At 41.0% G+C, this 144,179-nt stretch overlaps 2 protein-coding genes and 1 non-coding gene across 4 annotated transcripts; 2 read left to right on the forward strand and 1 right to left on the reverse strand.

The window, feature by feature from the left end:
- The first annotated feature begins 9,638 nt into the window (after nucleotides 1-9,638).
- LOC112627266 lies at nucleotides 9,639-9,769 on the forward strand. Its single transcript, XR_003120113.1, has one exon. It is a non-coding gene; the product is annotated as a small nucleolar RNA SNORA9 (small nucleolar RNA).
- A 38,248-nt stretch (nucleotides 9,770-48,017) lies between these two features.
- CDKL3 (cyclin dependent kinase like 3) lies at nucleotides 48,018-114,860 on the reverse strand. The gene is given in 15 exon segments (XM_025387828.1): nucleotides 48,018-48,286; nucleotides 52,042-52,103; nucleotides 52,105-52,116; nucleotides 52,498-52,595; nucleotides 56,216-56,378; nucleotides 58,435-58,528; nucleotides 59,969-60,297; nucleotides 60,397-60,550; nucleotides 64,508-64,596; nucleotides 69,264-69,403; nucleotides 71,392-71,504; nucleotides 102,665-102,843; nucleotides 108,334-108,528; nucleotides 114,127-114,312; nucleotides 114,744-114,860. Coding segments are annotated over 14 exon segments (1,827 nt in total). The 5' UTR covers nucleotides 114,292-114,312; nucleotides 114,744-114,860; the 3' UTR covers nucleotides 48,018-48,252.
- Nucleotides 114,861-118,819: 3,959 nt separating this feature from the next.
- On the forward strand, nucleotides 118,820-138,207 carry UBE2B (ubiquitin conjugating enzyme E2 B). Of its 2 annotated transcripts, XM_025388143.1 has the most exons (6): nucleotides 118,820-119,300; nucleotides 121,418-121,498; nucleotides 123,429-123,454; nucleotides 127,040-127,129; nucleotides 134,964-135,052; nucleotides 136,894-138,207. In XM_025388143.1, exons 1-6 carry the CDS (start codon nucleotides 119,257-119,259, stop codon nucleotides 137,020-137,022), a joined length of 459 nt encoding a protein of 152 aa, XP_025243928.1. In that variant the 5' UTR covers nucleotides 118,820-119,256; the 3' UTR covers nucleotides 137,023-138,207. The 2 variants fall into 2 exon arrangements, with proteins under 2 accessions (XP_025243928.1, XP_025243929.1); XM_025388144.1 differs by lacking the exon at nucleotides 127,040-127,129.
- The last annotated feature ends 5,972 nt before the right edge of the window (nucleotides 138,208-144,179 follow it).

Genomic DNA, 144,179 nt, shown 5'->3' on the forward strand with positions numbered 1-144,179 from the left:
GTTCAGATGAGGCTAAAGATTCATTGCTCTTGGTCCTCTGAGGAGCTTGTCTTTGTCTTCTTTCAGCACACTTGTGATGAGAGCAGTGCTTCCAATCACTAGCATCAGCAGCCTCATTTTTTTTTTTTCCAATTCTACTCATTTTTATTCTTACTAAAAAGAGGAAAATAGGCCAGGCACGGTGGCTTATGCTGATGCTGGTAAACTCAGCACTTTGGGAGGCCAAGGTAGGCAGATGATGAGGTCAGGAGATCGAGACCATCCTGGCCAATATGGTGAAACCCCATCTCTACTAAAAATACAAAAAAATTAACTGGGTGTGGTGGCGCATGCCTGTAATCCCAGCTACTCGGGAGGCAGAGGCATGAGAATTGCTTGAACCCAGGAGGCAGAGGTTGCAGTGAGCCGAGATCATGCCACTGTACTCCAGCCTGGTGACAGAGCGAGACTATCTCAAAAAAAAAAAAAGAAAAATAATGAAATTGTCATTGAAACACCACTGTGCCAACAATACTGAGAGCAACTGGCAAGACTGCATGCATTAGACATGCATTGTCTAACACCACACTGCAGCAGCCTAAATGATGGATGAGAGCCTGAATGTAAGACTAGGCTAAGAAGCTGTCAGCACTGTACAGTACCATTCAGGTCACAGTCTACTTACTCCAACATTGTCTTATTTGGTTATTTCCTCATTCCTTCATCTCACTCCACACCCTTCACTTTTTTTTTTTTTTTTTTTTTTTTTTTTTTTTTTTTTTTTTTTTTTTTGAGACGGAGTCTCGCTCTGTCGCCCAGGCTGGAGTGCAGTGGCCGGATCTCAGCTCACTGCAAGCTCCGCCTCCCGGGTTCCCGCCATTCTCCTGCCTCAGCCTCCCGAGTAGCTGGGACTACAGGCGCCCGCCACCTCGCCTGGCTAGTTTTTTGTATTTTTAGTAGAGACGGGGTTTCACCGTGTTAGCCAGGATGGTCTCGATCTCCTGACCTCGTGATCCGCCCGTCTCGGCCTCCCAAAGTGCTGGGATTACAGGCTTGAGCCACCGCGCCCGGCCCACACCCTTCACTTTTAAGGAAGAGCAAGGATGGTAAGATTATGGAAATCAGTAGTTGCTTAGCATGAATTATTAATAAACAAGTATTATTTATTTTACTCAATATGGTAAATACTGAGTAACTGCCTAACCATCTAATGAGATGTTAAGAAGAAAGACTTTAAAGGAGCTCTTTACACAAGGACCACAGGAAGCATAAAAACCAACAACATTAAAGAGTTAATAAATATCAGTGATGAGGCTGGGCACAGTGGCTCACGCCTGTAATCCCAGCACTTTGGGAGGCTAAGGTCGGGGGATCACCTGAGGTCAGGAGTTTGAGATCAGCCTGGCCAACATGGTGAAACCCTGTCTCTACTAAAAATACAAAAATTATCTGGGCATGGTGGCAGGTGCCTGTAATCCCAGCTACTCGGGAGGCTGAGGGAGGAGAATCGCTTGAACCCAGGAGGCAGAGGTTGCAGTGAGCCGAGATCGCGCCATTGCACTCTAGCCTAGGTGACAGGAGGGAAACTCTGCCTCAAAATAAATAAATAAATAAATAAATAAATCAGTGATGTACAAACCAGGTACCTGTGGAAAATGCTCTAGGGTCCCACAAGCCACCTGAAGAAGTCTATATTCTTAATCCATCAATGGAGTGAGAAAACTGCCCTTCACTCAGGGTGAGATCTTCAGCACGGGGTAGCATATCAGCAAGTTAAAAAAATAAATAAATAAAACAAATAAAACAAAGACTTGGCCAGGCACAGTGGCTCACATCTATAATCCCAGCACTTTGGGAGGCTGAGATAGGCAGATTGCTGAGGTCAGGAGTTCTAGACCAGGCTGGGCAACATGGGGAAACCCCATCTCTACTAAAACACAAAAAATTAGCTGGGCATGGTAGTGTGTGCCTGTAGTCCCAGCTACTTGGGAGGCTGAGGCACAAGAATCACTTGATCCCAGGAGGCGAAGTTTTCGGTGAACTGAGACTGTGCCACTGCACTCTAGCCTGGGTGACAAAACGAGACTCTGTCTCCAAAAAAAAAAAAAAAAACACAAAAAAAAAACCACAACAATAACAAAACAAAAATAAAGACTTGATTCAAACAGAATGTGAAAAATGACACATGATAAATTTGGGAATTTCAACACTGGATATTTGATGATATTAAGAAACTGTTGACCGGGTGCAGTGGCTCACGCCTGTAATCCCAGCACTTTGGGAGGCTGAGGTGGGTGGATCATGAGGTCAGGAGCTCAAGACCAGCCTGGCCAAGATGGTGAAACCCTGTCTCTACTAAAAATACAAAAATTAGTCGGGTGTGGTGGCGCTCGCCTGTTATCCCAGCTACTCGGGAGGCTGAGGCAGAGAACTGCTTGAACCTGAGAGGTGGAGGTTGCAGGGAGCCGAGATTCTGCCACTGTACCCCAGTCTGGGTGACAGAGCGAGACTCTATCTCAAAAACACAAGAAGAAAAAGAAAAGAAAAGGGAAGGGAAGGGAAGGGGAGAGGAGGGGAGGGGAGGGGAGGGGAGGAGAAACTGTTGGCTGGACACGGTGGCTCACACCTGTATTCCCAGCACTTTGGGAGGCCGAGGTGGGTGGATCATGAGGTCAGGAGTTCGAGATCAGCCTGGCCAACATGGTAAAACCCTGTCTCTTCTAAAAATACAAAAACTAACTGGGCATGGTGGCAGGCGCCTGTAATCCCAGCTACTTGGGAGGCTTAGGCAGGAGAATCATTTGAACCCGTAGGCATTTGAACCCAGGAGAATCGTTTGAACCCAGTTGCAGTGAGCCAAGATCGTGCCATGGCACTCCAGCCTGGGCGACAGGGTGAGACTCTGTCTCAAAAAAAAAAAAGAAAAGAAAAGAAACTGTTAATTGACTGGGCACAGTGACTCACGCCTGTAATACCAGCACTTTCGGAGGCCAAGGCGGGCAGATCACTTGAGGTCAGGAGTTTGAGAACAGCCTGGCCAACATGGCGAAACCCCATCTCTACTGAAAATACAAAAAATTAGCCAGGCATGGTGGCAGACGTCTGGAATCCCAGCTACTCCGGAGGCTGAAGCAAGAGAATCTCTTGAACCCAGGAGGTGGAAGTTGCAGTGAGCCGAGATCACTATACTGTACTCCAGCCTGGGCCACAGAGTGAGACTTTGTCTCAAAAAAAGAAACTGTTAATTATTTGTAGGTGTGATAAGTGATTATATCTTTATAAAAAGAACCCTAAGCTTTTAGAAACACATATTGAAATATTTAGGAAAGAATTATATGATGTCTGGGATTTACTTCAAAATAATACAAGAGGGTGGGAAATGAGTGGGGAAATAGGTGAAACAAAATTGACCACATGTTATATTAATTGTTAAAGCTCGGTGATGAGTAACAGGAGGAATTATGAGAATCTTATTATGAGATTCTGTTTACTCTTGTGTATGTTTGAAATTTCCCATAACAAAAAGTTTGTAAAATTTTGGAGGACTGGAAACATAAATTAAAACTGGATATAAAGAATCCTACCACATCAACATGGACAAACATTAAGAAAAATATTGGGGGTGGGGCGTGGTGGCTCACACCTATAATTCCAGCAATTTTGGGAAGCCCAGGCAAGAGGATGGCTTGAGCCCAGGAGTTTGAGACCAGGCTAGGCAACACAAGACCCGGTCTTGTGTTGTGAAGAAAGAAAGAAAGAAAGTAAAGAAAAATTATCCACGCATTATCTGGACATAGTAGCATGTGCCTATAGTCCCAGCTGCTCTGGAGGAGGATCGTTTGAGCCTAGAAGTTACAGGCCACAATGAGCTGTGAGCAGGCCACTGCACTCCAGCCTGGGTGACAAAGTGAGACCCTGTCTCTAAGTAAAAATTTAAAAATAACATTGGAAAAAAGAGTTGCAGAAGAATAGGTACCAAATGATGCCATAATTTCATATATATATATAATGCCAAACATGCCTAACAATACAATACGAACCTTTAAGGGTACATGCATATGTCGGTAAAAGTAGGAAGACCAACATAGAAAGGAGTGGTACCAATTTCAGAAATGTGGTTACTAGGGATGCAGGAAGGGGAATACCATGGGGGAGGGTTACACAAAGGGCTTCCACTATTTTTGTAAAGTCTTAGACCTTTTTGTTATTGTTGCTGTTTTATGACAGAGTCTCCATCTTGTGGCGTAGGCTGGAGTGCAGGGTGTGATCATAGCTCACTGTAACCTCCAACTCCTGGGCTCAAGCACCCTCAGCCCCTGAAGTAGCTGGGTCGCACAGTGGCCCATCAAAACTGGATAATTTTTGTATTTTTAGTAATGACCAGGTTTCACCATGTTGCCCAGGCTGGTCTCGAACTCCTGACCTCAAGTGATCCTCCCATCTCAGGCTTCCCAAAGTGCTGGGATTTCAGGTGTGAGCCACTGCACTTGGCCAAGCCTTACACCTTAAATTGGGTCATGGACACATAAGTGATTATATTATCCTCTATATCTTTCTGTATTTATGAAATATTTCATAAGAAAAAATACACAACTAAAATTTTAAATTAAAAAGTGAAACAGAAGGTTACTAATCACCTAGAGGAATGAGTTAGAAGATTCTTGCATTTCTTGTATTGACTACTATGCCCATCTCTTCCCACTGCCTGCCCCACAACCCTGTAGCTTGTAAGATTTGTTTTTGTTAAGATACTATTGTGAAAAATAATATCGACAAAAATACAATTAACATATTTAAAGACTAATAATAAAACAAGTTCCCTTGCACTCTTTTTTTTTTTATTTTTTTTTTTTTTTTTTTTTTGAGATGGAGTCTTTCTCTGTTGCCCAGGCTGGACTGCAGTGGAACAATCTCAGCTCACTGCAACCTCTGCCTTGCGGGTTCAAGTGATTCTCATGCTTCAGCCTCCTGAGTAGCTGGGACTACAGGTGCGTGCCACCATGCATAATTTTTGTATTTTTAGTAGAGACTGGATTTAGCCATGTTGGCCAGGCTGGTCTGGAACTCCTGACCTCAAATGATCCACCTTCCTTGGCCTCACAAAGTTCTGGGATTACAGGCATGAGCCACTGCGCCCAGCCTTCCCTTGCACTCTTGCAAAAATCATGACATTACCAGTAACACTGAGGCTCCAGGTATGCTCTCTCTGATCACATCCCCAACAGACAGGTATGCTGTGCTGAATTTTGTATTTATTATTCCTTGACTTTCTTTATAATCAAAACATACATTGTATATTTTAAAATATATTTAGCTTTGTATGTGTTTAACTTACATATGTGGAACCATAATATGACTTGCTCTTCTTAAGAAAAATGTTTGCGATTTATTCATGTTGATGTATATAGTTCATTCATGTTCGTGTCTGTGTGTATATATATTAATAATATATGACAGTTTATTTATCCAGTCTGTTGTTGATAGACTTTTGGACTATTTCCAGATTTTGCTGTAACAAACAACACTGCTGGGAGCATCCTTACATGCCTTCTGAAGTCCACGTGCAGGACTTTCTCCAGAATAAAAACCAAGGAGAGGAATAGCTGGTCACGGGGTGTGCCCATCTACAATGTACTAGATAATGCCAGGTTGTCTTCCCAATTTACACTCCCACCAGTGGAGTGTGAACATTTCCATTGCTCCACGTCCTCACCAACACTCGGTGTTGACAATGAACTTTCGCCAACTGGGTGAGAATGAAAACTAGAATCTGTGGTTTTAATTTCCATTTCCCTGCTTACTAATAAAGCTGAGGCTCTTTTTTTTTTTTCCATATTTTTGGCCATTCACCTTCTTGCTTTTGTGACATATCAACCTTTTGCTCACTTTTCTTTGGGGTATCTTGTCTTTTTTGTTTGTGGATTTTTAGGAATTCACCATGTGTTTGAGGTATAATTATGTAAGTTACGTAAGTTCTCTAAGTTCCCAGTTGTGACTTGCTTTTTCACTTTTTTACTCTTCTGGTATGAGGAGTAGTCCTAAATTTTAATATAGTTTTTTTTTTTCTTTCTGAGATAGAGTCTCCCTTTGTTCCCCAGGCTGGAGCTCTGAGGCACGATCTCAGCTCACTACAGCCTTGACCTTCCTGAGCTCAAGCGATCTTCCCACCTCAGGCACTGGAGGAGCTAGGACTATAGACGTGCACCACTGGGCCCACATACAGTTACATTTGGTCAACAGTTTTTCCTTTTTGCTTTTGCTTTTTGTGTCTTATTTAAGAAAGATGGGCTGGGCGCGGTGACTCACGCCTGTAATCCCAGCACTTTGGGAGGCCAACGCAGGCGGATCACCTGAGGTTGGGAGTTTGAGACCAGTCTGACCAACATGGAGAAACCCCGTGTCTACTAAAAATACAAAATTAGCCGAGTGTGGTGGTGCATGCCTGTAATCCCAGCTACTCGGGAGGCTGAGGCAAGAGAATTGCTTGAACCCAGGAGGCAGAGGGTGCAGTGAGCTGAGATCTCACCACTGCACTCCAGCCTGGGCTACAGAGCTAGACTCTCTGTCTCAAAGAAAAGAAAAGAAAAGAAAACAAAAGAAAAGAAAAGAGATATGAGCTGAGTGTGGTGACTCACACATGTAATCACAGCACTTTGGGAGACCAAGGCAGATGGATCACAAGGTCAGTATCGGGGAAACCAGCCCCCAATATTTCAATGTAGGTTCTTTTCTTTTCTATTTTCCCTAAGTGTCAGCCGGTCTAAGAAATAAAGAGAAAGAATACAAAGAGAGAAATTTTACAGCTGGGCCTCTGCGGGGGACCATCACATATTGGTAGGACCGTGATGGCAACCTCGAGCTGCAAAACCAGCAAGCTTTTATTAGGGATTTAGAAGGGGAGAGAGTGTATGAATAGGGATTGGGTCACAGAGATCACATGCTTCAAAAGGCAATAAAAGATCACAAGGCAAATGGCAGAGCAAGATCACAAGGCCAGGGCAAAATTAGAATTACCGATGAGGTTCCACGTCGCGCTGGGCACGCATTGTCATTGATAAACATCTTAACAGGAAACAGGGTTCGACAGCAGACAACCGGTCTGACTAGAATTTGCCAGGCTGGAATTTCCTAATCCTAGCAAGCCTGAGGGCACTGCAGGAGACCAGGGTGTATTTCATCTCTTGTCTTCAACTGCATAAGACAGACAATCCCAGAGTGGCCATTTTAGAGACCTCCCCCTGGGAATGCATTCCTTTCCCAGGGTTATTCTTTTTTTTTTTTTTTTTTTTTTTTTTGAGACAGAGTCTCGCTGTGTCACCCAGGCTGGAGTGCAGTGGCTGGATCTCAGCTCACTGCAAGCTCCACCTCCCGGGTTTATGCCATTCTCCTGCCTCAGCCTCCCAAGTAGCTGGGACTACAGGTGCCCGCCACCTCGCCCGCCCAGTTTTTTGTATTTTTTAGTAGAGACGGCGTTTCACCGTGTTAGCCAGGATGGTCTTGATCTCCTGACCTCGTGATCCACCCGTCTCGGCCTCCCAAAGTGCTGGGATTACAGGCTTGAGCCACTGCGCCCGGCCCCCAGGGTTATTCTTTGCTAGGAAAAGAATTCAGTGATATTTCTCCTATTTGCTTTCTGCAAGAAGAGAAATATGACTCTGTTCTGTCCGGCCCCACAGGCAGTCAGACCTTATGGTTATCTCCCTTGTTCCCTGAAAATTGCTGTTATCCTGCTCTTTTTTAGGATGCCCAGATTTCATATTGTTCAAACACACATGTTTTACAAAAAATGTGTGCAGTTAACACAATCATCACAGGGTCCTGAGGCAACACACATCCTCAGCTTACGAAGGTGACAGGATTAAGAGATTCAAGTAAAGACAGGCATAGGAAATTATAAGAGTATTGATTGGGGAAGTGATAAATGTCCATTAAATCTTCACAATTTATGTTCTTCTGCCACGGCTTCAGCCAGTCCCTCCATTCGAGGTCCCTGACTTCCCGCAACAGATCAGGAATTCAAGATCAGCCTGATCAATATGGTGAAACCCCGTCTCTACTAAAAATACAAAAATTAGTTGGGCGTAGTGGTGGGCACCTGCAGTCCCAGCTGCTTGGGAGGCTGAGGTAGGAGAATTGTTTGAACCCGTGAGGTGGACGTTGGAGTGAGTTGAGATCGTGCCACTGCACTTCAGCCTGGGCGACAGAAAAACACTCTGTCTGGAAAAAAAAAAAAAAAAAAAAAAGAACAAAGTAGAAGCATGTGTCTAACCAGACATCAAGATTCATATTAAAGTTGTAATTAAGACACCATTGAGGCCGGGTGCGGTGGCTCACACCTGTAATCCCAGCACTTTGGGAGGCTGAGGCGGGCGGATCACAAGGTCAGGAGATCAAGACCATCCTGGCTAACACAGTGAAACCCCGTCTCTACTAAAACTAAAAAAAAATTAGCCGGGTGTGGTGGCGGGCACCTGTGGTCCCAGCTACTCGGGAGGCTGAGGCAGGAGAAAGGTGTGGGCCCGGGAGGCGGAGCTTGCAGTGAGCCGAGATCGCGCCACTGCACTCCAGCCTGGGCGACAGAGCAAGACTCCGTCTCAAAAAAAAAAAAAAAAAAAAAAAGACACCATTGAATTGCTGTAAGGGTAAAAGAGCAGTAGAACTGAATAAAGAGCCTAAAAAAACCCACATATGTACAGAAATTTAATATATGATACAAATGGTATTGACAATAAGTGGGGAAAGGATAGACTCTTAAATAAATGAGACTGGGACAATTGGTAATCCATATAGAAAAAGAGGAACTAAACTCTTACCTCATACCAAACACAAAAAATAATTTCATATGTATTATGGACTTAAATGCCAATGGAAAACTTTAAGACTTTTAGAAGATATCTTTGGCCGGGCACAGTGGCTCATGCCTGTAATCCCAGCACTTTGGGAGGCCAAGGCCGGCAGATCACCCAAGGTCACGAGTTTGAAAGAGCCCAGAGGATAGTTTTATTTGTATTTGAACTTTATCTAACTGGAAACATACAGTAAATACGTAAATGGGGCCAAGCGTGGTGGCTAATGCCTGTAATCCCAACACTTTGGGAAGCCGAGGTGAGCAGATCACCTGAGGTTGGTAGTTCAAGACCAGCCTGACCAGCATGGAGAAACCCCGTCTCTACTAAAAATACAAAATTATCCAGGTGTGGTGGCACACGCCTATAATCCCAGCTACTGGGGAGGCTGAGGCAGGAGAATTGCTTGAACCCAGGAGGCAGAGGTTGCGGTGAGTCAAGATCGTGCTATTGCACTCTAGCCTGGGCAACAAGAGCAGAACTCCATCTCAAAAAACAAAAAACAAAACAAAAAAAAAACCCCTAACATTTAGTGACAGATGTCAGATACTGGTTTCCTTTGATGGGAGGCACTGGCTGAAAGGAGGATAAGGGGTGATGTAATTATTTCATATCTTGCTTTGGGGGGTGGTTACATGGGTATATTTAATTGCTACAATTGATAAAGCTAAATAGGGCCCCCTTGCATTTTATTTTATATAAGTTTACGTCTTTAAAGGAAAACATATTGTTAATAAAATGAATAGACAGACACACCACGAATTGTGAGATAGTATTTGCAGTGCATGTGTGTGACAAAAGACTTGTATCCCGTAGCAAGCCTCCAGCATGCTTGGGTCTGTGGTGACCCTATGCATTCCTTCAGTGCTTGCTAGAACAGTTTTGAAACGGTTTGAGACCTTGCCCTTCTATCCAGAGCAAGGTTATAAAAATTTTAGACAATGACTTGCTCCCTCCTGGATCTGGTGTGCTGGGCCTTGTATAGATCTGCACCATCTAATGTGGCAGCCACTTGACATACATGATTAAATTAAATTTGGAGTTCTATTACATTTTCACACTAGCCACATTTCAGGTGGCCAGTAGCCACAGGTGGCCAGTGGCTACCATATTGGACTGCACAGATTAGAGGGCATTTCTGTCGCTGTGGAAGTTGTTTTGGACAATTCTGGTGTGAAAGGTGAATGGAATCCTGAGTGTTTGCTATGCTCCAGGCTCAGTACAAATTTTATTTTATTACACACTTAAAGCAAAAGCCTTATAAAAAGTTGAGGATGAAGCCAAGAGAGGTAGTAAGGGTAGGAGCTGAAACAGTGGAGAGGAATAACAGGGAAGAGTCCTGCCCTGAGAGATTCATGGAACAGGATATTTACAAGGCAAAGCAAAGAGAACCAGAGTCTCAGTTCTGCAGAGGGGCTGAGTGCCCCGGGAGCTAGTGAAGGGTGAGGTCAATGTGTACTCATCTTAAAGGAAAAACCCATGGAAGAGGAAGGTGCTAATGTTGTTGAACACCTATTTTGTGCCAAACCTCTTAATTCTTGTTTTAAATCTTTGAAGTATCACCATGAGGTTGTTTTTAAGTTCAGTACAGATGAGGAGCCCAAGGTCAGAATTATGTGTCTAGGGTTGCCCAGCCACAAACCGGCAGATCAGAGTTTGATGCCAGGCCTCTCTAACCCTGCAGCCTGAGTGGAATATAGAAGCTGGTGGGAAGTTTGGGTGGGAAGGAGATGGATGCCTTAAAGTTATTGTCTTGGTGTTAGGTGTGTTAAAGGATTGACTGGGATGGGAAGAGTGTTGCTGGCTTGGGCATAGCACAAGCAGCACAGCTCCTGTGTTCCTTTGGGTGGTGGGGTCACCTCTCTTAAAGGTAGAGGCTTCTAGCTGATTCTGTCTTTTCAGGCCAGGAACAGTTGCTGAACACCCCAGGCCTGCTGAGGTCCCTCCTTGAGTCTCATGTTCAAGCAGTCTTTGTCTATGAAACTGGGAGGCGACCTTGTTAGCTGCCAGTTCCTGACAGCCACCTCTCACCAGTGGCTCCACTCTGTGTCCCTGACCCAGCACATGGCACAAGAGTGCCTGCCATCCCTCAGTGTTTCTACAGCAGCAATCCCGAGATGCCGGAGCTAGAGGGGACCTGACCTGAGAGAAGATACCTTCAGTGACTGCCAGGCTGTTCCTTGGAACCTGTGCAGAGATGAAGGCTGCCTGTGTTAACACACCTAGTGAGAAGTGGAGCTGAATTTGAATGCAAGTCTAGGCAACTTAATTGAGCAAGTTTGAAACCTTGCTTGCTGCCCTTCTGGAAGGAGTCAGGAATTTCCAGTTCTGGGCCTGGGCTGTGGGTCTGACAGACCTCTGGCCCTAGGTTTGGGTGCCAGGTTCTCCACTTCCAGAATAAGAAGCTTTGCTGTGCAGCAGGACCTGGGCCCTTCTGGTATCTCCTGAATGAAAAACAAGGGATATTTAATAAATGTGGATTTAAATATTTTTAAAAAAGACTTGTATTCTGAGTGTATCAGGAACCACTAACAATTAACAACAACAACAAAAATCCAATTTAAAATGTACAAGGTATTTGAACAAACAAAAAAGACATAAGAATGGCCAGTAAGCATGTGAAAGGGTGCTCAACATCATTGTTCATTAGGAAAATGCAAATTAAAACTTTGATTTAAAAAAAAGCTTCACCCGGCCGGGCGCGGTGGCTCAAGCCTGTAATCCCAACACTTTGGGAGGCTGAGACGGGTGGATCACGAGGTCAGGAGATCGAGACCATCCTGGCTAACACGGTGAAACCCCATCTCTACTAAAAAAATACAAAAAACTAGCCGGGCGAGGTGGCGGGCGCCTGTAGTCCCAGCTACTCGGGAGGCTGAGGCAGGAGAATGGCGTGAACCCGGGAGGCGGAGCTTGCAGTGAGCTGAGATCCGGCCACTGCACTCCAGCCTGGGCGACAGAGCGAGACTCTGTCTCAAAAAAAAAAAAAAAAAAAAAAAAAAAAAGCTTCACCCACTAGAATGGATAAAGTGATAATATCAGATGTTTATAAAGCTATGGAACAACTGGAACTCTCAGTCTTTGCTGGTGAGAGTATAAACAATTATCTCACCTTAGAGAACTGTTTGGTAATTTTCCATAAATTTAAACATACATTTTCCCTATGACCACACAATTCTACTTCTAAATATTTTTCCAAAGATAATGAAGGCATAGATCCACAAAAAGACTTGTGCAAAAAAGTTCATGGCAGCCTTAATCATAATAATTGAAACAACTCAAATGTGCATCAACTAGAGACTGGATAAAGAAACTGTATTATAGTAATGCACTAGAACATGACATAGCTATAAGAAGTTAACAAATGGCAGTAACCCCAGCACTTCGGTAAACCAAGGCAGGATGATCACTTGAGCCTAGGAGTTTGAGTCCAGCATGGGTAACATGGTGAGAACCCATCTCTACAAAAAACAAAAACGTTGGTCAGGCGGTGGCTCACACCTGTAATCCCAGCACTTTGGGAGGCCAAGGTGGGAGGATCACAAGGTCAGGAGATTGAGACCATCCTGCCTAACACGGTGAAATCCTGTCTCTACTAAGCTACTACGGAGGCTGAGACAGGAGAACGGTGTGAACCCAGGAGGCAGAGCTTGCAGTGAGCCGAGATTGCGCCACTGCACTCTGGCCTGGGTGACACAACCAGACTCCATCTCAAAAAAAAATTCTTTAAAATGAAGGTAAAATAAAGACATATATAGGAAAATACAAATGACTGGATTTGTCATCATATAGTCTGCATTAAAGGAAATACTACAGGGTATTTTTTAGACAGAAAAAAATGACCCCAGTGTAAGCTTGGAAATGCAGGGAGGAATAAATAGTAACAAAAGAGTAAATGTTAACTGTCTAAAACAATAATAATGTTTTAATATATGTATTATTATATGTATTATTATTATATGTTTATTATATTATATGATTAATACATGTAAAATTAAAATACATGACATCATTAGCACATAAATAGGGAAAGAAGCAAATAAGTATTCTAAGGTCTTTTCATTATCTAGAAGGAGTAAAATACCAATTTTATTAAACTCTGGTAAGTCACAGACGCATGTGACAAAAATCTGCAGATAATTGTCAAATATATATCTCTCATAACAAACTGATAAAGGGAAATATTGAATAATAAAAATACTCAACTATTTTTTTAAAAAAGCAGTAACAGAGAAAGGAAAACAGAATACATGGAACAAATAGAAAGTAAATAGCTAGGTGGTAGATTTAAAACCAAACATATAAGTAACTATATTAAATAAAAAAGATTCCAAATAAAATGCTCCAAATAAAAGACAGAGATGGTCATACTGGATAGAAAATGTAAAACCTAACCATATATTGCTTATAAAATAACCATTTATATGAAATATAAATATGTAGGAATATTCAAAGTAAAAGAAAACAAAAATAGTTACTATACAAACTCTAAACAAAACACGTAGCTATATTAATAACAGATGAAGTAGACTGTAATGTGAGAAGCATTACTAGAAATGAGACATATTTCATAATGAAAAAATGGTACGATTCACCAGAAAAATGCAACAAACCTAAACTGCCTGCACCTAATAACATAGCCTTAAATGTATATTAAAAACTGATAGAATTAAACGAAGAAGTAGACAAATCCACAATAGTACTAGAAGATTTTAACACATAACCCTCAATAACAAATAAACAGGACACATGCCAAAGAATCAGATACAGTATAAAGATTTAAACAACACAATTAACACTCTTGAACTGACACCTATAGAATATTGCACCCAATAATTACAGAATTATTTTTAAGTTCAAAAATTTACTATATGTTGGCACATAAAACAAATCAATACACTTCAAAGGAATGAAATAATACAGAGGGATTCTCTGACCACACTCTAATTAAGCTAAATATTAATTTCAAAAACTTCCATGTGCTTGGAAACTGAGAATTACATTTCCAAAAAACTCATAAAGTAGATATCATATTGGAAATTGGAAAAACATTTTACTAAATAACACTACATATAAAAACACGTGACATAGCTAAAGCTGTGCTTAGAAGTAAATTTATGCATTTAAAATGCTTCGCCTTTCGCTCCCTGACCGCCGCCATCATGGGTCACAGGCATGCTCCCTGGAGGGACTCTGCCCTATCACCGCAGCGTCCCCACCTGGCTGAAGTTGATATGTGATGACATGAAGGAGCAGATTTACAAACTGGCCAAAAAGGTCCTGACTCCCTCACAAATCAGTGTGATCCTGAGAGACTCACATGTGTTGCACAAGTATGTTTTGTGACAGGCAATGAAATCTTCTCCGCTCTGTCGCCCAGGCTGGAGTGCAGTGGCCGGATCTCAGCTCACTGCAAGCTCCGCCTCCCGGGTTTAGGCCATTCTCCTGCCTCAGCCTCCCGAGTAGCTGGGACCACAGGCGCCCGCCACCACGCCCGGCTAGTTTTTTTTTTTTTTTTTTTTTTTTAGTAGAGACGGGGTTTCACCGTGTTAGCCAGGATGGTCTCGATCTCCTGACCTCGTGATCTGCCCGTCTCGGCCTCCCAAAGTGCTAGGATTACAGGCTTCAGCCACCGCGCCCAGCCCTTAAGAATTCTTAAGTCCAAAGGACTTGCTCTTGATCTCCCTGATGATCTGTACCATTTAATTAAGAAAGCAGTTGCTATTTGAAAGCATCTCGGACAAAACAGAAAGGATAAGGATGCTAAATTATGTCTGATTCTGATAGAGAGCCAGATCACCATTTGGCTAGATATTGTAAGACCAAGTGAATCCTCCCTCCCAATTGGAAATATGAATCATCAACAGCCTCTGTCCTGCTCGCATAAATCTGTCTATGTACTCAAGCAGTAAAATGATTGTTTAACTAAAAACAAATTAATAAATAAAATGCTTCTGAGAAAAAAACAATGGCTGATAGTCAATGATTTAAATTGGAAAATAAACAGAATCTAAAGACATTAGAAGAAAAAAAAGATAGGAACAGACATTAATACCACAGCAAATAAATATACACTAGAGAAAATCACTTCATTGAAAAGACAATTAGATAAATTATTGGTATAAAAAAATTAGAAAAAACACAAGTTACTAAGTTCAAGAATGAAAAGGGGCTAAGGATGATGGCTCGTGCCTATAATCACAGCTACTTGGGAGGCTCAGGCAGAAGGCTCAGACGGGATGATAGCTTGAGGCCAGGAGCTTAAGATCAGCCTAGGCAACATAGTGAAACCCATATCAAAAAGAAATAAGAAAAAAAAATCTGGGCATGGTAACATATGCCTGTAGTCCCAGCTACTTGGGAGGCTGAGGCAGGAGGATTACTTGAGCCCAGGAGTTTGAGGCTGCAGTAAGCAATGATAGTGCCACTGCACTCTAGCCTCGGTGACAGAGCAGGAAGTGGGGGAAGAACTTCGCTAGAATCTTATCAACTTTTACAAAATAGTAAGAGGGTGTTATAAACAACTATATACTGATAAATTTTCAATTTTAAGTGAAATGTCTGTAGATTATACATTTACATCTCTCATTTATTCCTGATATTGTTAAACTGTGTTTCTGTATTTCTTGACCAGTTTAGTAAGTTTATCTTTTTTTTTTTTTTTCTTGTGATGGAGTTTCCCTCTGTCGCCCAGGCTGGAGTGCAACGGTGCAATCTTGGCTCACTGCAACCTCCGCCTCCCAGATTCAAGTGATTCTCCTGCCTCAGCCTCCCGAGTAGCTGGGACTACAGGCATGTGCCACTATGCCCGGCTAATTTTGGATTTTTTTTTTTTTTTCAGTAGAGACGGGGTTTCTTCATGTCGGTCAGGTTGATCTCAAACTCCCGACCCTCAGGTGATCTGCCCGCTTCAGCTTCCCAAAGTGCTGGGATTACAGGCGTGGGAGCCACTGTGCCCAGCCCCTAAGTTTATCATTTTTTTTCATTCTTTTCAATCATCCAACTTTTTGGTTGTGTTGATTTTACTCTAGTTAGTGTTTTCTATTTCACTGAATTCTTTCCTTTATTCTTTCTTTCTTTCTTTCTTTCTATTTACTATAGGTTTCATTTGTTCTTTTCTAGACTTTTTTTTTAAAAAAAACATTTTAAAGTTAAAGATTAGGTCATTAAATTTAGATCTTTCTTCTTTTCTTTTCTTTTCTTTTTTTTTTTTTTAAGACGGAGTCTCCCTCTGCCACCCGGGCTGGAGTGCAATGGCGTGATCTCGGCTCACTGCAATCTCTGCCTCCTGGGTTCAAGCAATTCTCCTGCCTCAGCCTCCTGAGTAGCAGAGACTACAGGCGCATGCCACGACGCCTAGCTAATTTTTCTGTATTTTCAGTACAGATGGGGTTTCACCGTGTTAGCCAGGATGGTCTCGATCTCCCGACTTCATGATCCACCCTCTTTGGCCTCCCAAAATGCTCGGATTACAGGCGTGAGCCATCACACCCGGCCCTGATCTTTCTTCTTTTCTAATATAAGCATTCAAAGCCATACATTTCTCAAAGCACTGCTTTGGCTGCATTCTAAAAATTTTGATATGTTGTGCTTTCATTATCATTCAGTTCAAAATATTTGCTAATATTCCTGGGGTTTTTTCTGTAATGCATAGATTATTTAGAATTGATTGTTTAGTTTCCAAATATTTGGGGATTTTCTAAACATTGTATTGTTATTAATTCTAATTTGATGCCATTGTGGTCACAAAACATATTCTATATGATTTCAATCCTCGTATATTTATTGAGACTTGTTTTATGGCTCAGAATATGGTCTATCTTAGTAAGTGTAACATTTGCACTTGGAAAAAATGTGTATTGTGCCATTGTTGGGTATCATGTTCTATAAATGCCAGTTAATCAAAGTTGGTTGAAAGTATTGTTCAGCTCATCTATGTTTTTTTGTTTTGTTTTTTGTTTTTGTTTTTTGAGACAGTCTCACTCTGTTCCAAAGGCTGGAATGTAGTCACACAATCTCAGCTCACCTCTGCCTCTCGGGTTCAAGTGATTCTTGTACCTCAGCCTCCTGAGTAGCTGGGATTACAGGTGCATGCCACCACACCCTGCTAATTTTTTGTATTTTTAGTAAAAACAGGGCTTCACTGTGTTGGCCAGGCTGGTCTTGAACTCCTGGTCTCAAGTGATCCATTCATTTGGCCTCCCAAAGTGCTAGGATTAATAGGCATGAGCCACCGCACCCAGCCAGATAACCTATGTCTTTTTATTTTTTAGATGGAGTCTCACTCTGTCACCCAGGCTGGAGTACAATGGCGCAATCTTGGCTCACTGCAACCTCTGCCTCACAAGTTCAAATGATCCTCCTGCTTCAGATTCCCAAGTAGCTGGGACTACAGGCACACGCCACCACAGCCGGCTGATTTTTGTATTTTTTAGTAGAGATGGGGTTTCACCATGTTGGCCAGGCTGGTCTCGAATTCTTGATCTCAGGTGATCTGCCCACCTCGGCCTCCCAAAGTGCTGGGATTACAGGCATGAGCCACTGCACCCAGTCACTTATGTCTTTACTAATTTTCTGTTTACTTGTTCTATCAGTTATTGAGAGAAGAGTATTGAAATCTCAACTATATTTGTGGATTGTCTATCAGTAGTTGCTTTATATATTTTAAAGCTCTGGTATTAAATGCATACACATTTAAAACTGTTATATTTTCTTAGTGCACTGACCCTTTTATCATGAAATTTCTCTTTATCCCTGGTATACCTCATTTAAAAATCTACTTCATCTAAGAATGTAGTCACTCTAGCTCTCTTATTATCACTGTTGGCATCCTTTTTCTATCCTTTTAACCTGTGTATTCATATTTATAGTGTGTTTCTTATAGCATATAGTTGGATATTGCACTTTTTTTTCCCAGTTAGACAATCTTTGTCCTTGTCATTGGAGTATTTGAACCATTTATATTTAATGTAATTATCTATGTAGTTAGGATATAGCATCTGTTTTCTCTTCCCTTTCATGTGCTGCTTCCCTATGGATAGAGTACCATTCTGTCTCTACTGTTGGTTCATTAGCTATACCCCTTTTGCTTTATGTCTTTTGTTTTGTTTTGTTTTGTTTTGTTTTTTGACAGAGTCTTCCTCTGTTGCCCCGGCTAGAGTACAGTGGCATGATCTCTGCTCACTGCAACCTCCACCTCCCGGGTTCAAGTGATTCTTATGTCTCAGCCTCCCAGGTAGCTGGGACTACAGGTGTGTCCCACCATGCCCAGCTAACTTTTGTATTTTTAGTAGAGAAGGGGTTTTGCCATGTTGGCCAGGCTGATCTCAAATTCCTGGACTCAAGCAATTCCCTGCCTCAACCTCCCAAAGTGCTGGGATTACAGGTGTGAGCCACCACGCCCAGCCCCATGTGGATTTTTTTTTTAATATTCCATTTATTTTCTCATTATGTTAATGTTGTCCTTTAAATCCTGTTCTAAAGTTGTTGTAAAGCCCTTGCCTGCTAATTCCATTATCATTTCTTTATCTCCTTCTATTGAATCATTTAAAATTGTCATTGTAGGTCACATATTTTCTGGGTTGTTTTAATTTAATTTAATTTATTTATTTTGAGATACAGTTTCACTCTGTTGCCCAGGCTGGAGTGCAGTGGAGCAATCTTGGCTCACTGCAACCTCTGCCTCCCAGGTTTAATCCTCCCATCTCAGCCTCTTGAGTAGCTGGTACTACAGGCGTGCACCACATGCCCAGCTAATTTTTGTATTTCTTATAGAGACAGGGTTTCACCATGTTGCCCACGTTGGTCAAACGATCTGCATGCCTCAGCCTCCCAAAGTGCTGGAATTATAGGAGTGACCCACTGCATCCGGCTGCTGGATGGTTTTCAAGTCTAGAAATTTTTTTTTTTTTTTTTTTTTTGAGATGGAGTCTCGCCCTTGTTGCCCAGGCTGGACGCAATGGCGTGATCTTGGCTCATTGCAACCTCCACCTCCCAGGTTCAAGCAATTCTCCTGCCTCAGCCTCCCAAGTAGCTGGGATTACAGGTGCCTGCCACCATGCCCAACTAATTTTTGTATTTTTAGTAGAGATGGGGTTTCACTATGTTGGCCAGGTTGATCTTGAACTCCTGACCTCAGGTGATCCACCCACCTCGACCTCCCAAAGTACTGGGATTACAGACGTGAGCCACCGTGCCTGGCTTTTTTGTTTGTTTGTTTTTTGTTTTGTTTGTTTTTGTATATGGAGCCTTGCTCTGTTACACAGCCTGGAGTGCAGTGGTGCAATCTCAGTTCACTGTAACCTCCGCCGCCCTGGTTCAAGCGATTCTCCTACCTCAGCCTCCCAAGTAGCTGGGATTACAGATGCCTACCAATATGCCTGGCTAATTTTTGTATTTTTAGTAGAGACAGGGTTTCGCCATATTGGCCAGGCTGGTCTCAAATTCCTGACCTCAAGTGATCCGCCTGCCTCAGCCTCCCAAAGTGCTGGGATTACAGGCATAAGCCACCACATCCAGCCAATTATAGTAATTTTTTCATTGGGTGGCAGGCTTATAACACTTACATGATTGTTAGAATTTTTTAAATTTCCGTTAAAGAAGTTAGAATTTGTTTTGACAAGCCATTGAGTTACTTGCAGATCACCTTGGTCCCTAAGAGTCTTTTTTTTTTTTTTTGAGACAGAGTCTCACTCTGTTGCCCAGGCTGGAGTGCAGTGGCACAATCTCAGCTCACTGCAACCTCTGCCTCCCAGGTTCAAGCAATTCTCCTGCCTCAGCCTCTTGAGTAGCTGGGACTACAGGCACACGCCACCAAGCCCAGCTAATTTTTGTATTTTTAGTAGAGATAGGGTTTCACTATGTTGGCCAGGCTGGTCTTGAACTCCTGACCTCGTGATCCACCTGCCTCAGCCTCCCAAAGTGCTGGGATTACAGGCATGAGCCACCGTGCCTGGCCAAGAGTCTTGTTTTTAAGCTGTGTAAGAGCATATCTAAAAGGCCTTTTATCGTAAGATAGTTTAGCCCTACTACAAAGATATGATATGGGGTCTCTACTAAATGCCCTGGCTGTTCAAAAATATCTCTACACATTAGATGGCAGAAACTGGAGTTGCTCCTAGCCCTGTGGGATCTCTGACAATTATTTTACTTATAGATCCCTGGGAGATATTCTTTGACTGGCCTTGTAAATTTCATCCTATACATGGCTTATCAGTTTGAGTACTCCAAAAAACAGATACCAAGAAGGGGGTTCTAAGACATTATAATGTTGTAGGGAAAAATGGGAAGGGAGCCAGAGGAAGCTAAGAGAATCATATAATTGCAATGCAGGTTTGACCCTTTTGAAAGAGAAAAGAAAGGAAAGTTGAGTGGAAGACATTTAGACTGCACTGCAGTTCTAAGGAAGTTTGGAAATCTGATGGGGAATCCTTAAGCTAAAGTCTCCCATCGGAGGCATTCTCCTTTTCTCAGCAATAGGCCTACCTTCATATGCCTGAAAGTCATTAGATGGGAGTTAACAAATGGGAAACATGGCCTTACTGCAAATGTGGAGATGGATTTCAGAGTGCAGCAGCTGGGCCCATTAGTCAAGTATGTTCTTAACAGTCAGATATATTAGAGACACATTTTTTTAGGCGACCAAATATTCACGCCTTCCATCAAACAGATATACATCTCCTCAAAATTTGGAGACAGGCTCCTCCATGATGCCTATTATCCTTTCTTCCTGGGGGGAAACTAAGAATAGAGAGAATGATGAGACAAACTACAGTCCTCGTCACTGCAGTTGATCTAAGCACTGCACTTGGTCTTCACCCTCTCCTTCCTCCAATGATTCATTCTGAATTGCCTCACTCATAGCCATCATTTCAGCAGGTCTTGGTACCTTACCTAGTGGTGTGATCCAAACCTCCATTCCTGGGAAACCTGAACTCTTAGTAATCATACCCTTTTCAGTCTCAGGTTGCTACATGTGTTCATTCACAGTTACAGTGGTTCAAGGGAATAACAGGAGACACTCAAATGGATAATGGGTTGGACACATTTGCCATCCTTCCCCCTTCATGTAACAGTGGTCCTACTTCCTCCTGCTGATCAAGGCCAATTACCCCTCCCAGTATGGTGACTTCTTTTCTTGCCTGCTACACCCCGGACACAAAGAATTCAAAATGCCATTGTGGAAATTGTAACTTTACGTTAAATGGAACTCTTGCTGTGTGTGACCTCTAGCAAGATTGTGCCCCTTGTGGAAACCAAGAACTCCAATTCTGTCAAAGTCCAGGGTTGCAAGGATGAGAAGTACAAAATCTCCCAGGTGGGACATGAATTCCCATTTTGGGAGTGATAATAAGAGGAGCCACTCCTGCTTCCATGCCCTGACTCCCAGACCCATGTGTTTTTCCTCCTGGGGATATGATATCCTATAAAAGTCTCTGCATATATATCCTGCATCCGGAAGATTGGCACATTATCTTTTCAGAATATTTCCTCTGAGCTAGCACTTCATCTGTACTTACAAAGGCTGGTCCAGTGTTCTATAAGGCTGGCTGCTTTAGGATGGTACATGTGATATTCCCAGTGAATCCCATGGTCATGAAACTACTCCACACCCTCTTCACTGTAAAGTGGTTGGATGCTATGTTGTGTGGAATTCCATGCCTATGAATTATTCTGTAAGCCCCAGAGAAGCTGATAATCTTTAGACAGGAAGTATAAGACCATACTCAGAATAAGTATCTATACCTGGTGAAGATAAAACTCTTGCTCTTTTGGGTTAGAAGAAGCCTGATATACTTGACTTGGCACCAACTAGCTGATTGGTCTCTTCAGAGAACAGTGCTATGTCTGGGGTTCAACATTAGTCTCTGTTGCTATAGTTTTCAGTGTCCAAATCTTCAATCTCATTTCACCAGTCCTTGGTGAATGATGTGTCCTCTGGGTCCTCCCATGATTCTCTGGTTAGACTTCTGGTCTTACATTACACATCTATTCCAGCATGCCTACTTCCCTCAGCCTCTTCATCCTTTCCTATGCCATCTGTAAGGGCAACTCAGGCATTTCCACTTCCCTGAGTGTTAGCCACAGCATTTTCCAAGCTTCTAAAATCCACCTCAGCAGTGAATTTGCCTTATCCCCTACGGTCCTTGCAAGGGTGTTAAATCCCATGTCCTGAGATAGTACTCCCAAGTAGAAGAATTCTTGCTTATCTATGCTTACATTCTAGTCCCCTTGATCAAACACCCTAAAAATCTAATTCCAAGGATACATTCCTGCCTTCTGCTAGTATGCTAGCTAATTCTTGCAATTCTTTTGATATAAGTCTCTTTTCTTCCCTTAACAGGCCCAGCATGTTTTCAACAAAGTTATGCTGAAATTTAACCTAAGTTATTGATTTGGCAGCGAAACGTCGGAGTGCTACTGAGATGAGCACCTGTGGCATCATACAGCAAAATATAAGTGTTAGTTCTTACAAGGGAAAAATGAGCCATCTCTGCAAGCCCAGACAGTTCAAGGGCTGCAGTGCCAGCATTCTTAGGGGCATTCAACCTGATGTCCCCATTCCATGTTTCAGGGTCCCAGGTTATCCCCACTAGGTCCTGACCTTTGTATAATAGGCCTGCTGGGCATTCAAATGTGTCATGTCTCTGAAGTTCTGCAACTCTAACAATTAGATCTTCATCCTACTGCTCACATGTGTCTGCTCTTCCACTGCAGTACATAAGGAGCTCTTTGTAAGATGATACCACGAAACCATCTGGCTTAGCCATTAATTGCTCAAGAGCTTTCAGTTTCTGATTATTCCACTGCAAGGCATCAATACAACTCAGCAGTAACCAATTCACCCACATTTGGAGGTAATCTCCTTCCTCCCCCAAAATCTTTCTCTGCCTGCATCAGCACACCTTACACAGAATTTCCCTCTACCACATCATTTTCCAAGTCACCACTGAAATCTTTAGTTGCTGAGCTCCGGTTTATGCTAGTGTCTATCCATGTCCCACGTACCAGTCAGAATGATGTTCTCTTTGCCTGCCAGGAGGTGAGTGAGCCAGTCCCAGATCCCATCTTACTGCCTATTTTCTTGGACCACTCTTGGTACCACTTGTGTTAGCTCAAGTCCCCTGAGAAACAGATGGCAAGAGATTAGATATGCAAGAGATTTACTGGGAGAAATACCTGTGAGAAAACTGGGAAAGGAGCCAGGGAAATCTAGGAAAGGCATCAGACTATAATGTATGTCTGACCTTTATGAAGGAAAGAAAAGAAAGGTTGAGTGGAAGCAACTTACACTGCAGTGCAATTCTAAGGAAGTTTGGCAATGCCAGTGAAGAATCTTTCAGCCAAAATTTTGAGTTTCACACCTTCCAAGAATGGGCCTTCCTCAGTATCTCTGTGCCTAGTCACTGACTGTAAGCAGCAGCCATAGGAAGATTCCTTAGTATGAACATGGTGATGAATTTCAAAATGCAGCAACTGGGCCGATAGGTCAAAATTACATTCCCTGCAGTTGAAGGTCTGAGAGGTCTATTTTCATGGCTGCCACAATTGCACAGATTAATAGTCAACCAAAGACTGGAGGGTAACCCATGCAGACTTTTGAGCACCTTCTCTATATGTAGAGCTTTTCTCTTCTCTAGTACTCTGCCTTGCAAATTCTAGCCACCTTGGCCTCCCCAAGCTTCTATCCCTACTTCATCAACTCAGCAAAGCTGCCAGGCTCTCCTTGGGTTATGCCATCCTGTGCTGCGGTCCAGAAATTGCCTTTAAGCAAAAAGCCTATGTGATCATAGTGCTTACCTCATTCATTTTCCATCTGTAAGGGACTATGGTCCTGCGCTGGCTGTTGCCCAATGTCTAAGGCATTGTTTCAGATACTTTTTTCCATTATCCTAGCTTTTACAAAGGAAGAGTATCATGCCAGTTGCTCCATCATGGACAGAAGTCAAAGCTCCTCAGTTTTCTCTGGTGTGTATTTGTTTTAAATTTTATTATTTTTTACTTTTATCTATTTATTTCTCTCTGGGTTTAATTTGCTGTTCTTTTACTCACTTCTTGAAATACAAGCTTGGATCACTGATATTAACCTTCCTTCTTTTCTAGCATATGCACTTAAAGCTACACATTTCCATCCAACCACTGTTTTAACTATATCTCAGAAGTTTTGATATGTCATATTTTCATTATTATTCAGTTTCACATACTTTCTAATTTCTATTGTGATCTCTTTTTTAATTAATGGATTACTTAGAAGTGTACTGCTTAATTTCCATTTTCTAATTAGTTTTCATAATTCATTTCTACCTTAAGACTATTGTGGTCAGAGAGTACATTCCGAGTGCTTCCAATCTTCTGAAACTTTGTTGAAGCTGGCTTTACTGTCAAATTTGATAAATTCACCTGTATACTAAAAACAATGTATATTCTAGCTGGGCATTTTGCCTCATGCCTGTAATCCCAGCACTTTGAGAGGCTGTAACGAGAGAATCACTTGAGGCGAGGAGTTCAAGACCAGCCTGGGCAACATAATAAGACCCTATCTCTACAAAAAATTTTTTAAAAAATAACTGGGCACTGGTGGTGTGTGCCTGTAGTCCTAACTAGTTGGGAGGCTGAAGTAGGAGGATTGCTTGAGCCCAGGAATTCAAGGCTACAGTGAGGTATGATCATGCCATTGCACTCCAATCTGGGCATCAGAGTAAGACCCTGTCTCTATAAAAAAATTTTTAAGGCCGGGCGCGGTGGCTCATGCCTGTAATCACAGCACTTTGGGAGGCCAGGGTGGGTGGATCACGTGAGGTCAGGAGTTTGAGACCAACCTGGCCAACATGGTGAAACACTGTCTCTACTAAAAATACAAAAATTATCCAGGCATAGTGGTGCATGCCTGTAATCCCAGCTACTCAGGAGACTGAGGCAGGAGAATCACTTGAACCTGGGAGGTGGAGGTTGCAGTGAGCTGAGGTCATGCCATTGCACTCCAGCCTGGGCAATAATAATAAAACTCCATCTCAAAAAAAAATATTTTTAATATATAGTCTTTTTTGTTTGTTTGTTTTTGAGACAGAGTCTCGCTCTGTCGCCCAGGCTGGAGTGCAGTGGTACAATCTTGGCTCACTGCAAGCTCCACCTCCCCAGTTCACGCCATTCTCCTGCCTCAGCCTCCTGTGTAGCTGGGACTACAGGCACCCGCCACCATACCCAGCTAATTTTTTGTATTTTCAGTAGAGACGGGGTTTCACCATGTTAGCCAGGATGGTCTCGATCTCCTGACCTCGTGATCCGCCCGCCTCGGCCTCCCAAAGTGCTGGGATTACAGGTGTGAGCCACCGTGCCCGGCCCTAATATGTAGTCTTATCCTCAGTGCAGTGTTCTATTATGTCAACAGACTCAAGTTTATTGTGTTATTTTGATTTTTATGTCATTACTGATTTATCATGTGCTTGTTTTATCAACTATTGAAAGGTGTGTTAAATCCACCTTATTAATGTTGATTTGTCTATATTCTCCTCTTAATTCTGTCCATTTTTGCCTTATATATTTTGAAACTATATTATTCAGTGCATATATATTTAGAATTGTTATATCTTCTTATGAATTGGACTCTATCATTAGAAAATGCCCCTTTCTATCTCGTTATTCTTCTTGCCTTAAGAGCTATTCTCTCTCATAATAACAGAGCAACACCAGCTTGAGTGCAATGATGCGATCTCAGCTCACTGCAGCCTCTGCCCCTGGGTTCAAGTGATTCTCACACCTCAGCCTCCCAAGTAGCTGGGATTACAGGCAGGCATCACCACACTCAGCTAATTTTTGTATTTTTAGTAGAGATGGGGTTTCACCATGTTGGCCAGGCTGGTCTCCAACTCCCTATCTCAGGTGATCTCCCCACCTTGGCCTCCTAAGATGCTGAGATTACAGGTGTGAGTATCACACCCAGCTCCAGCTTTCTTTTAATTATTGTTTGCACACTATATTTTTCCAACTTTTACTTTCAGCATTTCAGTGTCTTATACTTAAGATATTTTTTACATGCAGCATATAGCTGTCTTTTTTTTTTTTTAACTTTTCTTTTTAGACTGGAGTCTTACTATGTTGGCCAGGCTGGCCTTGACCCCTGGCCTCAAGCAATCCTCCTGCCTCAGTCTTCTGAGTAGCTGGAATTATAGGCATATGCCACCATACCCAGGTTGTAGTTAGATAATTTTTAACCCAATCTGATAATATTCATCTTCTGTTCGGAGTATTTATTCTATTTGTTTTAATGTAATTACTAATATAGTTGGAATTGTATCTACCATCTTTGACTTGAGTTTAATACAAATTACTATTTTAATATTTCCTTGATAATGCTAAAATCTTAGAACACTTTATTTACCCTCTCCTTCTTGCTTTATTGGAGTCATTGGAGTTTTAATTCTACATATATTTTAAGCCCTCATATTACTATGATTGATCTTTACAGTAAATATTTATTTATATTTACTCACACATTTCCCCCTTTTGTTGTTCTTCATTCCCTTCAAATTTCCTGTTTCCATTTGGGACTATTTTCCTTCTGCCTTAAGAACTCTCCTCAGGCCAGGCACAATAGCTCATACTTGTAATCCCAGCACTTTGGAAGGCTAAGTTGGGAGGATCACTTGAGGTCAGGGGTTCAAGACCAGCCTGGTCAACATTGTGAAACCCCGTTTCTACCAAAAAGAAGAAAACAAAATAGCTGGGCGTGGTGGCAGATGCCTGTAATTCCACCTACTCGGGAGGCTGAGGCATGAGGATCACTTGAACCCAGTAGGCGGAAATTGCAATGAGCGGAGATTGTGCCACGGCAGCCTGGGCAACAGAGCGTCTCAAAAAAAAAAAAAAAAAAAGACTCTCTTCAGCTTTTATCTTAAGGCAGGTCTTCTGGCAATAAATTCTTTCTGCTTATATGTTTGCGTAGGTGGCGGTTGCAGTGAGCCAAGATCATGCCATTGCACTCCAGCCCAGGCAACAAGAGTGAAACTCTGTCTCAAAAAGCAAAAAAGAAAAGTCTGTATTTTGCCCTCATTTTTGTCACAGAGTATACAATTCTAGCTTGGCAGCTATTTTCTTTCAGTACTTCAAAGGTGTCATGTCATTGTCTTCTGTATTTCATCATTTTTGTTGAGATCAGCTCCTTTAAAGGAAACATGTCTTCTTGCCTTTTAGATTTTCTTTTTATATATGAATTAGGCAGTTTCATTATGATGTGCTTAGGTGGGGTTTTCTTTTTTCTTTTTTGAAACGGAGTCTCACTCGGTTGCCCAGGCTAGAGTGCAGTGGTGCTATCTCAGCTCACTGCAACCTCTGCCTCCCAGGTTCAAGCAATTCTCCCACCTCAGCCTCCCGAGTAACTGGGATTACAGGTGCCCGCCAGCATGGCCAGCTAATTTTTTGTATTTTTAGTAGACACAGGGTCTCACCATGTTGGCCAGGCTGGTCTCAAACTCCTGACCTCAAGTGATCTGCGGTCACTTGACCGCAGGTCAGGAGTTTGAGACCTCCTGACCTCAAGTGATCTGCCCGCCTTGGCCTCCCAAAGTGCTGGGTTTACAGGTGTGAGCCACTGTGCCCAGCCGCCTAGGTGGGGTTTTAGTTGTATTTTTCCTGCTTGGGGTTCACAGAGCTTCTTAAACACACAAATTTTTGTCTTTCATCAGTTTGGTAGTATTTTGGGACATTCTCTTCAAATATTGCTTCTGCCTTATTTATTTATTATTTATTTATTTATTTATTTATTTATTTTTGAGATGGAGTCTTGCTCTGTCACCCAGGCTGGAGTGCAATGGCATAATCTCGGCTCACTGCAACCTCCACCTCCCGAGTTCAAGTGATTCTTCTGCGCCAGCCTCCTGAGTAGTTGGGACTACAGGCGCGCACCACCACGCCTGGCTAATTTTTGTATTTTTAGTAGAGATGAGGTTTCACCATATTGGCCAGGCTGGTCTCGAACTCCTGACCTTGTGATCCACCCGCTTTGGCCTCCCAAAGTGCAGGGATTACAGGTGTGAGCCACCGCAGCCAGTGCTTCTGCCTTATTTTCTCTCTCCTCGTCTTATGGGAACCTAATTATACTTAGGTTAGATCTTTCCACTCTGTCTTGAAGGGGAAACAAACTATGTGTTGAGACTGTTCATGTCTCTGATGTTGTCACTCTAGCTGTATGAAACTACTAAAAAGCTCTGTTAGTTTCTCTGTACCACAGTAGTGCCCTCTTCCAGAGCTAAGTCTGAATTCTCAGTTTTTTTCTTGTTTCAAGAATCAGTCTATATTCCCCAGGGAAAAGCCACTGTAAACCATCAGCTCAACTCTCTGGAATTATCCCCTCAAATCACTATTGCATCAGCAGCAATCTGCCTTTAAACAGAAATTTCTTGCATTTCACCTGGCTTTAGTGGTTCTCAATGGATGTTTAATTTTGTTGCAAACTATCATATCTAGAAGCATAAGTATCTTATTCCATATGTTTTGAGACTGCATTTTTATTACTATTTTCTATGTATTATTATATGGAAATGATTAATTTCCATTATTATTTCTTCTTTGACACTTTCAGAAAGTATTTTTTAAAATTTCATATATACGGGGCCAGTCACAGTGGCTCACACCTGTAATCCCAGCACTCTGGGAGGCCGAGGTGGGTGGATCACCTGAGGCCAGGAGTTCGAGACCAGCCTCATCAACATGACTAACCCGTCTCTACTAAAAATACAAAAATTAGCCGGACATGGTGGCACATGCCTGTTATCCCAGCTACTCGGGAGGCTGAGGCAGGAGAATCACTTGAACCTAGGAGGCAGAGGTTGCAGTGAGCCAAGATCATGCCGCTGCACTCCAGTCTGGACAACACAGCAAAACTCTGTCTCAAAAAAATATAAAATCATATATATGGGTTTATATGGGTTATTTTTCATTTATGGGCAAAATGTTTTCTTATATATCTACTAAATCAAACTTAAATATATTGTTATTCAAATCCGTATCCATATTTTTTCTTTGTTTCCTTGTCAGTTACTGAAAGAGAAGTATTAAGAATATCATGCTATGATAATGGATTCTTCAAGTTCTCATGTTCACTAAATTTATGCTTTATATATTTTGATGCAAAAACTTCTTGGCTTTTATGCCTTCTCAGTGAATTAAATCATCATATGTAGTGTCCCTCTTTATGCACAGTAAGTTTTTTTGCTTTATAATTTGTTTTTCCTGATAATATAGAGCCACACCAACTTTTTTTCTTAGTGTTTGCCTGTTATATCTTTTCTAACATATATTTTCACTATTTCTGTGTCCTTTTATATATATATATATATATATATATATTACNAAGTGTATATATATATATATATATATATATTTTGAGATGCAGTCTCGCTCTGTCACCCAGGCTGGAGAACAGTGGTTCCACGCTCACTGCAACCTCCAACTCCCGGGTTCAAGCAATTCTTCTGTCTCCTCTTTTTGAGGAGCAGGTTTTTTTCTAATTCACTCTTTACTTAGGGTAACACTTTTTACAGACTCAACTTCATGTGCAGTCTCCAACATAACTTCCAAACTTGCTTAGGCTCTAGGTTTATCTCCTTCCAGCTGGGTGACCTATTCAAACCAATGCTCTAAACCACCAGGAACTTTTAGCCTTTGATGAGAGGTTTTCAACTGGAGTTTTTCAGGATATGCAGTATACATTTAATCAGATACCCACCACACATATTTCCAGAAATGAAAAAGTAGATCTGCTTTTAATCTAAGTCTGAAACTTCAGGAAATCTTCAACTACATCTTTCTAAAGGCAAACAGAACTGTGAATGCTCCGAAAATTTAAAGAGTAACTACAGCATGACACTAATTCCCATCTCAAGATTTCTTCTGGCAAGCTCGCTCAGTGACATCTATACCTCAGATTCTTTCTGGTTTTTTTTTTTCTTTTTTTTTTTCAGGCTGGAGTACAGTGGCGCATTCTTGGCTCACTGCAACCTCCGCCTCCCAGATTCAGTATTACTGATCATTTTTAACATCATTCCCTAATTCTTCAACAAGTCTCCAAACTACCAAGGTCATTTTGAATTTAAATTATTTGTTCCATACATATTGAGGTACATAATCATATAAAAGGCACTGGGGGTTTGGTGATAACGGTTTGACAACTCTAACTTCCAAGAACTAATAGTTTTGTTGATGACACACATAAATTAAGAGGTAACTAGCATCACAAAGCAGGATGTAAAACATAGTATAAACAATAGAATACGGGAACCTAGAAAAAAAGGAGATAACCTGTCATAGGAAGAGCCCAGGTCATTCAAGGAAGGCTACATAAGCGTAAACATGAAAAATTAATACAATTTGGGAGGATCAAAATTTGTTAGAGTAAGTCAAGTAGGCCTGATGACTGAATGGCTATCAGATACATGGAAGCTGAAAAAATTAAGTTATTGCCAAGTTTCAAGCCAAGGAAAACCATAGTATTACTTTTAAAAACAAGAAAAGCTAAGAGAGAAAGATGGTTTGGGGATAAATTAATACAGTTTAGATATGGTAAGTGTATTAGTCTGTTTTCTCGCTGCTGATAAAGACATACCTGAGACTGGACAATTTACAAAAGAAAGAGGTTTATTGGACTTACAGTTCCACACAGCTGGGGAGGCTTCACAATCATGGTGGAAGGCAAGGAGCAGCAAGTCACATCTTACGTGGATGGCAGCTTGCGAAGAGACAGCTTGTGCAGGATAACGTCCCCTTATAATAACCATCAGATCTCATGAGACTTACTATCACAAGAACAGCATGGGATAAACCTGCCCCCATGATTCAATTACCTCCCACCAGGTCCCTCCCACAACACGTGGGAATTCAAGATGAGATTTGTGTGGGGCCAAACCATATCATTCCGCCCCAGCCCCTCCCAAATCTCATATCCTCACATTTCAAAACCAATCATGCCTTCCCAACAGTCCCCCAAAGTCTTAACTCATTTCAGCATTAACTCAAAAGTCCACAGTCCAAAGTCTTATCTGAGATAAGGCAAGTCCCTTCCGCCTACGAGCCTGTAAAATCAAAAGCAAGTTATTTACTTCCTAGATACAATGGAGGTATAAGCATTGGATAAATACAGCCATTCCAAATGGGAGACGTTGGCCAAAACAAAGCAGCTACAGGCCCCATGCAAATCCAAAATCCAGTGGGGCAGTCAATTATTAAAGCTCCATAGTGATCTCCTTTGACTTCCTGTCTCACATCCAGGTCACACTGATGCAAGAGGTGGGTTCCCATGGTCTTGGGCAGCTCCCATGGTCTTGGGCAGCTCTGTGGCTTTGCAGGGTACAGCCTCCCTCCTGGCTGCTTTCATGGACTGGCATTGAGTGTCTGCAGCTTTTCCAGGCGCACAGTGCAAGTGGTCAGTGAATCTACCATTCTGGGGTCTGGAGGACAGTGGCCCTCTTCTCACAGCTCTACTAGGCAGTGCCCCAGTAGGGACTCTGTGTGGGGGCTCCAACCCCACATTTCCCTTTTGCACTACCCTATCAGATGTTCTCCATGAGGGCCCCACCCCTGCAGCAAACTTATCCCTGGACATCCAGACATTTCCATACATCCTCTGAAATCTTGGCAGAGGTTCCCAAACCCCAATTCTTGACTTCTGTGCACTCACAGGCTCAACACTACAGGGAAGCTGCCAAGGCTTGGGGCTTCGTCCTCTGAAGCCACAGCCTGAGCTCTACATTGGCCCCTTTCAGCCATGGTTGGAGCAGCTGGGACATGGGGCACCAAGTCCCTAGGCTGCATACAGCATGGGAACCCTGGGCCTTTCCTCCTAGGCCTCTGGGTCTGTAATGGAAGGGGCTGCCGCAAAGGTCTCTGACGTGTCCTGGAGATATTTTCCCCGTTGTCTTGGGGATTAACATTCGGCTGCTCATTGTTTTTGCAAATTTCTGCAGCTGGCTTGAATTTCTCCTCAGAAAATGGGATTTTATTATCTATTGCATTGTCAGGCTGCAAATTTTCTGAACTTTTATACTCTGCTTCCCTTATAAAACTGAATGCCTTTAACAGAATCCAAGTCACCTCTTGAATGCTTTGCTGCTTAGAAATTTCTTCCACCAGCTGGGTGCGGTGGCTCATGCCTGTAATCCCAGCCCTTTGGGAAGCCAAGACAGGTGGATCACAAGGTCAAGAGATCGAGACCATCCTGGCCAACATGGTAAAACTTCGTCTCCACTAAAAATACAAAAATTAGCTGGGTATGGTGGCACATGCCTGTAGTCCCAGCTATTCAGGAGACTGAGGCAGGAGAATCACTTGAACCCAGTAGGCACAGGTTGCAGTGAGCCGAGATCACACCACTGCACTCCAGCCTGGTGACAGTGAGACTCTGTCTCAGAAAATAAAAAAATAAAAAAAAAAGAAAAGAAAAAGAAATTTCTTCCACCAGTTACCTTAAGTCACCTCTCTCAAGTTCAAAGTTCCACAATCTCTAGTGCAGGGGCAAAATGACGCCAGTCTCTTTGCTAAAACACAACAAGAGTCAGCTTTGCTCCAGTTCCCAGCAAGTTCCTCATCTCTATCTGAGATCACCTCAGTTTGGACTTTATTGTCCATATCATGATCAAGCTTCTGGTCAAAGCCATTCAACAAGTTTCTAGGAAGTTCCAAACTTTCCCACATTTTCCTGTCTTCTTCTGAGCTCTCCAAACTGTTCCAACCTTTGCCTGTCACCCAGTTCCAAAGTTGCTTCCACATTTTTGGGTATCTTTTCAGCAATGCCCCACTCTAGTAGTACCAATTCACTGTATTAGTCTGTCTTCATGCTGCTGATAAAGACATACCTGAGACTGGACAATTTACAAAAGAAAGAGGTTTACTGGACTTACAGTTCCACATGGCTGGGGAGGCTTCACAATCATGGTGGAAGGCAAGGAACAGCAAGTCATATCTTACATGGATGGCAGCAGGCAAAAAGAGAGAGAGCTTGTGCAGGAAAACTCCCCCTTATAAAAACCATCAGATCTCATGAGACTTACTACTATGAGAACAGCACAGGAAAGACCTGCCCCCCCATGATTCAATTACCTCCCACCAGGTCCCTCCCACAGCACGTGGGAATTCAAGATGAGATTTGTGTGGGGACACAGCCAAACCATATCAGTAAAGCTGAAGAAACAGCAAAATTATAAAGTGGAAACATTTAGCAAACATATAGAGACTGCAGCTTCAGGTAAATGTCTGTGGAAGAACTACAAATTTTGGAGTAATACGCTCAGAGGTGGTAGCCAAGCTATAAGAGTAACATGCTTCTCTCAAGGAACAGGGAAGAGTGGAGGCCTTAAGAACTGCCAGGGAAACAGGTAGGAAGATAAATTATCAGTAGAACAGAAAAGCACTTAGAATTAAGAAGAAAATGATGATATGTGACAAAAAAGATGGAGCTTTGAGGAGGATAAGATGATTCATAGTGTGAAATGTGACACAAAGATCAGGAAAAATAAGGACTTAAAAAAAGCCACTGAATTTGACAATTAGGTGATAACTAGTGCCTATGAAAAGCAAGTTTTTATTACTCTGGTGAAAACAGAACCCTGACTCAATTATTTAATGGATCAAATTTTAATTTTATTTTTCAAGGGGTGTTAAGCACAGGAGAGTGTTCCCTATCCTTGTGACTATATTCCGTGATCCTGCTTCCAACAGAAAGGTAATGAGTGCCACACACCAGCAACCCACTGAGCAACCAGTTGTATCCCCTTTCACTTATGACAACTTCGCGTGGTCAAAGGACTTAGAGCCAGGACTCCCAATCATCACATGGATGCTATCCAACAGATTTCAAGACCTGGCCAATTGATTGCCAATTCAGCTGCCAGGGCCACTGCCTTTGCCATAACCTACTTGTTTGCATGAGTTTTGGTGGCCACGGAGACCCAAGTAGGAGCAATCCTATCAGCAGAGGCATATTTGTTGAAAGCCAGTGTAACCCCTCACTTGCACAGGCTCCACTCAAAGCCATGGAAACAGCCCTTCCAATTTTGCCTTTGAAATTTTGTGTTTTCTCCTCAAAAAGCACCCTCATTTAAAAGCAGCAGCTTCCATAAAACCTGTATCTGCCTAAATTAACCAGTAACTCATCTTCTCAACAACTTACCACAGCTATGTTTGTAACTTTACTTTTTTTTTTTTTTGAGATGGCATTTCACTCTTGTTGCCCAGGCTGGAGTACAATGGCGCAATCTCGGCTCACCACAACCTCTGCCTCCTGGGTTCGTGATTCTCCTGCCTCAGCCTCCCGAGTAGCTGGGATTACAGGTGTGCACCACCATGTCCAGCTAATTTTGTATTTTTAGTAGAGATGGGTTTCTCCATGTTGGTCAGGGTGGTCTCGAACTCCTGACCTCAGGTGATCCGCCCGCCTCGGCCTCCCAAAGTGCTGGGATTACAGGTGTGAGCCACCGAGCCTGGCCTATAACTTTACTTTTAAAACTCCACTAACACACAAAGAATCTGAGTAAATCCAATGTAACCCCAAAAGATAAAAGTTGGAAAGTGTTGAACTAAACTTGCTTTTCTCAGGATGGAAAAGAATTACAGTACTAGTATCTCTGTTGTGACATGGTACAACTCTAACTGGGTCTCCAGAGATTTTCTTCCCAACCACAATAGCGGACACATTATACAGATCTCTTTTAAAACTGTAAATGCCATGTTTTTTCTTGTATTTAATGAAACATTTTATGCATGCAGAACAGATAATTCATGCCAACTCTATGTCTAAATACATGCTGCCCAGTGCACAGATACCCTAGGAATTTCACAGGCAGTATGCAACAAGAGTAGAGGGCACTTTCAAACCTAATTTATTCCCAAAGGGAATTAAGTCAGGATAAACTCAGATAACTTGCACAACAAAACTTAAAGACCATAATCTTCATCCTTGAAGAGACACACAGACCCAGTGAACTACTAAATTTCATCACTACAAACCCACTGTGTCCTGTGTGTGCTAAACCTTGAGTCCTCACAGTATCTCTAAGATCAGCTATTTTGTCCCCATTATCCAGCTGGGAAAACTGAGGCTGCAAAGCACCAAACAGGCTTCCAATGAAGAGGTGATAAAAGCATCTGCCTTCTAACTCAGGTAATCTGATACTAATCTGGACTCTCATAATATGTGGGTTTAAATAAAAATGGAATGTTTGTTCAATGAGCTTTTTTTTTAAGAACCTCCCTGGCCAATATAGTGAGACCCTGTCTCTACAAAAAATTTAAAAATGAGCCCAGCATGGTGGTGAACACCTGTACTCCCAGCTACTCAGGAGGCTTAGGCAAGAGGATTGCTTGAGCCCAGAGATTTGAGGCTTCAGTGAGCTATGGTCTTGTCACTGTACTTCAGCCTAGACAACAGAGCAAGACCCTGTCTCAAAAAAAAAAAAAAAAAAGGAAAGAAAAAGAAAAGAAAAAAGTCCCCAGGAGTTTCTAGGTACAGTAGTTTCAATAAATATTCTGATACCATCAAATTTTCTATTTGAAGAATAGAGAGAAATTAAAGAAACCAATTTTCCAAACTCAACAACAATCCAAGGAATCTAACAATACCGATGGCAGAATTATTATATAATAAATCCTGTTATTAAAGTAATTTCATGAGGCATCAGATGCTTTTAACATTATAATAATACTGTTCAATGTAATAATTAGTAGCCACAAAGAAATTACTCAGAGATGCCCAAGAGTAAATGTTGCCTGAAATGTGTATGATCTAGGTCTTGGTTTGAAACGTCCTAAGACTTTGGAGCCATTCATCTGAAGAAACCAAATTCCTAGCTTGCACTTTTGTTGCATCTGTCATCTAGGAGATTTAGAGCAAAACACACAGCTGTATTAGCACCCCATCTTCATACATTAGTTCAGTCCAACAGGAGACCAAATGGCTTGTCCTCTGTTAGGGACAGAGGCTGACTCCAGCTCTTTAAAATGCTGGACTGTGGGCTCCCTCTGGAGGAGACTACGATAATCTGACTTCAGAGAGAATTTCAGAATCATCCTTACTCTCTAGAGCAAGAGGGGCATACAGAACATGTAACAGCTACTGGAAACAATCAATCAGTACAAAGTACTGAAAGTGAAATTAATACTAACATGATACAGAGGGCATATTCTACCCCACTGGTAAAATTATCTGATATTTCATTCTTCTTCTTCTTTTTTTTTTTCTCAAGTGACTTACTATGTGGAGTGCTTAATAAATCCATTCATTCCCTGTAATCCCAGCACTTTGGGAGGCCGAGGTGGGCGGATCATGAGGTTAGGAGATCGAGACCATCCTGGCTAACATGGTGAAACCCCGTCTCTACTAAAAAAAAATACCAAAAAAAATTAGCTGGGCGTGATGGCAGGTGCCTGTAGTCCCAGCTACTCAGGAGGTTGAGGTAGGAGAAAGGCGTGAACCTGGGAGGTGGAGCTTACAGTGAGCCCAGATCATGCCACTGCACTCCAGCCTGGGCGACAAAGCAAAACTCCATCTCAAAAAAGAAATTAAATAAATAAATAAATAAATCCGTTCATTTGTCACAAAGCGAATGTTATTGTGTGCCAATATATGTTATGCATTATTCTAAGCATGGAGAATATAGCAGTGAACAAGATGTTAAAACCTTGCCTTGGCCAAGCACGGTGGCTCACGGCTGTAATCCTGCACTTTGGGAGGCTGAGGTGGGCGAATCACAAGGTCAATAGATCAAGACCCTCCTAGCCGACATGGTGAAACCCCGTCTCCACTAAAAATACAAAAATTATCTGGGTGTAGTGGCGCGCGCCTGTAATCCCAGCTACTCGGGAGGCTGAGGCAAGAGAATCGCTTGAACCCAGGAGGTGGAGATTGCAGTGAGCCGAGATTGCACCACTGTACTCCAGCCTGGCGACAGAGCAAGACTCCGTCTTAAAAAAAAAAAAAAAAACCAGAAACAAAAACAAAAAACCTTACCTTCGGGAGTCATTTTAGTGGAGGGACACAATTGATAAGAAAGATTCAAAAGTAACACAGATAGAGAAATGCTATCTGAAACAACAACAACAACAAAAAACAAAAAGGGAAGAGAAATGGGGAGAGTTATGATTTTAAGCAAGGTGGTGGGGAGGCTTTGTACATGAATAAAGAACATTAAAGAGTTTGTCTTGGCCAGGCGCAGTGGCTCACGCCTATAATCCCAGCACTTTGGGAGGCTGAGGTGGGTGGATCATGAGGTCAAGAGATTGAGACCAGCCTGGCCAACATGGTGAAACCCTGCCTCTGGCAGCACGTGACTGTAATTCCAGCTACTCAGGAGGCTGAGGTAGGAGAATCACTTGAACCAGGGAGTCGGGAAGTTGCAGTGAGCTGAGATTGTGCCACTGTACTACAGCCTGGTGACAGAATGAGACTCTGTCTCAAAAAAAAAATAAAGAAAAGAGTTTGTCTTGAACTGGAAGGAGGTGATAGGGAGGAAAATAACAAATGGTGTCAAAGAAGGGGAGAGGCATACTGTGTAGGGCTGTGTAAGTTATTGTGATGTCTGTGGCTTTTACTCTGAGTAAAGTGGGAAGCCATGAGGGTTTGGGGCAGAGCAATGACATCATCTGATTTAAGATTTAAAAAAATTTTTTTTTTAGAAATGGGGTCTTGCTATATTGCCCAGGCTGATCTCAAACTCCTGGCCTCAAGGGATCCTCTCATCTCAGGCTCCCAAAGCGTTGGGATTATACATGTGAGCCACCACACACAATCTGATTTAAGTTTTATTAAGAACACCCAGGCAGTGCATTGAAACTGAAGAAACTGAAGAACAAGAAACTGAAGGCTGAACAGAGGTGAAGGCAGGAGATCAGTTAGGAGACTTCTACAAAATCCAGACGAGAGATGTTGTGAATAGCAGTGAAGGGGTATAAGGTGGCAGATCCTGGAAATATTTTGAAAACAGAGCTGAAAGGATGATATAGGGTATAAGAAAAAGAGAGGAGTTGAGCATTACTCCAAGATTTTTCTCCTGAGCAATTGGAAAAATGGAGTTGCCCTTAACTAACATGCAGAAAACACTCAAGGAAGCATATGGGGAGTGGGGAAGAGATCAGGACTTTAATTTTGGACATGTTAAGCTTGAGATACCTAGTATATATTTTAATATAGCTGTTGAATGGGCAATTGGAAATCTGAGTTTGGAGTTTGCGGGTGAAGTCCAGGCTGGAAAAAGAGATTTGAGAATCATCAGCATATAAATGGTATTCAAGGTTATGAGTCTGGATAAAATCACCCAGGTAATGTAGACAAAAAAGAGAAGAGGTCTAAGAAGTGAACCCAAATGTGTGAACTACAAAAACATTATCTCTTGCTTTCCCATTATTTACAGGTTCATCAAACTATTATTAAGAGAAACTAACCAGGCCGGGCACGGTGGCTCACACCTGTAATCCCAGCACTTTGGGAGGCTGAGGCAAGCAGATCACCTGAGGTCAGGAGTTTGAGACCATCCTGGCCAACATGGTGAAACTCTGCCTCTACTAAAAATACAAAAATTAGCTGGGCATGGTGGCATACACCTGTAATCCCAGCTACTTGGGAGACTGGAGAATCACATGAACCTGGGAGGCAGAGGTTGCAGTGAGCCGAGATCATGCCATTGCACTCTAGCCTAGGTGACAGAGCAAGACTTCGTCTCAAAAAAAAAAACAAAGACAAACTAACCAGATAAAATGACAAAATCATAGTAATTATTATATACTGTTTCTCTGGATGACTATAAATCAACTACTGGGATTCTTTCTAGGTTTCCAGGTTTCAAAATTAAGATAAACAAATTTGTTATTTTTGTGTGTGACATTTTTATGAAGGTTGCTAGGTTTGTCTGCCTTCTGAGAGATTTTCAAATAATAATTCAAAACTAATCAATAACACCTAATGATTTCTTAGCAATCCTACAGTAAATGACAATATATTGGACCAGTTTGAATAGAACACAGCTTGAAGAGCTCTTTAACTATGTTTTCCTCTCTCTTTAGTTTGGTTTTTAATCCACCTATCGTAAGTGCATTCTTCTGGTTATCTAACCTCAGGATTACTTTTTCAGAAAAGAAGAAAAATCATCATAATCATCTGCCTCTAGACAGCCATCAGTCATCAACTTTCCCTAACCCTGCAGGAGGAGCAGGTGGGCAGTTAGGAGGTTGGTGAGATAGTAGGATATTTGATTTCTTTCTATACTTTTGCCTTTATTAAAAATCAAAGAAGGCTTTCTTGCTGTCTTTTATCATCTTATAATTTATGGCTCCCATATCACCTAAGATTTCTCAATTGCTTCCCTATGCAATACTGCTAATTGTTTTAGTAACCTGGTCCAATTTCCATTTAGAGCCCTTTAATTTACACTTTCTGAATGTAGCCAACTTTTCTTCTTCTTGGCATTCCTATGTCCTAGTATAGTTGTTCCTATGTATACACAAGCATGTGTTTTAAAAGCCATGACTTTCTTGACCAGGCGCGGTGGCTCATGCCTGTAATCCCAGCACTTTGGGAGGCCGAGGCGGGCAGATCACCTGAGGTCAGGAGTTTGAGACCAACCTAACCAACATAGCAAAACCCTGTCTCTACTAAAAAATATTAAAAATTAGCCAAGCATGGTGGTGCATGCCTATAATCCTAGCTACTCGGGAGGCTGAGGCAGGAGAATCACTTGAACTCGGGAAGCGGGGGTTGTGGTGAGCCAAGATCTTGTCACTGCACGTGAACCTGGTGACAGAGCGAGACTCTGTCTCAAAAAAATAAATAAATAAAAATAAAAGCTCTACTTTCTTAACTTTGAATTTGAGAAAAACGTTGACTCTGCAACAGTCTACCATACTTGTGGCCTTAGTAGACACTGAAACTACACTTTAAACTATTTTTACTCAGACTCTGGAAATCAGTCTTAGGGAGAATAGATGAAAAGTCTACAAGCTTGGAATATAAATAATAAACACAGAAATCAAGACTATATCTTTTTTCAAATACTCTGAGACCTATCTTAATGTCATCATGTTCTAGCCAAATGGATCATTTCCTTTTTCTTTTTTTTCTTTCTTTCTCCTTCCTTCCTTCCTTCCTTCCCTCCCTTCCTTCCTTTATTTTCTTCTTCTTCTCTTCTTCTTCTTTCAAGATACAGGGTCTCACTATGCTGCCTAGTAGGGCCTCGAACTCCTGGGTTCAAACGATCCTCTCACCTCACATTTTTCATTTGTTGTTGCTATTCTTCTTCCCTCCCTCCCTTCCTCCCTTCCTTCATTCTCCTCCTTCTCTTCCTCCTTTTTTAAGTGATAGGGTCTTGCTACATTGCCCCGACCAACCTCAAATTCCTGGACACAAGTGTTCCTCCCACCTCAGCCTCCCAAATAGCTGGGACTACAGGTGCACACCACTGTACCTGGCCTTTTTATTTTTATGTAAGCAACTCATTACTTCAACCATTTGCTTTTAAAAAGTGCTTTGTAAAAAAAGATTTACAAGATAGAATCATATGTGGAAAATGAAAACAGACCAGAAATGAGACATAAACACACCTGCCAGACCAACACCTTATGACAGGTATTATTAGCCAATAAAATATCCACCCTACCAAGTACATTCATTGCTGACATTTTATTATATTACTGGCAAAAAGTTCAAATGTCATCAGCAATTATGTAATAATTGATCATTACAATAATCAAAATAAGTACAAAAAATGTATGAGCAGGCTCCTACTTATAGAATAAGGGGACAACTTTCTGTCTCCATATCCACACCCTTAGGTATGGTCTTCAACTAAAACATCAGACAATACAATCAAGGTCAATTTACAGAAAAAGAGCTATAACCTTTGGCAATTACTCTAAAAGTACTTTAAAATTTTTAAGATAAATGTCATTGTGTTAGTCAATAGATCTCCATTATTCACAATAGTGACAAGATCTTCTTTAAGAACTCCATTTTTTTTTTTTTTTTTTTTTTTTTTTTGAGATGGAGTTTTGCTCTTGTGGCCCAGGCTGGAGTATAATGGTGTGACCTTGGCTCACTGCAACCTCTGCCTCCTGGGTTCAAGCTATTCTCCTGTCTCAGCCTCCTGAATAGCTGGGATTATAGGCACCCACCACCACACCCGGCTAATTTTTTTGTGTTTTTAGTAGAGATGGGGTTTCACCATGTTGGCCAGGCTGGTCTTGAACTCCTGACCTCAGGTGATCCACCCCCCTCAGCCTCCCAAAGTGCTGGGATTACAGGCATGAGCCACTGAGCCCAGCCTTATTAAGAACTCTTTAACTGAACTTCTAGTTATAGCCATGTTGGAGTAACAGGTGTCGGCTTTACCTTTAGTAATAATAAAACTGTACAAAATATATAAAACAACTGTTTTCAGGCATGTGATAACAGGTAATGGTCAATTTTATCAGAAATATTATAGCTCTAAATATATATGCAGTTAATAATAGAGCTTCAAAATACATAAAGCAACTGATGAAAAGAGCAACAGACAAATCCACGATTATAATTGAGGATTTCAACAGCCTTCCCTCAGTAATTAATTCAAAAAGTAAACTGAAAATCAGTAAAGATATGAGACTTAAATGCACCATCAACCAACTTGACCTAATTGACATTTATGGAACACTACACCCATTTTCAGCAGAATACACATTCTTCTCAAGTACAAATATTCGCTAAGATAGACCATGTGCTAGGATATTAAACAAGAATCAATGGATTTACAAGGATTAAAATAATATAGAGTATATTCTCTGACCACATTGAAACTGAATTAAAATCAGTAACAGAAAGATATTTGGAACACCTCCAAATAGATGGTAATTAAAAACAGATTTCTAAATAAATGGACCAAAGAGAAAACAAAAAAGGAAGTTGGGAAATATTTTCACTGATGATAGGATAATAACATTTAAATTTGTGGGAAGCAGCTATAAAAGGAAATTTAAAATTTTAAATGCTCACATTAGAAAAGAAAGGTCTCAAATCAATGACCTCAGTCTCCACCTTCAGAAGCTAGAAAAAGAAGAGCAAATTAAACCCAAAATGAATAGAAAGAAGAAACAATAAATATAAAAACATAACTCAATAAAATAGAAAACAAACAATAGAAATAATAAAAAGTAGTTCTTTGAAAAGATTAGCAAAGTTGATAAACCTCTATCCAGACTTACCAATAAAAAAAGGAAGAGAGAAAACACAAATTATCAATAACAGGAATATCAATAAAGGGAACATCACCATAGATCCCACCAACTTAAAAATGATAACAAAGGAAAATATTAAACAATTTTATGCCAATACAATCAGCAACTTAGTTGGGATGAATGAATTCCTTGAAACAGGCAAACAAACTGATACAAGGAAGAAAAGAAAATCTGAATAACTCTATTAAATAAATGTAAGAAAATTAAGTTTGTATATTAAGATCCTTTCACAATGAAAACTCCAGGCCCTGTTGGCCTCACTGCCAATTTCTAACAAACATTTAAGGAGGAAATAAAACCAATCCTTCACAAATTCAGGAAACGGGGGAGTCCTGGGGGATGGGAGAATACTTCCCAACTCATTTTATGAAGCAACATTAACAAAGATAACAAAACTAGACAAGGATAATACAAGACAAAAATGAACCAAAATCCTTCATTAAAATATTAACCACTCCAGTGCTTTGGAAGGCCGAAGTGGAAGGATCACTTGAGGCCAGGAGTTCAAGACCAGCCTGGGCAACAAAGCAAGACCCCAACTCTACAAAAATAAAATTTAAATATTAGCTGGATATGGCAGTGTAAACCTGTAGTCCTAGCTACTTGGGAGGCTGAGTTAGGAGGACTGCTTGAGCCCAAGAGTTCAAGGCTGCAGTGAGCTATGATTGTGCCACTGCACTCCAACCTGGGCAACAGAGTAAGAACTTGTCTCTACAAAAAAAAATTTAAAAATAAAATAGGCCAGATACAGTGGTTCATGCCTGTAATCCCAGCCCTTTGGCTTAAGCAGAAGGACAGCTTAAGGCCAGGAGTTTAAGACCAGCTTGGACAACAAAGCAAGACTCCATCTCAACAAAAATAAGAAAATGAAAATTAGCTGGGCATGGGGCAAATGGCTGCAGTGACCGCTTGGGAGACTGAGGTGGGAGGATTGCTTGAGCCCAGGAGTTCAAGATCACAGTGAGCTATGATCACACGGCTGCACTCTGGCCTGGGCCACAGAGTAAGAATCTGTCTCAAAAAAAAAAAAAAAAAAAAAAAGAAATAAAATATTTATCAATTGAATCCAATAATACATAAAAAGAATCAAATGGATTTTATTATTATTATTATTTTTTTTTTTTTTTGAGACGGAGTCTTGCTCTGTCGCCCAGGCTGGAGTGCAGTGGCCGGATCTCAGCTCACTGCAAGCTCCGCCTCCCGGGTTTACGCCATTCTCCTGCCTCAGCCTCCCAAGTAGCTGGGACTACAGGCGTCCGCCACCTCGCCCGGCTAGATTTTTGTATTTTTTAGTAGAGACGGGGTTTCACTGTGTTAGCCAGGATGGTCTCGATCTCCTGACCTCGTGATCCACCCGTCTCGGCCTCCCAAAGTGCTGGGATTACAGGCTTGAGCCACCGTGCCCGGCCTCAAATGGATTTTAATCCCAGGAACGTAGGGTTGGTTTAACATTCAAATGTCAATTAATATAATTCATATTAACAAAAAGAAGGAAGGAAAATCATAAGACCATCTCAATAGATGAAGAAAGGGCATTTGACAAAATTCAACACCCATTCATGGTAAAGACTCAGGAAATTAGAACAGAGGGAACCTTCCTCAATCTAATAAAGGTAATCTACATAAGACCTATAGCTAGCATCATACTTAGTGAAATAAAAATGCTTTCCCTCTGCTACAGGAAAAAAAAGCAAATGTCCACTGTCATGAGTTCTGCTCAACATTGTATCACAAATACCAGCCAGTGCAATAAGGCAAGAAAAAGTAATAAAGGCATAACACTGGAAAAGAAGAAGTGAAACTATTATTATTTGTAGATGTCATGATTGCCTATATAGGGAGGCATCCTACATGGGCCAATTTATATAGGAAATCCTAAAAATAAACAAAGAAGATGAAGGAGAAGAAGAAAGGAAGGTAGGAAAGAAGGAAGGGAGGGAGTCAGGAGAGAAAGAAGGAAAACCAGAAACTTACCAGAACTAATAAGTGAATTTAGCAAGGTCTCAGGATACAAGATCAACATAGAAAAACAAATTGTACTTCCGTATATTAGCAACAAACAACTGGAAGATGAGATTTTAAAAAGCAATACCATTTACAGCAGCATCAAAAAACAAAATATATAAAAATAAATTTAACAAATGATGTATCGGATTGCTACAGAAAACTACAAAATATTGTGGAGGAAAATTAAAGAAGATCTAAATAAAGAGTTTGTATCATGCTCGTGAATTGGAAGACTTGATTTTTTTTTTTCTTTTTTTTTTTTTTTTGAGATGGGGTCTGTCTGTTGCCTAGGCTGGAGCGAAGTGGCTCGATCTTGGTCCACTGCAACCTCCACCTCCCAGGTTCAAGCAATTATCCTGCCTCAGCCTCCCAAGTAGCTGGGATTACAGGTGCCTGCCACCACACAGAGCTAATTTTTTTAATTTTTAGTACAGACAGGGTTTCACCATGTTGGCCAGGCTGCCTTCAACTCCTGACCTCAAGTAGTCTGCCTGCCTCAGCCTCCAGAAATGCTAGGATTACAGGTGCGAGCCACCAAGCCCAGCCTTGATATTGTTAAGATATCCATTCTCAAATTGATGTATAGATTTAAAACAATCCCATCAAAATTCCAGTAGGCATTTTTGTAGAAATTGACTCCTGAAAATGGACAATCTTTGATATAGGTGTAAGGATCAACAAATATATACATAAAACAGGCAATCAGCAGATTTATACCTGTTGAACCTACCACAGGAATAACTCTTAATTACCCTAGAGGAGCAATTACTTTTGCACCAACCCAATAGTTGCTGAGGCCACCAGGGAGTCTGTTAGAAAGGTATATTATGTATAATGACCTCAGCTAGCAATTCTAATTAAGCTTTTTCGAGATTAACAGAGATCACAATATTATAATAAATTATGTTTTCCTTTGTTTTTCAGGTTTCTTTAGTAAATATAAAATTAGGTAGAGTCCTGGTAAAACACTAGGTAATCCAATTTAATTATTTTTTGAAGAACAGGAAAATTCAGAATTTTGGTAGTGCTGGGTTGTACATTGTATACTTCATGAAACAGAACAAGTCTGTACCACACAGAAGGCATCATCAGATGGAACTAGGAAACTGGAAGAGTGCTGACAATTTTTTATTTTTTATTTTTCTAGACGGAGTCTTGCTCTGTTGCCCAGGCTGGAGTGCAGTAGTGGCATAATCTCAGCTCACTGCAACCTCCACCTCCCAGGTTCACGCCATTCTCTTGCCTCAGCCTCCCGAGTAGCTGGGACAACAGGCGCCCGCCACCATGCCCGCTAATTTTTTGTATTTTTTAGTAGAGACGGGGTTTCACCGTGTTAGCCAGGATGGTCTCGATCTCCTGACCTCGTGATCTGCCTGCCTTGGCCTCCCAAAGCGCTGGGATTACAGGCGTGAGCCACCATGCCTAGCTGAGTGCTGACAATTATTTAACAGAATATGTCATCCAAAAGACCACCAAGATGGCTAAATAGTAGAAAAAGGGAGTTTTATTGGTGATATCAGTTTGCAAACCAGGAAGAGACAATCTCCAGCATGGACTGAAGGTGCTTTCTCTTCCAAGAGGAAAAGAGCAGGCTGGGTTTTGTGCCTCACAGGGCCTGTACAACACAAGAGAGTCATACATATTCAGCAGGTTTGCGGGGAAAGTTATAGATATTTATGAGAGGAACAGAGCACATGTGCAATGGACAAACACATATAAATGTAATATACATCCCATGTTCACTTTGGAATGGGACTTTAAGCATTAAGATGAGGTAGAATTGCCGGGCGCCGTGGCTCAAGCCTGTAATCCCAGCACTTTGGGAGGCCGAGACAGGCGGATCACGAGGTCAGGAGATCGAGACCATCCTGGCTAACCCGGTGAAACCCCGTCTCTACTAAAAAATACAAAAAACTAGCCGGGCGAGGTGGTGGACGCCTGTAGTCCCCAGCTACTCGGGAGGCTGAGGGAGGAGAATGGCGTAAACCCGGGAGGCGGAGCTTGCCGTGAGCTGAGATCCGGCCACTGCACTCTAGCCTGGGCGACAGAGCGAGACTCTGTCTCAAAAAAAAAAAAAAAAAAAGATGAGGTAGAATTTGTCTCTTTACATCAAAAGGTGAACTATAAGACATAAAGACAGTTTGTGCAGTCTCTATAAACTGGCTGAAATTTACTTAAGGTCTATAGTTGCTTATCAGGAAAGAATGTTTGTGTCCAGGCGTGCTGGCTTATGCCTGTAATCCCAACACTTTGGGAGGCCAAGGTGAGAGGATTGCTTGAGGTCAGGAGTTCAAGACCAGCCTGGGCAGCAGAACAAGACCCTATCTCTACACACACACATACACACACACACACACACACACACACACACACACACACGGATCTCTATCCAATCAGAGGTGTAGCAGTCTAGGTTGTAAATCAGGATTAGGAATTTGCCTCACAGCTTGTGTTGTTAGGGAGTTTAGCAAGAATGTGGTTTTTCTTTTTCTTTTCTTTCTTTCTTTCTTTTTTTTTTTTTTTTTGGAGACGTCGTCTCACTCTTGTCTTCCAGGCAGGAGTGCAGCTCACTGCAACCTCTGCCTCCCGGGTTCAAACGATTCTCCTGCCTCAGGCTCCCGAGTAGAGTAGTTGGCACCACACCCGGCTAATTTTTTATTTTTACTAGAGACAAGATTTTGCCATGTTGGTCAGGCTGGTTTCGAAGTCCTGACCTCAGGTGATCTGCCTGCCTTGGCCTCCCAAAGTGCTGGGATTATAGACGTGAGCCACTGCACCCAGCAAGACTGTGATTTTTCTTACAGCCTAGGAATTTAGAAAGTTGTCATGCCAGCTCAGCCCTGAACCCTCAACCCAGAGGTAACTTTTGTTTCCTTAATGTTAGGGTCCATCTTAGTTGATAAAGGGGCATCTATTTTGGTCCCTCAAATCACAGATAAAACAATTTAACATTTGAATACCATATTATTTTTAAATATTTTATAAACATTATATATTTTCTTGATTTTTAGATCAGAGATGCTGCTAAATTATAAATAAGTGCTTTCATTGCTGACCAATAGAACATATTTTTAACCATGTAATGTAATGATAGCTTTTTTTTCCTTTTATCTTTTTTTTTTTTTGAGACAGTTTTGCTCTTGTTGCCCAGGCTGGAGTGCAATGGCGCAATCTTGTCTCACTGCAACCTCCACCTCCTGGGTTCAAGCGATTCCCATGCTTCAGCCTCCCGAGTAGCTGGGATTACAGGCATGTGCCACCACACCCAACTAATTTTTGTATTATTAGTAGAGACGAGCTTTTTCCATGTTGGTCAGGCTGGTCTCAAACTCCTGACCTCAGGTGATCTGCCCACCTCAGCCTCCTAAAGTGCTGGGATTATAGGCATGAGCCACTGTGCCCAACCATGAATAGCATGTGTGTGTGTGTGTGTGTGTGTGTGTGTGTGTGTGTGTTTTGAGTATTGCTCTTGTCACCCTGGTTGGAGTGCAGTGGCATGATCTTGACTCTCTGCAACCTTGGCCTCCCGGATTCAAGTGATTCTTCTGTTTCAGAGCCTCCCGAGTAGCTGGGATTACAGGTGTGCACCACCACACCCAGCTAATTTTTGCATTTTTAGTAGAGATGGGGGTCCACCGTGTTGGTCAGGCTGGTTTCGAACTCCTGACCTCAAGTGATCCGCCTGCCTCAGCCTCCCAAAGTGCTAGGATTACAGGCATGAGCCATTGCAACCAATCACAAACAGTTTTTAAAACAATGGCTCAAATATTTTATTAAGAACTTATTTAAAGAGGCCTATGTGTTACAGGAGATAACTGACTCGAGGTTATGTGGCTATGAGAAGGCAGAGATCATTAAGTATAAGTACAGTTTGTATCATGTCACGGCATGTGTTACCCACCCAGTAATCATGGCAAAAAAAGAAATAGGCAGAGAAAAGATGACTTTATAATTCCAAATCAAATTATCACATCAACAGAGTCTTAAAAGGGAGAAGAAAACAGTAACGGCTTTGCTAACAAAAAAAAGCTGGATGATGCTCATGCACATGGATGGCTGTCTTAACAATAACTCACATCACATTTCTATTGTAGATAAATAAAAAGGGAAGAGTTGTCATCTTGTATTTTTAGGACTATTTAAAAGAAAAGACACTACCAGAAAAAAAACCTGTTTCTCTTCAAATTCTTCCCCTCACAATGGCCATCTCCACCCTAAAATTAGAAACCAAGCTAGTAAGAATCAGGGACTAGAATGTAAATATATACTACCAAAACTCTGACTTTATTAATGCTAAATTACATATAAATTACTAAATTATAAACATGCTAGTCAAGCCAAAAGATTTGCTTCAATGCCTTGCTCAACTTCCATCCTTTTTTTTGCGGGGGTGGTGCGGCAGGATGGAGTCTCTCTCTGTTGCCCAGGCTGGAGTGCAGTGGCGTGATCTCAGCTCACTACAATCTCCGCCTCCCAGGTTCAAACAATTCTTCAGCCTCAGCCTTTGAGTAGCTGGGATTACTGGTGCGTACCACCATGCCTGGCTAATTTTTTGCATTTTTAGTAGAGATGGGGTTTCACCATGCTGGCCAGACTGGTCTTGAACTCCTGGCCTCATGATCCACCTGCCTCAGCCACCCAAAGTGCTGGGATTACAGGCGTGAGCCACTGTGCCCGACCAATTTCCATCCTTTTAAACAATCTTCATGATATATTTAAATACTGCCCCAGAAAGTTCAGTGTGAAGCCAAACCCATGTTGCATGCTTATCAAGTATATTTGTTTGCTCAGAAATGTTTGGTGTTCCCAGGCATCGGGATCTTACTTTATTACATATTTAGAAACTTTTCCTTCTGTAATTATAAAGATCTAAACCAATGCTAAGAATGACCACTAATCAAGTATGATTGAAATAATAGGTGATCAAATAAAATTATATGACTAAATGTAAGCTGAAATTTTATTAGTATGTACCAGCCAGGTAGTTTTTATAAATTCATGTTCAAATTAAGAAAACATGAATAATTGCCGGGCGCGGTGGCTCACGCCTGTAATCCCAGCACTTTGGGAGGCCGAGGCGGGCGGATCACAAGGTCAGGAGATCGAGACCACGGTGAAACCTCGTCTCTACTAAAAATACAAAAAATTAGCCGGGCGCGGTTGTGGGTGCCTGTAGTCCCAGCTACTCGGGAGGCTGAGGCAGGAGAATGGCGGGAACCCGGGAGGCGGAGCTTGCAGTGAGCTGAGATCCGGCCACTGCACTCCAGCCTGGGCGACAGAGCGAGACTCCGTCTCAAAAAAAAAAAAAAAAAAAAAAAGAAAACATGAATAATTTAAAGATTAATAAATTTAAAAACAAATTTGGTGAATGTACATATAACTAAAAGGATTTACAATATACCTGTAGAATTCTCTAATTAGTATTTTTGTGTATGTAACATTAATAAAAAGGATTTTTTTTAAACCATACAGTGATTCTGGGATTCCCTGAATTTTCAGCTGCTGCATTTTCTACTCTACATCTGGTAGATTCTTCTTCCTTTCAGTTTGTGCATTTCCTGTATTCTAAAAAGTAAATAGAAACAGGTCTTTAATTGAGGACATGGTGAGTCTTTGGCTAAGGAAATACAGCCAGAGATAAATACTTGTACTTTGCCCCTACGGGTTGTTTCATAAGGTACAAGGAAACTATTTAGCAATGAATTCCTTATTATTATCATCCAACAAAACAAAAGGTGGCCTTTGTATGGACTCTTTCTCTCTTGCCTAACTCACTCATTCACAGTAATTTAGAGTCTCTCTCTGGTTACAGAACCTAATTAATGCATGCATGCACATTTAAGATGCCTGAAATAGTTTAAAGTAAACCTGGCAAGGCGTGGTGGCTCACACCTGTAATCCCAGCACTTTGGGAGGTTGAGGAAGGCAGATTACCTGAGGTCAGGAGTTCAAGATGAGCCTGGACAACATGGTGAAACCCCGTCTCTACTAAAAATACAAAAATTAGCCAGGCGTGGTGGTGGGCGCCTGTAATCCCGGCTACTCAGAAGGCTGAGACAGGAAAATTGCTTGAACCCAGGCGGCGGAGGTTGCAGTGAGCCAATATCACACCACTGTACTCCAGCCTGGGTGGCAGAGGGAGAGTCTGTCTCAATAAATAAATAAACAAATAATAATAAAAAAGAAAGTAAACCTGAGAAGTGCTTGGATCTGATTGTATAATTCAAAAACCAAGTCAATACAGAGCCAAGAATAGAAAAAATAACTAGCAATTCCCTATCTTATGTTTTTAAAAATATGTCATATTCTCTCATGCTCTAAAATAAACTACAGACTCAAAATTTAAGACATCTTCTTAATTCTGACATTTATTAAAACCAGTTGTACTAGCCTTATATGCAATTTCAGTCACTTGTCAGAGCTGCATTTGAATGAGCAGTACAAATAAACTATAACAAACACAGATGACTTCATTTTTTTCTGGAGTTCTATATCATATGAACAAGAAGATGTTTTCCCTTTGTAATTTATTATTTATCCTAAAAATCACAGAAGGGTCTTTTTTCCTGCAGAGTTCCTTTTTTCCTAGACTAGAAAGTAATTTTAGTTCCTGGGGACTCTCATAGGACAACGGGATAAACATGAGGCACATTAATAGTCTGCCTACCTCAGGAGCCCTAACTCACCCAAATCATTGAAAAAATGTGCAAATGGTATGCTGTGCAACATGCTGTGACATGAGTATGTCACCCAAATTTAAAAGTTTAAAGCCATCTTATTACTTTTTATAATGAACTGAAAGATGCCTATTAATGGCTTTCTTTCTTTTTCTTTTTCTTTTCCTTTTTCTTTTTTTTTTTGAGACAGAGTCTTGCTCTTGTTGTCCAGGCTGGAGTGCAATGGTTTGATCTCGGCTCACCGCAACCTCCGCCTCCCAGGTTCAAGCACCTGCCTCAGCCTGCCGAATAGCTGGGATTACAGGCATGCGCCACCATGCCCAGCTAATTTTTGTATTTTTAGTAGAGATAGGGTTTCACCACATTGACCAGGCTGGTCTTGAACTCCTGACTTCAGGTGATCCACCCTCTTCAGCCTCCCAAAGTGCTGGATTACAGGTGTGAGCCACTGTGCCTGGCCTAATGGCATTCTTGTTCTACAACATTTCTTTTCTGCAAAGTGGACTGTGGAGTTCTTAACAAGCTCTAGACCAAGACTAAAGAGATAGCCCTAAATGTCACAGTGAGAATACATCTAATAGCGTCTGATAACCCTCTTATCCAAATATTATAGAGATCAAGTAGCCTTGTTAAAATGCCTTCTTACGGAGTTTCAGATTTTTTAAAACATTTTTAATTTCTTCAAATTTTCTTAATAAGTATATACTAATTTTATCATGAGTAAAACTGTAATATTATTTTTTAAAAAAATAGAGGTTGGGCCGGGCACAGTGGCTTACGCCTGTAATCCCAGCACTTTGGGAGGCTGAGGTGGGCAGATCATGAGGTCAGGAGATCGAGACCACCCTGGCTAACACAGTGAAACCCCATCTCTACTAAAAATATTAAAAAAAAAAAAAAAATTAGCCAGGCGTGGTGGTGGGTGCCTGTAGTCCCAGCTACTCGGGAGGCTGAGGCAGGAGAATGCTGTGAACCCGGGAGGCAGAGGTTGCAGTGAGCCAAGATTGCGCCACTACACTCCAGCCTGGGCGACAGAGTGAGATTCTGTCTCAAAAAAACAAAAACAAAAACAAAAACAGAAGTTGATAAATCACATACAGAAATGACCTCACAAGTGCAGAATAGGCGGCCATCAATATGATTTAATTCAGTGGGTGCTTGGCACAATCTCTTTCTCTTAAAAGATTGTCTTTATAGAGCATTCATTTGGATGTTACAGGCTTCAAGATTTTCAAATAAAATTTGAGAATCTCTCTGGTGGGTAGGGACTGGGAATATTTCAACAAGATTACCTGATAGTTAGCTGAGAGCAAATATTTGTTAAAATAGGACAGTAGGCAGACAGCAGAGATAGACAGGGGAATAAACTGGAGAGAAAACAAGAAGGAAGGAAGAGGCTCTAAGACAGAGACACACATGCTTGTGGCCATATAACTGTATATTTATACCATTATTCATTTTCACTAGTCTGGCTTACCTGCCTGATATCTGACATTACACACAATATAGATACTATTTTCCCCGGGTGCCATGCATTCTAATTATTCAACATTACACACTAAAAAATAACTTTTAGAAACTTTTATTAATGGGTTATTCTAGGAAAATACAGATCTATTTCTTGAGTTCAAAGATTATAAAATTTCGAATTTTTATATAGCTTTCCAATAGTAATAACTAAATTTATACACTGAGTCAAGTCCTCTAAACAACATGCCTTAGTAAAAGCTATATACAAAAAGAGTTACCTCTTGTTTTTCTTGATTTTGATCCACATTAAGTAAAGTTGGTATCTTAGATGAATCTGTTTTCTTTGACTCCCTCTTCAGCATTTTTATCTGTTTAACTTTTGTAAAAATATACAAAACAATGAAAATTTGTTATTCCTACTTTGAAATTTTACTTTCCAAGAATTTCAAATAGAGATTCTGATATCCACTAAGTCAGTTTCTCAGTTTATTACAAAGGAACAAAATAAGTTATGAGTTGTAATGGTAAAATACGGTAAATTATTTGTTTTATAACTTTACAAATAGTCTACTAAGTATTAAAATAAGACTTTTATTTTATTTTATTATTCTCAGTGTAACTGTTAAGTGGATCAGAAAATTCCTCTTGAACTGTACAAGGATTATATTCTTGCTATTATATTAACTTTTCACAAGGTGTCACTGTTCTTCAAAGAAACATAAGAACATTTATTCAAGACAAAAGTGTGTTCATTCTGAGATAAATCTTAAGTTTATAAATCTTTTTTTTTTTTTTTTTGAGATGGAGTCTCACTCTGTCACCCAGGCTGGAGTGCAGTGGCGTGATCTTGGCTCACTGCAACCTCCACCTCCCAGTTTCAAGCAATTTTCCTGCCTCAGCCTCCCAAGTAGCAGAGATTTACAGGCATGAGCCACCACGCCTGGCTAATAGAGATGGGGTTTTGCCATACTGGCCAGGGTGGTCTCAAATTACTGACCTTAGGTGATCCGCCCGCCTTGGCCTCCCAAAGTGCTGGGATTACAGGTGTGAGCCACCATGCCCAGCCTATAAATCTTATATATTTAATCCTTGGATGCCCAAAATACATATAAATTTTCTGCTACTATATGGGTAAATGATCATGAAGAAACATAGAAAGGCAATTTACTCCAGGTCATATACTAAACCAGATTTCTCAAATACTGCTCTAACATTTCAACAACATTGAGCTAATAAAAAAATTCATGCTTTGCAGCCAGCTGCAATGGCTTATGCCTGTAATTCCAGCACTTTGGGAGGGCAAGGCAGGTGGATCACCTGAGGTCAGGAGTTCGAGACCAGCCTGGCCAAAATGATGAAACCCTGTCTCTACTAAAAATACAAAAAATAGCCAGGCGTGCTGGCGGGCACCTGTAGTCCCAGCTACTCAGGAGGCTAGGCATGAGAATCACTTGAACCCAGGAGGTGGTGGTTGCAATGAGCTGAGATTGCAACACTGTACTCCAGCCTGGGTGGCAGAGTGAGACTCTGTTTTAAAAAAATAAATAAATAAGCAAATTCAGCAAAGTCTCAGGATACAAAATCAATGTGCAAAAATCACAAGCATTCTTATATACCAGTAACAGACAAACAGAGAGCCAAATGATGAACGAACTCCCATTCACAATAGCTTCAAAGAGAATAAAATACCTAGGAATCCAACTTACAAGGGATATAAAGGACCTCTTCAAGGAGAACTACAAACCACTGCTCAGTGAAATAAAAGAGGATACAAACAAATGGAAGAACATACCATGCTCATGGATAGGAAGAATCAATATCATGAAAATGGCCATACTGCCCAAGGTAATTTATAGATTCAATGCCACCCCCATTAAGCTACCAATTACTTTCTTCACAGAATTGGAAAAAACTGCTTTAGAGTTCATATGGAACCAAACTGCTTTAGAGTTCATATGGAACCAAAAAAGACCCCGCATTGCCAAGACAATCCTAAGCCAAAAGAACAAAGCTGGAGGCATCACGCTACCTGACTTCAAACTATACTACAAGGCTACAGTAACCAAAACAGCATGGTACTGGTACCAAAACAAAGATATAGACCAATGGAACACAACAGAGTCCTCAGAGATAATGCCACACATCTACAGCCATCTGATCTTTGACAAATCTGACAAAAGCAAGAAATGGGGAAAGGATTCTCTATTTAATAAACGGTGCTGGGAAAATTGGCTAGCCATAAGTAGAAAGTGAAACTGGATCCTTTCCTTACTCCTTATACAAACATTAATTCAAGATGGATTAGAGACTTAAATGTTAGATCTAAAATCATAAAAACCCTAGAAGAAAACCTAGGTAATACCATTCAGGACATAGGCATGGGCAAGGACTTCATGTCTAAAACACCAAAAGCAATGGCAACAAAAGCCAAAATTGACAAATGGGATCTAATTAAACTAAAGAGCTTCTGCACAGCAAAAGAAACTACCATCAGAGTGAACAGGCAACCTACAGAATGGGAGAACATTTTTGCAATCTACTCATCTGACAAAGGGCTAATATCCAGAACCTACAAAGAACTCAAACACATTTACAAGAAAAAAACAAACAACCCCATCAAAAAGTGGGCAAAGGATATGAACAGACACTTCTCAAAAGAAGACATTCATACAGCCAACAGACACATGAAAAAATGCTCATCATCACTGGCCATCAGAGAAATGCAATTCAAAATCACAAGGAGATACCATCTCATACCAGTTAGAATGGCGATCATTAAAAAGTCAGGAAACAACAGGTGCTGGAGAGGATGTGGAGAAATAGGAACACTCTTACACTGTTGGTGGGACTGTAAATTAGTTCAACCATTGTGGAAAACAGTGTGGCGATTCCTCAAGGATCTAGAACTAGAAATACCATTTGACCCAGCCATCCCATTACTGGGTATATACCCAAAGGATTATAAATCATGCTGCTATAAATACACATGCACACGTATGTTTACTGCAGCACTATTCACAATAGCAAAGACTTGGAATCAACCCAAATGTCCATTGGTGACAGACTGGATTGAGAAAATGTGGCACATATACACCATGGAATACTATGCAGCCATAAAAAAGGATGAGTTCATGTCCTTTGTAGGGACATGCATGCAGTTGGAAACCATCATTCTCAGCAAACTATGGCAAGAACAGAAAACCAAACACTGCATGCTCTCACTCATAGGTGGGAATTGAACAATGAGATCACTTGGACACAGGAAGGGGAATATCACACACCGGGGCCTATTGTGGGGAGGGGGGAGCGGCGAAGGGGGAGGGATAGCATTAGGAGATATATCTAATGTGAATGACAAGTTAATGGGTGCAGCATACCAACATGGCACATGTATACATATGTAACAAACCTGCATGTTGTGCACATGTACCCCAGAACTTAAAGTATAATAAAAATAAGTAAATAAATAAAAAAAAATTAAAAATTTACCCTTTAAAGCTGTCTTAACCTCTCTTTTTCTTTTTAATTATTTTTTTTTTTTAGAGACACGGTCTCATTATGTGTCATCCTAGAGTGGAGTATAGTGGCGTGACCACAGCTCACTGCAGTCTCAACCTCCTGGGTCAAGCAGTCCTCCTAACTCAGCCTCCCAAGTAGCTGGGACCACAGGCACACACCACCACACCAAGCTAGTTTATTTTTTGTAGAGACAGGGTTTTGCTATGTTGCTCAGGCTGGTCTCAAACTCCTAGGCTCAAGCAATCCTCCTGCACTGGCCTCCCAAAATGCTGGGATTACAAGCTTACGCCTCTTTAAAATTATCTCCTTAAAATCGTACCCCTTATTTGACAATGGGGAGAAAATCTCATCAGCTGAAATGTTTTCCCTACCAATGCACTGTTTTCTACCTAAATCACACTAAAATGTAAGTTATATTATGAAAAAATCTTATAAATGATATCATCATAATTGTAAAGCTATACAACAAATGTGTACCTTCCATTCCTTTCGTATCTTTTGGCTGTATTGTGACAGGCAATTCTGGAAAATGGAATTCTTTCCTGTCAGATCTGGAAAAATTCAGCTTCCTTTTGTTCTCATTAGACATTTGGTCACTGTGACCTGTTCGCTCATTAAATACACCCTTCTCCATTTGGCTCTAAACAAACAAACAAGAGTTAGTTTGAAGAAATGTGTCTAACTATCTGTAGAATGACAATCCTAGAATTGCTAGCCATTTGGATGGTATAAGATAGACATAACAATTAATTTAATAATTAAGAAGATTTAGAATACTATTGAACATATCAACAGATCAAACTCCAACAAGTTTCATAAAGCAAACATTTTTAGCATATTTAATATTCTGAGCATAACAGTCTTGATCATGAGAACCACAATAATAACAATAATAATAATATTATTATTTTGAAACAGGGTCTTGCTCTGTCACCCAGCTGGAGTGCATTGGCATGATCATGACTCATTGCAGCATCAACCCCCTGGGCTCAAGTGATCTTCCCACCTCAGTCTCCCAAGTAGCTGGGACTACAGGCACACACCACCACGCCTGATTAATTTTTAAATTTTTTGTAGAGATGGGGTCTTGTTAGGCTGATCTCAAACTAGGCTGATCTCAAACTCCTGTGCTCAAGCAATCCTTCTGCTTTGGGCTCCCAAAGTGCCGGGATTACAAGCATGAGCCACTGCACCTGGCCTTATTATTATTATTATTATCATTGAGATAGAGTCTTGCTTTGTTGCCCAGGCTGAAATACAGCAGTGCCGTTATGGCTGCAGCCTCAACCTCTTGGGCTCAAGCCATAGTCCCACCTCAGCCCACCCAGTCTGAAACCACAGCCACACGCCACCACACACAACTAATTTATTTTATTTCATTTTTTATAGAGACAGGGTCTCACTATGTTGCCCAGGCTGAACTCAAATTCCTGGGCTCAAGCAATCCTCCCAGCTCAGTCTTCCAAAATGCTAGGATTACAGGTTAGAGCCACTGTGCCTGGCCAGAACCATAAACTTAACTTTTCATTTTTAATACTATTCACTGCACTCTGACTTTGAGCAAATTGCTTCAGTTCATTTTCTTAATAACTTACTTATCTACCTACAAAATGATATGCTTTGTGAACACTGGGAAAACCCAAAGGAAAAAAAATTAATTGCACATCCAGCATCTGGGAAACGTTCTGTGTTACCAGATTTTTGTTCATTTGAAAACAGATAATAAAATCCTGTCTAGGTCAATGAACACTCTTCCACAATGTAATGTGTAGTATTCCACTGTATGAATGTACACTAATGTACTTAGTCACCGGCTCTTGGACAAGTTTGTACTGTTTTCAGTTTTTTGTTATTATAATTAACATTTTGCTTCAATTTTGAATAAATCACCTTCCTATGTAAAAAGTTGTGAGGTCCCATTAGAGATGAATAATGCAAAATAAGCCAAAAACAAAACAAAACAAAAGTTGGGAGGGGGATGAACTACATTGATTATTTTTTCTAGTGAAAATAAATTGTGTTTATTTGGCGATTGTTTTTAATCCATAAAGATATTAAAAACATTTTTTGGAAGTGAAAAAAAAACAAAACTACTTCTGACTTTCAAAGGTGGAAATCCTAACTTACTCTGCCTAAGTCACATATTAAATACATAAATTAAGATATATGAACTTAATTAACTGTGATAAATTAAGATATATGAACTTAATTAATTGTGAAAGCACTTAGAAAATAATGGCCTATTTTCATCTCAGGAAAAAAAAAGAAACTTAAAGTACATTTTTAAAAGTGTGAGAGGCTGGGTGCATTGGCTCACACCTGTAATCCTAGTACTTTAGGAGGCTGAGAAGGGAGGATCCCTTGAGCCCAGGAGTTTGAGACCAACCTGGGCAACATAGTGAGACTTAGTTGCTACAAAAAATGAACAAAATTAGCTGGGCATGGTGGCATGTGCCTGAAGTCTCAGCTACTTGGGAGGCTGAAGTGGGAGGATTGCTTGAGCCCAGGAGGTCGAGGCGGCAGTGAGCTGAGATCGTACCACTACACTCCAGTCTGGGCAACAGAGAGAGATTCTGTCTCAAAAAAACAAAACAAACAGACAAACAAAAAAGTATTAGAGCCCTAAAGATACAGAAAAAGAAAACAGAAGTAATGTTAAAAGAGGCCATATTTTAATGCGTGGCTTCTTGCCTTACTTGAATAGGACCTGGATCCTCTTGCCTGCTATTAGGCATAACTTGTCCAATAGATTGTGAAGAAGTGCGTCTCTTTTTTGCTCTTTCAGTTAACCTATTATTTAAAAATGAATGAGAAGTTATTAGAACTCCCCAGAAATGCCTTTTTTTCTTTTTTGGGGGGGGGCAGAATCTTACTCTGTCACCCAGGCTAGAGTGCAGTGTCATGATCTTGGCTCACTGCAACCTCTGTCTCCTGGGTTCAAGTGATTCTCTTGCCTCAGCCTCCCAAGTAGCTGGGATTACTGGTGCGTTCCAACATGGCCAACTAATTTTTCTATTTTTTGTAGAGACAGGGTTTTGCCATGTTGGCCAGGCTGGTCTCGAACTCCTGAGCTAAACTGATACACCCGCCTTGGCCTCCCAAATTGCTGGGATTACAGGCACGAGTCACCATGCCCAGGCAAAATGGCTTTGTTTTAGCTTCAAGAATGAATAAATTATGGCATGGAAGTCTATTTTTTGAACACTGAGTACCAAAATGCAATAGAGTCCTTACCTACCAATTACCCTAAAGAGAGAGGTGGTAACAGGGCAGAGAATAATTAGTGCATGTTAACATCAGTGGTGACAGGCATGTTGTGGGGTTACTCCTGCTGGCCTACTTGCTCCCTTCTATCTGTTCTGAATTTGGATCTCTTCACTACCAGCTTTCTCAATTTATGAGCTTACTGTCCAAGACTGACTGGCTTACAACCATTGTTACTAGCATATGGTTTTGGGATCACCTCAAGAACAACTGGGCTCTTGCAGTCTGTAGCCTGCTGTACCTTTGGACTGATATGGACATGTCCACTTGCTCACCTCTGCAGACCACTGGGCTTCAAAACCTGTAGCCCAAACCAGTCTGCTAGAATCCTCTTGGGCTAATGAATCCAGTCTCCTTCTCCCCTAGAATGACAGTAGTCTCCCTAAATTTTGAAGTGGCCCTACTGCCTTGTTGGACAGACTCTCACCATCCATCACACTGCCCTTGATTAACCAGACTCATGGGCCAGTCTCTCAGTCTGTATCAGAGGTTAAATCTAAAACTGGCCTAATATGCTATTTTTCTCCCAAAATATTTCACCTTGAAAGGCTATTTGACTTACGAAAGATTATTTTTTACTATCCTTTCTCCATTTAGAGAATTTGCTATGATATAGAAATAAAGCTTATTTTGTTATACCAAGGCACACTGATACCAGAACTTAGGGCATATCAACGTTTTTTTCCTTCAAAAATAAAAACATTTTTCAAAGGGTCTTTTTTTTTCTTTAAATGAGGTTTCTCCAAAAGACATTAGTGAAAATTTAAACATCTATATGGCCAAGAAAAGTTAATTTCTTCTACAGCATTTGTAAAAAACACTCAGTAAATGGCCCATTATACAGCTTTAATTTCAACATATTTTCTTCAAGTTCAGTTTACATACAGACACTATGAACGTGATTCTTCGAAATACCATTATACAGGAATATTGTATTATTTAGGTTTCTTCTCTGTTACAGCTCACCTCACACTGGGGTGAAAGAGATTTGAATTGAGATTTGCAGCCATCAAATTACTGTTAGTTAGATTGATGGGTGGCATTGTCATAGAACCTCCGCAGTGTGGATTTTCTTTCAAGCCATTACAGTTAGTGCTGGGATTGATAGGGTTTGGCGGTTCAATGGTTACAAGTTTTGTATCTGGAGACATAGGATGAACATTTTCATTTGCATCCTGTTGACAAAGTCCACCTTCATACTCTTTCTTTTTTGGTTCTGAGATATCTCCTCTTCCTCCTTTGACTTTAATAACTCTGACTTTGATCTCCTTGGGCTTTTTCTCTTTTTCTATTTCCTGGAATATATACATTCAAAATCCGAGTCATAACAGTTATTTTTGTCATTAGAGTCTAACTATAATTATACTGGCTGAAACAAAAGCCAAAGTTCTTACCTTTCCCAAAACTGAACTACTTAGCAGTGTATTGGTATAAACTGTTTTTCTTTCATCTTTCCTGAGTTCATTTTCTTTAGAACTCTCTTTTGGCTTTATTAATGAATTGACTTTTGCTTCCTGCAGTAATTTAGCTTTCAGTTCTGGCATGAATCTGATAAAACAAGCAATATCAACGAGTAATCTTTTTATATATGCAGATAAAGTATTTTATCTTGAATAAACCATTTCATCAATTAATTTGTATTTCAGCTACAGTATAAATAATGCTATCTAATTACAATGCATGCCAAGAGATGGCCCAATTTACCTAATAAAAATTGCTTTCTGGTAAAGCTACATCTTTCGAAAATTATGCTATGGGAACCTACTATATAAAACTTTTACAAAGGATTTATACTAATTAGATTCCTTTTGCGATGCAAACTCAACTCAGAAAAACACTGCTTTTAATTTTGATAAAAATACTATTATTTTTAAGGAAGACTCAGACCACTTTGACCTTTTCTGTGGTTCTCTCTTTTTTTTTTTTTTGAGATGGAGTTTTGCTCTTGTTGCCCAGGCTGGAGTGCAATGGCGTGATCTCGTCTCACCACAACCGCTGCTTCCTGGGTTCAAGCGATTCTCCTGCCTTAGCCTCCTGAGTAGCTGGGATTACAGGCATGTGCCACCATGCCCGGCTAATTTTGTATTTTTAATAGAAATGGGGTTTCTCCATGTTGGTCAGGCTGGTCTCTAACTCCCAGCCTCAGGTGATCCGCCTGCCTCAGCTTCCCAAAGTTGCTGGAATTACAAGTGTGAGCCACCGCACTCGGCTGTGGTTCTTTAAAGTAATAGAACTTTAAAAATGGACTAACTAGCTTCTAAAATCTTACTCTAGAGAAATGTAACAGAATACATTCATATTGGAGAGAGATTATTTTGGTTTTAGTTTGATTTCTTTCTTTTTAAAAGTTATTTTTGATTAGAAAGTCCATTCATGTGGTTCAAAGTTCAAAAGTCTATACTGAAAAATTTCCTTCCCACCCCTTCCCTGAACTGCACAAGTCCCTTCCTTGAAGCAGCTACAGCTATCAATTTGGGAAGGTTTTAAAATATCAGCCCATGAATGAATTCTTCTCTAGTCCAGCAAACTCTTGCTAGTGCTGTGCAGGGCACAGGCCTGATGACAAGCAGTGTGATGGAAAAAAAAAAAAAGAATCAGTGTGATTAGTTTGGCTAGATGAGAAAATGTCATACTCCTGTTAAATCACCCTTGAACTGCAGAAGGTACATGAAATAAAGAGGCATCTTATCAAAGGAAAAGGACTTATCCAAATATTTTCTAAGGATTCTATAAATTGAACTCAAGGTACTTTCACCCCACAAAAGTAAAAGCCTGATATCTAAATGTCCAAGAAAAATAAACTTAGTCTGTGTAGAACTGATATGAAGTAACTTTTTAATTCAATAACTGACATCTTTTTTTTTGAGACAGTGTTTCTGTTGCCCAGGCTGCAGTACAGTGACACACTCATGGCTCACTGCAACCTTGACCTCCTGGGCTCAAGCAATCCCCTATCTCAGCCTCCCTAGTAGCTGGGATTACAGGTATACACCAACACACCCAGAAAATTTTTGCATTTTTTGTAGAGACAGGGTTTTGCCATGTTGCCCAGGCTGGTCTCGAACTCCTAGGTTCAAGCAATCTGCCTGCTTCGGCCTTCCAAAGTGCTGGGATTACAGGCATGAGCTACCATGCCTGGCTGATAACTGCTACTTTTTATCAATGGCACTTCATTTTTTTATTTTTTATTCTTTTATTTTTTATATTTTTGAGACAGAGTCTTGCTCTGTCGCCCAGGCTGGAGTGCAGTGGCATGATCTCCGCTCACTGCAAGCTCCGCCTCCCTGGTTCATGCCATTCTCCTGCCTCAGCCTCCTGAGTAGCTGGGACTACAGGGTGCCTGCCACCACACCTGGCGAATTTTGTTTTTGTATTTTTAGTAGAGACAGGGTTTCACCGCATTAGTCAGGATGTTCTTGATCTCCTGACTTCGTGATCTGCCCGCCTCGGCCTTCCAAAGTGCTGGGATTACAGTCATGAGCCACCGCGCCCGGCCTATTCTTTTATGTTTTGAGACAGAGTCTCACTCTGTCACCCAGACTGGAGTGCAGTGGCACGATCTCGGCTCACTGCAGCCTCAGCCTCCTGGGTTCAAATGATTCCCCTGTCCCAGCCTCCTGAGTAGCTGGGACTACAGGCGCATGCCCACGCCCACCTAAGTTTTTGCATTTTTAGTAGAGATGGTGTTTCACCATCTTGACCAGGTTGGTCTTGAACTCCTGACCTCAGTTGATCTGCCCACCTTGGCCTCCCAAAATGCTGGGATTACAGCATGAGCCACCACGCCTCACCAATGGCACTTTAAATATATCATCTTGTTTTTTGTTTTAGAGTAAAACTGAAAGGCTCGAAGTTCTAGTTGCCCTCAAGGATTCTTTTGCTTTTTTCTACTTAGTCTATCTCCAATAGCAGTTCCTGGACTTTTCCATATCTGATCACATTTTTAACGGATGTCCATCTTTCTAATATGTCCAAAGACAAGCTCAATGGTTTTACAGTTAATGAGAAACTTTTCCTGTTTTTTTCAAAGTCCAAATAGAAAATAGTGTTTTTTTAGAAATACGGCTGATTCATGAATCTAAATTGTAATACAGATTATATGCTAGGCATGTCATAAGCAATGTGGGGCACAGAAGGGCCATAATCCCAGCACTTTGGGGGGCCAAGGCAGGTGGATCACCTGAGGTCAGGAGTTCGAGACCAGCCTGGCCAAAATGGTAAAACCCTCATCTCTACTAAAAATACAAAAAATTAGCTGGGTGTGGTGGCATGTGCCTCTAATCCTAGCTGCTCTGGAGGCGGAGGCAGGAGAACTGTTTGAACTTGGGAGATGGAGGTTTGTAGTGAGCTGAGATTGTGCCACTGTACTCCAGCCTGGGCAATAGAGTGAGACTTCATCTCAAAAAAAAAAAAAAAAGACAACAGGCACTACAACAGAGAATAAGTAGAAAAAAATCATTCGGGCTGGGCGCAGTGGCTTAAGCCTGTAATCCCAGCACTTTGGGAGGCCAAGGCGGGTGGTTCACGAGGTCAGGAGATCGAGACCATCCTGGCTAACATGGTGAAACCCCATCTCTACTAAAAATACAAAAAATTAGCCAGGCATGGTGGCAGGCGCCTGTAGTCCCAGCTACTCGGGAGGCTGAGGCAGGAGAATGGCGTGAACCTGCGAGGCGGAGCTTGCAGTGAGCCGAGATTGTGCCACTGCACTCCAGCCTGGGCCACACAGCGAGACTCTGTCTCAAAAAACAAACAAAAAAAATTCATTTGGGAAGTGCATGCTAATTATGATAAATGAATGTCACCAGAAGAGGAAAAACCAGACTATTCTCTGAGTCAGGGGTCCAAACAGGAATAAAGCTAAGAAGTACTGATTGCTTATTTAATGTTATCTCTGGTCTATGATAACACTGAAACTGTAGTATGTAAAGAGCTGAGCACACTGCCTAGGACATAGTAACTGTGTAATGAATGTTAGCTGCAATTACTTTTTATTATTAGACTTTCTTTTTCTTTTTCTTTTTTTGAGATAGGATCTCAACCTGTCACCCAGGCTGGAGTGCAGTGGTGCAATCTCAGCTCACTGCAACCTCTATCTCCAGGGTTTAAGCCATCTTCCCACCTGAGCCTCCCGAGTAGCTGGGACTACAAGCGTGTGCCACCACACCTTGCTAATTTTTGTATTTTTTGTAGAGACAGGGGTCTCCCTATGTTGCCCAGGCCAGTCGTGAACCGCAGGGCTCAAGCAATCTGCTTGCCTCAGCTTCCCAAAGTGCTGGGATTACAGGTGTGAGCCACTGTGCGCATCCTATTATTAGGCTTTTCATTCATGACACTTGTAAAGTCTACTATCTTTCTAGTCAATACCTGATACAATAACTCAATAAATTTTTGTTAAACTGAGTATTTGTTATGTAAAAGTAACCTATACAGCAATTTTCCTGCTAGCAAAATTTCCCAATACAAAATGCTTTTAAAAAATCCACATTCACTCAAAATGCTTACTTTTCAATAAATCCATCTCTAGTAAAATACTCATGATGCAAAAGATCACTAGATGATATCCTGTCAGCAGGATCAATTTGTAAACAAGCCTAGGAAAGGAAAAAGATTGTAATGATAAGTGAGCTCTCAACAGGGCTCCATATGGTAAAAATTAAATTTATTTTACAAATTAAGAAGTAATTAATTATCCAGATCAAAAAGCATTCTTGAAAAGATGGAATTAGACCTCAGGAATTTCTGGTAGTAAGTTCTGACTGTTTATTTCCTTAAGGAATTTGCACTTGCAGAACATTATTATAGGTTAAATGTCCCATGATTCTAGCCAAAACAGAGGTCAGTCTGTTTCTGCTGAAATTAGCAAAAATTAATTAGCTCATTTTGATCCTCTTTTCTGCCCTGCGAGGTGGAAAGTTCATGTATAATCATTTGCATTTTACAGATCTGGAAGCATGATTAGTAGTTTGCCAAACAAGAGTTTTAACCAATGTTGTCTTGACTCCTAATCCAGCACTCTTTCTATAGCATAATACCATTTTGCAAATATTCAAGTCCCTAAATCTTTCAATAACCCATTATTAAATCAGCTCTTTTCTGTTTCCCTTTCTTGGTATAGAAACAAACAAACAAAATATGTAAGGAAGTTTTGAATGTTAAGTTGTACATAACAAATCTGTATGTAGTTAAATAACAATAATTATAAATGGAACACATTTCTTTAATCAAAATATTGAAGACACGTTTTGAATAAAAAGCATCTGCTTTATAATTTTCATTCCTCCTGTGAAAGGAGGTAAAACAATAATAGTTAACTTCTTTTTGTAGAGATAGGAGTCTTGTTATGTTGTGAGGCTGATGAACTCTTGAGTTTAAGTGATTCTCCTGCCTTAGTCTCCTAAACTGCTGGAATTACGGAAGACAGCCACCATGTTTGGTTTTTAAAAATTTTTTAGAGACAGGCTTTTACTCAGTGGCCCAGGCTGGAGTGCAGTGGTGCAATTATAGCTCACTGGAGCCTTGAACTCTTTGGCTCAAGATATCCTCCTTCCTTAGCCTCTTGAGTAGCTCAGACTACAGACACATGCCACCATGCCTGACTAGTAACTTTTTTTTTTTTTTTTTTTTTTTGAGACGGAGTCTCGCTCTGCCGCCCAGGCTGGAGTGCAGTGGCCGGATCTCAGCTCACTGCAAGCTCCGCCTCCCGGGTTCACGCCATTCTCCTGCCTCAGCCTCCTGAGTAGCTGGGACTACAGGCGCCCGCCACCGCGCCCGGCTAGTTTTTTGTATTTTTTAGTAGAGACGGGGTTTCACCATGTTAGCCAGGATGGTCTCGATCTCCTGACCTCGTGATCCGCCCGTCTCGGCCTCCCAAAGTGCAGGGATTACAGGCTTGAGCCACCGCGCCCAGCCCTGACTAGTAACTTTTATTGATGCTTACTACATACCAGACAATGCTCCAGTCTTTTTCTCCATTCCATCCCAACAACAATCCTACAAAGTAAATATTATTATTATCCTCATTATACAGATGAGGAGACTGAGGCCCAGAGAGATCATGTAATTTGTCTAAGATCTCATAAGGAGAGGAGCCACAATTAAAATCCAGCAAATCCAAGATAATTGTATATAATACTATGTTTCTGTTTATTTCAAAATGCATATTTAAACTGATTCACAGAAAAAAACTAGAGATCTGCTGTACTATAATGTGCATATAGTTAAAAATGCCATACTGTACACTTAATAATTTTGTAAGAAGGTAGATTCCATATTATGTGGGGTTTTTTTTTTAACCAAAATAAAAAACATTGATTCACAAAGAGAAATTATTTAAGTCTATTACCTACTTAATGATGTGGCAGTCTTTAAGACTGCAACTAGTTGGCCAGGCGTGGTGGCTCATGCCTATAATTCCAGCACTTTGGGAGGCCAAGGGGGGTGGATCACCTGAGGTTGGGAGTTAGAGACCAGCTTGACCACACGGAGAAACCCCGTCTCCACTAAAAAAAAAATACAAAATTAGCCGGGCGTGGTGGCACATGCCTGTAATCCCAGCTACTCGGGAGGCTAAGGCGGGAAAATCACTTGAACCTAGGAGGCAGGAGGTTGTGGTGAGCCGAGATCGTGCCATTGCACTCCAGACTGGACAACAAGAGCAAAGCTCCATCTCAAAATCAAAACAAAACAAACAAACAAAAATAGTTAAAAATATGTGCTCATTTTAGAACATAATGGTAATCTATCACTAAAACTTAATATGAAAAATGCTAAAAGGTCTGACCAAATCATAGAGGCAGACAATTAGAGGCAGTCCTTCTGCAAATATAATTCAGTAAATTTAAATATATGCCCTACTTTGGAAAGTGTAAAATATGACACTTGGGGAAACAGATTGGCAGTTTCTTAAAAAATTAAACATATGCCTACCCATGACCCAGCCATTCTGTTCTTAGATATTTCTGCTGGAGGAATGAAAATACACTGTGTGTTCCACACAAAGACGAACATGAATGTTCTCATGGCAACTTTATTTGTAATAGCGAAAAATGGGAAATAACCGAAATGTCCAACAACAGTGAAGGGATTTTTTAAAATGTAGTATAGTCATATAATGAACTACTACTCTGCAAAAGAGGAACAAATTGCTGATACATACAAAAACATGAATGAATCTCTAAACCATTATGCTGAGTGGAAGAAGCAAGACATGAAAGAGTGCCTACTGTACGATTCTATTTATATAAGATTCTAGGAAATTCAAACTAATCTATGGGAAGAGAAAGCAAATCAGTGGTTATCTGGGGACAGAAATGGAAGAAAAGATGAACTGTAAAAGGACACAATGAAATTTTGGAGAGTGATGGAAATGTTAGGTATCGTGTGTGTGTGTGTGTGTGTGTATGTGTGTGTGTGTTAGATATCTTGACTGTGGTGGTGGTTTCATGTGTGTATACATGTATCAAAACTCTTCAAATTGTACATTTTAAGTATGTGTAGTTTACTGTTCATAAATTATACCCCAATAACATTGTTTAGAAAATTTATATCTAGGAAAAAAAAGTGCCCTACATCAGATATCAAGGTGTATTTTAAAGTTACAATAATAAATCAAAGTTGTACTACTTCTAGAATAAAGAGAAAAATCAATGTAACAGAAACAAACTCACACATGTATAAGCTTTTTGTCTATGATAAATGTAGCATTCCAAATCATTGGATGATTCTAGTTGTTTCAAAAAAAAAAAGCATATTGCAAGTTTTGCAAACGTATTGCAAAACTTATGACAAAAGATTAATGTGCTTTTTTCACAAATCAATAAGAGAAATATTTTAGTTGACACACAGGTTAAGGATTCTTTTTTTCTTTTTTTATACAGGGTCTTGCTCTGTCACCCAGGCTAGAGTGCGGTGCTGCAAGCATAAATTACTGCAGTCTCAAATTCCCGGGTTCAAAGGATCCTCCTGCCTCAGCCTCCCAAATAGCTAGGACTACAAGTGGGTACCATGACACCCTACGCTTTTGATTAGAGATAGGGTCTTACTATGTTGCCAAGGCATGCCTCATGCCACACCCGGGAGGCAGAGGGTATGGTAAGCCGAGATCGCAGCATTGCACTCCAGCCTGGGCAACAAGAGCAAAACTCCATCTCAAAAAAAACAAAAACAAAAATAAAAATAATAAATAAAAAATTAAATTTTAAAATAATAAAAAGGAGTTATATAATGTTTTCATTTTCTCCAGTTCAAGACAGATTTTGGCCTTGGTGTATCTTCAGACATTAAAACTATAGCTGCTGAGGTCCTGTAGATATTTTAGTACAAAAAATATGTCCCTAACAGGGCTAAACTAAATGTTAAAAGGTAGTGATAAACATAGTAAGTCCTTAGAATTTCTCCAGTTTTTTTTTTTTTTGAGACAGAGTCTCTCTCTGTCATCCAGGCTGGAGTGCAGTGGCCTGATCTTGGCTCACTGCAACCTTGGCCTCTAAGGTTCAAGTGATTCTCCTGCCTCAGCCTCCCGGGTAGCTGGGACTACAGGTGTATGCCACCATGCCTGGCTAATTATTTTGTATTTTTAGTAGAGACGGGGTTTCACCATGTTAGCCAGTATGGTCTCGATCTCCTGACCTCGTGATCTGCTGGCCTCGGCCTCCCAAAGTGTTGGGATTACACCGTGAGCTACCGTGCCTGGCCCATTTCTCCAGTTTATACCTAATTATCATTAAAATAGAGATAAATTAAATATAATGAACATAGTTATCTTAGGGGGCGTTCAGCTCTGACAGTCTATGAATTTTAATTTCTCTGTACTAAAGACATAACTTTCTACAGATTACATTACTTTAGGAATCCTTTTGGAATTTCATTAAAGTGATAATTTAAAACTGTATTATAATTTATGCAAATTTCTCAGATATAAATTCTTAATTTCTCAACATACATGAACTGGCTGGGCGCGGTGACTCACGCCTGTAATCTCAGCATTTTGGGAGGCCGAGGTGGGCAGATCACCTAAGCTCAGGAGTTCCAGATCAGCCTGGCCAACCATGGCCAACATGGTGAAACCCCATCTCTACTAAAAATACAAAAGTTAGCCGGGCACAGTGGCAGGCGCCTGTAACCCCAACAACTTGGGAGGCTGAGGCAGGAGAATCTTTTGAACCTGGGAGGCGGAGGTTGCAGTGAGCTGACATTGCTCCAATGCACTCCAGCCTGGGTGACAGAGCAAGACTCTGTCTCGGGGGAAAAAAAGACATACATGAACTATATCTGCCAACAATCCATTAAGCTTTGGATATTTTTTTCTTGCATTTTTGGGGTGTTGAACTTGAGGAAGAACTACCCCAGCAAAAATGGGGCTCTTGGAAAAGATATTCTGCAAGTGAGGTGACAAATTGCCTGAAAAGAGAAAAAAAATGTATATTTTAAAAACAGAGAAATTAGTCTATAATCAAAATAATCAAATTGCTATGTGATCTACATTAGATACTAAAAACTCATATAAGGAAGAATATCAATTATGTCTTTTAATTTTTTGAAGTTGAATAAAAACTATCTGAACATGTCATAAAAAATTGAGGTTTCCTCAGTTATCTGCTGATAGCCCACAGGCAACATAAGATATAAAACCACCAGGTTTACTTGCTTTTCCCAAACTATAAGACATAATATGTAATGCTGTCAGAAAATGCACATTCCAACTTTTATGCATTTCCATGTGGTATCCAAATGATTTTACTATTAAGTGTTCCTCAGCAAAATACATTGAAACCTTACTCAAAGTAGCTAAAATATTAAAGGTATGTAGAAATCAAAATATTGCAAAAAAAGAAACAAGGCTAGAGTAGTAGCAGAATGGAAAGAACTATAAATATGAGTGGAGGGAACTAAGTTCTAGCAGTTTTGCTATAACTAGTTCTGTGACCTTGGGTAAATCCCTTCCTTTTTGTGCTTGGTTTTCTCATCTGTGAAATGATAGGATTAAACCCCACCATCTAAGGTTCCTTCTGATATTAATCTCTTAACCAGAACTTCTTAAAAGACACAAAAAAGTGAGGTGTCTTAAGGCTCTAAACTATATCTTAAATCAATAATTATCCAGGTTTCACTGTTTTTAGAATTGTTCATAGTATCTTCCTCATAATCCTGTAATTACAAATTTATGCATACCTTCCCCACCACACAAAGAGCTCCTCAAGCTTCTCAGTCAGGAATAGTAAAAAATAAATCTTAGCCAGGCACGGTGGCTCACGCCTGTAATCCCAGCACTTTGGGAGGTCAAGGCGGGCAACATGGCAAAACCCTGGCTGCACTAAAAATGCAAAAATTAGCCGGGCATGATGGCACATGCCTGTAGCCCCAGCTACTTGGGAGGCTGAGGTGGGAGAATCACCTGAGCCCAGGAAGTGGAGGCTACAGTGAGCCATGCTTGCACCACTGCACTCCAGCCCAGGTGACAAAGTGAGACCTTGTCTCAAAAAAATTAAAATTTAAAATTAAAAAAACCCACAAACCTTGAAATAGCACATTCAAGGCTAACCATCATAATGTTTTGGTGGCCAAAGCAGATCATCAAATAAACTCTCATCAAATATATTCTTTTTTTTTTTTTTTCTGAGACAAAGTCTCATTCTGTTGCCTAGGCTGGAGTGTAGTGGCGTGATCTCAGCTCACTGCAACCTCTGCCTCCTGGGTTCAAGCGATTCTCATACCTCAACCTCCTGAGTAACTGGGATTACAGGCGCTTGCTACCACACCTGGCTAATTTTTTTTTTTTTTGTATTTTTAGTAGAGATGCGGTTTCACTATGTTGGTCAGGTTGGTCTCCAACTCCTGATCTCAGGTGCTCTGCCTGCCTTGGCCGTCCCAAAGTGCTGGTATTACAGGCATGAGCCACCATGCCCAGCCTTCATCAAATATGTTCTTGAATAAGTTATTTAGCTATCTGGCTGTCTATTATTGTTTTCTTTAAAAAGAAGGGTGGTTTCTGAGTAAATAATTAATTTTCTATTTCCCAGTGCTTTAAAAAAGCATCTGACTCAACTCTACTATTTGAAGTCCTTATATAGAGGTACAAATATTTGAAAAAGCCTAATTTAAAAACAACTTTTAGACAAATTAAAGTACATTCCTATTGTACTATTCTTCTTAGCATCAACAATCAACACATGGCTTAGCTATTTATATCCTAGCAAAGAAAATATTATTTGCAAAAACAGAGAATTTTCTGCCTTCTTTATCAGCCCAAGGAACCCATCTGCTGTCATCTATCAAAACAATATGCTTCCCTGTTCTTACACAGAATAGCTAAATTTGAAAATCAAGCAGAATTGATCTGGCAATATTTATTTTAGACATGTAACTCATGCTATTTCAGTAATACCTACCCACTTTCAAAACAATTTTATGGAGTAAATCCAAATCAGAGCTACTAGGAAGATAGGGATTTCCAGTGGCCATCTCAATGATCATACAGCCCAAAGCCCAGATATCCACAGGTCTGAAACAGATCAGGGAAAAACAAATCACTTTTTCATGTAGAAATATATAAATATATTCTTAAAAATATGTTTAAAGAAGGCTAAAGAAACAAGTGGTATCATTTGTAAGTTTTGTTTTGTTTTTTTCGAGACAGTCTTGCTCTGTCACCCAGGCTGGAGTGCAGCGCCGTAATCTCAGCTCACTGCAAACTCTGCCTCCCAGGTTCAAGCAATTCTCCTGCCTCAACCTCCTAAGTAGCTAGGACTACAGGCACATGCCACCATGCCCGGCTAATTTTTGTATTTTTAGTAGACACGGGGTTTCACCATGTTGGCCAGGCTGGTCTTGAACTCCTGACCTCGTGATCCACCCACCTCAGCCTCCCAAAGTGCTGGGATTACAGGCATGAGCCACCGTTCCCGGCCCATTTGTAAGTTTTTATTGTAGATCATATACCAACTTTATAAGAATTGGTAACTGCTATATTGGTGAGGCTATCAGAAAGAAATAGTCCCAAGTACTGTTCTGGGAGTGTAAACTTATATGACTTCTTTGGAGGAAAAATTGGCAAAAGCCACCAAAATTGAAATTGTATATGCTTTTGATTGTACAATTTTATTCCTAGGAATTTATCCTAAGATATACTCACATGTGTGCACAAATATAAATTACATGAGAATTTCACTGCGGCACTGTTCGTGGAAGAAAAAGATTGCAAACAACCTAAACATCCACCTATAAGGGAATGGCTAAGAAAATTTTTGTACCAACCCACAATAAAATATTATTCATCTGTTAAAAATGATGAGGTCTGGCCGGGCACGGTGGCTCACACCTGTAATCCCAGCACTTTGGGAGGCCGAGGCAGGCAGATCACAAGGTCAGGAGTTTGAGACAAGCCTGACCAACATGGAGAAACCCTGTCTCTACTAAAAATACAAAATTAGCCAGGCGTGGTGGCACATGCCTGTAATACCAGCTACTCGGGAGGCTGAGGCAGGAAAATCACTTGAACCTGGGAGGCGGAGGTTGTGGTGAGCCGAGATTGCGCCATTGCACTCTAGCCTGGACAACAAGAGCAAAACTCTGTCTCAAAAAAAAAAAAAAAGAAATTGATGAGGCAGATCTATCTATATGTGCTGAAATGGAATGATGTCCAAGATAAATTGTCAAATGAAAAAAGCAAATTCATAAAAGAAATCAAAGATCTAAATAAATGGAGAGATACTCCATGTTCATCGATAGAAGACTTAATATTGTCAAGATGTCAGTTCTTCCAAGCTTTATGTAATGAGTCAATACAATCCCTATCAAAATTCCAGTAAATTAAAAATTGATAATTATGTGAGGTAACACACATACGTAAATTAGCCAAATTTAGTCATTTTACAACGTATTTATACCTCAAAGCATCATGCTGTACACAATATATACATACAATTTAATCTGTGAATTTAAAAAAAATCCTAGGAAATAGTTTTGTAGATATTGACAATTGATTGGAAAGTTTATATAGAGAGGCAATAGACCCAGAATAGCCAACACAATTTGAAAAAGAATAAAGATCAAAACTACTTGACTTCAAGATGTTTTAAACAATAAGCAAGATAGTATGGTATTGGTGAAAGAATAGATAAATAGATCAAGGGAACAGAATAAAGAACCTAGAAATAGACTTGCACAAATATGATCAACTGATTTTTGACAAAGGAACAGAGGCAATTAAATTTTTTAAAAAAAGATAGTGTTTTCAACAAATAGTGCTGGAACATACAAAAAACTAAATCTAGACACAGATCAAACCCCTTTCACAAAAATTACCTCAAGATGGATGATAGACCTAAATATAAAATGCAAAACTGTAAAACCTCTAGACGATCACATAGGAAAAAATCTACATGACCTTAGGTAATGAGTTTTTAGATACACCACCAAAAGTATAATTCACAAAAGAAAAAATTGATAGGTAGAACTTCGTTAAAACTAAAAATTTCTGCTCCATGAGAAATACCGTTAAGCAAATGAAAAGCAAGCCACAAACTGGGAGAAAATATTTGCAAAATAATAATGAACTTGTATCCAAAATACATAAAACTCTTAAAATTCAACAATAAGAAAATAACCCAATTAAAAAATGGGCAAAATAAACAAATACACAATTCACCAAAGAAGATACACAGATGGCAAAGAGGCATATTAACAGATGCCCAATATCATATGTCATCAGATAATTGCAAATTAAAACAATAATGAGATACCACTACACACGAATGCCTAAAATCCAAAATACTGACAACATCAAATGCAGGTGAGGATGGCAAACAACAGGTACTCTCATTCACTGCTGGTTGAAACACAAAATTATACAGTCACTTTGGAGGACAATTTGACAGCTTCTTACAAAGCTAAACATAGTCTTACCATATGACCCAGCAATTGCTTTCCTTGGGATTTACCCAAATGAGTAGAACACTTCTCTCCACACAAAAACCTGGACATGAATGCTTATAACAGCTTGCTTCACAATTGCCAACACATGGAAGCAATAAAGATGTCCTTCAATAGGTGAGTGGATAAACAAACTGTGGTACATACATATAATGGAATATTATTATTATTATTATTATTATTATTATTTTTGAGACGGAGTCTCACTCTGTCACCCAGGCTGGAGGGCAGTGCCGCGATCTCGGCTCACTGCAAGCTCCGCCTCCCGCCTCATGCCATTCTCCTGCCTCAGCCTCCCAAGTAGCTGGGACTACAGGCACCCGCACCATGCCCAGCTAATTTTTTTGTATTTTTTAGTAGAGACAGGGTTTCACCATGTTAGCCAGGATGGTCTCGATCTCCTGACTTTGTGATCTGCCTGCCTTGGCCTCCCAAAGTGCTGGGATTACAAGCATAAGCCACCACGCCTGGCCTATGGAATATTATTTAGCAATAAAAGAGAAGTGAGCTGTCAAGACACCAAAAAAAAAAAAGGAGGAACCTTAAATATATATTGCTAGGTCAAAGAAGCCAGTCTGAAAAAGCTACATACTATGTGATTCCAACTATATGATATTCTGGAAAAGCCTAAAGTACAGTAACAGTAAAAAGATCAATGGCTGCCAGGAGTTTTGGGAGAAGGAGGGAAGAATGAAAATGAAGCACAGAAGATTTTTAGGACCATACAATTATTCTGTATGATACTATAATGATGGATACATGACATTATACATTTATCAAAACCCAGGAAATACAACACAGAGTAAACTCTATGGAATTTAGTTAATAATCAATATTGGTACATAATTGTAACAAATGTACCACACTAATACAAGATGTTAGTAATAGAGAAATGTGTAGAGTAGGGTGGAGGGGACATAAGGAAACTACACTTCCTGTTCAATTCTTCTGGAACCTAAAATTGGTCTAAAAATTAAAGCCTCTGAATATAAACAAATAAAAAGTGGCAGGACTTGGTGGCTCATGTCTGTGGTTCCAGCAACTTGGGAGGCTGACGCAGGAGGATCACTTGAGCCTGGGAAACCAAGGCTGCAGTGAGCCATGAGTATGCCACTGTACTCCAGCCTGTGAGACAGAATGAGACATTATCTCATAAGTAAATAAAGAAGAGTGGGGAGGGAAACCAAGATTCTATACTATGTATATAGTATGCTCCTATTTCTGTTCAAAAAGAAGAAGATGGAGAAGTATGCGTATGTATGTGTGTACACTGCTAGATAATGACCTAAGAAATAAAGGAATTAATTATAATACATACAGTTTTTCAGATCTACATTATAACCATGGATGATATAATAGTAACTTATAAACTTGCTTATTTCACAAGTTTTAATTGTTAAGTTTTAATTTAATTGTTATTTAATAACAGGTTTCGAGAGTGATTGTACAAGTTTACGTTTCCCCACCAGTGTATGTGAGTTCTAAATGCTCCACTTACATTGGTATTTACTGTCTTTTTTTCAATTTAAACATTCTGGTACCACCTTGTGATATAAGTTTGCATCTTTCTGATGACTAATAAAAGTATGAGCTTTCATATTTTAAAAAAAACAAGTTTTAACTCTCAAGCTTTAAGTTACTTATTATTATTACTATTTTTAATTTTTTTTTTTTTTTTTTTTTTGAGATGGAGTCTCGCTCTGTTACCCAGGCTGGAGTGCAGTGGTGTGATCTCGGCTTACTGCCCTTCTCCTGCCTCAGCCTCCCAAGTAGCTGGGACTACAGGCACCCGCCACCATGCCCGGCTATTTTTTTGTATTTTTAGTAGAGACAGGGTTTCACCGTGTTAGCCAGGTTGGTCTCGATCTCCTGACCTCATGATCCGCCCGCCTCGGCCTCCCAAAGTGCTGGGATTACAGGCGTGAGCCACCGCGCCCAGCCAAAGTTAATTATTTTTAAGTACTCTCTCCACAGAATGCAATTTCTATGCACCTCCTCCACTACTAAAAGAGACACTAAAAACATTCCTACACAAAGCAGTTCGCTTTTCCCCAGCTTGACCTGAAATTTCACAGTACAGTTTAGTAAGCTAAGCCATTATCTGCAGAAATTTAAAGCATTATCTAGGCAGGCCTTTCAAAGAGCAATAGAAGACAGACCATGTCTAGTTAATTATCATTGCAGCAGTAATCTTAAAGGGATTTTCTGAAATATGAGCAAGTCCTAGTTAGCTGTAGAGAAAACTTCTCCCCTTCACTTCAACTACAACATCTTGCAGAAAAAGAGCTGTCCAGTAGAAAAAACGAAAACAAAATTAACCTACTAAGGAAAGTAAAGATATTAGACTCAAGCCTTGATCAAGAAAAGTAGATCCAAAAAAGCTTAGGTTTAACATGCAGGGGTAAGGGAGGATTAAAAAAACAAACAAACAGGGATATGAACTTCTAGCATGACAGAGTGAAGAGATCAGCTGACCTACTCTCTTACTAGTTTATCATTGAAACTAGTATTTTTTTTTCTTTAAGATGGAGTTTCATTCTTGTTGCCCAGGCTGGAGTGCAATGGCGCAGCCTCAGCTCACTGCAACCTCCGCCTCCTGGGTTCAAGCGATTCTCCTGTCTCAGAATTATTTTTTTAAATACAAATACTTAAAGGATATGTATATATATACATAGTCCTTGTAGTCCTGAGGCTAAGCATAAAATGAAGATTTATTTATCCCCTAGAAACTATGCACTTCAGTATAAGAAAGATGAGTCTGTGTACTTGAACCAAGACAACTTTTTCCTTCCCCACTCTCTGCCTGGTGAGGCAAAGACACCACTCTAGGGCTCCCTCTTCCTTCAGCTCCCAGTTGAAGAGCTTTCTTCCCAGGAGAAGTGGAACTTCACCATTTCTCATCATTCTCCCAGCTGCCTGTTGCTGAGGCTAAGTTCTGGGTGATTAGTGTCAAGAGGAGGGAGACACTCCTCCAACCAGCCCCTGTTCATGGAACAATGGTTCTACCTTGAATGCAGTGCAGAGAATACTGGGGCCCAAATTGCACTTGCTCCACTCATAAGGCAGAGGTTTCATGCCAGGAAAAGCAAGCTGAAGGGACCTCAGGTTGCTGCTCTCCATATCTCACTAAGTAGCCAGCTCTTAAGAGCAGCAATATTAACTTAGAGAGAAAATTACCATGAATTCAACCCAGATCCAGAAACTGGGCTCAGAGATTTTGCCTGGGGGAAGAAGCAAGCCATAAATTAGATGGCTCCTAATCTCTTTCAAAGGAACTGACATCATTTGCAACAGAGTATAGAGAAGTTCCAACTGAAAGGTGTTCTCAACAATAGTACTGAATGTGGTAAAAGACAACTGGGTGGAGATTCATCAATTTAATGAAGCTACAGTCTAGAGTATAGGCCAGCTAGCTTGTGGGAAAGAACCATGGAATAACACAGATGCTTTCCTGGGGTCAGGACAAATATTAAATATTGAGCACAGAAACTACTCCTTCAAAGGACCCACAATTTGATTGGAACAGTTTGTAGAGCTATTTAAGTCCCAGGGCAATGTTTAAAATAATAGAGCAATAAGCTATCAGTGAGTGGAGTTTAACAGCTAGGAGTAGCCAGGGAAAGAAAGGAAGATAACCCTACCAATACCACTGTCATCTCAGAGTGACTGTGGGCCTACCCAAAACCATGCCTCCCTGAGGAGCAACTAAAAAGGTTTAATACTGTGTGTGGGGGTGGGGGGTTGGGAGTATTGGCTCCATGAAAATAATTCAGCCAGTCTCCATGATACAAACAAGCAAAAAACAGTAACAAGTCTCAGAAGGAGGGGTTCCATACCCAGAGTTCCCACAATATGTTATCTAAAATGTTCAAGTTCCAACAAAAATTATACAGCATGCAAAGGAATCTATGAGATATGACCCGTACACCAGAAAAAAAGCAGGCAACCCAAACTGCCTATAAGAGTAACTACACGTTGGATTTGGCAGAAAAGTATTTCAAAATAACAGTCATGAATATGTTCACAGAACTAAAGGAAAGCATGATTAAAGAAGTAAAGAAAGGTATAATGACAGTGTCACATCAAATATTAATAGAGAATATCAATCAAGAGATATAAATTACATATATGTATAAAGAAGAACCAAGTGGAAACTCTGGAGTTGAAAAGTACAATAACTGAAATTTTAAAATTCACTAGAGGAAATCAACAGTAGATTTAAACAGGCAGAAAAATTAATTCATGAACTTGAAGACAAGACCAATAGAAATTATGTAAGCTGAAGGATAGAAAGTAAAAGGAATGAAAAAAATAACAGAGCCTTAGAGAAATGTGAAACACCAAAATATGTATACTGGGAATACAAAAATGAGTGGAGAGAATAGAAAAATATTTTATAAAATAATGGAGGAGGCCAGGTGTGGTGGCTCACGCCTGTAATCCCAGCACTTTGGGAGGCCAAGATGGGTGGATCACGAGGTCAGGAGATTGAGACCATCCTGGCTAACACGGTGAAACCCCGTCTCTACTAAAAATACAAAAAAATTAGCTGGTGTAGTGGCGGGCGCCTATAGTCCCAGCTACTCGGGAGGCTGAGGCAGGAGAATGGCATGAACCTGGGAGGTGGAGCTTGCAGTGAGCTGAGGTCATGCCACTGCACTCCAGCCTGGGCGACAGAGCGAGACTACATCTCAAAAAAAAAAGGAGGAAAACTGCCCACAATTATTGCAGAACAATAACCCACAAATACGGGAAGCTCAACAAACTCCAAGAACAAAAAGCACAAAGAGATCCACAAACACACACATCATACAAGACAAAAATCTTGAAAGCAGCATGAGAAAAACAAATCATCACTTACAAGAGAACTTTGGTAAGATTAACAACAGACTTTTCAATAGAAACAATTGAGACCAGTAGATAGTGGTACAATTCAAAGTGCTCAAAAAAGACCTCTCAACAAAAACGCCTATATCTAGTAAAGATATCTTTCAAAAATGAAGGTGAAAGTAAGACTTTCCAAAATGAACAAAAACTGAGAGAATCTGTTGCTAACCAATCCACTTCACAAGAAATACTGAAGGAAGTTCTTAAGACTGAAAGCAAGTGACCCCAGATGGTAATTCAAATCCACAGGAAGGCCAGGTACAGTTTCTCATACCTGCAATCCCAGCACAGTTGAGGGCTGAGGTGGGAAGACTGCTTGAGGCCAGGAGTTTGAGACCAGCCTAGGCAATATAGTGAGACTTTGTCTCTACAAAAAAATAAATTAGCTGGGTGTGGTGGCACATGCCTATAGTCCCAGCTATTTGGGAGGCTGAAGCAGGAGGATTGATTGAGCCCAGAAGGTTGAGGCTGCAGTGAGTCACAATCACCCCACTGTACTCTAGCCTGGGTGACAGAGTGAGATCCTGTCTCAAAAAAATAAAAAATTCACATGAAAAAACAAAGAGCACTGGTAAAGGTAATTATGTAATTATAAAAGGCAATATAAATGCATACTTTTCTCTTTTCTTCTGTTAATTTTAAAAAGCAATTATATGACAGGACTTCAAAAAGTTCATGATAATGGAATTAAAAGATAAAAATTAAAATATAAGCTTCATTCTCATTAGCCGGGCATGATAGCATGTGCCTGTAATCCCAGCTATTTGGGAGGCTAAGGCAGGAGAATTGCTTGAGCCTGGGAGGTAGAGGTTGCAGTGAGGTGAGATCGCACCACTGCACTCCAGTCTGGGCAACAGAGTGAGACCCTGTCTCATAAAAAAAAATTAATAATAATAATAATGATACCCTAAGAAAAAATAAAAATATAAACTTTGTTCTCAGTGTGAGATCCATAAGGTTCAAGATATTTTTGTAAGCAGTGATACCAGCCATTTAGTATGTCCCTAAAGAACTGAGTGTCTTGGGAATTTAACCTCATCAATGTAGTCCTTTTTACATTATTAACTGAAGAAAAATGGGTGCCCTTTATAGATTTTTTAAGATTAGGAGAAAAAAAAAGAATCAGGAGGAACTAAATCAGGACTTTAAGGTAGATGCCTAATAATTTCCCACCAAAATGTTTATAAAATTGCCCTTGGGGGCCAGGCGCGGTGGCTCAAGCCTGTAATCCCAGCACTTTGGGAGGCCGAGACGGGCGGATCACGAGGTCAGGAGATCGAGACCATCCTGGCTAACATGGTGAAACCCCGTCTCTACTAAAAAAAATACAAAAAACTAGCCGGGCGAGGTGGCGGGCGCCTGTAGTCCCAGCTACTCGGGAGGCTGAGGCAGGAGAATGGCATGAACCCGGGAGGTGGAGCTTGCAGTGAGCTGAGATCTGGCCACTGCACTCCAGCCTGGGCGACAGAGCGAGACTCCGTCTCAAAAAAAAAAAAAAAAAAAAATGCCCTTGTTTGATGAGAGGAATGAGCTGGAGCATGGTCATGGTGGAGAAGGTACTTCTGGTGAAGCTTTCTCAGACGTTTATTTTGCTAAAGCTTTGGCTAACTTTCAGCCAGGTGCAGTGGCTTATGCCTGTAATCCCAGCACTTTGGTAGATCAAGGCAGGCAAAGTGCTTGAGCTCAGGAGTTCGAGACCAACCTGGACAACATTGTGAAACCCCATCTCTACAAAAAATACAAAATGTAGCTGAGCATAGTGGCACATACCTGTAGTCCCAGCTACTTGGGAGGCTGAGGTGGGAGGATCGCTTGAGCCCAGGAAACAGAGGCTGCAGTGAGCCAAGTTCCCACAACTGCACTCCAGTTTTGGTGACAGAGCCAGACTCTGTCTGAAAGAGAGAAAAAAAAAAAAAAGCTTTGGCTAACTTTCTCAAAACGCTTTCACAAGAAGCAGATATTATCATTCTCTGGCCATCCAGAAAGTCAACAAGCAAAATGCCTTGAGCATCCCCAAAAAAATGTTGCCATGACCTTTCGTCTTGACCAGTCTCTTGCTTTGACCAGCCCACTTCCACCTCTTGGTAGCCAGTGCTTTGTCTTCAGGATGATATTAGTAAAGCCAGGTTTCATCATCTGTTACAATTTTTCAAAGAAATGCTTCAGGATCTTGATGCCACCTGTTTAAAACTTCCATTGAAAGTTCTGCTATTGTCTGCAGCTGATCTGGGTGCAATGGTTTTGGCATCCATCAAGTGGAAAGTTTGCTCAATTTTAATTTTGCTGTCATAATTGTGTAAGCTGAACCAACTGAGATGACTATACTGTTGACTATTGTTTCTACTATTAATCATCCTTCAATTAGGGCAATAATCCCCTTCAATTATGGCATGAACAAGAGAAATGTTTTCCTCACAAATTGATGTGAGTGGTCTGCTGCTGCAGGATTCATTTTTAACATCATTTCCTCCTTTCTTTCTTTTTTTAATTTCATTTATTTTTTTAATTACTATACTTTAAGTTCTAGGGTATATGAGCACAACATGCAGGTTTGTTACATAGGTATACGTGTGCCATGCTGGTTTGCTGTACCCATCAACTCATCATTTACATTAGGCATTTCTCCTAATGCTATCCCTCCCCCAGCCCCCAACAGGCCCCAGTGTGTGATGTTCCCCTCCCTGTGTCCATGTGTTCTCATTGTTCAACTCCCACTTATGAGAACATGCGGTATTTGGTTTTCTGTCCTTGTGATAGTTTGCTGAGAATGATGGTTTCCAGCTTCATTCATGTCCCTGCAAAGGACATGAACTCATCCTTTTTTTTTATCACTGCATAGTATTTCATGGTGTATATATGCCACATTTTCTTTATCCAGTCTATTATTGATGGACATTTGGGTTGGTTCCAAGTCTTTGCTATTGTGAATAGTGCCGCAATAAACATGTTTGTGTATGTGTCTTTATAGTAACGTGATTTAATCCCTTGGGTATATACCCAGTAATGGGATTGCTGGGTCAAATGGTATTTCTAGTTCTCAATTCTTGAGGAATTGCCACACTGTCTTCTACAAACGTTGAACTAATTTACACTATCAGTGTAAAAGCGTTCCAAAGCGTTCCTATTTCTCCACATCCTCTCCAGCATCTGTTGTTTCCTGACTTTTTAATGATCGCCATTCTAACTGGCATGAGATGGTATCTCATTGTGGTTTTGATTTGCATTTCTCTGATGACCAGTGATGATGAGCATTTTTAAATATGTCTGTTGGCTGCATAAATGTCTTCTTTTGAGAAGTGTCTGTTCATATCCTTTGCCCACTTTTTGATGTGGTTGTTTTTTTCTTGTAAATTTGTTTAAGTTCTTTGTAGATTCTGAATATTAGCCCTTTGTCAGATGGACAGATTGCAAACATTTTCTCCCATTCTGTAGGTTGCCTGCTTTACTCTGATGATAGATTCTTTTGCTGTGCAGAAGCTCTTTAGTTTAATTAGATCCCATTTGTCTATTTTGGCTTTTGTTGCTATTGCTTTTGGTGTTTTAGTCATTAAGTCTTTGCCCATGACTATGTCCTGAATGATATTGACTACATTTTCTTTTGGGGTTTTTATGGTTTTAGGTCTTACATTTAAGTCTTTAATCTATCTTGAGTTAATTTTTGTGTAAGGTGAAAGGAAGGGATCCAGTTTCAGCTTTCTACATATGGCTAGCCAGTTTTCCCAGCACCATTTATTAAATAGGGAATCCTTTCCCCATTGCTTGTTTTTATCAGGTTTGTCAAAGATCAGATGGTTGTAGATGTGTGGTGTTATTTCTTAGGCCTCTGTTCTGTTCTATTGGTCTACATCTCTGTTTTGGTACCAGTACCATGCTGTTTTGGTTACTGTAGCCTTGTAGTATAGTTTGAAGTCAGGTAGTGTGATGCCTCCAGCTTTGTTCTTTTGGCTTAGAATTGTCTTGGCTATGTGGGCTCTTTTTTGGTTCCATATGAACTTTTAAAGTAGTTTTTTTCCAATTCTGTGAAGAAAGCCAGTGGTAGTTTTTTGGGGATGGCACTGAATCTATAAATTACCTTGGCCAGTATGGCATTTTCACGATATTGATTCTTCCTATCCATAAGCATGGAATGTTCTTCCATTTGTTTGTGTCCTCTCTTATTTCCTTGAGCAGTGGTTTATAGTTCTCTTTGAAGAGGTCCTTCATATCTCTTGTTGTTTTTTTTTTGGGTTTTTTTTTTTTTTTTTTTTTTTTTTTTTTTTTGAGACGGAGTCTGGCTCTGTCGCCCAGGCTGGAGTGCAGTGGCCGAATCTCAGCTCACTGCAAGCTCCGCCTCCCGGGTTTATGCGATTCTCCTGCCTCAGCCTCCCGAGTAGCTGGGACTACAGGCGCCCGCCACCTCGCCCGGCTAGTTTTTTTGTATTTTTTAGTAGAGACGGGGTTTCACCATGTTCGCCAGGATGGTCTCAATCTCCTGACCTCGTGATCCGCCCGTCTCGGCCTCCCAAAGTGCTGGGATTACAGGCTTGAGCCACCGCGCCCGGCCCATATCCCTTGTAAGTTGGATTCCTAGGTATTTTATTCTGCTTGTAGTAATTGTGAATGGGAGTTCACTCATGATTTGGCTCTGTTTGTCTGTTCTTGGTGTATAGAAATGCTTGTGATTTTTGCATATTGATTTTGTATCCTGAGTCTTTGCTGAAGTTGCTTATTAGCTTAAGGAGATCCTGGGCTGAGATGATGGGGTTTTCTAAATATACAATCATGTCATTTGCAAATAAAGACAATTTGACTCCCTCTTTTCCTAATTGAATACCCTTTATTTCTTTCTCCTGCCTGATTGCCCTGGCCAGAACTTCCAATACTGTGTTGAACAGGAGTTGTGAGAGAGTACATCCTTGTCTTGCACCGGTTTTCAAAAGGAATGCTTCCAGTTTTTGCCCATTCAGTATGATATTGGCTGTGGGTTTGTCATCAATAGCTCTTATTATTTTGAGATACATTCCATCAATACCTAGTTTATTGAGAGTTTTTAGCATGAAAGGCTGTTGAATTTTGTCGAAGACCTTTTCTGCATCTACTGAGATAATCGTGGTTTTTGTCGTTAGTTCTGTTTATGTGATGGATATATTTATTGATTTGCGTATGTTGAACCAGCCTTGCCTCCCAGGGATGAAGCAGAGTTGATTGTGGTGGATAAGCTTTTTGACGTGCTGCTGGATTCAGTTTGCCAGTATTTTATTGGGGATTTTTGCATCAATGTTCATCATTGATACTGGCCTAAAATTCTGTTTTGTTGTGTCTCTGCCAGGCTTTCATATCATGATGATGCTGGCCTCATAAAATGAGTTAGGGAGGATTCCCTCTTTTTCTATTGATTGGAATAGTTTCAGAAGGAGTGATACTAGCTCCTCTTCCTACCTCTGGTAGAATCTGGCTGTGAATCCATCTGGTCCTGGACTTTTTTGGCTGGTAGGCTATTAATTATTGCCTCAATTTCAGAACCTGTTATTGGTCTATTCAGAGATTCAATTTCTTCCTGGTTTAGTCTTGGGTGAGTGTATGTGTCCAGGAATTTATCCATTTCTTCTACATTTTCTAGTTTATTTGCTTAGAGGTGTTTGTAGTATTCTCTGATGGTAGTTTGTATTTCTGTGGGATTGGTGGTGATATCTTCTTTATCACTTTTTATTGCATCTATTTGATTCTTCTCTCTTTTCTTCTTTATTAATCTTGCTAGCAGTTTATCTATTTTGTTCAGCTTTTCAAAAAACCAGCTCCTGGATTCACTGATTTTTTTGAAGAGCTTTTTGTGTCTCTGTCTCCTTCAGTTCTGCTCTGATCTTAGTTATTTCTTGCCTTCTGCTAGCTTTTGAACTTGTTTGCTCTTGTTTCTCTAGTTCTTTTAACTGTGATGTTAGGGTGTCGATTTTAGATCTTTCCTGTTTTCTCTTGTGGGCACTCAGTGCTATAAATTTCCCTCTATACACTGCTTCTGCTGTGTACCAGAGATTCTGGGGTGTTGTGCCTTTGTTCTCATTGTTTTCAAAAAACATCTTTATTTCTGCCTTCATTTCGTTATTTACCCAGTAGTCATTCGGGAGCAGGTTGTTCAGTTTCCATATAGTTGTGCAGTTTTCAGTGAGTTTCTTAATCCTGAGTTCTAATTTGATTACACTGTGGTCTGAGAGACAGTTTGTTATGATTTCTGTTCTTTTACATTTGCTGAGGAGTGTTTTACTTCCAATTATGTGGTCAAGTTTAGAATAAATGTGATGTGGTGCTGAGAAGAATGTATATTCTGTTGATTTGGGGTGAAGAGTTCTGTAGATGTCTATTAGGTCTGCTTAGTCCAGAGCTGAGTTCAAGTCCTGGATATCCTTGTTAATTTTCTGTCTTGTTGGTCTGTCTGATATTGACAGTGGGGTGTTAAAGTCTCCTATTATTATTGTGTGTGAGTCTAAGTCTCTTTGCAGGTCTCTAAGAACTTGCTTTAAGAATCTGGGTGGTCTTGTATTGGGTGCATATATATTTAGGATAGTTAGCTCTTCTTGTTGAATTGATCCCTTTACTATTATGGAATGGCCTTCTTTGTCTCTTTTGATCCTTGTTAGTTTAAAGTCTGTTTTATCAGAGACCAGGATTTCAACCCCTACTTTTTTTTTGCTTTCCATTTGCTTGGTAGATCTTCCTCCATCCTGTTATTTTGAGCCTATATTTGTCTTTGCACGTGAGATGGGTCCCCTGAATACAGCACAGTGATGGGTCTTGACTTTTTACCCAATTTGCCAGTCTGTGCTTTTTAATTGGGGGCATTTAGCCTATTTACATTTAAGGTTAATGTTATATGTGAATTTGATCCTGTCATTATGATGCTAGCTGGTTATTTCACCTGTTAATTGATGCAGTTTCTTCACAGCATTGATGGTCTTTACAATTTGGCATGTTTTTGCAGTGGCTAGTACCGGTTGTTCCTTTACATGTTTAGTGCTTCCTTCAGGAGCTCTTGTAAGGCAGGCCTGGTGGTGACAAAATCTCTCAGCATTTGTTTGTCTGTAAAGGATTTTATTTCTCCTTCACTTACGAAGCTTAGTTTGGCTTGATACGAAATTCTGAGTTGAAAATTCTTTTCTCTAAGAATGTTGAATATTGGCCACCACTCTCTTCTGGCTTGTAGGGTTTCTGCCGAGAGATGCACTGTTAGTCTGATAGGCTTCCCTTTGTGGGTAACCCGACCTTTCTCTCTGGCTGCCCTTAACATTTTTTCCTTCATTTCAACATTGGTGAATCTGACAATTATGTGTCTTGGGGTTGCTCTTCGCAAGGAGTATCTTTGTGGTGTTCTCTGTATTTCCAAATTTGAATGTTGGCCTGCCTTGCTAGATTGGGGAAGTTCTCCTGGATAATATCCTGAAGAGTGTTTTCTAACTTGGTTCCATTCTCCCTGTCACTTTCAGGTACACCAATCAAACGTAGATTTGGTCTTTTCACATAGTCCCATATTTCTTGGAGGCTTTGTTCATTTCTTTTCACTCTTTTTTCTCTAATCTTGTCTCCTCACTTTATTTCATTAATTTGATCTTCAATCACTGATATCCTTTCTTCCACTTGATCAAATCAGCTACTGAAGCTTGTGTATGCTTCATGAAGTTCGCGTACTGTGGTTTTCAGCTCCATCAGGTCATTTAAGCTCTTCTCTATACTGGTTATTCTAGTTAGCCATTCGTCTAACCTTTTTTCAAGGTTTTTAGCTTCCTTGTGATGGGTTAGATCATGCTCCTTTAGCTCAGAGAAGTTTGTTATTACTGCCCTTCTGAAGCCTACTTCTGTCAACTTGTCAAACTCATTCTCCGTATAGTTTTGTTCCCTTGCTGGCGAGGAGTTGTGTTCCTTTGGAGGAGAAGAGGCATTCTGGTTTTTGGAATTTTCAGCCTTTCTGCTCTGGTTTCTCCCCATCTTTGTGGTTTTATCTACCTTTGGTCTTTGATGTTGGTGACCTATGGACGGGGTTTTGGTGTGGATGTCATTTTTGTTGATGTTGATGCTTTTCCTTTCTGTTTGTTAGTTTTCCTTCTAACAGACAGGCCCCTCAGCTGCAGGTCTGTTGGAGTTTGCTGGAGGTCCACTCCAGACCCTATTTGCCTGGGTATCACCAGTGGAGGCTGCAGAACAGCAAATATTGCTGCCTGATCCTTCCTCTGGAAGCTTCGTCCCAGAGGGGCACCTGCCTGTATGAAGTGTCTGTCGGCCCCTACTGGGAGGTGACACCCAGTCAGGCTACACGGGGGTCAGGGACCCACTTGAGGAGGCAGTCTGTCCGTTACTGGAGCTCAAATGCTATGCTGGGAGAACCACTGCTCTTTTCAGAGCTGTCAGACAGGGATGTTTAAGTCTGCAGAAGCTGTCTGCTGCCTTTTGTTCAGATATGCCCTGCCCCTGGGGGTGGAATCTAGAGAGGCAGTAGGCCTTGGTGAGCAGTGATGCACTCTGCCCAGTTCGAATTTCCCTGCGCTTTGTTTACACTGTGAGCACAGAACCTTCTACTCAAGCCTCAGAAATGGTGGACGCCCCTCCCCCTACCAAGCTCCAGTGTCCCAGGTCGATCTCAGACGGTTGTACTAGCAGCAAGCAAGGCTCCATGGCCATGGGACCTGCCAAGCTAGGCCCAGGAGGGAATCTCCTGGTCTGCCAGTTGCAAAGACCATGTGGAAAGCACAGTATTTGGGTAGGAGTGTACTGTTCCTCCAGGTACAGTCACTCATGGCTTCCCTTAGCTAGGAAAGGGAAATCCCCCGACCCCTTGCGCTTCCTGGGTGAGGCAATGCCCCTCCCTGCTTTGGCTCGCCCTCAGTGGGCTGCACCCACTGTCCAACCAGTCCCAGTGAGATGAACCAGGTACCTCAGTTGGAAATGTAGAAATCACCTGTCTTCTGCATCTATCTTGTTGGGAGCTGTAGACCGGAGCTACTCCTATTTAGTCATCTTAGTGTTTTCTCGCCATTTCCTCCTTTCTTAAAACAAGTTATCCATTTATAAGCTGCTGGTTTCTTTGGGGTATTGTCTCCAAAAACTTTCCATAAAGCCAAGCCTGTAATCCCAGCACTTTGGGAGGCTGATGCAGGAGGATTGCTTGAGCCCAGGAGTTTGAGACTAGCTTTGCCAACACTGCAAGACCTTGTTTCTATATTAAAATTATAAAATATTAAAAATTGGAAAAAAGAGAACTTTTCATAAAGCATCAATGCTTTCACCATTCTGCCACTCAAGCTTCATCATAAATTTAATGCTTGTTCTTACTTCAATTTTAGCAGAATTCATATTGTTTTGATAGAGGCTCTTTTCCAACTGATGTATTATCCTTCTTAACGCCTCAAACTAGATCCTATCCAGACATGTTATAACAAGTTAGTGTGAGTTTATTTTGGTGCAAAAAAAAGTTAAAGCCATGCATAGTTTTTTCATAATATGTATTTCCATGAACTTTTTGAAGGCACTTCGTACCAAATAATATGCAAGCCATTAGAGCTACCTCTACCTAGGGAAAAAATAACATGCATGCAATACATTGTCGGCCCTATAACATTACAAATGTAATACGTGTAACATATTTGCCAATGACATCAAAAAGGAAGTGAGACGAAGCAAAACTGTATTGAGTTTGAGAGAAATGACTATAAAGAAAAAGTAATAACGGTTCATAACATTATTAGATGTAATATGTACAACAAATATACCACACAAAGATGGAAAAGGGAATAGAACGACATAAGAATAACTTTCCTATATCTGTATCACTGGAATTAAACCAATATAAATAGGAACTTACCAGTTGATTCTGATAAGGTGTAAACCTTAGAGCAACCAGTAAAAAGAAAAAAAAAATCCTCAAAAATATAGTAAAGGCCAGGTGCAGTGGCTCACATCTGTAACCCCAGCACTTTGGGAGGCTGAGGCAGGAGAATCACTTGAGGCCAAGAGTTCGAGACCAGCCTGGCCAATATGCTGAAACCCCATCTTGGCTAAAAAAAAAAAAAAAAAATACAAAAATTAGCCAGACTTGGTGGCACACACCTGAAATCTCAGCTACTCAGGAGGCTGAGGCAGGAGAATCGCTTGAACCCAGGAGGCAGAGGTTTCAGTGAGCCAAGAATGCCCCACTGCACTCTAGCCTGGGTGACACAGCTAGACTCCATCTCAAAACACACACACACACACACACACACAAAGATAGTAAAAAAAAATTATTAAAGAAATTAAAATAATTAGAAAACAACCATTTAATGCAAAATAATGCAGCAAAGGAGGAACAAGAAAACAACATGAGACAAACACAAAAGACTAAAATGGCAGATGTAATTACAACTATGTCAATAATGACATTAAATGTGGTTGGGCACGGTGGCTCGCACCTGTAATCCCAGAGATTTGGTAGGCCTAGGTGGGTGGATCACTTGAGGTCAGGAATTTGAGACCAACCTGGCCAACATGGTGAAACACCATCTCTACTAAAAATACAAAAATTAACCAGGCATGGTGGTGGATGCCTGTAATCCCAGCTACTCAGGGGGCTGAGGAAGGGAGAACTGCTTGAACCTGGGAGGCAGAAGTTGTAGTGAGCTAAGATTGTGCCACTGCACTCCAGCCTGGGTGACAGAGTGAGACTGTCTCAAAAAAATAAATAAATGAAAATAATAATGGCATTAAACGTTAACAGATTAATCAATCCAGCAAAAGGCAGAGACTGTCAGCCTGGAGGGGGGAAAAAAAACCTCATGATCTAACTATATATTGTTTAGGCAAGATATACTTTATATTCAATATACAAACATTATAAGTAAAGGTTGTGAAAAAGATATGTAAACAACAACCACAAGAAAACTAAAAAGGCTGCCCTAATATAAGATAAAATAGACTTTTAACAAAAAAATGTTACTAGAGATGAAGAGGTAAATTTCATAATGATAAAGGGGGAAATCTATCAGAAAACTATAATAATGATAAGCATGTCTAAACCAATTAGAAAATCAAGAAGAGAAAATATGAACAACATGATAAACAAACTAGACATAACTCTCTGTAGAACACTTCACAGAACAACAATAGAATATACATTTATGTATATTGTTCTCAAGTCACATGGAACATTCTCCAGGATAGCCCATGTGCTGGACCATAAATACTGAGGTAAACCTCAGTAAATTTAAAAGGGCAGAAATTACACAAAGTATATTCTCTTGTTACAATGGAATAAAATTAGATATTAATTGCAGGAAAAATTTTGGAAATTTACAAATATATGGAAATTAAACTACATTCGACGAAATAACCAATGGGTACAAGGTGAAATCAAAAGAGAAATCAAAAAATACTTTGAGCCTGGACGTGGTAGCTCATGCCTTTAATCTCAACACTATGGGAGGCAGAGGTAGGAGGATCACTTGAGTATAGGAGTTTGAGAACAGCCTGGGTAATGTAGTAAGACCTTGTCTCTGCAAAAAAATGAACAAAATTAGCCAAGCATGAGGGCACACACCTGTGTGTGTGCTACTCGGGAGGCTGAGGTGGGAGGATCACTTAAGCTGGGGAAGTCAAGGCTGCAGTGATTCAAGATCATACCACTGCACTCCAGCCTGAGCAACAGAGCAAGATCCTGTTTAAAAAAAAAAAAAAGGAAATCCTCTGAGACTCATGAAAATGAAGACACAATATACCAGCATTTGTGGGATGCAGTAAAGCAGAGAGGGAAATGTATAGCTGTAATGTCTATATGAAGAAAGATATCAAATCAGTAACCTAACCTTCCACCTTAAGACACTGGAAAAAGAAGGGCAAACTAAACCACGCAAGTAAAAAGAAGGAAATATTTAAAAAGTAAAAGTTCATTAGAGAAAGAGAAAATCAGGCCGGGCGCGGTGGCTCAAGCCTGTAATCCCAGCACTTTGGGAGGCCGAGGCGGGTGGATCACGAGGTCAGGAGATCGAGACCATCCTGGCTAACATGGTGAAACCCCGTCTCTACTAAAAATACAAAAAACTAGCCGGGCGAGGTGGCGGGCGCCTGTAGTCCCAGCTACTCGGAGGCTGAGGCAGGAGAATGGCGTGAACCTGGGAGGCGGAGCTTGCAGTGAGCCGAGATCGCGCCACTGCACTCCAGCCTGGGTGACACAGCGCGAGACTCCGTCTCAAAAAAAAAAAAAAAAAAAAAAAGAGAAAGAGAAAATCAATGAAACCAAAAGCTATTTTTTCATAAATCAACAAAATTGAAAAACAGTTAGAATGACCAAGAACAAAAGAGAGAAAACTCAAATTATTAGAATCAGAAATGAAAGAGGTGACATTACTACTGACTTTACAGAAATTAAAACGATTATAAAGGAATAAATAATTGTTTGCCAACAGATTAGATAACTTAGATTAAATGAATAGTTTCCCAGAAAAGCACAAACTACTGAAACTGGCTCAAGAAAAAATAGACAATCTCAATAAACTTTTTTTTTGTTTGTTTTTTGAGACAGAGTCTCGCTCTGTCGCCCAGGCTGGAGTGCACTGGCCGGATCTCAGCTCACTGCAAGCTCTGCCTCCCGGGTTTATGCCATTCTCCTGCCTCAGCCTCCCGAGTAACTGGGACTACAGACGCCCACCACCTCGCCCGGCTATTTTGTATTTTTTAGTAGAGACGGGGTTTCACTGTGTTAGCCAGGATGGTCTCGATCTCCTGACCTCGTGATCCACCCGTCTAGGCCTCCCAAAGTGCTGGGATTACAGGCTTGAGCCACTGCGCCTGGCCTCAATAAACTTTTAACAAGTGAAAAGACTAAATTCATGATTTTTTGAAAAAACTACCCACAAAGAAAAGCCCAGGCCTAGATGATGTCACTACTGAATTCTATCATTTAAAGAATTAATACCAAGTCTTCACAAACTCTTTCAAAAAACAGAAGGAACACATCCTATCTCATTTTTTAAAACCAGTATTTCCCTGATACCCAAACCAGTAGAAAAGAAAACTAGAAATATCTTTTATGAATGTGAACACAAAATTCTCAACAAAATACTAGCAAACTGAATCCAGCATCATATAAAAAGAATTATGCACTGTGACCAATTGGGATTTATTCCAGGAACACAAGGTTGGTTCAATATCCAAAAACCAATAAATGTAACATAATACATCAATAGAATAAAAACCAAAAAAAATTCTCATTTTGATCATTTCAATAGACAAAGAAAAAACATTTGATAAAATCCAACACCCCTTCATGATAAAAACACTCAACAAACTAAGAATAAAAGGAAACTTCCTCAACCTAATAAAAGACATCTATGAAAAATCCATATCTAATACTATACTTAGACTGAATGATTTCCCCATAAGATTAGGAACAAGACAAGGATGTCTGCTCTTGCCACTTCTATTCAACATTGTACTGGAGATTCTAGTCAGCATAATTAGACAGGAAAAAGAAATAAAAGGCATCCAGACCAGCAAAAAAGTACAACTATATCTATTCACAGATGACATGATCTTCTATGCAGAAAATCCTAAGGAATCCACTAAACAACTATGAGAACAAATAAACAAGTTCAGCAAGGTTGTATGATAATGATATGAGTTAAGAACAAATTATTTAGGCAGGCAGTGAGGGTACGGGATCCTCAGTAAGGTTTTCCTTTTAATGAAAAGCAGCCCCAAATCATTTTCTTTTCTAACAAAAAGCAGCCTGTAAAATTGTGCTGCAGACACAGACACACAAGCTGGAAGCTTGCAAAGGTGAATGCCAGCAGTTGCGCCAACAGGAAAAGGCTACCTGGGACTAGGCATGTTCAAAATGGTGGTTCCATCTTCCCTTCTCTTTGCCAAACCACATGTACAGTAAGGAGAAGACAATATGGCCCCAGTCAGGCAGAGATTCAATTTGCATAATAAGATTAGAGTGGGGCAACCAGCCTTCCCCTTGCTTATGTAACTGTCACACCTGGTCAAACCAATCTGTGAGTTCTACATAAATCAGACATCACCTCCTCAAGTCTGCCTATAAAATCTCATGCAGTCTGCCACAGGCCAGATTTTCCTTTAGGAGGCCCCTCTTTCTCACCAGGGAGAGAGCTGTTCTCCTTTCTCTTTCTTTTGCCTATTAAACCTCTGCTCCTAAACTCACTCTTCATGCATGTCTATGTCCTTTATCTCCTTGGCACGAGATGATGAACCCCGGGTATTTACCCCAGACAATGACACCACTTCAATATGAACTCAGTATACAAAAATAAGTTGTATTTTTATGCCCGTGCAATGAACAATTTGAAATGAAGTTAAGAAAACTCCATTCATGATAGCATCAAAAAGAATAAGATACTTAAGAATAAATTTTACAAAACAAGTGCAAAATGTATGCTTTGAAAACTACAAAACATTGTTGAAAAAATTATGGAAGATCTAAATAAATGGCAAAACACTCTAAACTCACAGATTAGAATAACAGTTAATATTTTTAAGACAGCAATATCTCCAAACTAATCCACAGATACAATGTAATCCATATCAGAATATCAGATGTCTTTTTTGCAAAAATTGAGAAGCTGATCTTAAAATTCATATGGAATTGGAAGGGACCTAGAATAGCCAAAACAATCTTGGAAAAGTAAGTAAAGTAGAAAGATTCACACTTCCTGATTTCAAACTTACTACAAAGCAATAGTTATTAAGACAGTGTGTCAGCTGGGTGTGGTGGCTCGTGCCCATAATCCCAACACTTTGGGAGTCCGAGGCAGGCAGATTGCTTGAGCCCAGCCATTCAAGACCAGCTGAGGCAACATGGTGAAATCCTGTGTCAACAAAAAATTTAAAAATTAGCCAGGTTTGGTGGTGCACCCCTGTAGTCCCAACTACTCAGGAGGCTGAGGTGGGAGGATTGCTTGAGCCTGGAAGGTGAAGGTCGCTGTGAGCCGAGACCATGCCACTGTGCTCCACCCTGGGCAACAGAGTGAGATCTTGTCAAAAAAAAAAAGAAAAGAAAAGAAAAAAAGGAAAGAAAGTGCGTTGCTGGAAAAAGGACAGCCTTACAGATCAAAGGAACAGAACTGAGATTCTAGAAATAAGCCCTTACAAAACCACCTTTGCAAAATTATGACTGAGACAGTGAAGGAGATCTAACTTAACTGACTCCATCTTGCTTCTAACCTCCAAGCTGTCCTTGTTCATTCCTGGGTGTAGGCTGGACTAACTTCGGGAGAAACTTCGTTTATAGTTTGTAGTTTAAGACAAAGACAGTAATAACCCTTTCCCAAAGCAGACTTCCTTCTTGCCTGGGGACCAGATTGCCTTTGTAGGACTAACATTAGCCACAAGATCAGATATCATGGTTTAGGAGTCATGCAGCTGGAAGCTACAAGATTCTGACCCTCCATAAACTGCTCCTAAGATCAGTGCTTGAGATATTTTGCAAACCCTGCATTTGATGGATCAGCTGGCACCACCCACACTGCTAAACTGGCTCATCTGATCTCATGGCCATCCCGGACCCAGGAACTGACTCAGTGCAAGAAGACAGCTTTGACTCCCTGTGATTTTAAACCTGACCAATCAGAACTCCCAGCTTACTGGCCTCCCCCTACCCACCAAGTTGTCCTTAAAAACTCTGCTCCCTGAATGCCCAAGGAGACTGATTTGAGTAATAATAAAACTCCAGTCTCCTGCACAGCCGGCTCTGCATAAGGTATTCTATCTCTACTGCAATTCCCGTCTTGATGAATCAGCTCTGTCTAGGCAGCAGGCAAGGTGAACCCCTTGAACAGTTACACTTACAACTATGGTCAACTGAATTCCAAAAAGGGCCCAACACCATAATAGGGAAAGAACAATATTTTCAACAAATGGTGCTGGGACAACAACTGGATAGCCACATGTAAAAGAATGAACTTGGACTCTTACCTTATAGCATATACAAAAATTAACTCGAATGGATCAGACTTAAATGTAAGAGCTAAAGTCGTAACTCTTAGAAGAAAATGTAACTGTAAATCTTCATAATCCTGCATTTGGCAAACAATTTTGAAATATGATACCAAAAGCATAGGCAATAAAAGAAACAGATAAATTGGACTTCTCAAAATTGAAAACATTTGAAAATCAAAAGACATAATTGGCCGGGTGCAGTGGCTCACGCCTGTAATCCCAGCACTTTGGGAGGCCGAGGCTGGCAGATCACGAGGTCAGGAGATCGAGACCATCCTGGCTAACACGGTGAAACCCCGTCTCTATTAAAAATACAAAAAAAAAAGAAAATAGCCGGGTGTGGTGGTGGGTGCCTGTAGTCCCAGCTACTCGGGAGGCTGAGGCAGGAGAATGGCATGAATCTGGGAGATGGAGCTTGCAGTGAGCTGAGATCATGCCACTGCACTCCAGCCTGGGCAACAGAGTGAGACTCCATCTCAAAAAAAAAAAAAAAAAAAAAAGACATAATCAAGAAAGTGAAGACACAACTCATAACATGGAAGAACATATTTGCACATCACATATCTGATAAGGAATTTGTATCTGGGATATGTAGAAAATTCTTACAACTCAATAATAAAAAGAAAACTCATTTTAAAAATAGGCAAAGGATCTGAACAGACATTTCTCCAAGGACAATATACAGATGGCCAATAAGCACACAAAAAAAAGACATTCAACCTCATTAGACATTAGGGAAATGTAAAGCAAACCCACAATGAGATACCACTTCACACCCATTAGAGTAGCTAGAATAAAAAAGTCAGGCTTCAGCATGGTGGCTCACACCTATCACCCTAACATGTTGGGAGGCTGAGGCGGGAGGATCACTTAAGCCCAGGAATTCAAAATCAGCCTAGTCAACACAGCGAGACCCTGTCTCTACAAAAGAAAAAGTTAAAAATTAGCCAGCCATAGGCCGGGCGCAGTGGCTTGCATCTGTAATCTCAGCAATTTGGGAGGCCGGTGCAGGTCGATCATGAGGTCAGGAGTTCGAGACCAGCCTGACCAACATGGTGAAACCCCATCTCTACAAAAATACAAAAAAAAACTTAGCTGGGTGTGGTGGCATGCGCCTGTAGTCCCAGCTACTCAGGAGGCTGAGGCAGGAGAATTGCTTGAACCCGGGAGGTGGATGTTGCAGTGAGCCGAGATCGCACCACTGCACTCCAGACTGGGTAACAAAGAGAGACTGTCTCAAAAAACAAAAATAAAAATATATAAAGATAGAGAAGACAGTAGTAATTGCTTAGGGTTAGGGAGGGAGTTCAGAGGTGTAGGGGTGTCATAAATAAAGGGTATGGGGTTTTTACTGAGGTGATGAAAATTGACTGTGGTGATGGTTGTACATGTCTGTGAATACACTAAAAACCACTGAAATTTACTTCAAATAGATGAATCATATTATATAAACATATCTCAATAATGCAGTTTTTAAAAAAGATATAATATGGCTGATACCAGGTCTGGGGCAAAAACATGTAAAAAATGAGCCTGGACTGCTATCTTGTCAGTCAGGTCACAAGGGAAGTATCAGAGACTACATACTAGGTCCTGTTAAAAGGACTTGGAAAGTCACCTTGAAAAGGCACCCTTCACTCATGTCCATGTGAAGAGATCACCAAACAGGCTTTGTGTGAGCAACAAGGCTGTTAATTTCACCTGGGGTGCAGGCGGGCTGAGTCCAAAAAGAGAGTCAACGAAGGGTAATAGGGGTGGGGCCATTTTACAGTATTTGGGTAGGTAGTGGAAAATTACAGTCAAAGGGGGTAGTTCTCTGGCAGGCAGGGGCAGGGGACACAAGGTGCTCAGTGGGGGAGCTTTTGAGCCAGGATGAGTCAGGAAAAGGAATTTCACAAGGTAATGTCCTCAGTTAAGGCAGGAACAGGCCAATTTCACTTCTTTTGTGATTCTTCAGTTACTTCAGGCCATTTGGATGTATACATGCAGGTCACAGGGGATACCCATTGATTTTGAACTTCAATAATAATAATAATTGTGTCCAGGCTTAGACTATGATACCCGAAAGTATGGTGCTTTGGCATGATACATACTTTGAACTGAAGGAGATTAGAAAGGCCTCAGAAACAAAATCTCTCTGACCTTCTCCTGCCCTCCATTCTCCCCGAAGGTGTATCATAGAAACCAGGATTCCTGGCCAGGTGCGGTGGCTCAAGCCTGTACTCCCAGAACTTTGGGAGGCCGAGACGGGCGGATCACAAGGTCAGGAGATCGAGACCATCCTGGCTAACACGGTGAAACCCCGTCTCTACTAAACAATACAAAAAACTAGCTGGGCGAGGTGGCGGCGCCTGTAGTCCCAGCTACTCGGGAGGCTGAGGCAGGAGAATGGCGTAAATCTGGGAGGCGGAGCTTGCAGTGAGCTGAGATCCAGCCACTGCACTCCAGCCTGGGTGACAGAGCAAGACTCCGTCTCAAAAAAAAAAAAAAAAAGAAACCAGGATTCCTCTTCCACCTGCCCACCTCCTGAGCAACTAGAATTTCTCTTCCCCAAAGCAAGCCATAAAACATAGAATGGTCACTCTCTGATCCACCTCCCTTGAAAGTAAGTCATAAGACCCTCATTCCAGAGAAGTCCTGCCCAAACCTGGAAGGAAGGAATGCAAAACGGAGAGGCCAAGAAGAATCTGAACAAACAGGCCTTGCTGGGTTTATTACCATTAAATCATACTCCTTTTGCTCAATCATGTTTCTCTACAAGTATTCACTCCTTTCAGCAAACTTAGCATAAAATCAGACTGTGTTCTCCCTGGGTCTTTGGGTTTTCATTTATGAAGGCTTCCATGTCACATAGAGCTTTGTTAAATTTGTCATATTTTTCTCTTGCTAACCCATCTTTTGTTATAAGGGTATTGGCTGTGACTCTTGTTACAGGTAGGGAAAAAGTATTATCTTTTTTTTTTTTTTTTTTTGAGACAGAGTTTCACTCTTGTTGCCTAGGCTGGAGTGCAGTGGTGCAATCTCGGCTCACCGCAACCTCTGCCTCCTGGGTTCAAGCAATTTTCCTGCCTCAGTCTCTCAAGTAGGTAGGATTACAGGCATGCACCACCACGCCCGGCTAGTTTTGTATTTTATGTAGAGATGGGGTTTCTCCATGTTGGGCAGGCTGGTCTTGAACTCCTGACCTCAGGTGATCTGCCCACCTCGGCCTCCCAAAAGTTCTGGGATTACAGGCGTGAACCACTGTGCCCAGTCGGGAAAAGGTATTATCTTTTTGCCCCAATAATTGCAGTGCATTGAAACCCATTAAATACGTTTAAGTCCATGAGTTCATAATGGTATTTCTAAAAAAATTAATTAGTTGCCTTTGGAGGTCACCTTTTGGAGCCAATTCATCTTTAAAATTGATAAATAAATCAAGCATTTACCCAGTTTCTCTATGTGAACTATACCATTAGGTAACCAAATAAGGGGAAATGTCCATTTATAAAAGTATTCAAGTAATAAATTAAAAAGAGATGATAAACCTCCATAGTAATGAAATATGATATTAGGGTAAACAGAAACTGGGTGAGGACTATGTGGAAACTATACTATCTTTGCAACTTTTCTGTAAATCTAAAATTATCCCAAAATAAAGTTTACTTAAAAAAAAAAAAAAAGGCTAGGATGGCTATTAAACAAAAGAACATAATAGTAAGTGCTAGCAAAGACATGGAGACACTGAAACCCTCACACTCAGCTAGTGAGAATGTAAAATGGTACAAACACTATGGAAAACAATCTGGCAGTTCTTCAAAGACTAAACATAGTTACCATATGACCCACAATTCTAACTCCTAAGTATATACCCAAAAGAAATGAAAACATGACCCAGCCACCCCATTACTGGGTATATACCCAAAGGATTATAAATCATGCTGCTATAAAGACACACGCACACATATGTTTATTGCGGCACTATTCACAATAGCAAAGACTTGGAATCAACCCAAATGTCCATCAGTGACAGACTGGATTAAGAAAATGTGGCACATATACACCATGGAATACTATGCAGCCATAAAAAAGGATGAGTTTGTGTCCTTTGTAGGGACATGGATGCAGCTGGAAACCATCATTCTCAGCAAATTATCGCAAGAACAGAAAACCAAACACTGCATGTTCTTACTCATAGGTGGGAATTGAACAATGAGATCACTTGGACTCTGGAAGGGGAACATCACACACCAGGGCCTATTATGGGGATGGGGGATGGGGGAGGGATGGCATTGGGAGTTATACCTGATTTAAATGACGAGTTGATGGGTGTTGACAAGTTGATGGGTGCAGCACACCAACATGGCACAAGTATGCATATGTAACAAACCTGCACATTGTGCACATGTACCCTGGAACTTAAAGTATAATAAAAAAAAAAAAAGAAAACATATGTCCATACAAAAACAAGTACACAAACGCTCATAGCAGCATTACCCATAATAGCTAAAAAGTAAAAACAACCCAAATGTCCATTAACTGATGAATGGGTAAATAAAAAGAGCTCTAACCATTCAGTGGAATATTATTCAGCCATAAAAAGAAATAAAGTGGGCTGGGCGTGGTGGCTCACGCCTGTAATCCCAGCACTTTGGGAGGCCAAGGCGGGCAGGTCACAAGGTCAGGAGATGAAGACCATCCTGGCTAACATGGTGAAACCCCGTCTCCACTAAAAATACAAAAAGTTAACCAGGCGTGGTGGCGGGCGCCTGTAGTCCCAGCTACTTGGGAGGCTGAGGCAGGAGAATGGTGTGAACCCGGGAGGCAGAGGTTGCAGTGAGCCAAGATCGCGCCACTGCACTCCAGCCTGGGCGACGGAGCCAGACTCCTTCTCTAAAAAAAGAAAAAAAAAAAAAAGAAACAAAGTGCTGGCTGGGCACAGTGGCTCAGGCCTGTAATCCCAGCATTTTGGGAGGCCGAGGTGAGCAGATCACTTGAGGTCAGGAGTTCGAAACCAAATGGCAAAACCCCATCTCTGTTTTAAAAAAAAAAAAAAGAAATGAAGTACTAATACATGCTATGTTAAGTGAAAAAAGCTAGTCCCAAAGGTCCATATATTACATAATTCTACTTATACGAAATGTCCAGAATAGGCAAATCCATAGAGAATGAAAGCAGATAGGAGTTTATCTAGGCCTGGAACGGTTGGGAGGAAATGGAGAGTTTAAATGGGTACAGGGTTTCGTTTTGGGGTGATAAATATGTTCCAAAATTACTATGGTTATGGTTGTACAACTCTGTGAATATACTGTAAACCACTTAATTGTACATTTTAAATGGGTAACTTGTATGATATATGAATCATATCTCAAAAAAGCCTAGATTAAACTAAATGGATGCACATTTGGGTGATAAAACTATCTTTAAAATGCAAGGAAATGGCCAGGCCTGGTGGCTCACACCTGTAATCCCAGCACTTTGGGAGGCTGAGGCACAGGACCACTTGAGGGCAGGAGTTCGAGACAAGCCTGAGCAACAAAGCGAGACCTGTCTCTATTATTTTTAAAAATGCAAGGAAATGATTGCCATAAAAATCAGTATCATGGTTGCTTTGTGGGGAAAGGAGCATGTTACAACTGCAGTAGGGCACACAAAGGGTTTTCTAGGGTGGTGGGCAAAATCCTATTTTTTGATCAGGTGGTGGAGCTATCCATTTGTTATGTGAGATATTCTGTGTCTGTGTTTTCTTTTACAATAAAAAAGTTATCAAAACAGACTCACAAGCAAATCTGTTTCAAACATAATGTGAATTCTCCTAGAATCCAATCTTACTATGGGCCAGGCACCAAGTTTGGTTATGTATAATATAAGAGATTATGCCTATCCTCAAGGAACTTAACTTTTAGTGAGAGGTTAAAAAAAAAAAAAAAAAAAAAAAAAAAGAGCTAGAGAAAGAACTAGCCCACGTTAAATATTAACTGACACAAAATTTACAGACAATGTACTAAAAGATGTAGAATAGGATTGGGGGGCTAGGGAGTATATCAGAAAAGGAATTTAAGCTACATCATGAAAAGAGGGTAAAAATGAGACAGAGAGATCTTTTTTTTTTTTTTTTTTTTTTGAGACGGAGTCTCGCTCTGTCGCCCAGGCTGGAGTGCTGTGGCCGGATCTCAGCTCACTGCAAGCTCCGCCTCCTGGGTTCACACCATTCTCCTGCCTCAGCCTCCCGAGTAGCTGGGACTACAGGCGCCCGCCACCTCGCCCGGCTACTTTTTTGTATTTTTTTTTAGTAGAGACGGGGTTTCACCATGTTAGCCAGGATGGTCTCGATCTCCTGACCTCGTGATCCGCCCGTCTCGGCCTCCCAAAGTGCTGGGATTACAGGCTTGAGCCACCGCGCCCGGCGAGACAGAGAGATCTTATGCAGGCTACATTATGCCCAGAGGCAAAAAAGAAATGAAGAAAAAATATTTTAGGACTTTGAGTAAGAGTAGATAATATTTATTGAGCATGTATCAAATCATTTAATCCTCACCACAAACCTACGAAGTGAGTCCTATTATTATTTCCATTTTATAGATGAAGTAACTGAGGTACAGAGACAGTCTGTACAGGGCATCAGTGGTAGGTACAGTTGAAAAGGTACCCAGGGGAATGGACTGTGAATCCAGACCACCTGGGTTAGAATCCTGGTTCAGTTCTGCTATTAAGCAGCTATGTGATTTCAGGCAAATTACTTTACCTCTGTGCCTTAGTGTTCTACTATTTAAAATGAGAATGCTAATAGTAGCAACTTCATCACAGGGTTGTTGTAAAGATTAAATTATTTGATGTATATAAAGCATTTAGAACAGTTTCTGGCAAAAAGTAAGTACTCATTAATATTACATATTATTATAATAACAGAATAATAATTTCTAGGAAAAGCACATGAGAATTATCCTCCTCCATGTATTCCATTAAATCAGGTATTAAATTACATACTTCTATCTCTTTATGTTCAAGATTGATTATTTATATTTTAGGCTGCTGTTTTATGTTAGACCGAGATCATGCTACTTTTGAGGCAATTCTCCTGTTTCAGCCTCCCAAGTAGCTGGGACTACAGGCACACGCCACCACACCTGGTTAATTTTTGCACCTAAAACAGTAGAATTTAAAATTATTTGCCAGTCTTCACAAAGAGGGTACCATTTTTCCAGGAAATGGGAAACTCGGCAGTTCCTACTGCAACACTGGCAGAGTAAGATAAATGATTTCAAATATTTGCAGAATGTCGAGGCTAAAGATAAACAGAAGAGGGAACTCTGCTGAGGGCATGGCACAGCTTAAAGCAAATATAGATACACTCTGAGGGATGTCTGCATAGGTCTTCTGGGGCTATGTTCATTCAACCCGTGAGAGCTGAGAGAGCGCAGCAGTAGCAGTAGCCAGCAATGCAGGTACCTAAAGAATCTGTTATGTTATCTTTAAAGATGTCCCTCTTCTTAGTCCCAACCTAGATGCAGAGGGCAGAGTGTGTCAGTATTAGGGTGACAGATATACAAGAATATACCAAGGGATAAAAGAGATACCTAGGAGGCTGGGCACGATGACTCACGCCTGTAATCCTAGCACTTTGGGAGGCCAGGGCGGGTAGATCACCTGAGGTCAGGAGTTCGAAATCAGCCTGACCAATATTGTGAAACCCCGTCTCTACTAAAAATACAAAAGGAGTGATGGTGTGCGCCTGTAGTCCCAGCTACTCGGGAGGCTGAAATAGGAGAATTGCTTGAACCTGGGAGGCGGAGGTTGCAGTCAGCTGAGATTGTACCACTGCGCTCCAGCCTGGGCGACAGAGCAACACTCTGTCTCAAAAAACAAAAAAAAGAAAGATACCTAAGGAAGGCTGACAGGACCCCAAAATATACATACTTTCCATAAGAAGTATCTTTTAATACTAATTCTGGAGCTCTATACCAGCGTGTGGCCACATAGTCCGTATAAATGTCCCCAGGAGCTGCTAGTGTTCGTGCAAAACCAAAATCACAGAGCTTAGTAATTCCTGACTGGGATACTAAAATATTCTCAGGTTTTATATCGCGATGAATGATCTAAAAACAAACAGAATACAAAATACATTAAAATGAGATTTCATTATCCAGAACCTCTCAAAAATAATACTAAGAAAATCTAGCTAATTAAGATAGTAAAGCTATTTCCTTACCACATGCAAAGGATTAATTACACAATGCAAATATAGTTATATGTTTTCAATTCTTGCTCCATCCACCACCTCAAAATAAAATGAAGCTAAAAAAACAGACATAATACTAAAAAGGCAAATCACATTCGTGTAAGAAAAACCAAAAGAACTTAATGAGGCTGGGAGTGGTGGTTCATGCCTGTAAACCTAGTACCTTGCGAGGCCAAGGCAGGAGGATCACTTGAGGCCAGGAGTTTGAGACCAGCCTGTGTAACAGAGTGAGACCCTGTCCCAAAAAAAAAAAAGAAAAGAAAGAAAGGAAAATAACTTATTGAAATTTTACTTTCCTTTAACTCTATGTCCTACTCCAGTTCCGGCCCTTTCATGTCCTTCACAGCTAAACCTCTTGAAGACATTATCTGTACTCACAGTCTTCACTTTCTGACCCAGTCACTCAAGATAATTAACCTTCTCTTTTGCTCCTACATTGCATTAAACTTCTCTAGCCATAGGAAAAAAGTCATCTACATTTTTCCTACATCCAATAGCCATCTCTCCGCCCATATTTACTTGGTTTCTTAGCGTAAAAACAATGCCAACTGTTCCTCCATTCCTGGTTTCTCGGACCTAAAATGTTCCCAATCTCCTCCTATCTACCTGGCAGCTACTCTTTCTCTGTCTGTTTCTAAAACATAGGGTCCTTGTCTTAGGCTTTCCTCTCCTCATATATTGATATATATTGACCGGGAAACTCAAGTTTCCTGGTCAATCTCACGTACTCTCTTTTTTGGGGGGTGCAGGAGCCACTTTTGTCACTTGGTAATAGGGACAACACTCTTGGGCTTCTCCCCACCTACTGGCTGCTCCATCTCAATCTGATCAACTCTTTTTAAGAAATTATTTTTTAAAGAGATAGGGTCTTGCTCCATTGCCCAGACTAGAGTGCAAAGGCACAATTGAAGCTCACTGCAGCCTCAAACTCCTGGGCTCAAGCAAGGAGCCCACCACCTGAGACAATCCTACCACCTCAACCTCCTGAGTAGCTAGGACTACAAGCGCGTGCCTGTAGTCCTACAGCCTACAGTATTAGGACTACTGGCTAATTAAACTTTTTTTCGTAGAGACAGGGTCTGGTTATGTGGCCCAGGCGGATCATGAGTGCTGGGCTGAAGCGATCTTCCCGCCTCAGCCTTCCAAAGCACTAGGATTGTAGGTGTGAGCCACCACACCCGGCCTGAATTACTTTTTAACATTTTGTTAATTTTAATTGATAAATTAAAATTGTATATATTATGTACACGTTGTTTTGAAATATGTATACATTGTAAAATTAGCTAAATCAAGCTAATTAACATTACCTCACATACTTATTTTTTTGGGGTGAGAACACTTAAAATTCTACTCTCAGCAATTTTCAAGAATACAATCATTGTTATTAACTAGCTACCATTTTGTATAACAGATCTCTTGAACTTACTCCTTCTTTCTGACTGAATTTTCGTATCTCTTGACCAATATCTCCCCAACCACCTCCACTCTAGCCCGTGGTAACTACCATTCTACGCTCTACTTCTATGAGTTGCACTTTTATAGATTCTGTATGTAATTGAGATCACGCGGTATTTGTCCTGTGCGTGACTTATTTCACTTACCATAACGTCCTCCAGGTTCATCCACATCATCACAAATGACAGGATTTCCTTCTATTTTTACGGCTGAATAGTGCTCCATCGTGTATACATACCGCATTTTCTTTATGCATTCATCCTTAATGGACACTTAGGTTGATTTTTTTTTCCTTTCTTTTTCTTTTTTAGACGGAGTCTTGCTCTGTCACCCAGGCTAGAGTGCACTGGCATGATCTTGGCTCACTGCAACCTCTGCCTCCTGGGTTCAAGCAATTCTCCTGCCTCAGCCTCCTATGTAGCTGGGATTACAGGGACACGCCACCACGCCTGGCTACTTTTTGTATTTTTAGTGGAGATGGGGTTTCACCAGGTTATCCAGGCTGGTCTCAAACTCCTCATCTCAAGTGATTTGCCTGCCTCAGCCTCCCAAAATGCTGGGATTACAGCTGTGAGCCACTGCACCCAGCCTCCTTTGCCCATTTTTTATTTTTATTTTTTAAAGACACAGGGTTTCACCATGTTGCCTGGGCTGGTCTTGAACTCCTGGACTCAAACTATCCTCCCACCTTGGCCTCTCAAAGTGCTGGGATTATAGGCATGTGCCACTGCACCTGGTCCTTTGCCCAATTTTTAATCAGGTTATTTGTTTTCTTACTATTGATTTATCTGAGTTTCTTATATATTCCAGATATTAACCTCTTATTAGATATATGGTTTGCAAGTATTTTCTCTAATTCTGTGCGTTCTCTCTTCTCTCTATTGATTGTTTCCTTGGATATCCATACTTTTTTGTTTGATGTAATCCCATTTGTCCATGTTTGCTTCTGTTGTCTGTGCTTTTGGGTTCATATCCACAAAATCATTACCCAGATCCAATGTCATAGAACTTTTCCCAAGTTTTCTTCTAGTAGTTTTACAGTTTCAGGTCTTACATTTAAATCTTTAACCTATTTTTAGTTTACATTTGTGTAAGATTCATCTACTCTTATAGCTTTAGTAACTGTCCATATACTACTGATAATTTCAAAATTTCTATGTCTAACAGATATTTCTCCTGGTTTCCACAAGAAGTGAAAGTCCACAATAAATCCCACAAACTAGGTACAGGTCCTTTAAATTCAGCAAATCTAAAACTAAACACATCTTCTCCCCCAAACCTACTGGTTCTCAACAATCTGCTATTACAGTGAATGGAACCACCACTTACTCCATAAATCAAGCCAGAAACCAAGGGCATTTTTCTCCCTCCCCACACTCCCTTAACCTATCTACTGCTCTTCCTAGTTCAGGTCTCCTCAGCTGTCTCACAAAATTAATACACAAGTCTATCAGTTGGTCTCCCTGAATTCACATTCGTGCTCACCAATTCAGTCTCCACAATGAAGTCACAGAACTATTTTAAAATCAGATGTGTGATCATGTCACTTTTTTTTTTTTGAGACGGAGTCTCACTTTGTCACCAGGCTGGAGTGCAGTGGCACAATCTTGCCTCACTGTAACCTCCGGCTCCCGGGTTCAAGCTATTCTCCTGCCTCAGTCTCCTGAGTAGCTAGGACTACAGGACTATAGGCACGCACCACAATGCCCAGTTAATTTTTGTATTTTTAGTAAAGATGGGGTTTCACCATGTTGGCCAGAACGGTCTCGATCTCCTGACCTAGTGATCCGCCCACCTCGGCCTCCCAAAGTGCTGGGATTACAGGCATGAGCCACCGTGCTAGGCCTGATCATGTCACTTCTCTGCTTCAAGGATTCCTCATTCTGCAGGATAAATTTAAAACTCCCTAAAATGGCTTATAAGGCCTTGTGAGATTTGGCCCCTACTTATCCTCTTAACCTCCTTTCCCTAGCCTATAGAGTATTAGTTTCCCAATTTGCCAGGGTTTGTCTAATCTCTGTGCATTTGTTGATGCTACTCCAACTGCTTGGCCAAGTCAGCTATTTCCTCAGGACTCAGCTTGTATGTTAGTATTAGATGCTCCTTCTATATGTTCACATCAATCTGCACTTTCCCCTTCATAGCATCTGTCATGCAGTACTGTTAACTGCCTGTTTACTTGTCTGAAACTCCCACTAAACCATAAGCTCCGTGAGGGCAAGATGCACAACTGTCTTGTTCAATTAATATCCCGTGTTCAGTACAGTGCCTAGAACAAAGAAGGCATTTACAAATTTTATCAAAAGAATTACAGAAGCACATACTCATCACCTGTAAAGTATCATAGCAGAAGTAGAAATGTCTCAGTGACAGAAATCTGGGATCTTTCCTTGTTTATACAACTTACTACCATAAATCTTTGAGACTGGCTCTTGTTCTGACTCAATCTCCCTCCATAAATAGCCAAAAAATTAATTTAGGGTAAGCCTTTCTAATTGAGCCACTTTAAAGTTGTCATCTGCCAAAATATATAAATCCTTTTTTACTACCACAATTTTCATTGAGTGCCTACTATACGCCAGGCACTATTCCAAGACCTAAGGATATAATGTGAACAAAAACAGACATTAAAAAGCACATTAAGATACCGCTTCAGGGGCCGGGCATGGTGGCTCACTCCTGTAATCCCAGCACTTTGGGAGGCCGATGCAGGTGGATCACGAGGTCAGGAGATCAAGACCATCCTGGCCAACATGGAGAAACCCCGTCTCTACTAAAAATGCAAAAAATTAGCCGGGCGAAGCGGCGGGCGCCTGTAGTCCCAGCTACTCGGGAGGCTGAGGCAGGAGAATGGCGTGAACCCGGGAGGCGGAGCTTGCAGTGAGCCGAGATCGCGCCACTGCACTCCAGCCTGTGCGACTAAGCGAGACTCTGTCTCAAAAAAAAAAAAAAAAAAAAAAAAAAAATCTGTGCCAGGTGCAGTAGCTCACACCTGTAGTCCAGCATTTCGGGAGGCTGAGGCGGGCAGATCACTTGAGCCCAGGAGTTTGAGACCAGCCTGGGTAACATGGTGAAATTCCATCTCTACAAAAAATTAGCCAGGTGTGGTGGTTGATAGAGGAGGAGCACCATCATCTCGGACAAACACCGAGATGTTTTAAGGAGAGACGGGAGAATTGCTTGAACCCGGGAGGCAGAGGTTGCGGTGAGCCGAAATCGCACCATTGTACTCCAGCCTGGGCAATAAAAACAAAACATCTCAAAAACAAAACAAACAAACAAACAAAAAACCTGCTGAGCTAAAAGCTTACAAGCCAATGCTAAAGTCAACACTAAAAATCAGAATAGCCGTGATCTTTCCTCTTCCTTGATTTTTCATAGGTTAAAGGACAAGGCCTCACACAGCTCAGCCACTTTATATCTCCTTTCTTCCCCTAAAGGCTTCCACATTTACTTGCTATTCCCCTGGCCTAATTTCCAGTTCCCAACGCTAAACTTGTCTTTTTTTTTTTTTTTTTGAGGCGGAGTCTCGCTAAACCTCCCTTTATATGAGCAACTCTCCATTAAGCCACAGACCTGACTTCCAACGTTTTAATACTTTCTCTAATAATAGTGCCCCAGCTGACTACTGATTCTACTAAACATAATTATTGATACTGCCTTTACTATCCCATACTTGGTCTGCCTTACAGTTGGAATTACTGAGTGCTCAATATTTTTTGGTTCTGCAACCAAAAGGTAGTGCTCCCTATTCCCTATCCCCATTTTCAGGATGTCTATTATTATTGTATAAAAAAATACTGTTAGCCACCTTCATAAAAATAAAACAATGTATAAGGAGCACTTATGATTCATATTCATCCTACAAATTGGCTTATTCTGAAGCACTTACATTATTACTGTGAAGATAGTCAATTGCTCGAAGGATCTGGAAGAGGTATTTTCTAAGTCGTTTACTCTCTAGTCCATGACAATAATGTTGTAACTCATCTAATACTGTGTGGTCAATAAATTCAAATACCAAATGAATTTTCTTTTTCTGTCTAAAAACTTCAATCAGATTGACCAGGTTTTCATGATGAAATTGCTATTGACAAAAGAAACAACACAAATTTTTAATTATTTCAAGCCTAACAATTTGTACATATAACATGTATAAATTTTGAAAAGAAACAGGAATATTCTTAGCTTTGTTCCATACATTTCTTTATCCTTTTCTTTTTTTTTTTTTTTTTTTTTTTGAGATGGAGTCTTGCTTTGTCGCCAGGCTGGAGTGCAGTGGCACAATCTTGGCTCAGTGCAACCTCCGCCATCCCATTTCAAGCAATCCTCCTGCCTCAGCCTCCCGAACAGCTGGGATTACAAGCATGCACCACCATGCCCAGCTCATTTTTGTGCTTTTAGTAGAAACAGGGTTTCACCATGTCGGCCAGGCTGGTCTCGAACTCCTGACCTCAACACAGGAGGTCCTGCCTCAGCCTCCTAAACTCCTGGAATTGTAGGTGTGTGCCATCATGCCCAGCCTATGTTCCATGCATTTCAACTGAAATTTCTCAACCAATGTGCTTCCAATCCTATTTTAAGAAAATTTTAATCCATTTTATAATCAATATTTACAGGACAAAGTGAGATATATTACTTTATCTCAAGTTGGCATTTGGTTGCTTATTAAAATAATTTAATGTACTATAACAGTATTCTCTTGAGAGACATCCTGCTATTTTTAAACTTGGTTTGTGGTTAAATTTAACACCCAAAATTTAAAAGGCCCTTATGTTTTCAAATGAGCATGGATTTCAACACGATTAAGTATGTGACCTGAATTTATATAAATTAATTAATCTCTAATTCTAATCCTAAACTCTAGAAAGTAAACCATAAGTTCTAGGGGGCATCATAAATTCATTAGACTATAACAAAAGAACATCAAAATATATACAAAATCTTCAGATATGTGAACCACCAATTTATAACCATAGAAACTTTACATAAATATATAATTATTTGTGGGTAAACGATTTTTCATTGTCTTTACTCTTCTATTAAACAACTAACCACCTTTTTAAACTGGTAACAATTATTGCTAAAATAATTTTAAAATGTAAATTATGCCCACGCATCAGCTTAGGAAACAAATGAGATTTAATATTGTATGCTACTTATTCTATTTTTCATCACAGTGACTTAATTATAATCAATTCTGAAATATGTAACCATTTTGTTCAAACTATCAAGAATATGTGTTCATTTAGCTAAGAATGAAGGGTTTTTTTTTTTTTTTTTTTTTTTTAAGAGAAAGAATCTTGCTATGTTGCCAGGCTGGTCTTGAACTCCTGGCCTCAAGTGATCTTCCTGCCTCAGCTTCCCAAGTTGCTAGGACTACATGCATGAGCCACTGTTCCTAGCTCTAGAAAACTATACCTTTATGAAAATATATTTGCCTTTATTCCAATAACGCAATGTCAATTTTTCTACTTCTCTGTAACTAATGAAGAGACTAAAGTCCTTAAAACATGACTAGAGAAAAACATCCAAAATATAACGCCAGATTCCTTTCCTTTTTGCTCCAAATTTCCCTGGTTGGCAAGATGCCAGAGTGCTGCAGCAATAGCACACTGGCAGCGGTGAAAAGAATTGACTGTTGGCTGGGCATGGTGGTGCACACCTATAATCCCAGCACTTTGGGAGGCTGAGGCGAGCAAATCACGTGAGATCAGGAGTTCGAGACCAGCCTGGGCAACATGGTGAAACTCCCTCTCTACTAAAATTACAAAAATTAGCTGGGCGTGGTGGTGGGCACCTGCAATCCCAGCTACTAGAGAGATTAAGAGAGGAAAATCGCTTGAACCCAGGAGGTGGAGGTTGCAGTAAGCCGAGATCGTGCCATCACACTCCAGCCTGGGCGACAAGAGTGAAACTCCGTCTCAAACAAAACAAGAATTGACTGCTTTTGGACACTACAATATTAATCCTCTACTTAACAAAAATTACTGGTTTCCTGTCCAGTCTTTATTTTAAAGGCAAAAGCAGTGAAAGTAGGGAAAGGGTAATATGAATAAGCATTGTAGAAGATCCAATCAGGGATGAGGGATTAGGTACAGTACTTACTCAGATAAATTGTGAAATGAAATTCCTAGAAATGCTCTAGTACCCCTCTTCAAGTTGTTTTTCTCCATTACTAGACAACTTTTCTACAGATATTCTCACTAATTACCCAAACTGCAATTTATTTAATGAAATTCTAGCACAAAAATTTAGTTTGGGCTGGGCGCAGTGACTCACTTCTATAATCCCAGCACTTTGGGAGGCCAAGGCAGGCGGATCACCTGAGGTTGGGAGTTCAAGACCAGCCTGACCAACATGGCGCTGAGACTGCGCCATTGCACTCCAGCCTGGGCAACAAGAGTGAAACTCTGTCTCCAAAAAAAAAAGGTAATTTGAATTAAGTCATTATGACAAGTTTTTTAGACTAAGGATATTAACTAGTCCAAGAAATCTCTCTAGTGGAATTAGATTACATCAAATTTAAAATCCTATAAAAAGCCAATGAGAGCCAGGTGTAGTGGCTCACACCTGTAATCCCAGCACTTTGGGAGGCTGAGGTGGGCGGATCACATTAGGCAAGGAGTTCGAAACCAGCCTGGGCAACATGGCGAAACCCCATCTCTACTAAAAATACAAAAATTAGCCGGGCGTGGTCATACACGCCTGTAATTCCAGCTACTTGGAGGCTGAGGCATGAGAATTGCTTGAACCTGGGAGGCAGAGGTTGCAGTGAGCCAAGATCGTGCCACTGCACTGCAGCCTGGGCGACACAGTAAGACTGTCTCAAAACAACAACAACAACAATAACAAAAAGCCAATGAGAATAGTTAGGGTATCTCAAAATTATCTGCATAACAGTTGTTACAGTAAAATACATACTCAAGTTCATCTCTGTATTGTCACATACTGGTTAGTTTTACAAAATGATTAAGGAGAAAAAAAATAATCAGTTTAATTGCAACAGTTGAAGAGCAAGAGATACTGCCTTGGGGGAAAAAATCTTCTAATCAGATTTTCATTCACAGTACACAATTGCCTTATTTATAGTATTATTACGTTTTAGGTCATCAGGACAGGAACTGATATCTTTCACAAAATCATAACATCTTTACTGACTAACTTTTCATTGTCTAGAAACAGAGCTGTTCTATTTATTTATTTATTTATTTGTTTGAGACAGAATCTTGCTCTGCTGCCCAGGCTGGAGTGCAGTGGTGTGGTCTCGGCTCACTGAAACCTCCATCTCCCGGATTCAAGTGATTCTCCTGCCTCAGTCTCTTGTTTAGCTGGGATTACAGGCACCTGCCACCATGGCCGGCTGATTTTTTTTTTTTTTTTTTTTGAGACAGAGTCTTACTCTGTCAGCGGGACTAGAGTGCAGTGGCGCTATCTCAGCTCACTGCAACCTCCTTCTCCCGGGTTTAAGCAATTCTCCTACCTCAGCCTCCCAAGTAGCTGGGACTACAGGCGCACACTGCCATGTCCAGCTAATTTTTTGTATTTTAGTAGAGACAGGGTTTCATCGTGTTGCACAGGCTGGTCTCGAACTCCTGAGCGCAGGCAATCTGCTCGCCTCGGCCTCCCAAAGTGCTAGGATTACTTGTGTGAGCCACCGCACCCAGCGTAGAGCCATTCTAATAATCCACAGACGCCTAAAATATTTCCACAAATTAGGCCAGGCACAGTGGCTCATGCCTGTAATCCTAGCTGTTTCACAGGTCCAAGACAGGAAGATCGCTTAAGCTGAGAAGATGGAGGCTGCAGTGAGCTATGATCATGCCACTGCGCCGCAGCCTGGGCAACAGAGTGAGACTCCATTTCTAAAAAAAAGAGAAAGTAAGCAAATTGATCCATTATATCTCATAAAGACTTACAAAGAAAAAAGAAAATATTATTTTTGTATCAGATAAAGACAAACAAGAACATCTGTGGCATATAAAACAGCTATATTATATCGTCAAGATCATAAACCTTAAAGGATGTAAATAGATTCGAATAAATAGAATATATCCATATTTAAATATTTTTAAAATCATTAGTTTTCTACCCAGACCCCAAGGAATGTTAATGCTCCTTTCTTCACACTCCTCAGTTGTTTCCTCTGGGTTTAACCGTCACACCTACATAGGATTCTATCTTGTTCCCTGATCTCTCTGACATTGTTCCTCATTTCTAAAAGCCTATTGGTCATCTTTACTTAAATGTACTCCTATCAGCTCAAATTCAACATTTCTAAAATCAAAGTAGTTCCCAAACCATGTCTCTTTTGAGTATTTCATATTTCTATCAATTGTAGCAATCACTGAACCTCAAAGAGACATTTGACTCTTTCTATACTTTTTCTATAGTCTTCTATAGTCTTTCTATAGTCTTCTACATTCTTTCATGTCTTTTTTTTTTTTTTTTTGAGATGGAGTCTCACTCTGTTGCCCAGGTTAGAGTGCAGTGGCGTGATCTCGGCTCACTGCAACCTCCACCTTCTAGGTTCGAGCCATTCTCGTGCCTCAGCCTCCTAAGTAGCTGGGATTACAGGGGCGTGACACTATGCCTGGCTGATTTTTTTTTTTTTTAATTTTTAGTAGAGACAGGGTTTCACTATGTTGTCCGGGATGGTCTTGAACCCCTGACCTCAGGTGATCCACCCACCTCGGCCTTCCAAAGTGCTGGGACTACAGGCATGAGCCACTGCACCCGGCCTCATGTCCTTTTTTTTTTTTTTTTTTTACAATATAGCATGTTCTGACTTTACTTTCCATTCACATTGCTGCATTTTAGCAAGGGCCCTCAAACATTTCCCAAAATTCCTGAACTGAACTCCTAACAGACCTATTTTTACTCTTAGTCCTCCAATCTATTCCACACAATAGGGGTAGATTAAAATTTACAACATTTCTTTACACTGAATTCAAAACCTTCACTGACTTTCCACCTCTTACAAAATCAAGTTTTTGACTCCTTAGCCTAAAAGACTTTAAAATCTACCTCCAATTTACTGTTCTAATATACCTCTTTCCAATTCTGCTCAGAAAACTCTACAGGCAAATGTCTTTGCTCTTTGTCCTTTCCACTTTGCCCTTTATCCTTTGTCCCTCTCTAGTCTCTTTTGAGTTTATGTTGTTCCTCTAACCTAGAACACAACAGCTTCTCCCTCTTATCTAAACCCTCCACATCCTTCAAAGCCAAATTCATGTCCCAGTTCCTCAGGAAAACTTTCCCTACCAGGGAAAGGACTTTGTGTTGATTCCCTGGCATTTATTATGAGCCACTTTTTATTCAGTATGATTTTTTATATACTCTCCTTTCTGATTAAATTATAGAAGTCTTTAAGGGCAGGAACTATCTTTCACCTCCTTATATTCTCAGTACCTAGCACCATGCCTTGCACAAAGCAGAAATTTTTATTATACTTGAATATTTCTGAATAATTATTAAACAATATTGGCATAGCTTTTGTTACATACCCCAAAACACATATATCTTGTATCACTATAAAATTACAAAAGGTAGACAAGATAGCGTATTACACTTGTTTCTACATAATATGAATCAGTACATGTGTGAACTAAAATATTTTTATGCAATTTTTTATTCCATAACTATTTTTCTTTTGACTTAGATGATTAAGGCAAAAGAAGCAAACCTTTAGAAACTTTATTTCTCTCATCGCAATTTTGTTGACAGATTGTTCTGGTCTCTCATAAAATATCTTAATGGCCACTATCTGCCCAGTATTCTTATGTTTACATTTCATGACTGTTCCGTAACTTCCCTCTCCCACTTTTCCAAGGGTTTCATACATCTCCATTTTCAAGCTGGGCTTTTACTACTTTATAGAAATAAAGAAAGAAAATGGAAAATGTTAAACGTTTATACTTTTATTTATTCAAACTAGATAATGTATATGCACAATAAACTCATAGTTTAAAATATAGAGACATTAAAAAAAAAAAAAAGGAATCTTTTCCACTGAGCCTTTTTGTCTTTGGGAACCAAAGACTGCTTGAGTAAAGTGTCCTTCTGAGGCTCCAACTCTCACCAGAACTTACGGGTACTCCTGCTGTTTCGGTCATGCCCATCAACACTGAGATTACTTCACTATAAGTCACCATCCATCAAGCATGGAGTCCCCACACTTCCTGTCATGTTCCTGTCAAACAGGTTCCCGCACTACTGCAGTCGCCCGCTTATCAGGCCCAAGGTCCTAAAAATAGCCTGATCCCGCCCGCAACTCAAACCAGACGTCTCAGGATGCCGGACCGGCGTCACGCTCCACGTCCCGCTGTCGACTTTATCCAAAGAGCCGCCGCCGCCTCAGCCCATTCTGTGGTCCCGCTGGCCTGGCTCTGCGTAGTTCCAGTGGGGCTACGGAACACTGATACTACTTCGTTGCTTAGCCCCGCAAAGATCAGGCCACTCGCTACCATGGAAACGCCAGCAGAGTTGCTGCGTTCTAGCCCTCGTGCGCAAGACCGGAACATGGGCAGGGTCCTGACCCGGAAGGGGAAGTGAGAAGAAACGGAAACCTGCTCTGGGTAGGCAGAGGGTGGAAGAGTGCTGCGCTTGGGAATGGGGGCGGGGAGTACAGGTCGCTGTCACAGCTGAGCCTCCTCACAACGTTGCTTTTGAATGGGGATAGGGAGGGTCTGCCTTTTTTTGTTGTTTGCTTTTTTGAGAGAGTTGTGCAGTGGCGCCGATCTCGGCTCACTGCAACCTCCTTCTCCCGGGTTCAAGTGACTTTCCTGCCTCATCCTCCCGAGAAGCTGGGATTACAAGCGTGCGCCACCACGCCCGGCTTTGTATATTTAGTAGAGACCGGGTTTCTACTATGTTGGCCAGGCTGGTCTCGAATTCCTGACCTCAGGTGATCCGCCTGCCTCAGGCTTCCAAAGTGCTGGGATTACACGCGTAAGCCACCGCGCCCGGTCAAGATGGTTCTTAAGAACTTTTCTTGAACACCTGCCATATGCCTTTAAATTTTTTCCAACTGCTAGTAACGTTTTTTAAAGGAAAAAACCTCCCTCACCACGTGTCAAACTCTAGGAAAGCAAGTAATTCGAAGGGTTCCACCATATACGAAATGATGTACAAGAGCGCAGAAATAAAGAGGCCAGTGTTTAACTGCTTAAGTAGACATAGAGTTCAGCTGGAGTGACAGTCCCTAATGAATAACCACCGTATCACTAGAGCAAGTGCCTAGGGAGTGCTTTCTTTATTGAATAGGGCTTTCTTTGCTTTTTTTCTATAAAATGAGTTAAATGTAAAAAGCGAAATCTCGCCATGCTTCCACTAAATAAGAGGAAAGGCATTACTTAATAAATTCTAGTCCGGTGGGTCCCGCCCCAGCATGCATATTTAAATCACACCTGGAGAGCTTTTAGAAAGCAACTCCCAACCCCCACATCCACACCCCCGCCCCAACACCAGAGAGCCTGATTTAATTGAGATAGGGTAAATAAATTAGTATGTTTGAAGCTTCTCAAGTTTTCTATGCTGCTACGGTTTATATTGAGAGAAAGGAGAAGTGGTCATCGTTTTCACTGATCACCTAAAATATTCAGAATTGTCTTATTTGAAAGTTATTCGGCAGGACGCGGTGGCTCACGCCAGTAATTGAACACTGTGGGAGGCCGAGGCAGGCGGATCACGAGGTCAAGAGATGGAGACCATCCTGGCTAACACGGTGAAACCCTGTCTGTACTAAAAAATACAAAAAATTAGCCGGGCGTGGTGGCGGGCGCCTGTAGTCCCAGCTACTCAGGAGGCTGAGGCAGGAGAATGGTGTGAATCCGGGAGGCGGAGCTTGCAGTGAGCCGAGATCGCCCCACTGCACTCCAGCCTGGGTGACAGTGAGACTCCGTCTCAAAAAGAAAAAAAAAAGAGAAAGTTATTCAACCACAATATAAAACACCTTCTATAAATAAGAATGTCATAGTAAATCTTATAGTGGGTTCAAACTTCGTGTAAGCATATTATTTGCTGTGGGCAAAATATTTGCAAGGAGGCTGCGCACAGTGGCTCACACCTGTAATCCGAGGGAAGCCAAGGTGGGCAAATCACTTGAGCCCAGGAGTTCCAGACCAGCCTGAGCAACAGGGCAAAACCCCGTCTCTACAAAAAATTAGCCAGGCGTGGTGGTGCACACCTGTGGTCCCAGATACTTGGGCAACTGAAGGAGAATTGCTTGAGCCTGGAAGGTCAAGGCTGCAGTGAGCCCTCTTCACACCACTGCACTCCAGCCTGGGTGACAGAGCAAGACTCTGTCTCAAAAAATAAAAAAACATTGCCCAGGACAAAGATGAACCAAACTCAGTCCCTGCCCTCAATGAACTCATAATCCAGAGCTACAGAATTGATAACAGCATACAATTAATAGCTTTAAAATTATTCCTTCTACAAGTAGGTTATGGCAGGCCTGGTTAACCAGAACAGCCAGTGATTCTTGCTAATACACAGCTGTAAGACTTTATGATGCACATTCACTGAATTAGTTAAAAGTGTTAATTCATTTTGGAAAATTTAAACTGTTTCCGAAACAATTACAAATCCCTGTAGTCACGGAATTCCTAACCTCCACTGCCTCCAGTTCCCATCTTTAGGACTTTGTTGGTGCGTCAGGAGGACTCAGCACTTTTGTATCCATTCTTCAGCTCAACAAGGAAAGGGAGGTAGGAGAAGGACCTCAGCATTGCCCTAATCTTGCCCATAGTTCCATGGAACCAGAAAGGGTTAACTTTTCCCACTTTCCTTGTACCTCCCTTTTTTCAAACCCTGAATTCTGTCTCTGCTTTCAGTGACTGCCTAGACTGATAAATTATAAGGGTTTTTTGGTTGTTGCAGGGTTTGAGACAGGGTCTCAGTGGCATGATGATGGCTTACTGCAGCTCAAGCGATTCTTCTGCCTCAGCCTCCTGAGTTGCTGGGGCTACTCGTGTGCACAGAGACAGGATCTCCTATGTTGCCCAGGCTGGTCTTCAACTCCTGGCCTCCCAAAGTGTTAGGATTACAGGCATGAGCTAATGCCCCAGCTCATGAGGGATATTTTTAAGATATAGTTTCTATTTACCATTTTTCTCCATGTAACCCTGCCTGTGTGTCTTCCTCCTTTGCTATTGGAAGGGTTAGGACTGCAATGGCAGAAAAGCAAAAACATTAAGAATATTCAGCTTTTAACTTAGAAAACACATTGTGAATGTCTAACAGGACCTATCAAGAGTTAGGCCTGGCTAACTTGATCACTAAGGCAGTCACTGGAAGCTGAGAGAATTCAGGGTTTGAAGAAAGAGGTACAAGGAAAGTCGGAAAAGTTAACTCTGCTTCCATAGAACTAGGGGCAAGGTTGAGGCAATGCTAAGATCCTCATTCCACCCTCCCTTTACCTGTTGAACTGAACAATTCCCCAAATGGATGCAAAAGTACTCAGAGTCCTTAGTATAACAAAGTCCTGAAAGTAGGAATTAGCAGCAATACAGGGAAAGACAGTAACTACAAAAAATATTCAAGGTCTGTGGGAGGTCAACACCTCTGAACCCCCTGGTGGTGGGGGGGCACTTCTCGCCCATTTGCACCTTTCTTGCTAGTGTAAAAAACCTGAAGTTGTCTCAGGCTGGATAGATAACCCTCACTCAGGTCTGCTGGAGCTCTCCCCCAGATATGAATCATATTTGTAGGTTTCTTTGACAACCAACCACTCATTGATATGCTTGGAAGACTGCACCCCCACATTCTTAAAAATACAATGGTACTCCCCCCCCATAGGCAAGTCCCCGGACTCTGACACATATCTTCAATTGAAAGCAGACCCAGAAAGGAAAAACTGCATAATACACCATCCTTTAATGTTTGCCCAGAATTTCCAATACTAGAAACCCCACTGCAAAGCAGAAAGACTATTTGGTAGCTTCAAGGAACCATTTCAGGAGATTGTTGTGTGGCCCTCAGTATTCAATGCTGCCTTAGAAGATCCTGCAATCCTCTCTCTTCTTGCCCCAAGTACCAGAGTTCATAAGCCACTGAACCAACCAGAGGGGAGTTATTTTTGGCACGGGTTAAAGAAAACAAAACAAGCTGTTGATCCTCCCACGACCTCTTGGGTAATGTCTCTATACCCGTGATAAACCGAAAACAACTAATAAAGGTGTATCCAGCCCTCACCCTCTTAGACCCGCTTCACAGACCTGGCCGAAACTCACATCCAGGCGAGGCTCTCACGTGACCCGTTCTAAACGCGTCACAGGGACACGTGGTTCTAGATACTTCTCCCCCTCCCCCCAGGGGTGGATTGTTGACAAGGCCGCGGGCAGTCACGTGATCTTACATCATCCCACCTCCTTTCCCTGAAATCTCTGGCCCGGATACGTCCCTCTTTCTCCACCCCGCCGAGCCTAAACTAGAGACGGGGAGGCAGACAGGATAGTGTGTCGGTTTCGTGGTCTCCGAATCCACAACCTCTAGTCTGAACACAGAGAACACAAATTTATCGATCACTTCAGGAAGCCCAGGAAGAACCACGCCCCGCTGAAGGGCTCAGGGAACGCGCGCTCCCCCGTCCCGCCCCCTCCTCCCCCAGCACTCACTCTGTGGTAGCGGCGGAGGGCGGAGGGATCCGGAGGCGGCGGAGGGAGACGTCATTGCAGGGTTGTTTGTCAGTCTCGGCGGCGGCGGCGGCGGCGGCGGCAGCGGCGATCCACAGTGATTCGGCCGCCGCGCCGGGGGGTGGGGGGGCTGCGCGGGACTCTTTTCTTTCAGACTGACCGCGGGGCAGCTGCGGAGCATGTCGACCCCGGCCCGGAGGAGGCTTATGCGGGATTTCAAGCGGTAAGGGCCTTCAGCTTCGCATAGATGACGGCCCCTCAAAGCTGCGGGGCTGCAGGGCGTGGATCCCGGACACCTTCCCCTTGTGACCCTCAGAGGGCCGGCTGTGGGCCCAGGGGAACTGGCGGAAGCCGGGTCCTACCTCGGCCCCTACTCTCCTTATCCTTGCCGCTCGCTCTGGCGCCCCAAGAAATTTCGATACTGCTTCCCCTCCCCCCAAAAAGTAAAACGATGTCGATCGACTGGTCTAGGGTTCCCCGCTGCCCATTTCGGCCAGCTGCCCGGGGTCTCGTCCAGGGGATCAGACATCATCCTCCCGCCCCTGCACCCTGCGGAGACCCTTTCTTGTCCCCTGAAAGTGAGCTCCCGCGGGAGCTTGTTCTTCTCCGGCAGCACCAGTCAGCTTTGTTTCACGGCCCCTCAGTCTTCTCCGAGGAGCCGGGTTGGGGTGAACCTCCCCAGCCCCCCACCCCCGCCAGTCCTTTCCATTTCTGCCGTGAGGGTGGGGTCCAGTGCGTGAGGCTCGGAGGTTAACCCATCCCCCGAAACCCGACTCTGTCCCCGCCCGCCTGAAAAGACCTTGGGAACTGACTTAGAGATCTGGGACCTTAGAGCTGGCCACCCCGGCTGCCAGTGCCTTCTGGAACTCAGATCTGGCTGGTGAAGAAAGCCCTATCTATAGCCTCCCGAGTCTGGAAAAATGCCTTCCCTTAGACTGGCGCTAATTTGATACTCCCTGGGCCTCCTTAGGTAAATAAAATAGGGTTTTGTTAGGAGGTATTGGTGGTGTGAGGAAGAAAATGATTATTCCGTTAGTTTACCTTTTATTGGATACTTAGAGACGTAGAAAAAACAAAATAACGTAGAAAAAACAAGATAAGTGAGAAAACATTTTTATATTCTGCACATTTTTCTTAAAATTTTTTCTGGGGACACCTACCCTAATTGAACAAAATAGCATAAAAACATAGATTTGTCGCTCAGGAAGTCACCTCTCAGCTATTATAAAGCCTATGTGAGGCATTTGGATTTGGCCAACTTATTTAATTCATTCGTAGCTTCTCTTAGCCATTTAAAGGTAGGCGTCAAGCAGTGCAGTTCTTCTAAGGCTTCTGTTTGTGGTGGCCTAATTTGCTTGAGATTGACTAAAAACCATTTTTTTTATGTGGACTAGTTGCAAATTATGATGCCCTATGAAAACAACTCCATATGTATTTGTGAGTGTGTATAATGTAGCATTTTTAATTGAGGTTATAGTCTCTGAAAGGAGATGCCCTTTTTGGTGCAAAAGTCATTTTTCTAAAGCTTGAAATCAGTGTATCTGATTAGCACTCATGACTAAAATTCAGATAGTAAACTAGTTCATGTCATTGTCGCCCTGGCTCTTCACTGTAATGCTCTGCTTAATTCTGAGTTGAATACATGGCACCTTTTGTAGTTTTCCAGAGATCTATAGGTTACAAGAATTTGACTATGACGAATGTGGGAAAGCCTTGTATTGAGTCTCCTGATTTGAGAGGTAGATTTGATGTTAGTGCGGAGCCTTTAAAATAGGGACTGGCGGAAAACCTACTGATTACTTTTTAAAGTCATTGCTGTTTGAAGCAAAAGGGATAGAGTAAATCTGCTGCCTAATACTAGTTTCCTAGTTAAATTTAATGTGTTTTCAGTCATTTCGTGTTTACACTGAGGTTTGCTTTTTTTTTTTTCTTGTAGCCATTTTGCAGAAGTAGCCGTGGTTAGGATACACAGTCTTTGCATGTTTAGAGCAGCAAAATCAATGGTTCTGTAAAAATATTACTTGCTTTTGAGGTTTTAAACTTTTTTTGGTATAAGAGGACAGTCTATATACATCAATTCTTGAAGAGATAGTCTTGATAATATTGAAAGAGGGATGATTCTCAAGCCCTTCGGATTTTTAGGTAATTTGGAGAGATATTTAATAAGTATATATACCTGGTTAATATATCTAAGTCATATGGTTCATTTTAGTTCACAATAACAAGGAAATGGAGTTAGTCTGTGTCTCAAAATAGATGGTGTAGTGTCTGTAGGTGTTTATGTGGCCTCCTTAGTGGCCTTAATGTTCAACTTTTTAAATTACAACGCTGGATTTCTAGGTTACAAGAGGACCCACCTGTGGGTGTCAGTGGCGCACCATCTGAAAACAACATCATGCAGTGGAATGCAGTTATATTTGGGTGAGTTGAAAGGTTTAACAAATAATAGGTGTGTGCTGAATCTTCAAGAAAAGTGAACATATAACAACTGTCTAGGAAAAGAAACTGAGGTAGAATGAGAGATCTTAAGGACTAAAACTGCAAGATAAATTAGAAAAAAATTTTTTTCAATTAGAGTTTTGGCCCAGAACAGTAGCTCAACGCCTGGGAGGATCGCTGGAGCCCAGGAGTTCATCACCAGCCTGGGCGATATAGTGAGACAGTGAGACTCTGTCCCCTCTCCACGAAAAAAAGAGTTTTGGCCCAGTCTGGGCAACATAGTGAGAGACCTTGTCTCTACAAAAAGTATAAAACTAACTGGGCATGGTGGTGCCCAGCTACTTGGAAGGCCGAGGCAGGAGGATCACTTGAGCCCAGAAGTTTGAGGCTGCAGTGTGCCACTGCACTCCAGCCTGGGCAGCCAGCTATCCAAAAAAAAAAAAAAAAAAAAAGGAAAAAGTTTCAGCAGTTATACAAAGTTTATTTGCTCTTTGATGTTATTACATATGGTTTTATAATCACTTGGGGTTTTACTTTTAAGATACCACTCAAAACTAAATGGAATGGAATAATAAAGGAGAAACAGTAAGTTACTTTGTATAAAACATATCATGCAAATGCTCTCATTCTGTTGGAGCTGTTAAAAGGTTTGGAACCAAAAATATTAAGAACTTCCACTGCTGCAAGAATCTAAGTGAAAATGATTCACAGCCCAGTGTAAAATAACAGAATGCAGCCATTTGAGAAGCAGCTGTAAATTTTACCTATTTTATATATTGCATATATGCTTTTTAATTTAAAATTTCCTTATGCTTTTTTTTGTTTTTTCTAGACTTGATCTATTTTTTTCTTTCATTCCTTTGATACTAGAGTTTTGCATTAAAAAGTAAAAGGAATATGTTGATAAACAGAATTCTGACACTACAGAATCAGCTACAAGAGTCTACATTTAAAGACTAGTGGAAAATGAGTGAAGTTCATCCTCATAAAGTACTTCTGAATCTGAGTTGAATACGTGGCACCTTCAGGATATTATCCTGCTGCTTTGAGATCCTGAATATGCCTTGCAAGTAATAATTAAGCTTTATGCTGCTGCTTAGGAAAGATGAAATTGATATGTGGGGGCAAGGATCTGAGCAAACAAATCTGGCTCTTTGGTGACATCAACTATGCTTAGCCTATTTGAACAAAAGTTGTGGCTCCATTGGAAAGCAGGACACTTGGGTTTAGCATCATAACTAGAGTATTGCTTTACTTCTTATTGCTGTAAAATGAAAAGATGACTTTCCCTCTTAAGAATATACATATGGGCCAGGTGCAGTGGCTCATGCCTGTAATCCCAGCACTTTGGGAGGCTGCGACGGGTGGATCACCTGAGGTCAGGAGTTCAAAACCAGCCTGGCCAAGATGGTGAAACCCCATCTCTACTAAAAATACAAAAATTAGCCGGGCGTCTGTAATCCCACCTACTCGGGAGGTTGAGGCAGGAGAATTGCTTGAACCTAGGAGAAGGAGGTTGCAGTGAGCCGAGAATGTGCCATTGCACTCCAGCCTGGGGGACAAGAGCAAAATTCCATCTCAAAAAAAAAAAAAAAAAAAAGAATATACATATGTACAAAATGACTGGTCAGCATTAATGAAAGTTTTTTTGTGCTAAAATTATGGGCAAGTTTTTTTGTTTGGTTTCGTAAAACCACCCTAAAAGGAAAGCTTAGAATGAAAGTTACACTTTATGCCTGGGTCTATGAAAATTCAGGGCTAAAGTGTTATTAAACTCTATCTTAAAACTCCACAAATCATCAGAATGAGTCCCTCTTTTTCTGTTGGAGTAAATTTATCCTTTCCCATTCTTGAAAATCAAGAAAAAGCAGAATGAGAAACTTCTTTTAATCAGAAATCTTCTTGTTTTCAGACCAGAAGGGACACCTTTTGAAGATGGTAAGTCATACTCATTATGTTTTCTATAGTGTTATGAGGTTACTTTTTGGTAGAAAATTGTAACACCAACATATCTACTTGAAGCCATTTTCTATGGTTAATAGGCCAAGTTAAAAGTAAAGCTATGGAAAATTTATACTTTATAAGGGACTTTTTCCCACAGCAGCTTGGTCACCTCCATTCGTAACCGGTATTAAAGGTTACTTTAATATTTTTGTGTAGAACTGTAAGCCAAGATGGCAATGTTTATGTTGAGAATAGTTTAAATTTAGGTGGCCTTAATAAAGATATCTCTGAGGTGAACACCAGAAGAGTAAATCATGCTTTTTTACTTTGTTATCTTTGATATTTGACAGGGTGTTGAGCTGAACTTTTTCATAAACATACATAGCTGCCAGTAGTTTCAAGTACTACCAGCATTTAACACCCATAAGTAGTTACCATTTTGCATAATCTTTGGCATCTCAAGTTGCGTATTTTCATCGGGTCGAGGAAAATGGGAAACGAGTTCTAATAACGTATTTATAATTGAGCTTATCAAATTGATTTTAACCAGGTACTTAGAGTTTTCCTAATTATAGTATTGGATTTTAAGAAATTATTAAACAGCTTTGTTATTAACAAAATGACTTCAGAATTAATCCATCAAAAATATCCGAGAATGTTGATAATTCTCTGTTTGTAAGGACGTAATCTCAATGTCCAGTAGGAGAAATGGTTAAGCAAATTATGATGTATCTGGATTCTGGAATATGTACCTGTTAAAGAATAAGGTAGATTTGGACATACTGTCTTAAGAGGACAAAAAAAACTGCAGGATAATGTTTGTTGTAGCATCACATTTTTAGTAAATACATATATGCATGTGTGTCTATGTTAAAGGGTTATATATCAAACTGTTATCAGTGATTATCTGTAGGTGGGGGTAAGGAGTTGAAGGAGGTACAAAAGATGCCAGTTGGCCAGGGCAGTTGCTCATACCTGTATAGCCAGCGCTTTGGTAGGCTTAGGCAGGTGAATCATGGATCACTTGAGCCCAGGAGTTTGAGACCAGCCTGGGGGAGCCCTTCTTTACAAAAAATTAGCCAGGCATGGTGGTACATGCCTTTAGTCCTAGCTACTTGGGAGGATCACTGGAGCCCGAGAGGTCAAGGCTGCAGTGAGCCCTGATGGAGCCACTGTGCTCCAGCCTGGGCGACAGAGTGAGACCCTGTCTTAAATTACCAATTTTTCTAAATTTCTTAAAGACATTTTTATTAGTATTAGGAAGCTCTGGACCCTTGACTATCTTTTTTTTTTTTTTTTTTTTTTGTCTCGCCGTCTCACCCAGGCTGGAGTGCAGTGGTGCAGTCTTGGCTCTCTGAAACCTCCGCCTCCCAGGTTCAAGTGATTCTCGTGCCTCAGCCTTCCAAGTAGCTGGGATTACAGACATGCGCTACCATGCCCGGCTGATTTTTGTATTTTTAGTAGAGACAGGGTTTCACCATGTTGGCCAGGCTGGGGCCTTAAACTACTGACGTCAGGTGATCTGCCCGCCTTGGTCACCCAAAGTGCTGGGATTACAGGCATGAGCCATGCCCAGCCAAGTATCTGTCTTTTTAATATTCTGTATGATAGGAAGTAAGATGTATGAACAAAGCACTTCTGCATGTCATAGTATGATAGTTGTCTGGAAGAAAAGTACTTCTGCAGTTGTTGAAGTTGCAATTTGAACTACTTTTTTCATGGAACATTTTTACTTGAAAATACAGACAAGCTATGGTTATTCAGGTTTGAATATATGGCAGACATATTCTCAGAAGTGATGTAATAAGCTTGGTGTGGTGGCAGGCACCTGTAATCCCAGCTACTCGGGAGACTGAGGCAGGAGAATTGCTTGAACCTGGGAGACAGAGGTTGCAGTGCGCCGAGATCGCACCATTACACCCCAGCCTGGACAACAGAGCAAGACTCCATCTCAAAAAAAAATAAAATAAAAAGTGAGGGGAGATCTAAGTGGGTTGTTAGGTTAAGGATAACGACTGAAGATATTTGTTGCTGTTGATAAAATGACAGCTTCCTGATACTTACTTTTTGATGTTAGTGGGTAGTGTTACCTGTTGTGATTTTTTTGATAGTATATAATGGAATATGGCAACATTTGGAAGATCGGTAAAGTTGAGTCACCCAATATTTTGCAGATGTCCCAGGAGTAATAATACAAAACCATGAATGGGTAAAACGTATGTGAAATGAACAGATTTTAATGTAACTGAGTACAAAAAGTTGACTAATAATTTCAGATTCTATATTACAGCAAACCTTTAAAAGAACTACCATTTGTTCTTTGGTATAATATCAAAACAGAATAGCTACAGTTACCTGAAAAAGCTATTAAAATACTACTTTTTTTGCCGGGCGCGGTGGCTCATGCCTGTAATCCCAGCACTTTGGGAGGCCAAGGTGGGCGGATCACCTGAGGTCAGGAATTCAAGACCAGCCTGGCCAACATGGTGAAACCTCGTCTCTACTAAAAATACAAAAATGAACCAGGCGGGATGGCGTGTGCCTGTAATCCCAGCTACTCCAGAGGCTGAGGCAGGAGAAATGCTTGAACCTGGGAGGCGGATAGATTGAGTGCAGAAGCAGATAAGCGAATCCAGCGGTCTTCTGTTAAACCAATCATTAAAGAGACAGTTGCAAATATGTAAAACAATGCTTACACTTACCACCAACTTGGGGAGAAATATAATTTTAATTTATATTATGTGTAATGGGTTTGCAGTTTAACCTACCTTTTTTTTTTTTTTTGGAGACAGTCTTGCCTTGCTCATGTCACCCGGACTGGAGTGCAGTGGTGCAATCTCTGCTCACTGCAACCTCTGCCTCCCAGGTTCACGCGATTCTCTTGCCTCAGTCTCCTGAGTAGCTGAGATTACAGGCACCCCCACACCTAGCTCATTTTTGTACTTTTAGTAGAGACGGGGTTTCACCATGTTGGCCAGGCTAGTCTCCAACTCCTGACCTCAGGTGATCTGCCCACCGCTTAGCCACCCAAAGTGCTGGGATTACAGGCATGAGCCACCGCACCCGGCTACAGTTATTTTTAATGAAGATTTTCTGAGTTAAACTTTTTTTTTTTTTTTTTGAGATAGAGTCTTGCTTTGTCGCCCATGCCAGAGCATAGCGGCATGATCTGGGCTTACTGCAACCTCCACCTCCTGGGAGCGTCCTTTGCCATGTGGTAGTCAGCCCCTCTCAAAATCCTTTGACCACCCCTCATTCTAAGCGATAATAAACTATTTGTAGTTCTTCAAATATGCATTTTAAATCTTGGTAGCTAGGGCCTAGTTGCCTTCCAAAAATATGACAGTTAACACTCCCACCAATAGCAACATGAATGTGCTTGTTCCCCAACTGCTTGCCAATGCTGCGTGCTATCATTCTAACATAAATAGAGTATATTTAGTATGTTTTGTGTGCCGAACCAAAGTTGACATACTAACTTTTATGTGGTTGTACAAAAACCAGTGTGCAGTTGAGAATTGATGAAGAGATTAAAAAGTCATGCTTGTCTTTACTATAATTATTTTATTTTCTCCCTAGGTACTTTTAAACTAGTAATAGAATTTTCTGAAGAATATCCAAATAAACCACCAACTGTTAGGTTTTTATCCAAAATGTTTCATCCAAATGGTAAGTAGCATTTTATAGATTTGGCAGATGATAGTGGGGAAAAGAGTTGTTTCCCTCCTTTTAGCTCTTTTACCTTACATTTCACTGTTAGGACTCACTTGCAGGTGTTGCTTCCATGTCCATGTTAGCCATGTATTTTGTTGCGGATTTTTTTTTTTTTTTTTTTGAGACGGAGTCTGGCTCTGTCGCCCAGGCTGGAGTGCAGTGGCGCAATCTCGGCTCACTGCAAGCTCCGCTTCCCAGGTTCACGCCATTCTCCTGCCTCAGCCTTCCGAGTAACTGGGACTACAGGCGCCCGCCACCACGCTTGGCTTATTTTTTGTATTTTTAGTAGAGACGGGGTTTCACCGTGTTAGCCAGGATGGTCTCGATCTCCTGACCTCGTGATCCGCCCACCTTGGCCTCCCAAAGTGCTGGGTTTGTTGTGGATTTTTGGTTTGTTTCTTGTTTCTTCAGAGACAAGGTTATACTCTGTCACCCCTGCTGGAGTGCAGTGGTGCAATCACAGTTCACTGTTACCTCAAACTCCTGGGTTCAAGTAATTCTCCTGCCTCAGACTCCTAAGTAGCTAGGATGACAGGCGTGGACCACCATGCCCAGCTAATTTTTTTTGTTTTCTTTTTCTTCTTTGTAGACACAAAGTCTCTGCGTGTTACCCAGGCTGGTCCTTGAACCCCTAGCCTCAAGCAGTCCTCCCACTTTGACCTCCCAAAGCACTGTGATTACAGGAATGGGCCACCTTTTCCAGCCTTTAGCTATGTTTCTGTAGCTAGAATCTTATGAAGCTTCCAAATTTGAGGTCAAGTTGTTTTAATAACCCCTGAATTAAAAGTAATATGTGGTTGGGCATGGTAGCTCATACCTGTAATCTCAGCACTTTGGGAGGCCAAGTTGGGCGGATCACCTGAGGTCAGGAGTTTTGAGACCAGCCTGGCCAACATGGTGAAGCCCCATCACTACTAAAAACACAAAAATTAGCCAGGCATGATGGTGGGCACCTGTAATCTCAGCTACTCAGGAGGCTGAGACAGGAAAATCGCTCGAACCTGGGAGGCGGAGGTTGTAGTGAGTCGAGATCACAACACTGCACTTCAGCCTGGGTGACAAAGCAAGACTCTTGTCTCCAAAAACACAAAGGTAATGTGTTAAGCCAGGCACAGTGGTGCACACCTGTAGTCCCAGCTACTCCGAAGGCTAAGGCAGGAGGGTGGCTTGAGGCCAGCCTAGGTAACATAGCAAGATCCTGTCTCTACTAAACTAGATAAAAGTATTATCTATCTATTTGTGGAATTGTGAAAAATAACAAGAAAAATGTGTTGGCTGAAATTAAGCTTTCCAAAAATACAATTTTGGCCAGGCACAGTGGTTCATACATATAATCCCAGCACTTTGGAAGGCCAAGGTGGGAAGGTTGCTTGAGCCCAGGAGTTAGAGACCAGCCTAGGCAACATAGTGAGGTCCCATCCCTATAAAAAATTTAAAAAGTAGCAGGGCACGGTGGCGCACACCTGTAGCGTCAGCTACTTATGGAGGCTGAAGTGAGAGGATCACTTGAGCCCAGGAGGTCAAGGCTGCAGTGAGCCATGACTGTCCTACTGCACTCTAGCCTGGGCAACAGAGCAAGATCCTATCTCAAAAGTACAATTTTGCATATACAAAATTGGAGTCAGTGACCATGCACAGTGGTTCATGCCTATTAATTCCAGCACTTTGGAAGGCTGAGGCAGGTGGATTGCTTGAGCACAGGAGTTCGAGACCAGCTTAGGCAACATGATGAAACCCTGTCTCTACAAAAAATACAAAAATTAACTGGGCACAGTGGTGCATACCTGTCTTCCGAGGTACTAGGGAGCCTGAGGTGGGAGAATTGCTGGAGCCTGGGAGGTTGAGGCTATAGTGAGCCATGATTGCACCACTGCACTCCACCCTGGGTGACAAAGCAAGACCCTGTCTCAAAAAAAAAAAAAAAGAAAAGAAAATTGGGATCATTTATGTATAAAATGAGGTGGTTGTTTGTTTGTTTTAATATACTGGGAACATTTTCCCTTATTAAATATTCTGGGCCAAGCACAGTGGCTCACGCCTGTAATCCCAGCACTTTGGGAGGGAAAGGCGGGCAGATCATGAGGTCAAGCGATCAAGACCATCCTGGCCAACATGGTGAAACCTCATCTCTACCAAAAATACAAAAATTAGCTGGGCATGGTGGCGCGTGCCTGTAGTCCCAGCTACTCGGGAGGCTGAGGCAGGAGAATTGCTTGAACCAGGGAAGCAGAGGTTTCAGTGAGCTGAGATCATACCACTGCACTCCAGCCTGGCAACAGAGCAAGACTTCATCTCAAAAAAATAAGTATTCTGATACATCATTTTTAATGGCAAAATGTTCTGTTACATAGATTTATTGTATTTTTAACCAGTGTCCAATTGTTGATAGTTTTTTTTTTTTTTTTTTTTTTTGAGACAGAGTCTTGCTCTGTCCCCCAGGCTGGAGTGCAGTGGCCGGATCTCGGCTCACTGCAAGTCCGCCTCCCGGGTTTATGCTATTCTCCTGCCTCAGCCTCCCGAGTAGCTGGGACAACAGGCGCCCGCGACCTTGCCTGGCTATTTTTTTGTATTTTTTAGTAGAGACGGGGTTTCACCGTATTAGCCAGGATGGTCTGGATCTCCTGACCTCGTGATCCGCCCGTCTCGGCCTCCCAAAGTGCTGGGATTACAGGCTTGAGCCACTGCGCCCGGCCGATAGTTTTTAATTGTTCATAATTTTAAATAGCACTTTGAACATTCTTAAAAATAAATCTTAAAAATTTTGTTTTTTTTTTTTTTTTTTTTTTTTTTGAGAAAAAGACTCGGTCTGTCACACAGGCTGGAGTACAGTGGTGTGATCTTGACTCACTGCAACCATTACCTCCTGGGTTCAAGCGATCTTTAGCCTCAGCCTCCTGAGTAGCTGGGACTGCAGACGTGTGCCACCATACCCAGCTAATTTTTTTTTTTTTTTTTTTTGAGACAGAGTCTTGCTCTGTTGGCCAGGCTGGAGTGCAGTGGCAGGATCTCAGCTCACTGCAACCTCTGCTTCCCAGGTTCAAGTGATTCTTCTGCCTCAGCCTCCCAAGTAGCTTCATACCCAGCTAATTTTTATATTTTTAGTAGAGATGGGGTTTCACCATGTTGGTCAGGCTGATCTTGAACTCCTGACCTCAGGTGATCCGCCTGCCTTGGCCTCCCAAGTGTTGGGATCACAGGTGTGAGCTGCTGTGCCTGGCCTGAAAGTAAATCTTTCCAGATACTAATTATTTTTTGACTAAGTTTTTTGTTTGTTTTTTTAATTGCTGCATAACAAATAGACTAAGTTTTTTAAATGTGGGGATTACTGGGTCAGAGGCTTGTGTGTTTTTAAAGCTTTAATATCATTTTCCATTTTTTTCCTTCAGTGGAATTGTTTTCATTTTCACTTGGTAGAGTAGTTTGTTACTACTCTTCATTAAATGATGGCTAATTACTTTGTAATACATTTGGTCTTCCTTGACATCTTGCTGTTTACATCTATTACGTTTATATTTCTGGATTATTAATTACCACGTGAAAGACTTCTCCAAATTCTTGAAGCTCCTCTTCAGTTTTACAGCCTTTGCTCATTTAAATGTGGTGTTCCCCATCAGCCAACTCACTTTCAAGAAGAACATTTTCAGAGGTCCTCTTGGTCATGTCTCCAGTACTGCAGAATACATTATAGAGCTCCCTACCCAGAGGACAGATGTGTTTTGTTTGTGTCTGGAATCAAGATGACTTTTCAGTAATAGATACTACTTTTGGCGCTTCATTGCTATGAAGTTGCTTTTTCCTTCTAGTTGCCTTTTTTGCTTTTTTTTTTGGTCTAAGACAGGTTTAATTTTATTTTCTGTTTCTCTTTTTGGGGAAGTTCCCAAGTTATTTACCATTTATTCCACTGTAGCTTTATCTTGCTTAGACTTGTTATTGAGTCAGACCAAACCAGTTACGGTAAGAGGGTCTTTAAATCAAGGTGGGAAAGATGGTAGAATGAGTAAGGGGTATAAATGTAGGATTATCAACTTAAGCAAATTTTTAAGAAAACACAGTGTATTTGGTTTTCACATCTCTTCATATTTATAGCATGGTTTCCCTTTTTTTCTGTTACGAGTCCTTTTTTATAATTTAACTTTTTGGTTTACTTTTTAAAAAACATTTATTGAAATATAATTTACACACCAAGCTGTTCACGCACTTAAATTGTACAGCTCAAATGGTTTTTAGCATAGTCACAACCATTACCATGACCACTTTAAAAACAACAAAAGCCCCATAACTATTATCTTAGCAGTCAACTGTGTTTGTCCTAATCCTCCCCGCTTCAGTCCTAGGTAACCCCCAATCTGTTTTCCCTCTAGATTTGACTATTCTGGACATTTCATATAAATGGAATCTTACAACATGTGGTCCTTTGTGACTAACTTCTGTCACCCAGCATGAAGTTTTCAAGGCTCATCTATGTTGTGACATAATAGTATTTGTGATTCATTTTTTATTGCTGAATAATATTCCATTGTATGGATATTCTGTATTTTGTTCATTCATCAGTTGATAAGATGTTTTGAGTTCTGGTTTACTTTTGGATTCTCAGAAATAGTTACTCAGAACTTTAAAATTGTTTTATACTTTTATGGGTTTTACACAGTTGCCAATTTTTGCTTTAGGCGGCTAAGTTTGATGTTTTTGTGGGATGGACAGTAAGTTGGCTTTGAAGCTGATAGATCTAGGCTAAGGCCAATGATTGGGAGTACTGAGCACATGGATGGTGACTGAGGCCACAGGAGTGAATAATACAGCCCGGTGTGTGTATAAAGGGTAAGAAGGAAAAGGGCCTATGATAGAGTCTGGAAGAATCACAGTGTTTAAGTGTGATTTGCTCCCCACTCCCTGTTATGGTTTGCTCCATGAAGTGGTATCTGTAACATTTAAATGCATTTACCCTTTGTTTTACATAGCAGTTCACTTCTAGAAATTTTTTCTACAGATAGTCTCACAATTGGGCAAATATTTATATTCATTGCTTGTATTTTCACAGAATCAGTCTAAAAGGGGAAGAACCCTCCCAGATGTTAGGACTTTTGATACCTGTCACTTGATTTTTTTTTTTTTTTTTAATGGAATATGTATACTCATTGCACAAATAAATCATAAACACAAGGAAGGATAAAGAAAATAAGATAGGCCAGTCACAGTGGCTCACGCCTGTAATCCTAGCACTTTGGGAGGCTGAGGCAGGTGGGTCACGTGATCAGGAGTTCAAGACCAGCCTGGCCAGCATAGTGAAACCCTGTCTGTACTAAAAATATAAAAAATTATCCGGGCATGGTGACGTGTGCCTGTAATCCCAGCTACTTGGGAGGCTGAGGCAGGAGAATTGCTTGAACCCAGGAGGCGGAGGTTGCAGTGAGCCGAGATTGCGCCACAGAACTCCAGCCTGGGTGACAGAGCGAGACTCCATCTCGAAAAAAAAAAAAAAAGGATCATCCGCTGGGCGCAGTGGCTCACGCCTGTAATCCCAGCACTTTCGGAGACTGAGGCAGGCCGATCACCTGAGGTCAGTAATTTGAGACTAGCCTGGCCAACATGGTGAAACCCCATCTCTACTAAAAATACAAAAATTAGCTGGGTGTGGTTGTACATGCCTGTGACCCTAGCTACTCGGGAGGTTGAGGCAGGAGAATTGCTTGAACCCAGGAGGTAGAGGTTGCAGTGAGCTGAGTTCTCACCACTGCACTCCAGCCTGGACAACAGACCGAGAATCCATCTTAAAAAAAAAAAAAGGCCGGGCACGGTGGCTCATGCCAGCACTTTGGGAGGCTGAGGCGGGTGGATCACCTGAGGTCAGGAGTTCGAGACCAGCCTGGCCAACATGGTGAAACCACGTTTCTACTAAAAATGCAAAAATTAGCTGGACGTGGTGGCAGGCATCTGCAGTCCCAGCTGCGTGGGAGGCTGAAGCAGGAGAATCCCTTGAACCTGGGAGGCAGAGGTTGCAGTGAGTCGAGACTGCACCATTATACTCCATCCTGGGCAACAAGAGCAAAACTATGTCTCAAAAAAAAAAAAAGGACAAGAAAATAAGATCATCCATAACCCTACTATTACAAATATCCACTACTTACATTTTGACATTCAGTCTTACGAATGTTTTTGTGACTACATATACTTTAAATGAATTTATATAAAATTTTTTAATCAAAATAGGGAATTATAAATAAAAACATTTTTAAGGTAACATTCTGTGGATGTCTTACTCTATAAAACAGTAGATATGTATCATTTCTGGTGATTGTGTTGCTATTGTTTATATGAATGTATCAGTCATTGTTTATTTAGCCAGTTCCCTCTTCTATGGACCACAAGGTAGTTTTCAGGTTTTCACTTTTTTTTTTTTTTTTTTTTTTGAGATAAGAGTCTTGCTCTGTCACCCAGGCTGGAGTGCAGTGGCACAATCTCGGCTCACTGCAACCTCTGCCTCCTGGGTTCAAGCAGTTCTCCTGCCTCAGCCTCCTGAGTAGCTGGGACTATAGGCGTACCCTACCGTGCCTGGCTAATTTTTGTATTTTTAGTAGAGACGGGGTTTCACCATGCTGGCCAGGCTGGTCTCGAACTCGTGACCTCATGATCCACCTGCCCCGGCCTCCCAAAGTGCTGGGATTACAGGCATGAGCCAGTGCACCTGGTCTTCTACTCTTATAAGTAGTATTATAGTGAACAACCTGTAAGTCAATCTTCGTGCATATCCACGTTTATTTCCTTAATTTCTAAGAGTGTAATTGCTATGTCAAAAATAAGCAGTTTTTTAAAAGCTTTAAGAATATTTAGAAATACGGAATTTAAATAGATTGCTAAATCATGTGTGTTGAAGAAATTTAACTCAAAGCCTCCTGATCATAACATGCTGTGAAAGAACATGAAAATGAATCTTAGTTCATTTTCTGCTACAACAGAATAGCAGGGACTGATAATTTGTCAACAATAGTAGTTTGTTTGGCTTATGGTTCTGGAGACTGGGAAGTCCAAGAGCATGGCACCAACACCTAAGCAAGGTCCTTGGTGCTGTGACATCCCATGGTGGAAGGCAGAATGACAAGTGAGCACACAAGACATGAGAAATAGTGCCAGACTCATCCTTTTATCTGGAGTCCACCCCTGCCATCAGCTCTCATGACCTAAGCACTTCTTAAAGGTCCCACTTCTCAACAGTGTTACAGTGGCAATTAAATTTCTTTTTTTTTTTTTTCTTTACTTAATTTTTTTTATTTTTATTTTTTTGAGACGGAGTTTTACCCTGTCATCTAGGCTGGAGTGCAGTGGTGTGATCTCGGCTCATTGCAACCTCTGCCTCCTGAGTTCAAGCGATTCTCCTGCCTCAGCCTCCCAAGTAGCTGGGATTACAGGCATGCGCCACCACGCCTGGCTAATTTTTATATTTTTAGTAGAGACGGGGTTTCACTATGTTGGCCAGGTTGGTCTCAAACTCCTGACCTCAGGTGATCCACCCGCCTCAGCCTCCCAAAGTGCTGGGATTACCAGCATGAGCTACCGCGCCCAGCCTCCAGCAATTACATTTCAACATGAGTTTTGGAGAGAACATTCAAACTATAGCAGGTGCAGAATAAGAGACTTTAGTTTTAAGACAGGTTTTCCTTTGATACAGAAGAATTTAGTTATTACCTAATATTTAAAACATCTAAGCCAAGCATTCTGTTTGTGGTAAAGATTTCTCTTAACTGTTAGATATGACAAAGTGAATGTGTAACCAATTTTAGTGTTGTCTTTGCAGTGTATGCTGATGGTAGCATATGTTTAGATATCCTTCAGAATCGATGGAGTCCAACATATGATGTATCTTCTATCTTAACATCAATTCAGGTAAGTATGTGTTAAGATGTATTATAGTTTGTCAGTATTCTGTAGGATACAGTCAGCTCCTTTAGGAGCACTGTAACCTGCTTAGCACACAGGTAACCAATGGCAGAGCTTGGACAAGAATCCATGCTTTTCAGCTAACTTCTCTTTCAGTAATGCCTACATGGGATCCAGTCTGCAGTCCCTTTCCTGATTGTGTAAGTTACATGTTCTCACAGGTCAAACCTAATTTGTGTCCATGAAGCATAGCCAACGGTTGTGGAAAAGAAAAAAATGGCTTGGAAAAACCATAGGAACCTAAAGAAACTGCCAAGCGCAGATAAGCATTGAATGTGTTACCCCATCCAAGAAATTCTGTTTTAAAAAAAGAAAGGAAAATTAATGTAACCATTTGCCGAAGCAGTCTGGCAGAATATTTCAGAATAGATCTTTGAATGAAAATTTAGGAGGGGTGGAGTGAGGGGTGTTTTGGTTTTGTGGATTTAAGAGGAGCAGAAATAATATGTTGGTTTGTGATGTTCTTTTTAAAGTTTTTTCTGTCACACTTCTTTAATTCTGGGCTTTTTTTTGTTTTTTTTTTTTTTTTTTTGAGACAGAGTCTTGCTGTGTTGCCCAGGCTGGAGTGCAATGGCTCAATCTTGGCTCACTGCAACCTCTGCCTCCCAGGTTCAAGTGATTCTTCTGCCTCAGCCTCCTGAGTAGCTGGGACTACAGGCATATGCCACCACGCCCAGCTAAGTTTTTTGTATTTTTAGTAGAGATGGCGTTTCACAGTGTTAGCCAGGATGGTCTCTATCCAACCTCATGATCCGCCCACCTCGGCCTCCCAAAGTGTTGGGATTACAGGCATGAGCTACTGTGCCAGGCCAATTCTGGTCATCTTACAAGCATTGTTTTTCAACCTTCCTATCTCATTCTCTTCCTGCTAAATGTATATGTTTTGTTGATTAAAGGAAATAAGACTTATCCCCCAACTTTTACTGTCAGACATTTGCAAAGTAACTGCAGTAGTAGAGTTTAACCTTGGAAAATGTTGGATACTGACAGATTTATTGATACTATATCTTAACCAAATTAAGCTGTTCATTTCCTTGGTTTAATGAGAAAATCTCAGTATGCTTTAAGAATATTCTTTTCTGATTTCTTTGAAATTATAGGTATTTTTTTCTTTTTCTTTTTCTTTTTTTGAGACAGAATTTCACCCTTGTTGCCCAGGCTGGAGTGCAATGGCGCAGTCTCGGCTCACCGCTACCTCTGTCTCCCAGGTTCAAGCAATTCTCCTGCCTCAGCCTCCTGAGTAGCTGGGATTACAGGCATACGCCACCACACCTGGCTAATTTTGTATTTTTAGAAATTATGGGGTTTTCTTCATGTTGGTCAGGTTGGTCTCGAACTCCCTACCTCAGGTGATCTGCCCGCCTCGGCCTCCTATAGTGCTGGGATTACAGGCATGAGTCACCACACCTGACCTCTTTTTCGTTTTAAATAGAAACAGTTTCCCTATGTTGCCCAGGCTGATCTTGAACTGCTGGGCTCAAGGGATCCTCCTGCCTCGGCCTCCCAAAGTGTTAGGATAACAGGCGCAAGCCACTGTACCCAGCCAAAACTGTAGGTCTTAAAGCAATTGAGAACATTATTTCAGAAGCTTAAGTTCCTTAGCAGCAGGAAACCTCATAATATTTATCAAATCATTTCTAAAAGTATTTAGACCCAAAATTATATGACATGTTAATCTCTGAAGTAATTTGTTGTTTTGTATAACTTCTCTGTAATATATTCCATATCTGACCCGTTAGTATAAAGAATAACTAAGCAAATCTGTTTTTTCTTTTCTTTCCTCCTAGTCTCTGCTGGATGAACCGAATCCTAACAGTCCAGCCAATAGCCAGGCAGCACAGCTTTATCAGGAAAACAAACGAGAATATGAGAAAAGAGTTTCGGCCATTGTTGAACAAAGCTGGAATGATTCATAATAGACAACTGGTCTGTTAATCTTTTTCATCATTGTTGTGTATAATTTACCTCTCAGTAGAAAGGCTAACAAATTTTAAGTGCCACAGGTTTTAAGGATTCTGCAGAAAAAAAAGAGAAAAGTCCTTCAGTTTAGAACCTACAAAAGCTTGTGTATCTTGATTAATGTACTTTTTATTGCATGGTGTGAACTAAGTTATTGCTGCATAAATTTGTAATATATCCTGTTTGTATTTTTTTCCAAGTGTATAATGTTGGTGTGGAGTTTTCATGACAGAATATACACATTTTGTAAATCTGTACTTTTTTCAAATATTGAATGCCTTATTTTTGAATTCTTTAGATTTTTAAATTGGAGAAAAGCACTTAAAAGTTTTTTATATATGAATATTACATGTAAAGCTGTTAAAATACATAACTTCAGTGCAAGAGACTTTGTCACTTATTTCCTTATGTGTGTAGGAGGGGTTAATAAGTCTCTAGCTCTCCATCTATTGATAGTTTCATTTACAATTTCAAAAGAACATTCTTACATTTTATCAAGGAAGTCTTCAAATTTGATTCTAAATAGCAATTATAATCTCCAACTTTATTTTGAATGTACCTATATTAGTTTCAATTGAGTAATTCTAGACATAACTGGTTTGGTTCTGTCCAACTCTGTATTTAGGCCATTTGTTACAGTTTCTTCATGCATTACTTACTGTTAAAACTGTACCTTTTGCGGTTTCACAGTTAGCACTTCTGCCACTAGCAGAGAACTGATGCGACTTGTTTTGCTGCTTGGTAGCACTTTAAAAAATTTTTGATTAATGAAGAAAGTAAAACCATAAACATTTGCCAAAAATTCATGCCCCAGTATTAGCAATGAATTGATTGCATTGGTTTGAGAAAGGCACATCTTGGAGGGAAATCTTGGTGTAACTTAAATATTTGAAAATTACCTTTAATGCAATGCATATCTGTTTATTCTGGGAAATGTTTTAATGCCAGGGCCTGCTGAGTTGCTTCTTCTTGTGGAGATTTTTTTTTTTTTTAATCTCCTGAGTTGTATAAAAGTTGTACTGCATCTTAGTTTACTGGATAAATTTAAAACACAGTATTGTAGAAAGCTAATACAAAACTATCCTATGCCTTCAAATAGTATAGAAAATGGAAAATATACAAGTAAATTCTGTTGAACCACCTGTGTAGTCTCTCTAGTAGATAAAACAGCTATTTCAGTAACCCCAAGAGTTTCTTGTCATATCCATAAGATTGGGTTACAGTATGGCAATATCTACAGCTTCTATTCATTATGCAATGTTTAACATTGATTGGATAAATGATTATGGGCTGGGCCAGGTGGCTCCCACTTGTAATCCCAGCACTTTGGGAGACAAAGGTGGGAGGATCACTTGAGGCCAGGACTTCGAGACCAGCCAGGGCAACATAATAAGACTTTGTCTCTACTTTAAATTTTTATAAAATCAATTGGGCATAGTGGCGCTTGCCTGTAGTCACAGCTACTTAGGAGGCTGAGGTGGCAGAATAGCTTGTGCCTAGGAGGTTGAGGCTGCAGTGAGCTGTGATTATGCCATTGCACTCCAGCCTGGGTGACAGAGCAATACCCTGTCTTTAAAAATAAAAGCTATTACTTGGCAAATTCTGGGGTAAGTGTATGATCTTAGGGAACTTTGATACCAATGGGAATTCACTCACTGGAATCGTGGCTCCCAAAAAGATGCTTTAATTGGGTGGTGCTTTTATAATTTAGCTCCAAAACAAATTATAGACATTCACTCCAGTAACTCCTAGATTAAATATACAGTAGCCATGAGGGTCTGCCCTCTTATTTCATTAAATGCTATCTGGTTACTACTTCAACATCGATTTTTATTCTTGACCTGTTTTTGCCTTTCCCAGTTTAAAACAGGAACATTTCAAGTACTGGTAGATTATTATAAAGAAGTTACTTTGCAGGGAGGTCAGTGAGTTCTAACCAACAAAATTCAACACATGCATAAAACTCACAGCGTCCACATTCCTTTTCGAGAAAATCCTTAAGAAGGTTCAATCTATACGCTTTTTTCAATCCTCACTTTTTTCTGCAGCCTTGGAACAGATTCCTATTTCTTTGGTTAAGTAGCAGATATAAACCTTCGATTTACAAGGTTGAGTTGTACAAAGTGTTTACTTTAAACTCTAGGTCAGTTTCATAAATGTATGCTAGGGCTAGAACTAAAATACATTTATTTATGTTGGTACAAAGTTATATTGATGGATTCATGTTAAAAAGTTTAAATGCATGTGTGGTGCAATTCCCTGTAACAATACCCCTAGCACAGAATAATCTGTGAAAGGCACTATTCTAAGCACTTTTAACATACATTATTTCGTTTCAAATTCACAAATACAGTGGCTCACGCCTGTAATCCCAGCACTTTGGCAGGCTGAGGTGGGCCGATCACCTGAGGTCAGGAGTTCAAGACCAGCCCGGCCAACATGGCGAAACCCCGTCTCTACTAATAATACAAAAATTACCCAGGCATGGTGGCATGTGCCTGTAATCCCAGCTACTCGGGAGGCTGAGGCAGGAGAATCACTTGAACCTGGGAGGCAGAGGTTGCAGTGAGCCGAGACCTCACCACTGCATTTCAGCCTAGGCAACAGCGAGACTCCGGCTCAAAAAAAAAAAACAAAGATGATGATGAAACTAGGCACAGATAGATGAAGTGACTTGCTCAAGATCAACCAGCCAGTAAGTTATAGAACTAGGATTTGAACCCTATGTGGTCTTATCCAGAAATGTGCTATCTTTTCAGAGGCTGAGATTGGTTTTAGAAATTCTATAGAACTTCAACATTCATCCCAATTTGTGGAAATACTTTAATTTATTTAGTTTTATACAGACTTGTGTCTACTCCAGTGAAAAGGTTTCCTTTTTTTTTTTGAGACAGGGTCTTGCTCTGTTTCCCAGGCTGGATGCAGTGCCTCCAGGCAGCTCACTGCAGTCTCAACCTCCCAGGCTTAAGCCGTCCTACCACCTCAACCTCCTGAGCAGCTGAGACTACAGGTGCATGCCCCCACACCCAGCTAATTTTTTTACTTTTGTAGAGACGGTGTCTCACTATGTTGGCCAGGCTGGTCTCAAAGTCCTGGGCTCAACTGATCATCCTGTCTCAGCCTCCCAAAGCACTGGGATTACAGGCATGAGCCACTGCACTCAGCTGAAAGTGCTTTCTTGACTACTGTTTTCCACTGACTTTAGGAACACTTTCTGGTTTCTATATAAAGGACTGACTTATCAATAAGCCACATTTTTCCCCTTCCTGGAAATATCCTTGAGTCTATAGGATTTCTCTCCTCCACCCCCCCCACCCCACACACCAAGTTTCATTAATATGAATAACTTTCCATGCTTCTTGTGTTCACAGGATGGCCTAGGAATTTTTAGTTGAGCCAAAAAGATGAATGAGCTGTGCCCATTACAAATCTTGTTGATATCTGACTGCTCCACAGCTCTAAATTCACTCATGTAGGTGGAAGATAGCAGAGAAGTAAGTTATTAAAGGTGTGGTATTAGTAACCGTCTGTTTAATGCCCATTAAACAAAGTTAACTGCCTATTTATTCATTTAGTATTCTTTTTTTTTTTTTTTTTTTTTTTTGAGACGGAGTCTCGCTCTGTCGCCCGGGCTGGAGTGCAGTGGCCGGATCTCAGCTCACTGCAAGCTCCGCCTCCCGGGTTTACGCCATTCTCCTGCCTCAGCCTCCCAAGTAACTGGGACTACAGGCACCCGCCATCTCGCCCGGCTAGTTTTTTGTATTTTTTAGTAGAGACGGGGTTTCACCGTGTTCGCCAGGATGGTCTCGATCTTCTGACCTCGTGATCCACCCATCTCGGCCTCCCAAAGTGCTGGGATTACAGGCTTGAGCCACCGCGCCCGGCCTCATTTAGTATTCTTTAAGAGATAACTCTGAGGATCATAGTATACTTCAGAGTTACGTCTAAGGTGTTTCATATTTCAGTTCTCCCAGGTTTTAAGAAGTAGGGATCAAATTTTATAGTCTTGATGGTATTTATGACAGTTCTTTTCCATTGCATTCAACAATGTAGAGTCCAAGTGGAATCTGAGTTATGTGAGAATCATGTATTTAAATAGAAAAGTGAATAGTTGGAAAGCTATTCATGGTAAATGAAATTATCCGTAGGACAGAGGCCTTATGCCAAGATGGTAGCTCTATTACTTTAGTTCCCATCTAGTTATGGGGGGAATTAACTGTTACCAGATGGGGGAAAGATTAGTTGTCATCAGTCATTCTAGTATATGACAGCAAAGATATTAGAAACTAAATTTTATTGTTGAAAGGACTTTATTGTTTGAACAAAGAAGACACAATTAAATGTGTGCCATTCTTCCTTCAATGAATTCTCCTCACCATCACTACAGCTTTTTAAAACAATTTTGTCAGAAATATCTTGAGGTTTCAGTGCTTCTTGTGTTCACAGGATGGCCTAGGAATTTTTAGTTGAGCCAAAAAGATGAATGAGCTGTGCCCACTACAAACCTTGTTGGTTATCTGACTGCTCCACAGCTCAACATTAGTTCCTTGATGGCTGAAATCAAGAACCCTGGAAGAACTTGGGCTCCAGAGTTCTCTTTGCCATATGGAAGATTCAGAGATATGCGTGAGAAACTTGCATATGAAATAACTTTCAGGAAGTAAATGCTAAAGCTTGGCCACATGTTGCTTTTGTTCATCAGTGACTTCTGGATTAATATATTTGGGAAGACTCTAATAGGAATAGCGTGGGCTCTGCCTGGAGAAAGCAAAGTAACCTTTTAGCCAATTAGAGAAAGTCTTTATATAATAGTAACAGTCTTGGTTACAAGTATGATACTTCTGTAGTCTTTTAGGGGAGGTTGGCTCCTCTGAAGTCTTATTTGGAAGACAGATTCATAAAGTGCCACTGGGCTGGGAACTCCTGTAAAGGGAATTGAAGCCTGTCTCTGAAAAGATCCCCCTCTGAAAAGTTCCCCTCGGGTTCCATCAACCTGAACAATTTAGTCATTCTTCTGGAATGCAGGAGTTGTTCTCTACTGTGTCTTTAAGACTGCCAAAATGCAAACATAAAAGCACTTGAGGCAAATCCCCCTAAGAGCAAAGGGGACTGGGTGCCGTGGCGGCTCACGCCTGTAATCCCAGCACTTTGGGAGACTGAGGCAGGTGGATCACCTGCGGTCAGGAATTAGAGACCAGCCTGGTCAATGTGGCGAAACCCCGTCCCTACTAAAATTAAAAATTAGCCAGGGGTGGTGGAGGGCGCCTGTAATCCCAGCTACTCAGGAGGCTGAGGCAGGAGAATTGCTTGAACCCTGGAGGCGGAGGTTGCAGTGAGCTGAGATTGCGCCATTGCATTCCAGCCTGGGTGACAGAGCGAGACTCCATCTCAAATAAAGAGCAAAGGGTTGGTTTTACTGCTTTATTTCTGAAGCCCAAGGGATATATTGCCCTCTTCCTTTAACCCTTTACAAACAAGATCTTTTGCCAATACCATAACAAACCAGTACAGGAGTGCTGGACTAGCAGCACTCCTGAACAGGAGAATATCAAACAGAAAGGGTTGAAGTTCTTTGGCTGGCCCCTATATAAAGTCATTGTATAAGACTGAATTGGAAATTTTATGTTTTTGTGTTGATGTTAGTACAAAGAAAACAACAGGAAGTTGCTTAGCTGTTAACCTCATTTTAAATCTGAGGGATATTTTCCCCTTCCTATAGAAAAAAATGCTTTTGCTTGGCCTAATGACCATACTGGGCAGACAACAGGGTGAAGTCCAGAGACTTCAGCCCGTGTTATTAGTTTCAGCTACAGATGAGAAATAGCACTCCAAAGAAAAGCTAAACTGGTAACCTTGCTGTGTAGCAGAGATCTTTGGTCGTAGGAGTATTCCTGTATGGGCCATAAGGTTGTGGTTTGAGGTGGAAACGCTGGAACATCAGCTGGAAAGTTGCCTTTAGAATAAAGACAAAGAACCTTCTGCAAGCCAGCCAAGGCAATACCAGGGCTTAGGGGTGGCGAGTTTGATAAACTAATCTGTAGGAAAAAGTTCCTGTCTTAGTGCTTAGACAGTTTTTGTTTGTTTGTTTGTTTGTTTTGATAGAGACAGGGTCTTGCTACATTAATTCTTTGACTGGGGCTTGGTCTTCTTTTGCACAGGGCAGCTTGAGACTACAATCACTATGGCTTCCTCTCAAAACCAAGTCAGGGATTAGGCTCTAAGAATAACAATACAAGTACCAAAGACTGAAATTTTATTAATGCCAAAGATTGAGAACTAGTTTCCAGACAGCTTCTGGCCAAGCATGCATAGGCTGTCAGCAGGAGTCCTGTAGAGTAACAGGGGACCTCTAGGGTCCAAGCTCTGAGCTTCTGGGCACATTTTAAGTGGGTCTCACTTCCTTGTCCAGTCTGGAATGCAGTCACATGATCACAGCTCACTACAGCCTGGAACCCTTGGGCTCAAGCAGTTCCAACATCAGCCTCCTGAGTAGTTGGGACTACAGGCACGTGCCACCTCAGCTAATTTTATTTATTTATTTAGAGACAGGGTCTCGTATGTTGACCAGGCTGGACTCAAAACTGCTGGGCTCAAGCAATCCTTGTGCCTCAGCCTCCTGAGTAGCTAGGATTACAGGCATGGGCCACCACTCCCGGCTTAAATAGCAGTTCTGTTTTTTGTTGAAAAAGTAGAAAATCATCATAAAAGATAATTTGGTGAATACAAAAAGAAGGAATCTGAGTCATAGTCTTACCACCTGAGATGTTGAAAATAGCTGATTTAAGGGGAATTGGGTTCTGTAGTGAGCTGGGGCCCAAAATTCACAGCCAGAGTGATAAGGAATCTAGTCAGTTTATAGGACAAAACTCCAGGACAGGCTGGGCATGGTGGCTCATGCCTGTAATCCCTGCACTTTGGGAGGGTAAGGCTGGTGGATTACCTGAGGTTAGGAGTTTGAGACCAGCCTGGCCAACATGATGAAACCCCATCTCTACTAAAAATACAAAAAAATTAGCTGGGTGTGGTGGCGGGCACCTGTAATCCCAGCTACTCAGGAGGCTGAGGAAGGAGAATCGCTTGAAGCCAGGAGGCAGAGGTTGCAGTGAGCCAAGAT

Source organism: Theropithecus gelada, chromosome 6 (genome assembly GCF_003255815.1).
Source record: "Theropithecus gelada isolate Dixy chromosome 6, Tgel_1.0, whole genome shotgun sequence".
In the NCBI taxonomy this organism is placed as follows: domain Eukaryota; kingdom Metazoa; phylum Chordata; class Mammalia; order Primates; family Cercopithecidae; genus Theropithecus; species Theropithecus gelada.

Coding starts and splice junctions, on each gene's coding strand:
- UBE2B (XM_025388143.1), top strand. CDS start 119,257: ATGTCGACCCCGGCCCGGAGGAGGCTTATGCGGGATTTCAAGCG. Junction 123,455..127,039: donor AGGGACACCTTTTGAAGATG/GTAAGTCATACT, acceptor TTTTCTCCCTAG/GTACTTTTAAACTAGTAATA. Junction 127,130..134,963: donor CAAAATGTTTCATCCAAATG/GTAAGTAGCATT, acceptor TTGTCTTTGCAG/TGTATGCTGATGGTAGCATA.